At 33.0% G+C, this 144179-nt stretch overlaps 4 protein-coding genes, 1 long non-coding RNA gene, 1 other non-coding gene and 5 pseudogenes across 6 annotated transcripts in view; 5 read left to right on the top strand and 6 right to left on the bottom strand.

Annotated features, from left to right (window-relative positions):
* Positions 1–20130: 20130 nt before the first annotated feature.
* On the bottom strand, positions 20131–21457 carry LOC120130290 (transcription factor MYB82-like). The gene is made up of 3 exons (XM_039147546.1): positions 21328–21457; positions 20805–20934; positions 20131–20638 (listed from the first exon to the last, which is right to left on the bottom strand). Exons 1-3 carry the CDS (start codon positions 21455–21457, stop codon positions 20182–20184), a joined length of 717 nt encoding a protein of 238 aa, XP_039003477.1. The 3' UTR covers positions 20131–20181.
* Positions 21458–28346: 6889 nt separating this feature from the next.
* Positions 28347–30273, bottom strand: LOC120130288 (pentatricopeptide repeat-containing protein At1g62910-like). The gene is made up of 2 exons (XM_039147545.1): positions 29751–30273; positions 28347–29237 (listed from the first exon to the last, which is right to left on the bottom strand). Exons 1-2 carry the CDS (start codon positions 30244–30246, stop codon positions 28867–28869), a joined length of 867 nt encoding a protein of 288 aa, XP_039003476.1. The 5' UTR covers positions 30247–30273; the 3' UTR covers positions 28347–28866.
* Positions 30274–39437: 9164 nt separating this feature from the next.
* Positions 39438–40615, top strand: LOC120130285 (auxin-responsive protein IAA20-like). The gene is made up of 4 exons (XM_039147543.1): positions 39438–39810; positions 39907–40154; positions 40244–40328; positions 40416–40615. Exons 1-4 carry the CDS (start codon positions 39509–39511, stop codon positions 40465–40467), a joined length of 687 nt encoding a protein of 228 aa, XP_039003474.1. The 5' UTR covers positions 39438–39508; the 3' UTR covers positions 40468–40615.
* Positions 40616–56722: 16107 nt separating this feature from the next.
* LOC120130276 lies at positions 56723–65197 on the top strand (annotated as a pseudogene).
* Positions 65198–65402: 205 nt separating this feature from the next.
* Positions 65403–69979, bottom strand: LOC120130291 (annotated as a pseudogene).
* Positions 69980–77662: 7683 nt separating this feature from the next.
* LOC120130274 lies at positions 77663–79910 on the top strand (annotated as a pseudogene).
* A 4927-nt stretch (positions 79911–84837) lies between these two features.
* LOC120130275 lies at positions 84838–87567 on the bottom strand (annotated as a pseudogene).
* A 2469-nt stretch (positions 87568–90036) lies between these two features.
* Positions 90037–91852, bottom strand: LOC120130305. The gene is made up of 3 exons (XR_005516818.1): positions 91517–91852; positions 91163–91245; positions 90037–90334 (listed from the first exon to the last, which is right to left on the bottom strand). It is a non-coding gene; the product is annotated as an uncharacterized LOC120130305 (long non-coding RNA).
* Positions 91661–91763, bottom strand: LOC120130321. Its single transcript, XR_005516822.1, has one exon. It is a non-coding gene; the product is annotated as a U6 spliceosomal RNA (small nuclear RNA).
* Positions 91853–93162: 1310 nt separating the features above from the next.
* Positions 93163–93572, top strand: LOC120130293 (annotated as a pseudogene).
* Positions 93573–142253: 48681 nt separating this feature from the next.
* LOC120130313 (axial regulator YABBY 5-like) overlaps positions 142254–144179 on the top strand; it is a 3822-nt gene continuing 1896 nt past the window's right edge. The window contains exons 1-2 of the mRNA XM_039147565.1: positions 142254–142436; positions 143358–143477. Coding sequence (XP_039003496.1) covers positions 142359–142436; positions 143358–143477 — 198 coding nt within the window. The 5' untranslated portion in view covers positions 142254–142358. The remainder of the gene's footprint in view (positions 142437–143357; positions 143478–144179) is intronic.

Below are 144179 nucleotides of genomic sequence, written 5' to 3' on the forward strand. Positions count from 1 at the left end.
TGCAGAAATGGGACCATCTTAATGCAACGTTAAAGGAATGGGGCATATGGAAGTAGCCATTACACACTGTATTCGTATCTTTTCGTATATTATATTTATATAATCATTAATACGAATATCAATTATGATTCTAATCTGACGTCAATACACATAAAAAACCAATATATAAACATTATTGACCAACAATCGTATAATCATTAACTATAAACTTTTATTTAAATCAGAAGAAATAAATCGTCGACGATCGATATAACTATTTTATTTCAATCAACCATATGTATTTTCAAATGTTTATTCGGTATTATATTCTTCAATAGTAATGTGCATACATCATATTGAAAATTATTGAGTTCTGTCTGATAGTAGAGCATTGAAAAGAATAAAAGGTGTACGTTGAAACGGGACGGGGCGTTGATGGGAATGGCCAGGGGAAGAGCTTGTCCTCATCCGTTTTAGTGGGACAGTGTTGTGTCATATAACAGCCTGTTCAGCATAAACAGTGAGTTTGTGGAATGGTGGCCCAAAGCCTCAATTATGAATTCTCAACATCCAACTCCTAAATTCAATCAAACCATTTGTGAATCATCTCATTCTTTTGAGGTTGTAAAAATATTCTTTGTGGGTCTTCCCTCGAGATTGGATTCTCTTTTCAACACCACACATTTCTTTTCTTTCAAATTTGTGATTTTGTCTAGGGATGGCGATGGATCGGGTTGGGCTGAGTTTTCGATCAACCTGACTCGAAAACAAATATCTTTCATTAGAATCCGACCCGATCCGAAAAATATATACTCTCCATCTGATCCGAAAAATATATACCCTCCACCTGAGTCCGACCCGACCCAAATTTTTTAGTATAAATTCAATTTGACCTGACCCGATACAAAATATGGACTTAATTAAAAAAACATTAGAGAGAGAGGGGGTATTATAGCAATTATCCCTAAATTTATTTAAAGAAATTATACTATTACCCGGGTCGGAGTTTTTTCACCCTTCACTGGAACTCGACCCGACCTCACTCTTTTATAGAATCCGACATAACCCGACTAGAGATGGCATGGGTCGGGTTGGGTCGGCTTTTCGGTCAACCCGACTCGAAAAATATATACCCTCTACCCGAACTCGACTTGAGTTTAGGGGTGACTTCACTTTGACCTTATTTTTTAAAATAAAACCCTGAACCATACCCGACTCGATCAAAAATAAATATATTTATAAAAAAATATTATTTTATTCAATAAAAATAGGGATCTAATTGAAAAACTAACATATTGAGAATTGTTATTGTAATTATACCTAAATATATAAGGTAAATTTTTATTGTTTTTCAGGTCAGACTAGGTATTTTTCACCTTAAACTGGAACACGACCCGAACATGTTTTTCTAAAAAAACCGACTCGAATCTGAAGTTTTTTTTTAAAAAAGTCCGACCCTCTCTAATTGAAATTTATCAATTTAAAATTAAATTACCCTCTCTAATTTTTTTAAAATCCATCCCATACTTGATTTGTTTTTTTAAAATCTAATCCTATCGGATCGAATTGGAATTTATCAATTTCAAGTTAAATTACCCTCTCTAATTTTATCTATTTGTTATGCTAGGATTTTAGACTTAATGTTTTCTTTTTTTTTAATTAAACATTTAATGTTTACTTTAATTTCATACAATTTAATTCATCTACATGTATAATGTTATCAGTTAATCCAATACACTTTGACTTGAATAATCAATAGCATTAGTCGAGGATAAAACTAGAATGAAATTTTAAGAGACAAATAACAATAAAATAGGGTGTCATGGTCTAATGATCAATTTAGTATTTAAAAATTAGATGTTCAAGTCTAAATTTTCTAATTTCAAAACTATTGAGGACCTAACAAGAATTCAAATAAGAAAAAATGCAGTCTCATTGCTTAATTTTAAAATTGAAAGTTGTCATACCCTCCATCACTCCAGAAGTGTTCCACTTTTATGACCACCCGTGGTACATATTGAACCCCCTTTTCACGACCCAAAATCTTATAGCCCATGTAGTCTGATAAACTCATACAGCGAGCCTAAGGTTTTTTTTTTGGCCCAATAGGTCACTTGGGTTTTTTATTTAGCCCATTAGGGTATCCGGTTTTTATTTTGGAGAATACGACAAAAGCTACAATGATTCACGAACTCATCATCTCGAGATAATGAATTCGCTGAGATATATTATTTTAGTGGAGTCGGATGAGTGGACCCCACAAGGACTATTTATTTATTGAAATTAAAGAGACTCGTCACATCGGGCCCGTTTATTTTTTAAAATTGTAAAAATAATTTTAATATTAAAAATGGAAAAATAAATAAATAAAAAGGAACTCATCACCTCGAGATGACGAGTAGGGATGGCAAACGGGCGGGTCGGGTGCGGATACCTCCTCCCCCATCTTCATATCCACCTAATATTTTTCAATCTACCACCCATGATGGGTACAAATTTTCAAATCCACACCAGCCCACGCGGGTACATTTTCAAATCCATCTCCACACCCACTACCCACTAGCGACATACCCATATAGACCCGCCTGACAGCAAACTAATGGGATGTTGGAGTTGGTTCCCATACAGTTCGTGATGGGGTAGCAACGCATGCTTCAATTTGTCAGAGGAGTGGCTCTACGAATGTTATGGAGACAGATTGTATGGAGTATGTAGTCGCAGAGTTGGATTGTTGAGTTGCTTTCGATGTTAATGCTCATAGTGCGCCTAATATGGGTTTTGAGGGGTTAAAGAACATGAAAACTGCTGCTTTTGATGTTAATGCATATAGTACGGAGAATTTGTGTTTGGATGGGCATCATAGGCTAAAGAACATGGAAAGTGACATGGTTAGTGGGATTATGAGTTTAATCAAAGAGCCGAATATTTCCCTAATTAAATACCAGATTAAAGACTAAATATCCTTAATATTTGGTTAAATTATATGTTATATATTATACAATATTAAAATTTATAAATTAGTCTCTAAAATTACACCTAAATTCATAATGGTCCAAAATTTAATAGATATTTAGCTGGGCGGGTGGATGTGGGGCGGGCGGATGCGGGGCGGGTAATGTCTCAAACCCATTACCCGCCCACCACCCACGACGGGTACCACTTTATAAATCCACACCCGCCCACTACCCGCTAAAATTATACCCATCCCCGCTCCAATTGGAGCGGATTCGGTGCGGAATCCACGAAACTGTACCTGTTTGCCATACCTAGTGACGAGTTCAATTGAATTTAATATATATATATATATATATATATATATCTGTTGGTCAACGGGCAACAACAACGGTTACCATGGAACTCGTCACCCTTCGAATTTTTGAAAATTATAGTCATTTATAGCCGTTGGGATTGGGGCTATAAATTAGGGTTTGGGGATTAGGTTTTCTACCATCCACTATTACGAAAAAATTTAAGAAAAATTCTTACTTTTTGAAGAAAAAAAACCCTCGAAAAATGACTTCCCGAGAAGAAATGTTATGTTTCGATGATGTTTATATTTCATCGATCGAACTTCGTCCGGAAGAAGAACAGAGCATTCGTCAGCACAGGATGATATCGACAAATCCGCATAAGGGAATGATGATATATCTTCAGCAATCCGATCTATATTCAACCATATTTGTACGTGGCTCTAAGCTGTACCCAACATTGATTTCGGCTTTGATTGAAAGTTGGAGACCCGAGACGCACACTTTCTATTTCCTAAGTGGTGAAGCGACGATTTCTTTGGAAGACGTCGCTTACCAACTTGGTGTTCCTGTCAATGGTGTCGTTGTCGTCAGGTGGAATGATTACAACCCCATCGATATGGTCCATAAAGTTTCGGAAAAGTTTTCACCATCCGAGGTCATAGACAGTTATCGAATACGAAAGACGTGGTTAGAGCCTGAATTTCAAGTGACAGACGACTCTACCAAGGAGGAGGTTATTTTTGCATCATGAGCATATATTCTCCAACTGATCGAAGGAATATTATTACCAGATAAATCTAATAATTTGGCACACACTCAGTATCTCTCTATATTAAATAATTTTGATGAGTGTCGTAATACCGGTTAGAGCTCGATGATTTTAGCCTTTTTATATCAGGAGCTTTGCAAGGTTTCAATCGTCCAGCGATTCCAAAAAGTCGATGTAGCAGGCTATCTAATATTGCTACAATCTTGGGCTAGGTATCGATTTTTGTTTTTTACGCCAATTACAACATCCCCGGTTGCTGGAAGATAATTCTTTAATTTCACTTTTTTAATTAATTTTTATTTTTATATTTCTTAGATGCCATCATAAAATAACCGAGACAAAGTTGTCGGGTGCTAAAAACGATATACGAATGAGGATCGACATTGTCGGTTGATATGCGATAAATATTACTTCTTTTATTATTATTTTTTTGAAATTGTTTAACTTTATATATACTAATTTTTAGAATTAATATTTACAGTTTTCTTGGCTTCTGTATTGCGACGAAGAGATCTACCAGTTATTGCCACTGAGATTTTTTTATGGGTCCGATTTATGGTGTGCCATCACTCCTTATTACATTTTCCGATTGTTGAGATATATGCCGTTGATAGAGTGTTGCGACAATTTATGTCTCAACAATCGATTCCTACCTAAATATGAGAGATGGACGCGCTCCATAAAATTGATACGCGTGAGAAACATACAAAAAATTGGCTGAGGAAGCATGTTCTCTATATTGAGCAAGGAATCAGTGTCACCTATCAATCCCCCGTGTTACGATATTACATCGATCGACCTAGATTTTGACCATCCTTATCTCTAAAATTACAAAGCAAATGAGAAACCATAACTGATGACACCAGAAGAAAGGGGAGAATGGTAACAACAGAAGACCATATTTGTCAAGTCGAAGAAATCATTGTCATCTTTTTTTTCTGCTACAACTTCTGCATCTGAAGATTACTATTACGCATCTCAGGCTAGTTTCAGTTTCTATATTGCATATCATACTTCAACCAAAACTCAGCCGACTTTGGTCGCCCTTCATGTGATGCAATGCAACACACTCAAGCATCTTCGACAGAACATGAGGGTGAGGGTGAATGGAATCATATCATATATAGTCAAAAAGATAACTAAGTCGATTCAATAATGGCAATGATGGCGTCAAATACCATAAGCCCATCATCGTATTTCGAAGGTGGATCTCATAGTGTGTTAACTATGCCTCCTTTTGAACAACCAACCCAAGATGAAGATGAAGACGAAGACGATCAAGGCCGACAAGCCCAGCGTACTTGACCATTATTATTCCACCACTCCTCAACATCATCAGTAACCTCGAGGTGACGAGTTCCATGGTGAGTGTTGCCATGTGACCATTGCTCTTGCCCGTTAACCAACGGATATTTCTTTGAATTCAATTAAACTTGTCATCTCGAGGTGACGAGCTATTTTTTCATTTTTTTCATTTTTATTATTAAAATCATTTTTAACAAAATTTTCAAAATTTTTAAACAGACTCGTCACATAGAGATGACGAGTCTATTTAATTTCAATAAATAAATGGCTCATGTAGGGCTCATTCATCTGAGTCCATTAAAATAATATATCTCAACGAACTTGTCACGTCGAACTGACGAGTTCTGTAATCACTATAGATTTTATCGTATTCTCCAAAATTCTATGACCGTAGCCTTTCATCTACTTGACTCGTTTTTCACACTGTTGCACTGTTGCCTCTGTACCAACAAGACACTTTCTAAGTTTTTGGAGTGAGTCCTCCTCTACATGACCCAACATTGGTACGATGAGCGTGGGCTAACTCACAATCAAGAGAACTAATTAATCATGATGTAAAATTCCAAACATGAAAACTTGTCATAAAATCCATGTTAGAAACAAGAAGAAAACATTTAATATAAGCCAATCTCATCATTTGTTCACTATGACTCACAATGCCATTGACATCGATGTTTAAGGTACGCATTAAGCCCCATAAATCGTGATAATCTCTCATTCGATTGAACAAAAGCCAAGATGGACACTATAAATATGAGTAAAAACATGGGTGTCCCATTCTTTAAACAAAGACCCATCCTTGGAAAATCTATGTTCCCATTGAACCAAATTTTCAATTTCTACATGTATAAGAATCTATACAACTTCAAATAGGTCGGATTAGGTCAGTTTGAACCAGATAGATATATTTCATTTTAAGTTCGAGTTATTAAAGTTTGAATTTTAGATTCTCTGGATCAAGTCATTATAGATTAAAATCATCTATAATGACATTGTTATTTTGTCATGCATATAAAACATGTGGTGGTTCAAAAGCATAAATGTTGAGAAATGAAAAAGAAGGGAAGAGGAAGGTTAAGAGTTTTTTTGGGTTAAGTATGCAAATGATCTTCCGACTATAGGGTATTGTTTTATTAAGTCCATTGATTAGTAAAAGTTATAAAATGGTCATTCGACTATGTTGCTTTGTTGAGTTCATTGGCTATTAAAAGTTAAAAATGGTTACCCGACTATTTATTATGTTTCAAATTCTTCTTTTTCTTTTAAAAAACTTGACGGTCTTCTCAGTTGAACGTTAACCTACTGACTGTATGATAAAATCTTGTCTGAGAATCTCAAAAGATTATCATATCCCAATCATCATGTTAAAGTCCAACTTAGACAACCGTCAATTTTTAACAGAAAAGAATGGGTTTTGAACATAATCTTAGTATGAGGAAAATAATGCACCACATTAGGAAAAGGCACTTGACAATTACAACAATGCAAGAACCGCAAAATAAAACAACCCTAAGATAAAAAAACCCCCTTTAAATCACTACAATATAAAGTCAAGAGTCATGATATATTAGTATAAAACCCTTTGACTTCACTAGCAAAGATGAACCGAAAAGGGGTTTACAAAGGTAATAGTCTCTAAAATTTTATAAATTTTTTCTCTTAACGTAAAATCTTATATTTATCCTTGTTTATTGTCCCCAAGAAATAATTATCTCATATAAAAGAGCTATGGTCCCCAAAAAATAAATTATCTCATATTTTCTCTTATCCCGACATAGAATTTATATTCTAAGGGAATTATATATCCTTGAAGATCACAACCAAAGAAAGATTTAAAGATTTCAAATTTCTAGTTAATCTCCAACAATAAATTCAAGTACGTTTTTGCAAATCTAATATTTATTTTATTCTTAAAGATTTAACTTGATTAGATCCTGATTTGATTTCATGTTTATTATCATTTAGTTCTAACGACATGCATGCTCACTTATCCCTCACAAAATCATGAGTGTGTGTGAGAAGAATTGCCTATTTTTTTAATAATTAAAAAGTTTCAACATTATTTTACAGTTTTCCACGAGACTTGACTGATTGAATCCCTTGGTTGAAAGAAAGAAAGAAGAGCAAAAACCAAGGAGTGTGTGCCCTAGTGCAGGGCCAAGGCAAGGCTCCTTCAGCACCGTTGTCCCCGTTTAGTGCTGCTGCCAAGACCAAACAAATTGCTTTCTGCCTTATTTAACATTGGAAACTTCTTTTTACACAATCCCCCTTGGCTGACATTCTGCACTCATGTTCCCAAGATTCACCTGCCCTAATCTCTCATTATCTTCTGGATGTCTAAGATAAGGTAACCTAATATAAGACTAAGTAAATGCGTTATTGAAAATATCAATATTTTTTTAATATTTCCGGTAGAGTGCTACCTAAAATGTTATTTTTTCTACCGGAAATATTCATTTAAGGTAGCGAAATTAACAAATTGCTTTCTGCCTTATTTAATATATTTGGGACTTAAAAACAATCATCTTTCCCCTCCATTGGAAACTTCTTTTTACACAATCCCCTTGGCTGAAATTATGCACTCATGTTCCCAAGATTCACCTGCCCTAATCTCTCATTATCTTCGGAGATGTCTAAGGAAATGCAGCCTAATATAAGACTAAAGAAATGCGCTACTGAAAATATTAATATTTTTTAACATTTCCGGTAGAGTGCTACCTAAAATATTATTTTTTTCTAACGGAAATGTTAATATCGGAAATATTCATTTTAGGTAGCGAAATTAACATTTTCGGTATAAAAAATAACATTTAAGGTAGCGCTCTACTGAAAATGTTAAAAAAATATTAACATTTCCGATAGTGTCTTTCTTTAGCCTTATATTAGGCTGTCGTACAACAGAATTACCCCATTCTCTTTCCTCCAATATTTTTAGTTGATGATATTCCTCTAGAGATGATTTTCAGAAATCACAACTATTCCATTAGTCAAGTGTTTCAGACATATCTCTCCGTTTATTAGATCCTTCAAAGAACCCACCTTCTCTAAGAATAGACATTCGAGTCAATTACAACTATAAACAAGACCTTTGACACATTCACGTGATGTATCATAACGAAATTCAAGATCCGATTACCATACTTAGCTACCCTAAGGATCATTATAGATACCACTAGCTAAGGATCATTATAGATACCTTCTCAACCAAGATTGAGAAAGGAGAACGAACCTTGAGCATTCTACACACAACATTCATTTCCTCGTGATTAGGGATTTAAATTAAGTTACACTCATATGTTATTGTGGTCATTACAAGTACCGCCGTCGTGAATTTTTTAAAGGAGTTGATTTGTTTTTAATGTGGTTCTACTTTATATTCCACAATAACAATTTTAAACGTCACAACCTCCCCTATATAGCGGCCGATATTCCACTAGCCAGCCGCTAGTTGAATCCCTACTCATAACCAATTCTCGCTTAGAAAAAGATATCGGCTAACAATCGTGACGCAACTCTTAACCCAAACTAGAAAGGATAAGCGATCAATTGTCCACGAGATTAATTTATTCCTATCAATAATGGATAAACCTTTTCTAATAGAATTGTTTGCAAACAAATAAAACCATATAGATAGTTTGATTCTAATTTCCTTTTTGTATAGGTTTTTAAAAGGAGAATATTTTGAGGTGCATGCGCAATAGGAGTTTGAACTGTATTGAGTACAATCTAAGCATGGGGAAACCCTAAAAAAGCCATTTTTGACATCATTTCCCTCACCTTCTTCACCTCCCCATCCCTAGGCAAAAACCCTTCACTTCCCCTCTTATATCAACATTCCCTCACCTCTTTTCCTCCTTCACTCAATCTCTAATCTCCCCTTCTTCACCTCTTCTACATGCACAATTACGAATGTAGGTGTATCTCAGGGTGAGCAAGTGTCTACGATTAGTTGTTTATTTTACAAATATACTTATTGAATGTGTTCACCATGAAATTTTATCTCGGTATCCGCCATCACCGTAGGTATGATGACAGGTTTTTCTTTTATTTCTTAGATTGAAAACCCTAATTGAGATCAACCCATTGAAAAGCATGTCTTGTTTTTTCTTATTGATTTGGTGGGCACTGAGCCAACAGTATGATGATCTTTAATGTATAATTTGCTGAAAACGTCGAGGTTTTTACGTTTTCTTATGAATGATTTCATGTTTTGTGTACCCAAAAACATCATATCTTTACTGTGTGATTCACTGTCTTGCTTCTGGATTATTGGTTTAAACTTTTAAATGGTCTTCCATCATGATTAATTTCACTGACTAGTCATAGTAATTGCACCAAATTTACCTTGATTTTGACTCGATTCAAGGAATACAGAATCATGAATTTGAGATCCCACTTTGTCATTATCATTTCCAACCACCATTACCACCTTCCTTTTTTCCCTACCAAAAAGAACTCCAATTTTTATTATCATGGTTTCAACTACTGCTTATAAAAACACCAGAAACCAGTACAAAGTCTTTAACACCGATCATGGTGTGTCTTCTAGTTGCATTCGTGGGAATTGGATTTTGTGAATGAGAGAATAGACTTTGCAGGGTGCTTGGGAAGCAAAAAAGAAAAGCGATGTTGGTGAGGTTCAATCCGAAGACGGATTTACGGATGATTCGGTCGTAAATTCGATCTCAGATTGAGCCGCGCCAATATCACTTTCTTTACTCTTCTAATTTGCTTTCTGAACTCGGTCCCCTTATTCTCCTTCTCATGCATGTGTATACAGAACGGTGTTCGAACTCAGATCGTCTAGGAAAAACAATGCTGCATTATGCGCAATTTCTTAGACGAATCAGGTGTATGAAGATTGGGCTCAAAGATAAGTATATATACCTCTATAATAATATTCAAGTTTACTATGCTTGATGTGTTTTCATCGTTAACTACTATAATAATATTATATTAAATTGCTTGATGTATAAATTAAAAGGCAAGAATCATGGAGAATTCATGATGTGAGATTCTTCTTGCGTGCAAACGTGAAGACACCTAAATTGTTCCTAATCATAGTATTAACAAGATAAGACGTTGTTTTTTTTTCTCGATAAATATTTTTTTTATTGATATAATCATAACGTCATAGTCAAAATAGAATACCTTATTAAAAACTTCTTTAAACTTAAATAGAGAAAAAGAGTATATTATCTCTAACAATACAAAAAATCAACGATGATTTAAAAATAATCCCCAACAGAAAATACCCCAACCTTGCAAAAGTCAATCCCTCTACCATTCAGTAAATAGTTGATTGATTTTCGTCGATCGTCTTCTTTATCATATCTTTCATCATCTTCGACCTACCAAAATTCCAAACCACCGACTAAAAAAACGAAAATAAGGGCAACAACAATAGGTCACCCCAAAGCTACACCCGTTTAAAAGAAAACGGTGGTTGGGTAGTCTTTAGCAATGATTACCCTCTCGCCTTATTAAGGGTACTATTTTCTTTAATTTAGGTGTAGGGAAGTTTTTAATGACATCCCTTACGTAGGTTTCATTTTCTAATAAAATTTTTATTGCTAAAAAAGAAAAAGAAAAAGAGATAGCACATCGCGTTATATACTCTTTGATTAGGTCAAACATTTCTTACCACAATAATATTTTAACTATAATTTATGAGCTAAATTAAATATTGATTTTTTATTAATGTGTTATGCTCAACATGTTTTTGTTTTCATAACAACAGATAATGGATATATTATCGATCTATAATAAATTGATAATGTCAATGAATAAAACTTAAAACTTTTAATTATTGGGGTAAAATACACAAATGGTCTCCTGATTATAGAGTATTACTCTATTAAGTTTTTTATAATTAAAAGTTATAAAATGATTGTCTGACTATAGAATGTTGCTTTGTTATGTCATTTAACTATTAAAAGTTATAAAATGATCACCCAACTATTCATTATATTTCAAACTTGTCCTTTTTCGTTAAAAATTTGCAGTTGTTTAAGCTTATCATTAACATGATGATTAAGATATGATAGTCATTTGAAATTATATTATCAAATTTTATCATATCACAGTCAACAAGTTAACATTCAGCTCAAAATATCGTCCATTTTTAATAGAGAATAACGAGTTTGGAACATAATGAATAGTGAAGCGACCATTTTGTAACTTCTAATGGTCAAAGGACTCAACAAAATAACACTCTATAGTCAAATGATTATTTTGTAACTTTTAATAGTCAAGGGACTTAATAAAGCAGTACCCTATAGTCCGAAGACCATTTGTAGATTTATGCATAGATTCATTAATTGATCGAGTAGTTAAGGATATTTATATTATTTTATTTTATGTGAGTTTGAATTCTAATCTTTATTTTAAAGGAATTAAGCGAGTTCAGTAATTGAAAATAATGTTGTCATCCATAGACGTCTTAGATTTGTGCACTAGTTACTTCAAGATATTTGAATGTTCACTCTCAAATAATGTTTTCTATTGAATAAGAATCACAATTTTAATGATTTAAATTTTCGGATATCTAAAATTTTAAATCGAATAATATTTGATATCGCGCACTCTTATATTCTGGTTAAGGCCGTCATTAAGCGAGTGAAGTTGGTTTGGGCCTTCGGCAACTTGAATGCTAAAGCAGAGGCAGCATTTTGATGCTTATATGGGCTAATAGTCACAAAATCAAACTCCATTTGCTTTAATTGTGTTGAGGAAATTTCATCTGGTTCGATCGATTTTTATTTTTTATTTTTAAAATTTAAATTCGATTCAAGTTAAGTTTTTTCTTCAAATGTGATCAAGCTAATTTTAAGTTTATGCTGAAAAAATTGACCTAATAGAATATTATAATTATTATTTATATATTTAGGGATAATTGTAATAATACATTATTTATTTATTTATTACTTATAAATCATTATTTCGCCTAATAAATATATACATATAGGTTGGGTGCATGTTTTAACCTAAAAAACGGGTTAGACTTCAAGTCGGGTGGGACTCTCCTAAACCCAAGTCGAGTTGAATGTGAATGAAAGACTTCAATTTTTAAATCAAGTTCAAGTGAACCAAAAATCTGACTTGACTCAACCCATTATTATTCTTAGAAAAGATGATTACCTTAAATACCTTAATGGATGGTATAACTTCAAAAAGTATTCACTTTGAGAGCTTTAAGCTTGGAAGGCAATAAAAGGTTGAGTGAGGAAGAATGAAGAAAACCTTGTAGGGGAAGAGAGTGAGCCTAGTGCTTAGAAAACGTCTCATAAAAATCCACAAAGAGACCAAAAAAAAAACATTGGTGTAGCCTTGTTTTCACAAATGGGTAATTACCCACCAAGTCCTCCCACAATAAGTTGGAGTGTAAAACCCTCCCTTTTTACTCCTAAATGGGATTAATTTCTTATCAAGTTAATCAAACTATTGGCCCAGCAAGCCCAAATCACTCACTAATCAGGTTTATCAAAGCTCGAATTAACACATAAATGTTAATTCCGATATTCAGATCGTTACACATATTATTAAGACAGTGATTAGACATATTTATAAACATATTAGTATGTTCATATAATAATATTTTTCATCATATATACTTTTAAGATTCTTATCATTTAAGGCTTGTAAAATTTTCTAGCCAAGTTCTTTCAAGATTAACATCTCTTGCATGAACTAAATGATCTTAATAGTTAAAGGGATGGTTGTTATCTTTGGAGGTCTTGAGTTCGAGCACCAGTGATTGTAAGGTATTTGAGTGTTCATTGTCAAATGATTGAGAGACTTTAGAACAAATACTATCACTTGCCAGTTAGCAAAGAAAAATTAAAAATAGATAGATAAAAGGACATATAGAACCAAAGGAACTATTCAAACTCAAGACATGCTTGATAGGCCAAACATCAACAGTTTAAAGCGTGAATAATAACTAACAAAGACTACAAGAATGGGAGCTAGAGAAAATAAAAATACTTAGAAAAAGAGGCAAAACCTTCTTGATATCAATGGAAGTTGATGACCTTTTCATTATTCTAGAAGATTTGAATTGGTCGTATCTCAAAGAAGTCTTTGTGGATATAAAAATATGGTAGTAGAATCTCAATAAACTAGAGAGAGAAACATGGGTCTAAGTCTCAGGGATTCTAATCCAGTGCTGGAATTATGCGACCTTCAAAAGCCTAGCGGACTTATGGAGGTCACGTGTAACACCCTAAATTCGAGCTAGTAGTTTTTAGGTTTACCTGAGAGGTATGTGGACCTCATGGAATTCATAATTAAAGTCGTTGGACCAAGCTGGGTATAATTGGGTTGGAATTGGGACCACTTAGCCATAAAAAGGGGATTTTTAATATAAGAAAAAAGAGGAATGATTAAAAGCATAATTATACCATTAAAGAAATAAAAAGAGGATGATACCTTAGGTTTTATTTGTAGTTGGACATGGGTTCTCCCATGTTTTATTCTCTTCATTTCTTCTTCTTCATTTCTTCTTCTTCCTTTCTCTTCTTATTTCTTTCTCCAAGCCTCCATAGCTTCAAGTGGTTGGTAAGAACATATTTCCCTACTCTTTTAGGCTTTTAATATGTCCCAAACACTTCTAGTAACCCTTTGTATGTTAAGAAAATCCCTGCATCTTTGTTGGCTAGAGAAAAAGGTGGAGAATAAACCAAATCTTAAGGGAAGTGGGTGTGGCTAAGCAAGTAGCTTCATTTTGAGATTTTAACATCAATGTAGTATATTTCTAATCCTTTGTGGTGTTAAGGCTTCCATAATCATGAAGATTAGTTAAGATTTGGGCATTTAAGTATTTTAAGGTTTATTCTTGATTTCATGATTAGATGTTGAAATTGATGTAAAACATGTGTTTTTATGATACTTTATGACCCTAAATAACTTTATTAAGCTTTAGCACATGATTAAGAACCAAACTAAGACCTTTTGAATGATTTTTGGGTGTTTCCATAACATAAATAAGACATTTCTATGCTTGATTATAGATATTGTATTAACAATATCGATATTGGATTATCTGGGAGGAATTTTGGGTATTTTCAACTGGGAGTATCAATACTGCTGGGGAGAGTATCAATATTACCCCTACAGTATTGATACTCAAGGTACCTAGTATCAATACTGGGCCAATTTTTAGCAAATAGAAGCCATTTTTGTACTGATACTCATAGGGGTATCGATACTTAACCCTAGGGTATCGATATTACAAGTAGAGTGTCAATATTATCCACTTTGAATGGTTAATTTTGACCTCCCATAAGAGTTAAGGATGATTTGTAATGGTGGAACTTAGTTCATGAGGGATGTAAGTGAACAAAAGGGCCTAGAAATGCTCGTAGGAATGGGTTACAGCCGAAGTAACCATTCTAAGTGTGACACGTCTAAGCAATTTCAGTTGAGCGTGTATCAAATAATTAAGAACGAGGATAGTTGTAGAGGATGTACCGATAAGTGATACAATGAGTAAGTTAGATTAAGTAATAACAGAAATCGTGCACTTTAGGAACGCTAGTGAAAAAAGAACATATGAGTCGTCCCTCAAATTCAAGGGGTTTTGAGGAGAAGTACGATAAGTATGACTAGAGTGCCGCTACCCTGTAATGAACTCGATTCAGGTATGGGGCTATCTAGTATTACCGCTAGTGAACAATAGAATCAAAAATCGTCGTACAGCCAAAAAACATGCAGAGACTTCTTTAGTGACAGAAAATGACTAAGACGCCCTTAAGTGCTAATGACCAAAATATAGCAGATTTATAAATTATAAAAAATAATAGACTAATAACCTTTACATAACATTCTAGATGAGAAAACAAGAAAGATAGTAGCTAGTGAAGGGTTGGCCTTACTTTAGTTGTTGAGCTATCTTAGGTGCCCTAGTACGGCGTTGTTAATGTTGTGTGAACTTAGGGCCCTTAGATATGCATGCGTAGTTGCATTAGTCCAGTACAACAAATATCCTTAAAGTTTGGCTTGATGGCTATGTGAGACCAAGCCAATGCTTCAGTTGAACGAGAAATGTATCAATTTCTATGTAATGACCGGGTTCCCCCTCTATGATCTAACTGATGACTATATGAGACCAAGAGATCATTCAATGGCTTAGTGGGAATTTCATCAATGCTATATGACATCGTGTTCCCTGAGTTAACTAGTGACTGATGGCTATGTGAGATCAGATACTAGTAGTGTTGTATTCAAATAATGCATATAAGTGTCAGTGTTGCACTTAGATAATGCAAAGCAATTATAGTCAGTGTGGGTAGAGACCCAATAGAGGTGTAGTCATGGCTATACCCTTAGTAGAGGATTAAGGGGAGGATGAGACTCTTACTCCAGCGATAAAGCATTTAAACCTTAAGTAGGTAGCACTTGATTAAGTTCATGCATATACCTACTGTTTAGTACCATATCTTTAGAATGTTTATGTTTATGAGACTCATAATACTACTCTAGATTAGTGATTATAATGTGGGACTTTGCAAGCTCATCGTTCGAATGTTTTCCATTCGTAGGTTAGTAGCTTGAGTAAATCGAGGAGCACCATCACAACAAGACTTCCAACATTCCTTCCATAGTATTACAATGTAGCTTTAGTGGCCACATGTATTCATAGGACCCTTGTTATTGTATTTAGATTTATAACTCATAGTTTTATTAATTTTTAGTTTTAAACTATGTGTCACGGAACACCGATTTATAAAATGTTTTTATAACTATAATGTTTGTCTGCTTGATACTATGTTGTATGTTTCAAACATAAAATGAATAAATTTTTAAATTCAAGGGTTGCCTCGGTGGCTCAATATAACACTTTAGACCCATTCGAGTTTAGAGTATTACATCACTGGAATTTCTCGGTGAAAATGCAAACCAAACATTAAATGGCGAGAAGGTCTCCATGTTAATCAACACAAACTTCCCAAAGAAGATAGAGGAAACGGTGGAAATCGAGATCGATAATGTAATTTTTATAGTATTAGTAACGAAAAAGGCTTTTCGGATAACTTTACCGAGAGAGGAAATTAATATAAAAATACAGTGAACTTGGTGGAAGGCACATCATCCTAATCGGAAGAAACAAGGGAACTAGCCCGGCCGAACTAAAAAAAACAATGATCGGGAACTAGAAACTATCAATAAGAAAAACAGGGATCATGGATCATTGATGGAGGAAAGTTTATCGGAGACTTCTCTGATCTCATACCAGTTGGAAAATTGAAGAGTTTGGGGGAAGCAATAAATGTAATTAGCATGAGAAAGCATCATAATGATTACCTCGATTCCCAAAAAATAAAGAAAATCATGTCTATTGAGGAATATGATATTATAGGAGTTGTCTCAGGAAGGGCAGACTAATATACGGCTAATATATGGCGTTACCGGAAACATAATAAGATACTTAACAAAGTTTGTTTAGTGCTACCGGAAATGTTGAGTAATAATAATGTTGTAGGTGGAAATCATGAAGAAATATTAAAACATTTGGCAACCAGTAAACTTAACTTGTCGGTAGGTATCGATATCATTCAAATATATATCGATACATAACAATATATCATGTAAAAATATGACAAAACCGGATTCAATATGACAAAATCGATAAAGATCTACCGGATATGTTGAAGGTATCGATACCATTAAAATAAGTATCGGTACTTTTGGAATTTAAAAGAAAAACAATAATAGCGCCTATACAGTATCGATACTTTATAAACACGTATCGATACATAACAATATAACAAGTAAAAATATGAAAAAACCAATAAAGAGCTACCGGATATGTTGAAGGTATCGATACCATTAAAATAAGTGTCGATGCTTTTGGAATTAAAAAGAAAAGCAATACTAGCGCCTATAAAGTATCAATACTTTATAAACATGTATCGATACATAATAATATAACATGTAAAAATATGACAAAACCGGTTTCATTATGACAAAACCAGTAAAGAGAAGTCAGATATGTTGAAGGTATCGATACCATTCAAATAAGTATCGATACTTTTGGAATTTAAAAGAAAAACAATAATAGCGCCTATAAAGCATCAATACTTTATAAACATGTATCGATACATAACAATATAACAGGTCAAAATATGACAAAATCGGTTTCATTATGACAAAACCGGTAAAGTGCTACCAGATATGTTAAACGTATCGATACTTTAATAAGTATACGTAAGAAATTATTGATACTTTTAAAAGAAAAAATGAAAATGTATCGAAAGTATCGACACCTGACATAAAAGTATCGAGACTTGGGTAATTGTATCGATTTAATATAAATAACATATCCGATTAAAATATCAAAGGCGTAGTTAAATTTCCTCTAAAAAAAGATAGAACACGGCCGTAGTTTTCGAAATCGAAGTGAAATTGTTGTTGCATTTCAGAAGGCATTTTTAAAGTGAAGTTTATTTGTTGTTGCAGTCGAATCGAAAAGTATGTCGTCAAAACCCTAGTTTTTATTATTACAGTAATCAAAAATAGGGGTTTTATTGTTTGGGGTTTTTGAAATAAAAAAGTATTTGGGATATAACCCTTTATCAAAACACGCGACCCTTTCTTTCTTATACAACGTCAAACTGAAGTTGGGATATAACTCATTTCAAGGGTTTCCTTTGAAACCCTATTTCATTTTTCCTTTCAACCGAAACCTAAAGAAATCATAAGGGAGAGAACTCTCCCATAACCTACTCTGTCACCGTGAAACAGAAACACATAAATCCCTCTGGCCACCGCGGACCGGTTGTTCTAATGAGGGAAAAGAGACCAAAACCCCTCCTCTCGACACCATGAGGCCTCAAAACGACTCCTTTTGATGATTCAAGACCCAAAATCAACCCCACCAAAACCTAAATCCCCATTATAAAGGAAAAAACATATCTTTTTACCTTCGATGGGTGTTTCCTCGCCCACGATGAAGCTGAGAGGTCTCAGATCTTACCCAAAAGGTAAACTTTTCTTCTCTTTTTTAGGTTTTTCAAGGTTCTTTCTTGGTAGTTTTTTTTATTTCGAATGTGTTGTGTTTTTTTAGGTTTCTCCTCTCTGTTTTCAGTTCTTTTTTCTTTTGGGTTTTTCTGTTTCGTTCCCCTCTCTTTTTTTTGTTCGAACGGGTTTCTCTCTTTCGGTCTCTGCTTTATTTTTTTCTCTTCCCCCCACCGAAAACTCTCCCTTGATGTGTGTTGTTTGCCTCACTCCTTTTAATCTGCTTACATGTGATGGTTTGATGAATATTTGTGTTGCTATCGGGAAGATAGGGTCTGATTACCCTATTTTCGGCTTGTGACAGAACCAGATTTCATCAGGATAATGATTTGAATTTGTTTTTAATTTTTTATTGGGTTTTTCTGACTTTGATTTGCTTGTTTTGATTGATGGATTGATTTTCTTCACTGTTTGGAGGATTTGATGACTATGGCGACGGCTCACGCGGCTGAGGAGGCTCCCGATGGAGTTCACGTGTCAGTTGGGTGCTGGAGGATGTGTGCGTACATCAGACGCGCCAGGATGATGGCCCAGATTCCATCGGCGGTGGCGGTTGCTTCACAGATTAGGGTAAAACCCTAATTACTGATAGATCTGTGAACCGTTGGATCTTTATCATATCCAACAGCTGTAAATTAGGTCGACTGGGGCTAATGGGTGAAAACCCTAGTCGGGTTTGGGCTCATGTGTGAGCTTCGGGTTATTTCATTTGGACTGATTCTTTGGGTTTTGTTGTTTCTTGGTATTCCTACAAAATGTAAATAATTACTATTGATACAATAATAATAATAATAATAAATAAATAAATAAATAAAATGACAATAACAAGTTAGAACCCGGACAAAAACGGGTGTCTAAAATAGTAGTTTAAAGTTGGTGTTAACTTAGTCTTATGTTTTGCTTTACTTCCTTGGGTATGCAATCCACAATGTTGTTTTTGGTGGAATTGAAATGTTAACGTTTGTTGGAATGCACCTTCTACCTAGTTAAGAGTATTATTTTCCTCAATTTAAGTTTAGGGAGATTTTTAATGAGGCTCTTAATTTAAGTTTGTTTAATAAATAAATCCTATCTCGCTGAGCAAAACAAAATCACCCTAGATTAATAAAAAAAAATTAACATCTCTTGATACCAATACATATCCTCTCCACAATAAATAAGTTTAAGGGTAAACTACACATTTAGTACTTAAAATGTCAGTTTTGGTCCGTTTTAGTATCTAAACTTTTAATTTTTTTCAAAATCATACCCAAAGTTTAGTTTTTATTTCATTTTAGTACTCCGTTCAAAATGTAATGTCAAATTTTTAAAAAAATTGAAAGTTTGGTTACTAAAACGAACCAAAACTTATGGTTTAAGTACCAAATCTGATAGTTTAAGTACTAAATGCATAGTTTACCCGTAATTTTTATGACAATCATCAATATTCATGGACAAAAATGTTCATTTTTTAGGCCACCTTTTTCCCATGATGGAGGTACTTGTTCTCTTCTTTTCAGCTTTCTTGGGATGCTGATTTTGATTGAATTGGGGGAGTTTCATACAAATGTTGATAATCAATACTAATAATAGTAAATATTATATTACAAGCATTGGCAAAATTGACTCCAAAGCTATTATAACTCTAATTTCCGAAAAGAAAAGAATTATAATATTAACTTAAAGCATTAGGGTCAAAATACAAATAAGTTAAAATTATAATCCTCACTTCACTTCTAAAAAAAAAAAAAGAAATTCCTCATAATGCACTAGAACGTAATGCTGGCAATGCACCCAAATGGTAAAAAGCCTAAAGCTGTGGGAAAAAAGCTAGCAAAGTGGTCTGCTCAGGTGGTCCATGTTAAATAAATACCGTATCTTTTAAGGCAAGAGTGATTTGATTCCCAATCCCACATCGGAATCAATCGTCCCAAATGCTTCAAACAGAACAAAGGGGTCCATGTAGGATGCGAAAGGCTCTTCATCCAACACGAGATTTGAGTAATTGTGGTGCATCGTCAATGGTGTTCCCACCGTCTCGTAATCGAACTCGTACTCGTAGTCGAGGAACCGAACCACACGTTCCATCCACGCACCGGCGGTGACGTCTCGAACACCGACGTTATCGTCTCCGTTCGCTTCTTTGTTTTCGTCCAAATCATGCGATTGCCTCGGTTTCTTGCTGTCGCGATCCTCGATACCGTCGTAGTGTTGTGCGTTTGAGTCGATAGTTTTTCTTTTTTCGCCTAAAGGGGCTTTCTTGTTCAAATGTGTATTCCAATAGTTCTTCACCTCGTTGTCGGTCCGACCGGGAAGTCTACCGGCAATTAAACACCATCTACAATTTTTTTTTGAAATGAAGATGTAACATTGGTCACATGGACAAAAAATGTAAACTATGCTAGAAATATGTAAGTTTGTGATTCCAATTACAGTATAATCTAATAAATTCATGCAATTATCTTTTAAATGTGACATTCAAAGTTAAAGATTCGAATACTAACCGGTTACCGAGAAGCTTGTGCATTCGGATAATAAGGTCTTCTTCCTCCTTGGACATTCCTCCTCGTTTGATGTTTGGTCTTAAGTAATTCTTCCATCGAAGTCTGCAACTTTTCCCTCCCCTCATCAACCCTAAAAACATTTACATATATTTTCTATGAACTACATGTAATTTATATTTGTTTTGCACGACAAATATTTTATTTATTATAAAATCCACATAAGATAAGATGAAAAAAAATCTCCCATAAAACTTACACATTACAATCAAAACAGTAGGATGGCGAAAAACTCTGTCCATACTGAAGAGCCAGTATATCTACATATACCCTACACGTAATAAAACTAACACGAGAGCACATTCAATACCATATCGAATCTCACTCATTAACTCCCAAGTTGTCACACTGCCAGACTAAGATATACTGAACCCTACATCTCCATTCATGCATAATATAACTTGAAAAGTAAAACCGAACTGTATATATAAGTAAATACTTTATATATATATATATATATATATACCTGATCTCTTAGACACGGTTGCCCAGTTGCCTTCTCCGTAAGCCTCTACATAGTTTTTCAAGATCAAGTCTTCTTCTGGTTTCCATAAACCTCTTTTAGGGTGTGCCTTCTTTTCCGTACGATTCACCATTCTCAATTTGCTTTCTTTGATCTTTCTCTCGTCTTGACTCACTCACTCGGCCCCGAAAAGGAAGATGATCGTTAATATAGCGAGTTAAATGAGAAAGGGATGATTATATTTATATGTTTATAGGAAATGACAAGTCTATATAGCCAACTGAGATATGCAAGGCATTCGTGCAAGGGCCCCTTTGTTCATTAACTTTTGCTTTACTTTCACACCATCTCTCTATAATATGTAAAAGCAAACGAGCAAAGCGAACCATATTTTGTTAGATTAAAATTCGCAATTGTAGGTACATATATATATATAATCTATAATGGTATTATAAAGTATGATACAGAATTAGTATGTTATATGTATTATAGGTATTAAAGTGTCATAGAAACAAAGTGTAGATACTATAAATTATATTTATAACTTGCTATAAATATTTAAAATATTGACATAATATTCTGTTTATATAAAGAGATAATGATCTTTAAAAAGAAAAAAATAGGTTAATTTGTATTACTTATATTCTCGTCAGATAGTATTGGAATATTTGAACCTCCTAGATAATCTTTACAATGAATTCAGATACACTTTCATAAACCTAATAATATATTCTTGATAACTTGACATGATTAAATTTTGGGTTTGATTTCATATCAAATTTTTTATTCTAATATATATATATATATATATATATATATTAGATCATATTAGTATTTGATCTATTGATCGATTAATCTAGGTTGGATACTAGTAGGTCTATTATGGGGGTGACCCTCTCAACTCAATTTGTTCAATTCATAATGTTAGAATTTGAACTCTTAACCTTAATTAAAGGATTTAATATTTTATCCCATTAAATAAACTCGATATTGATATATATATATATATATATATATATATATATATATATATATATATATATATATATGTTTGAGATTCCACTTTCTCCCTAGATATTCATATGAGAGAGAAAGATGCCCTAAACATGTGTTATTATTACCATATTGAAAGATTTTAAGTTGGGTATTCAACCGAACATGTCTCATTATTACCAAATAATTGTAGTGCCTACTAGCTATTCATCTTGTCGTAAAGTTGAACTTTTTGACATGATTTTACATGTGCTTCAACATTAATCATAGTTTAACCGACAAGTGTTTAACTTGATATCCATTTCTCTACCAAAGTTATGAAACCCTAAACAAGTAAACTAATTAACCGATGTCCAAGCACTTTGTTTAACTTAATGCAACTCAATGATTATGGAGACAAAGAAAATTAGGTGAGAAATAATGCAAGTAAAATGGTATTGGGATATGTTGATGTTATGAGGCACCGCAATGTACATGTCTCCCCCATTGCAGCTTTTGTGAGCCCCATGAAATGAAATGCATTATATAGTGTTTTCCTTTTTCTTTTCGATTGCCTTAATTTGGTGGGGGAGAATGTGTTTTTATTTGTTTAGAAATTCAAGATATGGAGGGAAGATGAGGCCAAGGCAATAGGCCTGTAAACGAACCGAACGCACACGAACGGAGGTATATTCATGTTCGTTCATTTAATAAATAAACGAACACGAACATAAACGAACAAATTTTTTTTGTTCATGTTCGTTTATTAAGGAATATAACTTGTTCATGTTTGTTCATTTAATAAATAAACGAACATAAACGAACAAGAACATAAACGAACACGAACATAAACGTTGGAGACCCTACCTTCCATTGTTTTTTCATGAAAAATAGTTGACAATGCAAATCAACCAAATCTACAGTGATAAATAGCGTAAAAGTTGATTAGCATTGATGAAATGTTTAAATATATCAAATATTTTGATCGATCTTTTAAAGATATTAAATGATTCACACGACTTTAATTTAACGCTATAACATTTATCTTAGTGGTCTATGATTACATATGAACAATCATTTTCCGCTATTACACTCTTTTTCAGAAATTGTATAGAAACCTTTGTTTTGTTTTCTGACAAATTCTATATATTTTTCTCTTTACTGATGCTCATATACTTCCTATTGTTACATTTATCTTCACATCTATTTCTAGAAAGAAGTATGATGTTTTCTTGAGTTTTAGATGTGAAGATACCCGCAATAACTTTACATATCAACTATTAAGCCAAATAAAACAGAGAATGAGATGAAAACAGACCAGTAAAACTTCATATTGCACTATAATATAACTTGTTTTGAAGCTTTTAGCGATCGTCTCTACTCTCCAGTGAACACTAGGGTTTGGGGAAAAAAAGGGATTGAATATAGGTGCGAGGTGCCTCACGGGTTAACATATTGGATTTAATCTCCAAATAAAATTGGGTTAATTATGGAGTTGGTTATCAGAATATCAGATTAATTAATATTTTTAAGATACTTACAAATTGATCACCAAAATTGATTTAAGAAGGTTGGGTTAAACATAAATGAATGAACATAAACGAACATTACCGAATGAACATAAACAAACATAACCGAACGAACATAACCAAACGTTCATGAACATAAATGAACGAACGAGACCTATGTTCATGTTCGTTCATTTAATTAAACGAACAAAAAATCTTGTTCATGTTCGTTCATTTAATAAATAAACGCACATAAACGAACTTCTCGCCGCACGGTTCATGAACGGTTCGCTGAACGTTCAGTTCATTTACAGGCCTACAAGGCAATGTATGATTTGCTAGTCATTTAATCTTATTAATACATTTATTTTGAGTTCAAAATCCGGGTAGTTCTGACGTACGATAGTCTTAATATACGACTAAGGAAAGGCCCTACCGGAAATGTTATTATTTTTTTAACATTTCTGGTAAAGTGCTACCTAAAACAATTTTACCGAAAATATTATTTTCGCTAACTAATTTATGGTAGAACCCAATATTAACATTTCCTGTAGAGAAAAAACGTTTTAGGTAGCGCTTTACCAGAAATGTTAAACATTTTAGATAGTCCAATATTAATATTTTTGGTAAAAAAAATAATGTTTTAGGTAGTTTTTTACCGAAAATATTAAAAAAACTAATAATATTTCCGGTAACGTTTTTCATTAGCCGTATTTTAAGGCTGTCGTACCTGAGACATTCTCTCAAAATCCTCTTCTCCAATAACTAAATCTAACTAAATCAAGTGAACTTAAAGTAATATTTATTTAATAAAATAAATAAAAATATTTTTATATTATTTTTTATTTTTTATATTTAATATTTTAAATTTTATATTATATAGTTAAATAATATTTTTGGTTACTCTAAAGATTTATAATTCATTTAAAATCTAATTAATATAAATTTTAAGTCTTCACTCGTAAATATGATCTATTTTTATTATTTTTTTGGCAAAAAGGTATAGGAGGTCCCGTACATTTTTAAAAAAAATAATATGATCCTCGTATTATTTTTTCTCTCAATGTGACCCTCCAGTTTAGAAAATAAGTCCAATGTGGCCCTTTGACCAATATTTTTCATCGTTGACTTTTATGATGCTGACGTGATAGTTCACGGTACTAACATGGTAGTCTACAGTGTTGACGTGACAATCCATGGTGGTTGATAATGTGGCGGAAAACATGGCAGATGTGATAAATCAGTAACTCAAATATGGTAGATATACTATCACATTAACACTGTAAACTGCCACGTCAGTACTGTAACGTTCAAACGATAAAAAAACGTTCATTTATTTTGATTTTTCTCATCTCATTCTTTATTATTAATTACACTTTGTCCCTTGAATTAGGTATATTCATCATGTAAATATACAAATAATCATCATTACTTTAGACATAACACCAACATTAAAAAATAAATATAAATCATCATACAAGAAACTCTTAACTAAATTTCTTTTAACTTATTCTCGTTTTATCTTTTTCATAGAATGATCAACTGCGATTCTCCACCTAAATTAAAAAAATCATCAAAAATCATAACGTCAGTTCTCTCACCAACACCATCTATATAATCTTCCTCCATTCCAACATCATGATCCTATGAATTTGACTTGCGGTTACCTGGGAATTTGCATCAATAAACCACTATTTTATTACATAAAAGAAGTCAGACAGACAGTAACATGGTGTTGGCCCTTGGGGTTAAACTAGCAAATGAAATGAAACCAGTCCAAGAGAGAAGACAACCATTTGAAGTTAAAGAACAAGAAAGTTGGTTGCCAACTTACACCCCAATTTGAAAGTTTGGGAACCCTGTGCATGTCAGAAACCACTGCTACACCATTATTCTCTCTTCCCATATATATATATATTCTGCAATTGTTCTTTTCATGTCATTGTCAAGTTGTAAAGGCTTTTTCCCTAAATTTAACGTCCCCTTTGCACGCATGATCAAAGCTGTGCAATAAAATCTCAGTCTGTATCTACCCGCTGGTGCATCATGTATAAGCAAAAACAATCGATGGGATGAGCAAAGGTTAGTGGTGTAAGTAAATAGGGTGTTCCATTAATTATCCGTGAACATTTTGTATAATATTCATTTATGTTTTATTATTAAGTTAAATAAATGAGTATAAACAAAATCTTTATATTCATTTAATGAATAAATTAACACGAAAAAAGATGTGTTCGGTTCATTTATGTTCACGAGTAACTCGTTTATTCGATTCCCCTTTTTATTTTACTTTTTATATTTTAAATATATATGATAAATATAGGGATTAAATTGAACACATTGTGAATTTTACAGTTCAAAGTATAAAGTCTAACGAAACTAAAGACTAGTAGTGTAATTTTACAATTTTTCTTTGACTCGCGTATAAAAGGGTAAAAAGATTGTACATCGAATAATATTCGTGAATACTAAATGAATATGTCGAAAACATTTGAATGAAAATGTATGTGGATATTAAACAAATATGTTAACAAACGTTGAATGAACCGAATACAAACACTATCGAAAATAGATAAACGAATACAAACGCGACAATAAAAGTTTAAATAAACACAAACCGAATAAGTGAATATAAACAATTTTACAAATAAATTCAAATACAACATCATACGTTCAAACCTAATTCATTTATACCTGTAACAAATATTACTCGTGAAATTTGTGTGCGCGGTGCGGGGTGTCTCAGGTACGGCAGCCTTAATATACGGTTAAGGAAAGGCGTTACCGGAAATATTACTATTTTTTAAACATTTTCAGTAAAGTGTTACCTAAAACATTTTTTTTTTCTACAAAAAATATTAATATTGGGTGCTACCTAAAATTTTTAACATTTCTGGTAAAGAGCTGCCTAAAACATTATTTTTTTTACCGGAAATGTTAATAATGGGTTCTACCAGAAATTAGTTAGCAAAATTAACATTTTCGGTAAAAAATAATGTTTTAAGTAGTGTTTTACCGAAAATGTTAAAAAAATATTAACATTTTCGGTAGGGCATTTCCTTAGCTATATATTAAGGCTTCCATACATCGCAATTTCGGTTGCAAGCCTTGTATTACCTAATTGTATGTACTCTTTTCGTTCATTTAGGACTAGGAAGTTTTTTTAATGAGGCATATAAATCTAATAAAATGCTTTTGTTGGAAAAATAATTTCGCAATTTCAAGACATAAAAGCTCGAGATAAATATTAGGGTAAAGTACACAAATGCTCACCCGATTATAGAATGTTACTTCGTTGAGTATATTCTAAATTCATTATTTTTCGTTAGAAAAATGACGGAAGCCTGAGTTGAATGTTAATATGTTGTCTAAGATATGATAAAATCTGATCTCAAAATCTCAAACGACTATCATATCTCATACAACATACTAACATCCAGCTCAGATTGTCGTCAATTTTTTAACGAAAAAAACGAGTTTGGAACATAATGAATAGTCGGATGATCATTTTATAAGTTTTAAAAGTCGAAGGACTTAACAAAGCAACATCCTATAGTCGAAGGACCATTTTGTAACTTTTAATAGTCGGATGACTTAATAAAGCTATGTTCTATAGTCGGAGGATCATTTGTGTACTTTACCCTAAATATTAAAAGTATATATAAACTTTGATTTTGATTCAATTATACACATTATATTTTGATTTTGATTTAATTGTATATTTTATAAAAATAAATAAATGCATACATTTATTTTGATAATAAACAAATATAATTATTTTTTATTTAATATGTAACACCACTAACCCGACTTAATCAAAAATCAAATTAAAGATGTCGCATTAACTTATTTGAACTTAATCAGAGTCGTATCGGAACTAAACCGAAAAATTAAGCATTCAAATAATTATCAACCAACTAATTGAGGACAAAATTGCTAATTATATCAATTAGGCTCAATGCCTCTCTTTATCATTGACTCAACAATATCCTCAGTTTTACAAATCACCCCGTTCTTGCAATGTGCATCAACCAATGTATTATATGTGACAATTAGGCTCAATGCCTCGCTTTATCATTGTCTCCACAATATCCTCATTTAGAAATCATTTCGTTCTCACGACGTTTATCAACCGATGTATTATACGTGACAACATTCGGCTCGATGCCTCGTTTTATCATCGTGTGATGTGTCAATAGTGTCTACAGCTTTGGAAATCATCCACTTCTAGCAATGTGCATCGACCGATATGTTATACGTGATAATATCGAGTGAAATATTGTTATCCACCGTTCTCATTCGAAAGCGTTGTTGCCTCCTTCTGCAGGCCAAAACTATACATATCATAAAATAAGCAATTGTAAATTGAGGTTTCTGGTCTAATGCCCTTAACCAAGCAATCTAACTGACCCATTTGACATTTTTGAACTAAAAAAATCCAAACATTAAATTCCAACATCCAAATGCATGCGATGTATAGCTATAAATTTCAAACATAATAACAAAGGAAAGGAAAAGGGTACCTCAGATTGAATTATTAGATCTTAAGATGTGATTCACATATAAGGTGGGAGTGCATAAATCTGCAGAAAGTCCCTTACCGACCATTTCCTTAAGAAGTTGTGTTGCCTTTGAGGTATAGTTGTTTCGAAGAAACCCCTGGATCGTTCCGTTATAACAGTCGCTATTAGGCAAGCAATCATTATATCTGATGCTCCTAGATCACTGATATGCTTCATCTGGCAATCCTTCTTTACAGAGTCCATTGATCAATATAGCATATGTGTGAACATTCGCTTTAAATCATTGACTAAGAGATCGTGAAATAATTCCTTTGCAACTTTGATCTGCCCAGCTTTGCGCAAGCAATCCATTAGGATATTATAAGAGAAATTATCAAGTTTCAACCCACTGTTTCGTATTGCTTCAAAAAGTTCCAATGCCTCTTCAAGTTTACCTCTTTTGCATACACTATGCAGCGAGATCGAACAGGTCACTATATCCGGAACTTGTCCCAAAGCAACCATCTTCCTCGAAAGTTCACACGCAGCTGAACTTCTCCCTAATTGACACATACCGTGCATAAGAGTGGTGAATGTGACACTATTAGGAATTGGTCCTTTCGAGATATTTCATGAAAGAGTTCCATAGCTTCGTCCAACATTTTGGCTTTGCAATATCCTTTGATCATAATGCTGTAACTACATATATCAGGCAAACAACCATTCTCAATCATCAATTGAAGTACTCTTCTAGCTTTATCCACATTGTGTTGCAAGCAATGACCGTCTATTAATGCACTATAAATAACAACGTTAGGCTCAATGCCTCTCTTTATCATTGACTCAACAATATCCTCAGCTTTAGAAATCATCACGTTCTTGCAATGTGCATCAACCAATGTATTATATGTAACAACATTAGGCTCAATGCCTCGCTTTATCATTGTCTCAACAATATCCTCAGCTTTACGAATCATTTCGTTCTTGCAATGTGTGTCAACCAATGTATTACAAGTGACAACATTAGGCTCAACGCCTCGCTTTATCATCGAGTCAACAGTGTCTACAGCTTCAGCAATCATCCCCTTCTTGCAATGTGCATCGACCAATATATTATTGGTGATAGCATCAAGTGAAATATTGCATCCACCATTTCATTCAAAAGCCTTGTTGCCTCCTCCTGCAGGCCAAAACTATACATACCATGAACTAAGCAATTGTAAGTCGCGGTATTCGGTCGAATGCCCTTAACCTTCACTTCGGAGAACAGTTCGATAGCCTCCTTTAACAACCCTTTCTTACAAAAAGAGCCAACGACTGTGATATATGCTACAATATTGGGCTCGAAACCTCTTCCTTCCATCATCCTTAAAATTCTAACAGCTTTATCAGTATGGCTGATCTTACACAAACCCTTGAGTATTGTACAGTTTAGGCCGATAACCTCGTTCGATCATTTCATCAAACAAACTAACAGCCTGAGAAATCTTACTTTGATTACAAAGTCCATTAATCGAAGTGGAGAAAGTTACAATACTGGGTTTAACAACTAACTTCAACATTTTCCCAAAAACGGAAAACCCTAAATCGATTCGACCTAATCGACAAAAGCAATTTATAAAGATGCTCAAAGAATAATCATCGTGGGAGATTCCCACTGATTCCATCCCTCTACACATAGAAAAAACAATGGCATAACGTTTCAATCTAACAATGGCTCCTAATAATTTAGTAAATTCCACAATTGAAGGTTGAGGGTGCTTGTTAATCATCCGATTAAACAAAGCCAAAGCATCATCAACGTTATAGAAACTATCATTCTTATTCCGCACTCCAGTTACAGACAGACAATTTTTAATTACAGATTTAACGTGGGTAGAAAGATTTCTAGAAACATTAACAATTGAAAGAATAAATAATGAAGAATCGAGCTTACCCATATCGTGAAATTAAGCAAAATCGGAAAAAGCGAGAGCTGGGTTTGAAATGAAACCCAGAAACGGCGGCGGCAATAACAGAACAACTTGTGAAGTGCTTGTTTAAGGGGTGAATTACGTTTTTAGACCTAAATTATTAGTTTTGATCTGTTTTAGTACCTAAACTTTTAACTTCTTCAAAACCATACTTAAAGTTTAGTTTTTATTTCATTTTAGTACCTCGTTCACAATTTAACGTTAAATTTTGAAAAATATTGAAAGTTTAGGTACTAAAATAGACCAAAATTGATAGTTTAGGTATAAAATGCGTTAAGTTTTTAACGATGGGGTACTAAAATGAAACAAAAACTAAATGTTATGTATGTTTTGAAAAAAATGAAAGTTTAGGTACTAAATCAAACCAAAACTAACAGTTTATGTACTACATGTGTAGTTTACCCTTATTTAGGACTTAAAAAATAGGGTAAACTACACCAATGACAACTGATGTTCAAATAATTTTTCATTTTTCCACTAAAATTTCAAAAGTAAAACATTAGTCACTAATGTTATCTATTTATAATAAAATTGTCGCTCCACTATCATCCCGTTAAATTAATGATGTAAGAATATTAATAAAAATGTTAATATTTAGTTATACCCCTAAATTTTTATTAGAACATTAAATAGGTCTTTGAACAATGATTTATATCTAATTTACCCTAAAAAAAACTTTCTAAATTCTATTTTTCAAATACACCACCATTTTCATTATATTCAAACCCCCTTTCACACGAATATATATTTTTTATTTTACAAGATAAAGAGGTAATTTAAAATATATAGAGAGATGAAGATTATAATGGGTATCTCTCCATAGAGAGATAAATTATAATATTTAGGTTAAATTTTGCACTTCATACTTAAACTATCAGTTTTTGTTTGTTTTAGTACTTAAACTTTTAACTTTTTTCAAATTCATACCTATATTTTAGTTTGTTTCATTTTAGTATCTCGCCATTAAAAACTATAGTTTTGTTTCATTTTAGTACCCATGTTCAAAATGTAATGTTAAATTTTGAAAAAAAATTGAATGTTTAGGTACTAAAACATATCAAAACTGGTAGTTTAGGTACTAACGCGTTAAGTTTTTAACGGCGTGATACTAAAATGAAGCAAAGACTAAACTTTAGGTATGGTTTTAAAAAAATAAAAGTTTAGGTACTAAAAATGGATAAAAATTGATAATTTAGATACTAAATACATAATTTACCCTAATAATTATTCGAATTATATTTTATCGGAAAAATTATTCTAAATTCGACTCTTTTTCAACTCTGACTCTCTCCTTCACAAAATTCGTCTCAAGTCTGAATTTTAGACAAAATTAATCTTATAAAATTAGATCGGATCAAAATCTATTAAAATCGAAAATATTTAATTTATGGGTTATTTTCTTCCATTCCTCTTATAGGCCCAACACAAGCAAAAGCTAATGTCTATTGATAGGGCGACCATTGTTATCAATACACTGAACAAAATTTGTTTAGAAGATGGTTTAATTACTGCATTGGTATCTATACTTTTCATTCCATCTCATGCCCAAAATTGCTAAACGATGAACCCCTAATGGACCAACCATATAATTAATGTACTAACCCTACTGATATTTGGGGTCAAATTCATCCTTTAAGGGGAAAATTAGTGCAAAATCTTGTCATGATAAAATTTTCATTTTGGTATAAACCAAAAATGCACTCAACCCTATCTAAGATGGGAACTTACCTTATAGCCCAACAAGATATGGGTGGTTTGAAAACGACCCATTTGTTGAATAGATAGTGTGAAAATTAAATTCCAAATGGGTTTTATCAAAAAAGGGTAATTTTTGTGTTTAGCACCTAAACTATCAATTTTTGTTCGTTTTAGTATCTAAACTTTCATTTTTTTTCAAAATCATTCAATTTTTGTTTCATTTTAATACGCTGCCATTAAAAACTTTAGTTTTTGTTTCATTTTAGTACCTCATTCAAAATTTAACATTAATTTTTGAAAAGATTGAAATTTTAGGTACTAAACGCATTAAGCTTTTAATGGTGGGTACTAAAATGAAAACTAAATTTTAGGTATGGTTTTGAAAAAATTGAAAGTTTGGATACTAAAATAGACCAAAACAAATAGTTTAAGTACTAAATCCGTAATTTACCCTAAAATAATTAAAATTGATCAAATAATTTAATTGATTTAATTTTTATATAAGTATTTTCATCTTCTCATACTTTTACATAAAATATTTTAAATAAAATAATTAAAATTTATTATTTAAGATTCAAACACATTATTAATAACTGGGTAAATTGCAAATTTCATCCTGAACTTTACCATCTCTCTTATTTTGCTCACTGAATTTTAAAAGTTTTTAATTTTCTCACCGAACTTAATACAATGGATTTTTGTCACTGAACTTTACTCTCTCTTATTTTGGTCACTCTTCCGTTAAATAGTTAACGACGTTAAAAATGATGTTTTATAAAAATATTTTTTTTACTAAAACGACGTTATTTTGCATCTATATAACAACTCATTTTAACGCCGTTAACTATTTAATGGTTGAGTGACAAAAAAACTCCAATGTATTAAGTTCAATGAGGAAATTGAAAATATTTAAAGTACAATGGGTGAGATAGGAGAGAGAGTAAAATTCAGTTACTAAATTAGTAATATACCCTTGAAAAATTTGTGTATAAATATATTTTTATATAAAATACTTTCACTTATACATGAATATAATAAAATTTAATAGGTTTTAAATATTTGAATCCACTTATTACTATATTTATTCAAATCTCAATTCCCAATATTATCCCTTAATTTTACGAACTACCAAATTTTCTAGGCCATTAGGTGGAACAATTTGTGCATGGTTAATTTAGGAAAGCTTAGCTGTCTAAAGGGACAACACAATGCACGTATATATATTTTAGGGTAAACTACATCTGATACCACTGAACTTTAGGTGATATATCATTTATGCTGTTGAACTTCCGATTTCTCTAATTATAGTATTAACTTTGGTTTTAACTTCAATTATGTTTTTGGGCTATTAAAATCCAAACGGTTTAATGACATAGACAGAACGATATCGTTTTTCGTTTTAGGCATTGAATTCTAATGGTGTATCGATTTTGTCACAAAACTTTTAAACAATTCACTTTTTAGCACTACGCTTTTTCATCTACTGTTGATAGTCAATCACTGCCCGTCATTGATCGCCTTTCTCAGTAGAAACGATACCAAAATGTTCTCAAAATCAATAAAAAAAATCTACTATTTTTAGGGGTTTGGAGACTTTCTTAGGTTTGAGGTGTTTGTTCAAAAATCTGAACAGTGAGAAATATTATTTCGAGAAGACTAACTACATATCTCAAAACTAACCTCATCAGACGATCATCGGAAGAGATCTGAGTATTAACATGTCAAATTTTTAAATGAACATTCATTGATTGTGATTGAGTTTTTTGTAAAACCAATCCCATGAGAAGAAAGTGAAGTGAAATGCAAAAGTTTTAATATCGATTTTATCACAAAAGACAACTGATGACGGACAGTGATTTGTTGTCGACGACAGTTGAAAAAGTATAATACAAAAAGTATAAATTAGTTAAAAGTTTAGTGACAAAATCGATATGTCCCTAAACTTCGGTGCCACCAAACTTAGTACAAAATTAAATTACTATTAAAACCTTGTAAATATATGTATTTTTTGTTGCTTTTTTTTACTCTGATTTTTTGCATTCTTTACTATCTGAGTTTAAACAATAATTTATAATAAAAATGTTATCAAAAAATTAGTTAATATCAGAAAATAAAATAAAGATTATGATAAAATAAATTAAAAATATTAAATAAATTGCAAAAAATCTAAACATATAAAAAAATCAAAATGGAAGAAGCAAAGAATTGTACTTTTCATTGGAAGCCTACATCACATGAATACCTTTCAATTTTGTCATCAATTTCTGCCCCACGTGTGAAAGTGCTCTATTCTCCCATCCAAATCCAAGAAAAATTATTTAAACTTAAAAGTATTAAATGGGAAACATGAATTAAATATAGAATTTATGTATAATACATATAATAATGTTAAGATTTGGCTTAACATATTTTACTTGAAAAAGTATAAGGATTAATAGAAAAATTTAACCAAATTATTGACCTTATTGTAGTTCTTATTAGTAACAATGAGTAGGGGTGTGCAAATCCGGGTACACGGAACATTCGGGTCAGTGATTTCTCGGCCCGTGTCCCGACCCGGATGTTTCGGGTACCCGGATATTTCGGGTACCCGTATTTTGCGGGTACTCGTATGTCGGGTACTCGGATACCCGGATTTTTTTCTTCAAATTATTAAATATAAAAAAGACACAAATTTAAATGTTCGAAACTTCGAATTACATAGTCCAACATCAAAACACAAAATTTAAAAATTCGAAATATTAACATATCAATGAATATGAAGAAATCAAAAATGGAAGATTGAAATAAGATTATGAGCATGTTGGGTGCAAGTATCGGATATGGGTGTGTTAGATTTTTCGGAAGGCTTTTCCATGTACTCAAGGGACTTGGGGTATCATATTAGTCATATCCCCATATCTATATCTAATATGCAATTAAAAATTTTATATATATATATATATATATATATATAAATTAATCGGGTATCTAAAAAAATCAATTTTTGTGACTCAGACCCAACTCAGAAAGTATTGGGTCGGGTACCCGGCCTGGTACTTTTTTTTTAGAAAATTACCCCAATTTTTTAGATCCGGGTCAGGTATTTTTATACACCCCTAACAATGAGGGACAACCTTTAAACATTAACTCATATCAAATTCATGATTTAGTATGTTGGTAATGTTTTTTTAATATTTAATGTTAATATTTAAGGTTTGTGAGTAATCATATTTATCAATTGATCAAGTTGTTCGCCTTTATTCTTTTATATTTTCTTAGGTTATAGATTCGAAGCACTCCCCTTCTTTCCCCTATAACCTCTATCTTAATTTGGGCTTCGGATGAAGAGAGAGGTATAAAAGGGAGACTCGCAATTGAATTTTGGATAAAAAGAGAGAGATTTTATAACCATAAATGGTTCATTGCGTCGAGTTGATCCAAGTCTAAATCCAGTTTTGAGTTGACCCGATTTAATTTGGGCTTGTTTAAACTGAAATTGAATCCTAAATCGACCAAGATGAAATTATGTGCTTACAATATTTTTTACAAAACTTAAAATTTAAATCTAGAAATCTAAAAAAATCAATCTAGAGTGTGGTTCTTATTAAAAGATATATTTTTGTGTTTTTCATCAGTCCAAAAGAAGTTTGGGGACCTCTTGGGATGGGTAAGAAGAGAAAAATCAAGGTCCCAAACAACCTAGTCTCTAGGTTATCCCCAACCTACAATTCTAGAGTCATTGAAAATAGCCTAACAAGACAACCCATTCACTCCATCCCCACAAACCAAGTGGCTCAACTCAGATTCATCTCATTCCTTAACCATTCAACTCCCCAATTCATTTGGACTTACTTTACCCACATCCATTTTTGCACACTCAATTGACTATACAATGCATTGTGCCCCCTAGACACTGTGATTAAAGCCCTGCCACTCACCCCAAATTTTCCGTACATTTTTCTGGTCCACATTGTCTCCCTTGTAATTAACACCCTCTAAATGCTTGGACCAATATTCGATGTTGATCGGACACCATCGCACAACCATGCGTGTACAATCATCCCTTCTCGAACTTCTCTTGTAACCTTTATCTTTGTTTATAATAGTTTGAGATAATTATAAGGTAGTATATGTTACACACACAACACTATACATAAAAATTTATTTGAGCTCGAGTCTTCTAAAAAAATAATATTTCTTTCTTTATCATAAAAATCACTCAATGAGTTCATAAATTCTATCGTATTGAGATTAAAATATAAACATAGATCCAAATTGTAGCTAATGATGTCTGTGATTCAACACCAAACATAACACAAACAATGCACATTGGGAACATATCTTTTTGTTCCGAGCATGACAAAGACAAACCTATCTTTTAGGAGAAGACAATCTTGCTGGGGATTGCATTCTCCACAATTATTCTAAAATAAAATAATGGCAAAAAAGGTTTTTTTTTATATAAAAAAATACCCATTTATTTATTTTAGTGAGTTGTGTATGTTCGTGCAGTGTAATTAATTATATAAAAAAGCATGTACTTCACAAATATATATACAATGAATATGGTAGGTAGTCTGCGTGTTGATTAATAATATATAATATGTGATCGTGCATTACATTGTTAGATTTGTTGTTGTTTGAGTTTCCTGATCCGTATTCTATTTTAATTTGGTTTAAATTATAATATAATTTATTTAATCGAAAAAAATAAAGTTACTTTGGGATGGATGAATCTTATTAGTTGGATCATGAATGACACAGTTAATCGGATCTATCAAATAATTTCGTTGTATGTAAAGAGTGTTTTCTCAAATAGAGAATGTGTGTTCGACCCTTGCTTTCGATTAAGGGTGTAAATGAATCGAAGTTGAATCAATAAGATTGTGCTTGTGTTCATTTGTTTATTTTTAAGTGTATTCATGTTTGGTTCGAATTCGTTTATTTATTCATTTGTGTTCTTTTATTTATTGTTCATTAACATGTTCGTTTATAGGGATGGACATGGGTCGGATTGAGTTTTTGGTCCACCCGACCCGAGAACAAGGGAGCCTCAACCCGAGACCCAATCCGACCAAAACAAGGTTTCACCTAACCCGATATATAACTTAGAAACCCGACCCGAACTCGAAATAATAAAAAAAATATTTTTTTCAATAAAAACATTGACTTAATTAGAAAAAAAATAATATATAGAGGGGTACTATTATAATTATTCCTAAATATATAAGGTAAAATTATATATATTTTTCGGTCGGGTCGGATATTTTTCACCCTAAACCCGAACCCGACCCGACCCAAATATCACACTAAAAAAACCCGAACCCGAATTAAAAAAAGCCGACCCGATCGGGTTAGGTTCGGATCCCATCCCCATCCCTATTCGTTTATATGTTTAAAAATTGTGAAATTATGTCACTAGTCCTTTAGCTCCTTAGGCTTTAGAGTTTGAACTCTAGAGTTCACCCCATTTTTACTTTAGTCTATATATTTACCAATATTTAAAATATAAAAAACTAAAAAAAAATAAGAATCGAGTAAATGAGTCAATCAACGAGCCTGTTATTGAATATAAACGAACATAACACATTTTTGTTCGTGTTCATTCATTTATTAAATGAACATAAAAATTTTATTCATACTTATTTATTAAACAAATATTATACGAACAAATCATCAAACATTCAGTTCATTTACATCCCTACCTATATCGAATCTTATATGGTCGAATAACAAGTGGAATCCAATGTGTTTAAACTCAAAATGTTATACTTCAAATTCAATGCATCTTGAATTAAGATATGGGACATACGGTCCAACCAATTTATGACTATAAAAAACAAGAGGGAGTCCCCAATACTTTAAAGCAAGCTTGAATTGAAAAGAGAAGAAAAAGAGGAAATTATAGTTTGAAATTTGAATGAATTGGGTTAAAAATGATGCGAGGAAGAAATAAAGGGGTAGCCGATAGGGTAAGTGTTCCTATAAAAGGAAATGATGAAACCAAAGACGTGTTAAATGGAGAAGAAAATCAAAGTATGAAAAGGTTGTCCTACACACGTAGGGTTGTTTCTCTTCAAGCCTTTGCTTTTCCATCTCATCAATACCCAATCTTTCTCACTCTCCCTATACGAGTGTGTTTCACACATTCGTTCGACTTTCACATTGGGTTTAAATAGAGGGTAAACTACCTTTTTCATCACTCGACATTGATTGTGTTATTGTTTTGGTTCCTCAATTTAAAAATTTCAATTCTATCACTAAACTTTTGAATTGTTTCTATTTTAGCTATCATGATTTCGTTTAATGTTGTTATGATAGGGCATCTTATTCCAAATCCCAACAATGAGAAGGTGGAGAAGGAGAAAATTTATATAAACGTTGATTGGATGATGGGGATTGTAGATTTGAGTTGTTTTCTTTGAATTTTGGTTGAATTTTACGAGTTTTATAGAGATTTTAAGGAAATCTAAATGGATAGAGTGATAGTCGACATTGAAGTGAGTTTGTCGGTGTCTTGAATGGTCAGAGAAGACATCAGAAAATGATAATTTCGATGGCGACAACACATGAGATGAAACTGTTAAAGATTTTTTTTGTTAAGAATATGATGAAATGAAAAATAAAAAAATAAAAAAATACATGGATGACAAGTGGCAATCATATCAGTAAAAAGCACTTCGTATCAGCATAAAATAATTTATGCCACTCTGGTATTTTTTTATTTAACACCCGAGTAATCAAAACAGAAGTCGTTTGATTGATGTTAACCTTTCAAACTTAAAATCTATAAAAATAACAACATTTTTCTAATAACATTGAGTTCACATAAAAGGTTTCAAAATCTACCCTAAAGCTTGAGTGTTAGCAAATGAGTGTAAAGACGAAGAAAAACATTTTTCTTTTACCATTGAATCACCTAAAGTAGTTTCTTTTTCATTTTTGTATTTGCTATTAAAAATTTTAATTTTTGTTTCATTTTAGTATCTAGTTCAAAACTTAACGTTAAAATTTAAAAAAAAATAAAAATCTAAGTACTAAAATGAATTAAAACTGATAGTTTAAATACTTAAATGCATAATTTACTCTAATATTTATTTATATTTTTTAATCAATTGGTTACACTCTTAACATGCAATTGTTGAAACCTAAAATCTATAATAATAAAAATCTACCCTAAAGCTCAAGTGTTAGCAAATGAGTGTAGAGAAGCTGCAGATCTGCCGCTAGAGAGGTGAACGAGAGGCGGAACAAGAAACTCCCAGTTTTGATGAGAGTGAAGTGTTGGTGCAGAAAACAATGGTGGTTGAAGTCTAGAAGAAGAAGAGGAGGAAGAGGAAAGGAGAACAAATAGGTCGGCTAAAAGTGAAGCAAAACCCTGACCCACTTCACCAAATGTTACCCTCTGTCTGCTACATGTCCCCATCTATCAATCTCCCTTAAAATACCCCCTTCCCCCTCCCAATAAACCCATATTTCTTCCCATTTTCCTCCTCTTTCAACTACTTTATTTTGGAGCAAATCCTTGTGCTTTTGTTGTTTTTCGTGCATGGAGCTCCACCTTGGACTCTCTCTTCCAACTAATCCTTTTCTCCCCATCGGTTACGAGCTAAAACAGTGTCCGTTCGACGCTCATGTTACCGACGGCGATGGCGGTTGCTGCAGCAGCGGCAGCAGTTCTAGCAGCGGCGGAATAAAACGGACCTGCTTTGATGATGGGAGTGAGACTCGGGTTGTTCCTAAAACTCTGCCTCTTTTGCTTTGGAACAGTGACCAACCTAATGAAGAAGATGACCCGAATGATCTCCATGAAAACTCTTCTTCTTCTTCTTCTTCTTCTTCCATTATCAAGTACCCTTCACTCTCCCTTTCCTGGTGAATAATATATATTTATGGGTTTTTACTTTTGATAATTGAATTTAATTCTTTTGTTTGGATTTTGGAAAGGAATGACGGAGAGGGTTTAGTGGGGTGGCCGCCGGTGAAAACCTGGAGAAAGAAGCTCCGCCGCCACGTACACAGCGGCAGACCAAATAACAATCGCATGGTAGCTGCGAAGATGACGGCGAGGAAGAGTGTCTCAACGTACGTGAAGGTGAAAATGGAAGGGAATGCAATTGCCAGGAAGATTGACATCAGTGTTCATCGCTCCTTTGAATCGCTTACAACAACCCTGATGAGAATGTTCGATATACGTAAGTTTGAAAAAACCCAGAACTTTATTGAATTCAAAGTTCAAACATGGAGATCAAGTGAATCCGAACTCCTTTTTCTGGTATAACAGGCGACGAGCATCTGCAGAAGAGCTTTAAACTTGCTTATCAAGACAGAGAAGGTGACTGGTTGCTTGCTGAAGATGTTCCCTGGAGGTACTTCTTTTTCTCCATCATATTTTCCTTCTCCTGTTTGGTTACCTAGAAACTACTGGGAAAAATGAAACCTTGGGTTGTTTTCAGGACCTTCATCCGTTGCTTGAAATGCATCAAGTTGATTCGAATCGGATGTTAGTAGCAACCCCATCGAAGAACAAAGTACCGTCGGGCCATGTTTAAGCCTTTCGGTTCCAATAAAATTGAGTAGGATCGAAATCTATCGAGTTCGAGTTTCATATTTATCTTTAGTTTATTTCTATAAAATCATATCAAATCGAAATTTATCAACTTTAGGTTTGGATTTTACGATTGTTCTTATAAAAAGCGAATTGGATCAAAATTCATCAAATCTGAATGTTATGTACTTCCCTAGTTCAATGTGAGCCGTCATTAATGTAAAGGACTTGAGATCACTTAGGGTTATAAATGAGACGAGATAGATCGTAAGTTACTCGAGATCGATTCGATCAAGGTTAGATAAATATTCGGATCGAATGGACTCGAACTCGAGTTTGACTCGAATTCTTAACGAGTCGAAACAAGTCACTCAATATTCGACTCGAAAAACTCGTGATTAGTTCGAAAATATAATATATTAAAAATTTATTTTTTTAATAAATTATTGATAATATTTATGTATTGATTTTTTTTAAATACAGTAAGATTTTTATGTATTTAAAGTTTATATTTAAGTTTGAGGCTTCAATTGAGTTAAGTTTAAGAATTTTTTTTTCATTTCGAGTTTTTTCGAGCTGCTCACGAGCTTCATTTCAGTATTTCGAGTTCGAGTTGAACTTGAAAATTTTAAGTTCGCGAGCTTTTGAGTTGAGTTCCATTTCAGAATTTTTGAGTAGAGCTCAGCAATACTCGAACTCAACTCGACTCGTTTACACCCCTAAGCTCACTACTAAATGGTCTCATAATGTTAGTATTTAAACTATCAATTTTGGTTCATTTTAATATCTAAACTTTCATTTTTTTCAAAATCGTACTTAAAGGTTAATTTTTGTTCTATTTTAGTACCATTTCAAAATTTAACGATAATTTTTAAAAATATATAAAATCTAGATACTAAAACGGATCAAAACTGATAGTTAAGGTACTAAACGTGTTAAGTTTTTACTGCGGGGTTCTAAAATGAAACAAAAATTAAACGTTAAGTATAATTTTGAAAAAAAATGAAAATTTAAATACTAAAACGGATCAAAACTAATAATTTAGATATTAAATATATATATTACCCTAATTTATAATCATCAATGATCAGATCACTACAATTGTTAGAATGAGAATATTATCAAAAAGGGCCTAAAATCCCTTAGCCTATTCATTAGAGGACCACTCTGCATAATAAATCACTCAAACATGCAATTTATGAAAGTTTGCAATAATAATACTCGGTCAATAACTTATTTAATCTCAAAGCTTTTCCTTGTTTTGGGTTAATTTTTTTTTTGTAAATGTTATGAAAAAAAATAGTAATTAATAGCTCGAATCAATTGGCTTATGTGGTAAAGGAATTATTATTATTTCTTGAGAATTCAAGTTCGAGCATCATAGATACCAGAGGTGTAAGCATTCAATGTCGAAAGATTAAGAGTTTATCTTTAAACCGATATTACTTTATACTTACCTAGATTAATAAAATAATAATAATTAATAAGAAAAAAATTGTACAATTTAAGTGCAATAACAGGCTGCTTGGATTGTCCGTCCATATTTGAGTGCAATAATGATAACTTTTAGTACTCTGCTCTCTGTTTTGTGGAAGCTTTCTGGTTTACCCTTTGTCAGCTCACTCAAAATTTGTAGCCTTTTAAGCCCTACGGTTAGGGATTACAATTTGACCAAAACTTAATGGATCCTTATATCATTTAGTTTTATAAGATTGACTTTTTTTTTTTGGGTTTGAATCAAATTTTGTAGGGAATAATGGATTTTTAGGGTAAATAATATCTTCCCTCACTCGATCCGAGAATAATAGTATAATTAACCATTATATATGTAAGGATAAGGTATGATTCATTTACGTTATGTAACACTAATAAGTTTTACACTAATTTATAATTATTAGATGTAAATAAATAAATTACTTAGATTTAATTTTATAACTTATAAATAAATATCTTTTAACTCACAATAAAACATATCATTTTTTTATCTCAATTTCAAACTCAAACCCAAACCCTAAAATCTCAAACTCTAAAACCCTATCATAAACCTTAAATCTTAAACCCTAACCCTATAAATAAAAATATTATTTTACTATGAGTTAAAAATATTTATTTATGAGTTATAAATTTTAATTAAATTTAAGTCGTTTATTTATTCAAATCTAATGACTAATAAATCAGTGTAAAACGTATTAGTTGTAAATAATGTAAGGATCATAACCCTAAAGGATAATAGTTATGCTATTATATTTTGTTATTTTTAATTAAATTTTTATTTTATTAAATGAAAATGTTATTTTTTTTTATTCAGATCAAGTGTTAAATGAGAGAGATAAATTTTGAGTCAATAAAAAAAATCTTACTTAATCCAACTCATTATCATTTCTACCCACAATTTATAATTCCAAAAATATTAAATGAAATATGAGCTTTTTTATAGAAAGGATTGATTGAGTCCTTGTGACTACCCCACGAATAGTGGGCTACCCAATTACTAATAATATGTTCAAAGATAGCCTTTTAGGGTTACTGTATTTATCGATTATAACAATCAGGTTATTGTATTTATTGATTATAACAATCAAGTCATGCAATTGTAACTTAAAAGTACATGAGTATTACACACTTAATGATATAGTGACATGTTGGTTACAACCAATAACTAAAGTGACTTGTTTTGTAACTTTTTGAATTTTAGTGACTATTTGTAATATTAGTAATAATTGATTGACTTGTGATTTAATTTACCCTAATTACAATAACATAATTATTTAAAGGGTAAATTTCACCATGTAACACTCAATTATTAGTAAGGAAGATGAATGAAATGAAAACATTTTAGTATTGATCGTGTCACGAAAGATGATCAGTGACGGATGATGATTGGCTATTTTCGACGACCGAAAAAATACCATCGGAATAGTTGAGTGACTATTCTCGAAACTCCTCGCCATGCACCATCATGACTCCATATCAAACTCCTGGTCGAACACTGGGTTTTGGTACAATGAGTTTTGCATATCAAACAAGGCTCTCTTCTCCCTCATATGTTTAGTGATGTTTTTGAAAGAGAAAAGTAGTTTAGTTACCAATACAATATCACTGGAATAGTTGAGTAACTAAATTTATAATTTACCCTCGTGTTTTTTACCGAAGTTAACGGTTTGAGACAAATAAGGTAACTATTTTAATTTTACGGGACAACAAGTCTCAAAAAATACTTTGTAGGGGATAACTCGGTACAAAATGCATAGTTTAAAGGGGCAATGGTTAATTTAAACCTTAAAAAATGATTTGAGTAATTAAAATGGAACAAAAGTGATAGATGGGTACTAAAGGTGTAGTTTACACTTAATCTTTTTTTTGTAATTGTTTTATCAATGCATCTTCCTCTAACTTGTCTTAAACATTGTATGGTTGATAGTGCAACACGATTCTATCGCGTCACTAAAGAAAATCGCCATCAAACTCAGGGAAGAATCGAAGAAGAGTAGGTAGAGATAAGCATCATTTTAAAATTTCTAAATTCTCGTGTAATTTAAATAATTTTTTAATATTTTTTATTAATAATATGATTTCAATTTTGAAATTTTATAAGTTCACCTTCTTCAAATTTTATAAATTTATCCTTCTAATATAAAATCTTATGTTTATCTTTGATTGAAACTTATTTTGTCCTCTTGATACTCGAAACGATTTTCGTGAACATTATATATAGGGTAAATTATGTGTTTAATACATAAACTCTCGGTTTTTGTCTGTTTTAATTTTTCAATTTTTTTTAAATCACATAACGTTTAATTTTTATTTCGTTTTAGTAACTCGCATTTAAAAACCTAACGGGTGATTTGCATGTGGCACCTTTTATGGGTTAATTGCATCATTCATCACTAAACTATCTTCTCATCCTATTTTGGTCACTAAACTTTATTTTTTAAATTTAATTACTTAACTTTCAAGTTACTCATAATTTAATCACTCTAACTTTCAAATTTATTTTTTCATTTCAATTATATATTAATAAAATAATAATAAAAATGTCATGTAACAAAAATATTAATAAAATAAATTAGAGCGATTAAAATATGAACAATTTGAAAGTTGAGTAGTTAAATTAAAAAAATTTAAACTTTAGTATCAAAATAAGAGTGAAAAGATAATTGATGGATGAATGATGTAATTTACATATAAAAATGATAGGAGAATAGCAAAGACATAATTAATTGTTTATATAAAAATTGAAGTTATTGTTTGGTGTAATGTTAAAATTAGTCTTTAATTTTTTTATGGGTGTAAATGAATCGAACTTGAACAAATAAGAATATGTTTGTGTTTGTTTGTTTAATTTTAAATGTGTTAAGTTTGGTTCGTGTTCATTTAAGTTTTAGTATCATGTTCGTTTATATTTTTTTAAGGTGTTCATTAGGGATGAACCTAGGCAGAACTGTCGTCCCTTAAAAATTTAAAATTACAATATATTTTAGATTTTTCTATGTATTTTATATTGAAAATTTAATTTCGTCCTCGAATTTTATAAGTTCAAGTTCGCCCCCTAACATAAAATCTTGTGTTTGTCCCTGGTGTTCATGTTTGTTCGTTTAGCGTTCGTGAACACGTTCATTTACAGGTTTAGGAACATGTTCATTTGCAAACTAAAAATGGTAAAATTACGTCACTAGTACTTAAACTTCATAGTGTAAACTCTAAATTTTATCATATGTTTAATTTAGTCCCCACATTCACCAATATTTAAAATATAAAAAATAAAAAGTAAATGAGCTTATAACGAGCTTGTTCATGAATATAAACAAACTAGTCGATAAGAAGCTCATAAACGAGCATGTTCATGAATATAAATGAATCAAACACACATTTGTTCGTGTTCATTCATTTATTAAATAAACATAAAAATTTGTTCATACTCGTTTATTTAGCTTAGTAAATGAACATAAACGAACGTCATATAACATAAACGAACGTCATACGAACAATTCACCGAATGTTTGTTCATTTACGAACCTACCTTTATAAAATATTAAAAGGTTATTATTATGTGAGCTTAAAAAAGGTACAAGTGTTTAAATTATAACTCAAATTAACTTTTGATGCCTATAATTTTTTGTTTAAAATAAGTGTTTAATATTTTCTTCGTTATACTTTTAGGTATCTACTTTTATAATTTTTTTTTAAAAAATAAATAAAAAATTTAAAGTCAAATCCTTGCGTTACCTCTCTGTCCCACCCCCACCTTCGACGATGAAAGATTACAACCGGTTGAATTTTGTTCGGAATAAGACAAGAAACTCAATAATAGTGACCGTGTAACGCACGTACACTTAGAGCGGTTAGAATCACGGAATAACCGGAAATGCAAATACGCAAATTTTATTCAGTTTTGGTCCCTCAACTTTGCTTTTTATTCAATTTTGTAGAGAATCACATCATTAAATGCAAATAAGCAAATGCCAAACGGGAAAATCCCAGAAAAAACACTATACATGAACATTGTTCAATATTTATTTTGTATAAACCCGACTTGAAAAATATGTATCTTCCATTCAAATTTAACTCGACCCAAAAATTATATATCATTAATCCGATTCGAAAAATAAATTTTTTATTTTTATTTTCTGTTTTTGTTTTTTTTAGAAAATATTTTTTATTTTAATTTTTTTTTAAATTGAAAAACATGTTTTGGCTAATATAAATGAAAACTTGAATTTAAAACTAAAATACTAAAATATATTTGATATCTATTTTTTAGAATAGAAATAAAAAATAATAGTTATTAAATAATTAAACCAGATTATAATTATTAAAAATATTACATAAAGTTAACATACGAGTGATACAAATATAAACATAATAAAGTTGGTAAGGAATTCATGACACAAAATTTATTTAATTTATAATAAAAATAATATTAATGCATATTATACATTAATTTAATTAAAAAAAATAAAAATATTGTTATAAGTAATAGCACACAAAAGTGTTAATAACATAAAAAATATGTTTAGTGGTAATTGAGACTCTCAAATTGTTGGAAAAAATAATTAGTATAGTCCCTAAACTTATTTTTTTGCACCAACTATGATTGTTAAACTTAGAAAAAAATAATCTAACACTTTGAACAACAAAATCAAACGTTGATTGCCACGACGTTTACATGACAATTCACAAACTTGATAATCTATAATATTGATGTGATAGTCCACAATACTTTTGTGGCAGTACTCGATGGACGATGATATAGTAGATGAACTTAATTGATTATTTTAGAAAGTTTGAGGACTTACTAATTTTTTAAAAATTAAAAATTTATTTAAATTAAAAATATAAAATATGAATGATTATTAAGATTTCACTAAGTTAAATATAAAAATACTAAAAAATTAATTATTAAAATAAATTAATTTAAGGATTACATTGAGTGTAAAAAAATTTAGGGACCATATTGATATTTTTACAAAAGTGTGAGGGTTTCAAATGCCATTAAATCAAAAAATTATTGTTAGAGTGATTTAAACATGTGTAAGTTAAGTTAAAAATCTAGATATAATGTTTTTTTATTTTTTGAATTTTCAAAATAGTTTTAATGAAAATAGTAAAAACATATTTTTTTTATGTTTTCATATTTTCACTTTGTTTTTTTATTTTTCAGAAATCATTTTCCAACTTTACAACAAAACACGTTTTCTTTAATTTTTTTTATTTTCTATGAAAATAATTTATATTTTTCTAAAATCAAACGGACCCTAAGTATCTAAATTTTTTTGATCAAAATAGATACCTAAAATATTATTGGTTAAAACAAATATCTAAAGTATTTATTTATTTTATCTAAGTTCTAAAAAATCAACATGACATTATTTAAAGAATACTTTGATACTTAGATAAAAAATGAATACTTTAGATATTAATTTTGACAAAAAAAATACTTTAGGTACCTATTTTGACCAAAAAAATAAATTTATATATTTATTTTGATCAAAAAATACTTTAGGTACTGAAATAAAAAATATAATATACTTCATATATTTGTGATATAAGCGTTTTTTTAAAATAAAATAGTGGGAAAGTATCATGAGATCTCATTGGCAATCTATCTTTCATCTTCATAAAATAATAAAATAATATGTTTGATATATTATCAGTTATCTTTTATTATTAGGTAAACTAAGCATTTAGTACTTAAAGTTTCACTTTTGGTTTGTTTTAGTACATGGATTTTTAATTTTTTTTTACAAAATCATATTTAAAGTTTAGTTTTTGTTTCATTTTAGTATCTACCGTTAAAAACTTAACGATAGAACTGACGTGACATTTTTAAATTTATTTTAATTTTTTAATTATCATTTATATAATTATTTAATCAGTTTAATTTAACTAATGGATCAAAGAAAAAATCTCCTTAACGATAGTCATCTTTCTTGAATCAACCTATTTTGAGTTTGATGATCTTTACTTTTGGTTGTGAGAACTTCGATAGAGATGAGATTTTAATATCATTTGTTAGTTCGATCGGCCAACTAACAATAGTTAAGATATAACCACTTCCGTTTTTTCTATAGTTGGATTAGAGTCGTTTTCTTTTACAAGATTAGATTTGCGTAAACAAGAGATATAACTTTAGGTGATTATCTACAAAGATGAAGCTCACAGATAATAAATACAAAAGATATTCGATGAAATTTTACAAACTTGTATAGGTGTAATAATCTTCTTCAAGTGTTCTTGAGTAGTTTATATAGTGTGAAATAAGTTTCTAGTCCTTTATGAGATGAGTTATAGCGTTATGCTGTAAAATAGTCGTTATCTACGAAGAAAATAACTTTTACATCACGAGAGATAAATCATTTTCTTAAAGGAAACATGTTTTTTTAAATAATTAATTATCGTTACTTTAAAAGGATCGATCTTTCGATGAGAGAAGTCAATTTCTTTTGTCTTTATTAAAAAAAGATCGATATTTTTGGTCATTAGATTGATGCAAGAGTTGGCGTGATAAAATAGATCAATCCTTTATTACAAGTTTTAGGAAAATAACCACTCTTCTATTTATCCCTGACTCATTGACCCATTAAATAAAATAAAGGGTAAATTACGCATTGAGTATCTAAACTATTAATCTTAGTCTATTTTAGTACTTAATTTTCTTTCAAAATTAGATTTAACGTTTAATTTTTGTTGCATTTTAGTAACTGCCTTAAAAGCTTATCGGAATTGTTACAACTTGGCATTTTATAGGTAAATTACATCATTCATGCTCAATTATTTTTTCACTCCTATTTTGGTCATTAAAGTTTAATTTTTAATTTAATTACTTAACATTCAAATTACTCCTAATTTTATCACTCTAACATTCAAATTTAATTTTTTATTTTAATTATATTTTAATAAAATAATTAAAAATATGATGTCACAAGATATTATTAATAAAATAAATTAGAGTGATTAAAACATGAGTGATTGAAAGTAAGTAGTTAAATTAAAAAAATTTAAACTTTAATAACCAAAATAGGAGTGATAATATAGTTAAGTGATGAATTATATAATTTAGCCATAAAATGTCAGAACTGTTTATTAAATTTTTAACTTTAGTATTAAAATAAAATAATAAATAAATAAATAAAAATTTAAATATTAAAATAAATAATTTAAGTATTAAATATATAGTTTAAACTAGAATAAAATAAAATAAAAGAAGTATAAGTTTCAAACTGTTCCTGTCAGTGGAACCCACACCATAATTATGAAAAGGAGCGTCTCATGTGATTCCAGCTTCCCTTTTTTTTCATATATATATATATATATAATAAATACAAAAACTCGTCTGATGAGAACCGTTTATATCGCGTCACAGCGAGTTGACGTGCGACTTTTTTTTGTTAAAACGAGAAAATTCGATTTGATTGTGAGTGAAAAACAAATCACTCAATATCTCTCTTCTTCTCGCGATATATATCCGACACGATATTTTGCTCTATTTTCCCTTTCCCTTATCCCAAATCAAATAGGATGTCAAAGATTCCGTTAATTCTTTTAAAATAATATTAAATGACTCCCCAACTTTGTTTACTTTTTTCCTTAATTAGTTTTAGGAGGTAATCAAATATGGAACACTCTCATATCGATAGATAACTTGATCTAATCTAAAATATCATATTAATGTTATCGGAGTGACCCACATTAAAATTTAAGATAAATTAAATTTTTTGTTAAAACATATAAAATCATAAAATAATTTAATAAAATACAATTTCAAAAAATCATTTATATATTATAAACAGAATTAAAATCAATTAAGTTCTAAACTCAATATAAAAAAATCAAATATGACATATATGCACCCTAATTACACTTGTATTGTACTCTACAAAAAATCGAAGGAACTCCAATTACTGATGTTGATAGATGCATGAATTTATTCTTTTAACCTGAAATAGTAAGTGGTAAACTCAGTAATACAAAACTACCAAAAGATGCTAAAAGAAATATAGATAAATAGGAAACATTTGAAATTTTCTCATTGGTAGCATTACATTTCCGTGATGAGTTGAGGTTCCACTGATATTTCTTCGGATAACAGACAAGTAGCTTATAGCTCATAGGAAACGTTCAAAAAACCAGTTTCAGGATATTGAACAACGTCTAGTGTGTTCTTTCAAAACAATAATAAAATGTAACCTTAGTTTAAAATAATTATTATTTCAAAATCACTATAGTACCCTCAATCCGAATACTCTATTTGAAATTCCTTAGGACATCATCCATAAGGAACTTACCCTAAACCTCTAGGATCTAGAAATCCAATATGAATGATCATAACATAAAGGATTTACCAGCTAGCTGAACCTCAAAGACTTTAGAATCCTACTGAATCAATACCACAATAAACAATTTCAGATAGAAACAATAATATCATAAAACATAAATTAGAAGTTGAGTTTTTATTCAAAATACATAATTTCCCTCAACCGTACACCAAATGCAATACCCCAGAACAAACATCCATATGGACTTACCCTAGACCCCTAGGATTTAGGAGTCCAATATGAATGATCAAAACAGAAATGATTTACCAGCTAGCTGAACCTTAGAGTCTCCAGACACCTACCCAAACAGTACCCCAATAAAACACATCAGATAGAAATATTAGAAATCATGAGCTAATTGTACCTTATGTAGAAATCAAAAACCATATATCATAAATCGTACTTAAATATTTTTGTTAATAGGGACAAACTAAAGGAACTATATATTTTTTGAAGGCACTTGGAAATTATCGAATAAAAAGTATGAACTTACGTAAAATTGATTGGATTTCAAGGATCGAGGTCCCTATTAAAAGGTTTAATTGTTATCGGATCTAAACAACATTTAGAGATTGATACTTTAGAACCATTTAGGATCTCAGGTGTATCATAAAGGTATTTAGGAACTTTTACATAAGAATACATTAAGATTTTCAAATATAACCATAGGGATTCCATTATTTAGGCCATCAATGATATTTCGGACACTTTGATTTCTTGTGGATTTCTAGAAACTTAATCCAATAAGGGTGAGATGATGATTTATGGTATTCAAGATTCATCTCGATTTATCAGGATATTGGGTCAACTAAAGCTGAACAAATCCCAATACCGTAATTCCTATCAACCACTCAAATAAATACACTTAAAGAATATTCACACTATAATCTGACAATACTAGTCGAATGATCATCTTAGAACTATCGTTGAACATCTTGAGGAACTATACGTATTTCGTGGTATTTATTTATTTATGTATTGAGCAATCTCCAAGATAACCAATACCGTAATACCTATCAACCACTCAAATAAAACACTTAAAGAATATTCACACTATAATACTGACAATACTAGTCGAACTGATCATCTTTAGAACTATCGTTGAACGGATCTTGAGGAACTATACGTATTTCGATGGTATTTATTTTATTTATGTATTGCAGCAATCTCCAAGATAACCGACGTACTTTGGTCGTCTCTATAACTTTTAGGGGTCGTTAAAATATTTAATATCAATGTTTTTAAAACCGGACTGGACCTTAAACCGGTGAAGGTACTGGTTCACTGGTTCAACCGTGGTTGAATCGATTTATATAAAATAATATTTGTTTTAAAATTTTACATAATATTCAAAGTAATATTAATATATATATATATATATATATATATATAACACTTTTTTTAAGTTCACAATATTAAAAGGTATAAAAATATCACAAGTCATAACATATATAAGTTAAATACCATAAAATCAAGTGAAACAAAATGATTCAAATCAACTACAACATAATATTTAAGTAGGGATGAGCATGGGTCGGGTTTTTGGACAACACGACCCGATAAGAAAGGGTACTCCACCCGTAACCCGACCCAACCCGATCAAATTATAATTTCACTTGATCATACCCAACCCGATAGACAATTAAAAAAATCTAACCCGACCCGACCTGATTTAATTTTTTATTTATTAAAACCCACGCTTGGTCGGAGCATTAAAGTTGCAGGAGCACCATTTTTTTAATCAAACACATCCTTTGCCCATGCCTTTTAATCAAGTCCCATTATGTGCCCATTCCAAGCATGCTCCACGCCTGCTGAGGACAAAAACCAAGAACCGTGTGAACCGTGTTGAATCGGTCGGTTCACACCAGTTTTGCCGGTTCCCAAATGGTTCATTGTAAAATTGGTTTTAGAGACTGATCGGACTGAACATGCAACTGATTCTCGGTACAACCGACCGATCCGGTTTGATTTTGATAACACTGTTTAATACTTCACTGGTACTTTCAAAACTTGCCTACAAACATTTTCTTAAACCAGATCATTAGGTGGCGTTTGGTTCGCATGAATACCTTAGAATTTAGGGGAATTGGAATCCCTCATGACTTCAACTTTCCATTAAATGAGGGAAAGTGAATTCCATCCATTCTATGATGGAATTCAATTCCCTTGTTAGAGGGAATTGAAATTTGACCATACTACCCTCATCAATCTTTTGGTAACTTATTCATATATTGAATAAAAATATTTTTTAAATTTCGGGTTGGGTCGGGTGAAACTTTATTTTGGTCGGGTCGGTCGGTTTTTTTAAGTGTGATATTCGGGTCAGGTCGAGTTCGGGTTTAGGGTGAAAAATACCCGACCCAAATATATATATAATTTTACCTTATATATTTAAGAATAATGACAATAATACTCATATATATATAATTTTTTCAATTAAGTTACTATTTTTATTGAATAAAAATAATTTTTTTATTATTTCAGGTCGGGTCGGGTCGGGTTTATAATTCATATATTCAGGTCCGGTCGGGTGAAACTTTATTTTGGTTGGGTCGGGTTCAGGTTTAGGGTGAAAAATACCCGACTCGACCTGACCCAAAAAATATATAATTTTACCTTATATATTTAGGAATAATTACAATAATACCCCTCTATATATAACTTTTTTTCAATTAAGTCACTATTTTTATTGAATAATTTTTTTTTATTATTTCGGGTCGGGTTTCTAATTCATATATTCGGGTTAGGTTGGGTGAAACTTTATTTTAGTCGGGTCGGGTCTCGGATGGAGGTTCCCTTGTTATCGGGTCGGGTGAACCAAAAACCGACCCATGGTCATCCCTAATTGGGATGATTTTAACTTATGATGTTTATTAGCATGATTTTTATAATTTATTGAACTGAATAATCAATCAATAAAATTAAAATTTTTATAATATATTGCTATATGTAATTTATAAAACAAATTAAAATTAAGAAAAAAACAAGAATGACAATCATGTCATTTTACATTACTGAAATCAAATTCATATGACATGTCTGCGAACCAAACAGAATATGGAATTAGATTCCAATTCAATTTCCTGCCAGCCAAACAGAATATGGAATTGGATTCCAATTCCTGGCAGATTCCAATTCCCTCATAAACATTCCAGCGAACCAAACGCCACCTTAGGGTATTTGGGTCATTTCAGTACACAGGGTTATTCTAGTCATTTTCTTTCGATTTAGTCTTATCATATAATTCATCGATTTCGAACTATTCAAACATAACTGATACCTTGGTTAGTTTAGTCTTCAGGCGTTTGCTTAGAAACATAACTATGAGTATGCTTTCCAAGGTTATTTTCCACTTTGGGCACAATTCTCGTCTTTTTACATCATAAGGGTATTCTCGTAATTTTACCTAATAAGAGTATTTTCATAATTTCTTTTCCAAGTATTTTAAGCATTTAACCTTTTTACAGAAGAAATCAGAGTTTACAGATTCTTAGGTTACTTGAATTACCAATTAACCACAAAACTTGAGATTATTTCTCATTAATCTTCTAGTTCCTTACACGAGTCCATCGAGTCTTACTCAATTTACTGCCTTTATACCGTATTGAGTATTATTTTCAGAATCCTCAATAAACACAAGACCGATCTTTTTCATTCATGGAATTATCAATAAGTACGATAAAATTTTCAAAAGGTAGTAAAGTATTACCTTGATTTTCAAGCCACGCCAATCAATCAATTAAATTCCATTTGGTCTCCCTTGAACTTAAAGTCAAAGTCCCTAAATGTCTCGGATACATAGAAAAACAAATTACGTCAAAAATGAAACTTAAAGGGAAAACTATTCGAGTCAAAAGATAAAAAGCTAAAAATAGCTTATTGTGTTCAAATTTGGCAAAACAGACTACGGATTTGGACTCAGGACGTCGAAAAACATATAATAGAAGTTTTCAGAAATTTTGATTGTTTGGGTCAAAGTCAACGCGTTGGCTCAGTCAACGAGTTGACTCAGTTTACACAAACTCGACGGAAGATGATGCACACGCGCGACGGTGTCACATGGCGGTGCGTGTGATGGGGATAATTACGGCGACCGAACACTCTGAGAGTAACCAAACATCACACACAACTCAGATAAGTCCAGAAATCAACCAAAACTCGACGAAAATTAAATAAAAAACAACTGAAGCTTACCCCGATGGCGGACGAAAAAAACGACTGGAGGGAATGGTACCAATTGGGTTATGTTTAGAACTGAGCGGGGACCCTGATGGCAGTGGCTATGAGGCCAACCGACAACGGAGTCGGTATGAAAATTATGAAAACCACGACGGCGGATGAAGCTTTTCGACGAGGATTTCTCGATTGATTCATGACAAACGGTGGGATTAGACGGAGAGAAGTCTGTTGAGTTTTGCTCGGCGTGGGATGAAGAGTCGAACAGTGGTGGCATCGGGGCCTATGGTCACCAGTGGTGGCCAGAATTGCAAGGAGAAGAATCGACGATTTTAGGTTTTTGACGAGCAAACAATCGTCGATTTACGACGAACGACATCGACTTTCGACAAATTGACAGAGGGCTTTTGATTGAAGGACGACGGGGAACAAAATGGTGGTGGCGGTGCAGTCCACCATCGACCGAAGATCAATGAACGGAGGGGCTACGGGTTTGGGAAATCTTTCCAAATTATTTTTTTTATTATTTTTTTAAGTTTGGTTCCAATCCAATGAGAAAGAGATGATATGAAATTTAAAATCTAGGCTAAGTAACTATAAAACATATTTTTAATAAAATATATTAGAACAGTGTCTAGCTTAAACTGTAGGGCTTGGGTCACCATTCATTCTTCCCGTAGGTCACGGGTTCAATCCCACCAATCCCCTATTTTTTTTCAAAATTAAAGACTGCTGGAATAATTTCAGTTTAAGTCACTGACCTCAAGTTTTCAATTTTTTTTACAATTTGGTCCTCATAATTAATTAAAATTCAATTTAACTCAAAACCAATAAAAATCGGGGTATGACAAAAATAATTATCTTTCCATCGCAAAATAATTTATGCCAATAAATTCATAAGTCATTCGGCTTCTTGTCTAATTAGAATGAGAGCGATAAACAATGATTTTATATTGGAGAGAACGATACACATGTATTTAGTAGACTTTCACGATATAACTGATTCGCCTAAAATAAAGACAAATACACTAATAAAACTAACTTCATCATTTTTGTTATTCAATTTACATAGAGTATTTCTCTAAGACTGTATAATATCCGATAAATTTCAATTTTCAATGCTCAATATTAGGGGAGTCTAACTCATCAAGAATATTAGACGTACAATAATCTTAGCATGTTCAATTTGAGATACACCGGTTCTTTCATTATTTTGTAAAAACTTAGCGTTTTTAGTACTTAAACTATCAGTTTTGATTCGTTTTAATACCTAAACTTTCATTTTTTTTTTCAAAATTTAACGTTAAATTTTGAAAGGGGTACTAAAATGAAGCAAAAAAAAAAAAATTGAACGACGGGATACTAAAAAAACAAAAACTAAATTTTAGGTATGATTTTGAAAAAATTAAAAATTTATGTACTAAACATGCAATTTATCCTAATTTTTATTCAAAAGTAATTGGAAAGTTTATTGTTGAAATTATTTTATGCAAATGGCAAGAAAACCTAAAAATAATAAACCGGGAAAGTCCACAACTAGGGATGACAAAAAAACCCGAACCTAACAGAGAAAACCGAAAATTGAATTAAACGAGGACGGGGAAAACCCGTTTATGTTAAACGGGGACGGGTTTAGTAATCCCCGCCCCGATTACCTGGCCCGGTACCCGACCCGAAACCCGGCCCGATAAATATTAAAAATAATTATGTTATATATATATATATATATATAATATTAATAAATTTAATTTAAATTTAAAAAAATATATAATATTTATATATTTAATTTAAATATATATACCCGACCCGATACCCGTTTAAATAACCATTTATGCTAAATGAGGATACCCGTTTAAATAACCATTTATGCTAAATGGGGATCCATGTTTAAATCCTGGATGTTTTTTAAACGGGGACGGAGACGGGGACCAATATCCGACCCGAACCCGGCCCGTTGTCATCCCTATTCACAACTCCAATCTAATCCACTAATGACATCCATAAGTACGTTGGCGTATCAGATACCCTCTCACTTCATAAGCCAGAGGGCTTATCAATCGAGTTTCTAGCTTTTGATTCTTACGATATCTCATATCTCGTCTCGCTATGATCACGATATGTCCGCAAATTTCTTTTTTGTTTGTTTCCTTTTTCTTTCCATTTTCCTTTTAATTTTTAATTTTTCACCTCTCAAATCCCTAACCCTTTCCTCCTCTGTATAAATACTTCAACCAGAAGCAATTCCAAAGAAGAAAGAGAGACACACATTCAAAAGAAGGAAAAAGAATAAGTAAAACTGAAGAGAAAGCAGTGAGAAGACCGCTCTTTTCTATTCGCTTTCTCCGAAGAAATTCTCCCGATCTGTGAAATTGAATCTGGTAATTTTTATATCATTTCTGTAATTTTTTTTAAATTTTTGGATGATTATTTTAAGTTGGTGGATTTCTTGAGCTGAGACCCTAATTTTTGATGGTTTTTGGTTGTTTTATTGAAGTATAATTGATCTATGAGAAGCTCATATCTCTTTGCTTCCCCCCTCTTTTTGTTATTTTTACAGAATTACGATCATGTCCTCGCTTAGCAGAGAACTCGTGTTCCTTATACTTCAATTCCTTGATGAAGAGAAATTTAAAGACACTGTTCACAAGTATGCTTTGATGTTTGCAGTTTTTTTTCTTTCTATTTTTAAAATTAATATATGAATGCTTTGAAATTTTATTTGTGTTTTTTTATATTTGGTTAATAAATTTAAATTTAATTAGATTGGAACAAGAGTCAGGGTTTTTCTTCAATTTGAGATATTTTGAGGACATGGTGACAAATGGGGAGTGGGATGAGGTAGAGAAGTATCTCTCGGGGTTTACAAAGGTTGATGATAACAGATATTCCATGAAGATATTTTTCGAGATTCGGAAACAGAAATACCTTGAAGCTCTTGACAAGTAATCATTTTTTTCCTCGTTAAGCTTATAGTGTGGTCTGTACCTGTTGTTTAGTTTGTTTGTTGACATTTTTGCAAGTTTGCGAGTGAATTTAGTAGCAGAAAAAGGGGAAGTGTCCTAAGTTCATTTGCATTTTCACTGAAATAAATGCAGGCGGGATCGTGGTAAAGCCGTGGAGATTTTAGTTAAAGACTTGAAAGTGTTTTCAGCATTTAATGAGGAACTTTTTAAGGAAATTACACATCTGTTGACATTGGACAACTTTAGGTATGGATGAGATATTGATGCTTGGTTTATTTTTTGTCCACTGTGTCAGCACTATGGCATCTTTGTGTCTCTACTTCATAAGTTCATGCAATTTTATGGTTTATGTTAATATGCAGAGAAAATGAACAGCTATCTAAATATGGAGATACCAAATCTGCTAGAGGTATAATGCTTGCAGAATTAAAGAAGTTAATAGAGGCTAACCCCCTTTTCCGTGATAAGCTTCAGTTTCCTTCCTTGAAGAATTCAAGACTGCGGACACTAATAAATCAAAGGTCATATTCTTCTTTTTTGATTCTAAACTTAATTAATTCTTCGCTTTGAGCTTCTTAATGGTTTTTGTCATTATAATGCAGTTTGAATTGGCAGCATCAGCTTTGTAAGAATCCAAGGTCTAATCCGGACATAAAAACACTGTTTGTAGACCACAGTTGTGGACAACCAAATGGTGCACGAGCTCCATCCCCTGTTACTAACCCTTTAATGAGTGCCATCCCGAAGGCAGGGGGCACTTAACATGCTGGTGTGGGTATGCATGTTGTAAAGGTTCATTTGAATGTTAAAATTACTTGTGTTGCCTCTGAGAAGATACATAATGCATAAACCTGTTAGGAAAAGGCATATTTGTTGCTGATATGTTACTAAGATGTAAGATCATGAAACATTGAGAAGTCACCAGAACATAGAGATTTTAGGATATCAGCCAGTTTTTTGTAGAATTGTAGTGAAATGCATATCTTGATGATTCTTATTTTACCTTCTATATTTGTGTCTCATGCTAGCTGCAATCTTAAAACACCCTAGAACTCCTCCGACCAATAACCCTGCTCTGGACTACCAGTCAGCAGATTCTGAACATGTTTTGAAGAGACCAAGGCCCTTTGGAATGCCAGATGAGGTATGTCAAGCTAATCATACCATATGTGATCATTTATAATAAAGATTTACCTCCCGAATAGCCGGTGTGACATATACATATCTATTTTCGTATGTCTAACTGTCTAAGTATGATTACGAGATGTATGTGATGCATTTTAAAGGATATTAATTAATTCATGTGAAGAATGTGATTTACGTGAAAAATTTAGTCCTTTTGAAATTTATTTGCATATTATGGCTTTTCTGGTTATAATAATTAGTAATTGAAATTTTGTTGCTCCTCTAGTTTTCTCAAGATGGGTAATCAAATAAAGAAATTTTGTCCTAATTTTTTGTTTTCCCTTATTGTTGGAAGAAAGAAAATGGTACTTTATGGTTTATGTGGTTTTGATTGTGTTTTTTGAGTCTTAGTTGTCTTGTTTTCGCCTTAGTTTTTTTCTCTTTTTTTCTCCCTGCTCGCTAGTCTTTTGGCTGATAACCAGGATGTCTGCTTCATCTTGTAGCATAAAGCATCTTCTAGTTTTTGTTGAAACTGTATATTATAAATTATTGGTACCTAATCAGCTATGCTTTACCACCAGGTCAATAATTTGCCAATAAATATTTTGCCGGTTCCATATGCCGGCCAGAGCCATGGTCAAAGTTCTTATTCTCCTGATGACTTGCCTAAGACTGTTGTTATGACTCTAAGTCAGGGGTCTACAGTCAAGAGCATGGATTTCCATCCGGTGCAACAAATTCTTCTCCTTGGTGAGAAAAGCACAAATATTTGCATGCCTGCTCAGAATCATTTTCTGTAAATTATGTTATCAGAAGCTGTTTTTTTTCTTCCCTTTATTGCTGTGTTCTAATTGTGTGTGTTTTCTTTTCCCATATTTGGTTTTATAATATCAGTGGGAACAAACATCGGTGATATCATGGTGTGGGAAGTAGGTAGTGGTGAAAAGATAGCTCATAAAAATTTTAAGGTCTGGGACCTTTCAGCATTTTCGATGCCTCTGCAGGTTTGGATTTCTTTTGCCACTAACAAGATTTATTGAACCTGAAGTAGTCACAAATGAAAACCTTCTGATTCTCTCAATCAGGCATCTTTGGCAAAATGATCATACTGTAGCAGTCAACCGTGTTGTGTGGAGCCCTGATGGAGCTTTTTTTGGTAATGTCTGGGCCTGTAGCAATTGAATTTCTGATAGTCTGCCACTATGCAAAGGAAGTAAATTCATCTACTTAAACACTAGATTTGAAAGTTTCTCCTTATCTTCAGGTGTTGCTTATTCCAAGCATATTGTGCACATATACTCCTACCATGGTGGCAATGATCTACGTAATCACCTAGAGGTTTGTGTGACTAGTCAATGCAGTTATGTCCAGCAAGGGATTTTTAAGCTGATATCTTCCTTCCGTTCTCCTAATACTTTGATTGAATTCTTTTCTATTTTAGATTGAGGCTCATGTTGGGGGTGTCAATGATCTTGCATTCTCTTATCCAAACAAACAGTTGAGCGTTGTCACTTGTGGCGAGGACAGGGTTATTAAGGTTTCTGTTCATCTCATTTCTTTTATCTTGCTGCATCTGTTTGAATTTATTACTAACAGTTTAATCTTTGTAGGTTTGGGATGCTAATACTGGGGCTAAGCAGTATACTTTTGAGGGTCATGAAGCACCTGTCTATTCTATATGCCCTCACCACAAGGAAAATATTCAGGTAACAGACAACTGCATGAAGATTGGCACTCATTTGTCCCTTTGTTTTGATTTTGCTTCCATTTCAACAGAGTAAAAATGGGGTATATTAATTATTTTCCTCTTAGTTAGAAAATGAGCCAATATCACGCTCAGAAAACTAAGTTCTAAAGTTTTGACCAGTCTTTTCATAGGTCTTAACAGATGAAATGTATAACATTGAATAATTATACAGTTGATGTTGAACAAAACCACTGGACGCTTGAGTTATATTCAATCCAAGTTTGTTTTTAGCCTTGGTGATTATTATTGTTTTTGCTTGTTTCATTTACAGTGTTCTGGAGTACTTTGTGCGCAAATTTGATTTTGGCTCCTAGCATGGTATCTGCTGAGTAAATTAAGCTAGTTTTACCCCCAATGACCACCTCCTGCTTAAATCTTTTTAAATTTTGTACCCGAGTTCAAAGACATTTGAAAGTATATATATTCTATGGAAACCAAAATTGGTGAAAAGATTTCAAATTTTGGGATATTTTGTCAGAGAACAATCAGTTTTAGGATTTAGTGCGTTTTTTCTTTCAACCATAGAGTCCACAACTCCTTTCTAAAGACTCTTCATAAGAAGCTCTCTATTTCTCTTTTGATGAATGCTAGTTTTTTTATTTCAGATTCTAATCATTAGCAGTTGGTACCTATAAGTTTCTTATTACTGTAATGCTTAAAGATTTCCATCTTCTGTCTTACTTTCCCTTTTCAGTTCATTTTCTCAACAGCAACTGATGGGAAAATAAAGGCATGGTTGTATGATAATATGGGTTCAAGAGTTGACTATAATGCACCAGGCCAGTCCTCGACAGCAATGGCATACAGTGCAGATGGAACAAGGTTCTTATGTCATATGTCCACTCTGACTTTGGTCTTTTTTATTTTGAGGTTGTTCTTATCTATCTTTCTATTCATTATGGTAGTACTTACCTTTTCAATTTATCGGCTACTGTAGGCTGTTCTCATGCGGGACAAATAAAGAAGGGGAATCATTCTTGGTGGAATGGAATGAAAGTGAAGGAGCTGTCAAGCGGATGTATTTTGGTCTTGGGAAGCGATCTGTGGGAGTTGTTCAATTTGATACCACAAAGAATAGGTTCTTAGCTGCTGGTGATGAGTTCACTGTCAAATTCTGGGATATGGACAATCTTAATTTATTAACAAGTACTCCGGCAAATGGTGGATTGCCGGTACGTAAGCATTTGTGTTATTCCCTGTAAAGTTGTCTGGAAGTAACTTCAACCTCCTAACTATACTTGTTATAACAAAATGCAGCCTTCCCCTTGCATTAGATTTAACAAGGAAGGAACATTACTAGCCGTTTCAACTGATGATAATGGAGTTAAAGTTCTAGCAAACTCAGATGGCATTAGGTTGCTACGGACGGTGGAGAGTCGTTCGTTTGATGCTTCTAGAGTTGCCCCTGCTGCTATAATAAAGGTAAAAGCTCTTTAGAGAGGCACAAACAAACATAATATAACTATTCATTAATGTACATACATATTCTATGAAAATATGTTCTCTAAGTGGCTGATTTATGTACCAGACTCCAAATATTGGTACATTTGGCTCCAACAACGCAACTATTGGAACAACCATGGGTGATCGGGCATCATCAGTACCTGCTATGGTTGGAATGGTGAGTTACTATCATAATCATAATCTAAATGCTTTTTCATAAATTGAGATGGATGTACCTATCTTTTGAATGTGAATTTACAAGGTCTAATTTATGCATGATAAAATTTATGATCTGATTTTTTTGCTTTTGGGTCACTTCAGATCAGCGATGGTAGAAGCGTGGCCGATATAAAGCCAAGAATCACAGATGAGTCTGTGGAGAAATCTAGGATCTGGAAACTTACAGAAATCAATGAACCATCACAATGCCGCTCTTTAAGGCTTCCTGATAGTTTGACAGCTATGAGGGTAAAACCTATTTCCCTATTTGTGTACTTCTATAGAATTTTGAAATAATTCTGACTGAATTCCATCTTTTGTGGCCTATCTAGAATCATCTGCTCAGGAATAATTCACTAAGATTTTATCCTCTAATCAGTCTATGGAAAACAGCTGTTATGTTTTTCAGGTTATATTAACAATTGGGGACTAAATTTACCTGTAGAAAAGTTTGCAGTTCATGTTGTTTATGGTTGTGATTTTATTCTGAGTGGATTGTGATAGTATATATTTATTTCTAAAGACAAGGTCATTTAATTTTCTATGATGTCAGGTTTCTATACTAATTTATACAAATTCTGGAATTGCCATATTGGCATTAGCATCTAATGCTGTACACAAGCTTTGGAAATGGCAGAAGAATGATCGCAACTTAACCGTGAAGGTATTAAAATTTCTTTAACAACTCTTTAATAGGTTGCATACTTCATATCATAATGTGTTTGTACTGTTTTCCCCCTTAATATTAATGTAAACTAAGTATTAACTAAGATTTTGCCCGTTGTAGGCCACAACCAGTGTTGCACCACAATTATGGCAGCCGACGAGCGGAATATTAATGACTAATGATATAAGTGATACAAATCCTGAAGATGCTGTTCCATGCTTTGCACTTTCAAAGAATGATTCCTATGTTATGTCAGCTTCCGGGGGTAAAATTTCACTATTCAATATGATGACATTTAAGGTATCTCCTTTCTCTATTCATTTCATTTTCTGGACATGATATTTTTAGGGAAGCTCTGGTGTTTTACGTGTATAACGCATCTAGGCTAAACTTTTATAGTGTAATCATGAAGTTTAAAGGAATTTATGTTTAAAAATGAGGGTATTTCATTTGGATTGTTGGATTGAAATTGACTGACAATGAGATTATTCTTTCTTTTGAAAAGGGAGGGGGTCTAGACCGTATAGTTTGTTTAATACAAATCTTGTTTTCTTTATGTTTATTTTGTATCTTTGTTCTTTCTTAATGTGCAGATGATGACAACATTCATGCCCCCGCCACCCGCTGCTACCTTCCTTGCTTTTCATCCTCAGGACAACAACATCATTGCCATAGGCATGGATGATTCATCAATCCAAATTTACAATGTTCGGGTGGATGAGGTGCTTAATTGACTTTGAACTTTGACGGCTTCTTAGATATAAATCGAAATTGTTTGATTACCTGCGTGCTCTATTTTCACAGGTGAAAATAAAGTTGAAAGGTCATCAGAAAAGAATAACAGGCCTTGCATTCTCTAATACTCTAAATGTGCTTGTTTCTTCAGGAGCTGACAGTCAGGTTAGAAATATCAGCGTTTCGCCCATGTATGCATGTTTTATCCTAAAACAGTTAACAACCCACTGGGAGAAAAATAACTGATGCTCGACATTGAAACTTGTATATGTTTAAAGCCAACTCTCGAAAAAATGTGATGTTAAAAAGCTCATGTTTTTAACAATTGGCTTAATTTAAGTTAATCCTGTGAAGAATTCGCGGGATAAGCTTCTTGCTGAAAACATATTAATTTATTACGCCATGCCTATATCAGGTCTTTCTTGCATGTCTTCTTGTTTCTTTTAAAAAACAAAGAATTCCATAGGAGTTACCTTGTGTATTAATGTCTTGTAAAATGATTTTTAGTATTTGTTTGGATCACTATCATCTGATTATTTCAAATCCTTCTTCTTTTTTTTGCTGCAGTTGTGTGTCTGGAGCACAGATGGATGGGAGAAACAGACCAGTAAGTTCTTGCAAATACCAAATGGGCGAGCACCATCTCCTCATGCAGATACAAGGGTACAATTTCACCTGGATCAGACGCATTTGCTGGCAGTACATGAATCACAGATCGCTATATTTGAAGCACCGAAACTTGAATGTCTAAAGCAGGTATGTGAGCTTCTTTTTTTGCATTATATATATATATATATATTGCTTAAAGTCTGTGTTTAATCAAGTGCATTTTAGGAGGTAATTGCTTTGCAGTTTCATGCATGCAGTAAGAAGTGTCCCTGTAATGCTAACTATGAGAGTTTAGAAATTGCTTTGTTGCCAGTACAGTTTGCTGGTGATTTATTTTGAGGTTAGTAATGTTACTCTGGAATTATTTTCTCAAACAGTGGGTCCCCCGAGAAGCAAGTGGTCCCATCACACACGCGACTTACTCCTGTGATAGCCAATCAATATATGTGAGCTTTGAAGGCGGAGGTGTTGATGTTCTTACTGCTTCAACATTGAGATTAAGATGTCGAATAAGTCCGGCTGCATATTTACCTCCCAATGCAAGGTGCTTTCTCCTTTCCCATTTATCAAATCAGTTAAACAACAATGTATAGTCACTATTTGACGCTTAATACCAATGCACCTTGGAACAGCTTGAAAGCTTATCCGCTCGTCATTGCGGCACATCCTTCGGATCCAAATCAATTTGCTTTGGGACTAACAGATGGTGGAGTCCATGTCATTGAACCATTGGAGTCCGAAGGAAAATGGGGCACCTCTCCTCCAGTTGAAAATGGTGCCGGACCAAGTTGCACATCTGGTCCAACTGGTTCAGAGCCACCCCAACGGTAACCACTCCATGAGCAAGTAAGTATCCCTTCCGTGCTATCCCTGCCAGCGCCAAATGGTTCCATGTCAACATGACCTTCGAGGGAAGGACGCACAAGGCAAAATAATAGGTTTACGTTAAAAAAGGCATGACATGGATTTTGCGGCAGAGGCATAGTAGTGTTGGTCGATTCGATTATTGATCTAAGATTGGTTGTAAATGTAGGAGTTGGTCACTTTGACTGCAATACGTAGACTTGGAAAAGGGAAATTAGGGACAATATGTGTCGGTTTTAAATAGTTAGGAGTGCTGTGTCTGTATGTTTATTATTTAGCTTTTCAGAAACTGTTAAATTGTCTAATATCTCACCATTTTTTTTAGCTTATTCATTTCATGCAATGTAATACACAGCTATATTCGTCGTCCCAATGAATTTCTGCTATTTATCACATACAGGGAAAATGACACAAAACACAGGCCTATAATTTGTACATGTGCAAGACATTGGCAATTGATTGTGCTTTCCTAATCTTCAGGAACTTTTGCTGAATCTATTAACTATACAAAAGCATGATGTGCATTTACCTAGTTCCGTCTTCGACTCGATTTCTGTGCCTCTGTTAGCAGATGACGATTGCGTTGGTGGAACAGGCAAGACCGTTCCACCCCGGATACCATCTGAATCTGTCATGTCAAGTGTCTTCTGAGCTTCGATATAGACCTTGAGATCGCGTATCTGTCGCAATAAATTACATTAAAGCCGGGAAATCTCGAGCATTGCATAGAAATTATAACTCGGGTCATTAAGATACCTGCTCTTCCAGATCAAGTATCTTCTCATCCATCAACCTCGACTCAGAGGCTTCCCTAAAAGAAAAACAAAGGCACCGTGTAAGGTCTGGAACCCGAAAAACATGAGAAAAAAGCCAAATGTTAATACAAGAAGTGGTTGCATGTGCACCGTAGTAGTAAGTTTCCCCTTTTCGGGCGCAAGACCGTTCACCCCGGATACCATCTGAATCTGTCATGTCAAGTGTCTTCTGAGCTTCGATATAGACCTTGAGATCGCGTATCTGTCGCAATAAATTACGATTAAAGCCGGGAAATCTCGAGCAATTGCATAGAAAATTATAAACTCGGGTCATTAAGATACCTGCTCTTCCAGATCAAGTATCTTCTCATCCATCAACCTCGACTCAGAGGCTTCCCTAAAAGGGAAAACAAAGGCACCGTGTAAGGTCTGGAACCCGAAAAACATGAGAAAAAGCCAAATGTTAATACAAAGAAGTGAGTTGCATGTGCACCGGTAGTAAGTTTCCCCTTTTCGGGCAAGAAGATGACAATTATGTTAATGGATCCAGGGTGGAAAAATAGAGTACCTCTCTTCAATTTCCTTGGCCTTATCGCGCCAAACTTGTTGGTCTTTTATGAGTTTATGATTGACCTACAACAGATAATGATGTTCACATAAAGAACCAACGATGCAAATGCTTTCTCGCAAAGTTAAGCGCATGCAGAACCCGTGTAACGGAAAATGTCGAAACACAGCCCGGCAAGAGCATTTTCCCCCTCTGTGCACTTATCCAGATTACTCTGGATGTCCTTCATTTCCGATGTCACAGCCTTCTCCACGGCTTCGGCAATCGTACTCTCTTTTGCTTTTGGCTTCCGCGAGCATAGATTCATAGTTCTGTAGGATGGGGAGTAGAGCAGAATATAACAAAGAGTTCTTTATACTGTAAGAACTGCAATAGCACCAGTAGGACAAGAACACACTAAAACAGAGAAAGAAATCCTTAAAACTAAAAGAAAACCAGTGTTCATCTTACTTGTCTTTGTTTCTCTAACTCGGTAGCCAGAAGTCTGCTGAACTCATCGAAAACCTGTTTCATTGGCACATATGTCAAAGTCGGCACTCGTGCAGCAGTTAGATTATTACTTGAAAGGCTTTTCAAATAAATTCTAACAATCGGTGTCAAAGCCATGTATGTGTCAGTTGTAGCTAATGAAATCGTTCTATTCGTTCAAGGAAACCTGTTAAACTTACAATGTATCGAGCTTTCCTATCGGCTAGATTAAGATATCCATAATTTACCATTGTATATACCGCTCCTACTTTGCTGCTATAGATGACCTCGTTAATTCCGGAATCATCAGCACAGCCACAGGAACGACAAGTTCCTTCGATTGACGTGCAACGGGAGTTCATCTCAACCAGTTTGCCATCAACTCTTGAATGATCTAATCGATGAACATGACCATCACCCACATAGTCCCATATCTGCTGTGATATTAACTCAAGGGAATAGCGATGCTGTGTATCTTTCCAATGTCTAACGGCATGACCTTCTTTATATCTGCAGTGCCATAAAATAGTGGGTTGAAACATAAAGACCACGAATTCTTTTAAAAAGTTCGAAACATAAATAAAGTAATGACGTCGCTTGGATAATGTTACCGTGTTTAAACACGATAAGAAAGGGACAGATGCTAATGCATCACCTTCTGCACCCCATGAAACCACATATCAAGCAGATCCAAAGATTCTCTCCAGATCCACAAACAGAACAGACTGGATTCTCGTCCTGCTGCTGGCAAAACTGGCAGACCTATCAACACAAACGATGCTAATTAGAACATTATTCCATACGAAAGAGCACACAAATTTTAACGAAGACGATTCATAAACTAAACAGATGCAGATGCAATAATATTAACTGATACCAAAAAATAAAGTCAGCTTCTCCGGGATAACGGTAGAAGGATACAATATAAAGAGCATAAGTTTCATGGAAATAAGAACTAGCTTACTGTACAGGACATGTAAGTCCATTTCGATGTGCAAGATCGACATGGAAACGAATGGTCACAAAATGTACCAAGTATCCCACTAGTATCTGGGTCCAACCTCTGTCATCAAACACCAAAAAGGGAAGTTAAATTAATAGCATAAATATATGAAACATGATGAACACACTAGATCGAAAAGGATAATTTCTGCTTTATCACGAACCGAGACAAATGGGGCAAGTAGGCAACGCAGCAAATCCTTCAGGAGGCGTGCTTGCAATCTCGGACAATTCCGTGTATTCGTCAGAATGCATAAAAAGGATGTGACATAACTCGGCCTAAAATGAAATCAACTCATTAATCAAGATTGTTGCTCTCAAGGATCAAAATGAAGAGATTAGGAGCAGGGATTTAAATAGCGACTGTTATATGGCGGTTTTAGTGCCATCTAAAATCGTTATTACAAGACTGCTATACCGCAATGATTGCAACATCACCCATTATGTCCGCAATTACTATAAATGTTGATGCCTATTACACACCTGCAAGCAGAAGATCAAGCTCGAGTGGTTGTGAGAGATAGTAAGGGTCAAATTTTTGGTCCCTTTGATTTTTCTGGAAAAAGATTTGGTGGTGGTTCATGCCAGGGATTTAAATTGCAGTTGTAGTCGGGTTGTATTTATCGCGGTTGCAGATATAATGATGCTATTGCGGTTATTAGGGGTGATTTATTATAATTATAATATTATGATAAGGATTGATTCTAATTTTCGACTTTCTCTAACCATGTAAGATATATATTTCATATTTTTTTCACATTATAATATTATTTAATATATCAAATACAATCTAAAATTATAAAATATATTCATAATATTATATTTTAAAGAAAGTATTTGAGGGTAAATATATTGATGAGAGTATAAAGGAGTCAAGGAATTTATGATAATAAAGAATTTGCAAACAATTGTAATCAAAAGATCAAATTGAGTAAAATGTAAAGTTAAGGGACTAAATAAAAAAGAGAGTCAATTTTTAGTAAAAAAAATAAGAATTGAAGTTACAGAGGTATTCTATGACGATTATGAACATGTGGTTCAAATTTAGTGAAAACGAACTTAAAATACATGATGAATTGAAAAAATAAGTAAATTATGAAAAATTGAAGCGCTAAATTGAAAAATAAAAAACTTATTATCAAAAAGAGAAATTGAAAGTACATATGTATTCTATAATGGTTTAAGAATACGTGGTACAAATTTCATAAAAAATGACCGAAAATGAAGGAGAAATTGATGCCTATTACACACCTGCAAGCAGAAGATCAAGCTCGAGTGGTTGTGAGAGATAGTAAGGGTCAAATTTTTGGTCCTTTTGATTTTTCTGGAAAAAGATTTGGTGGTGGTTCATGCCATGGATTTAAATGCAACACAACTGAAAAAGAGACCATAATCACGATAAATGAAAAACAACTGAAAAAGCGACTGCAACCGCAACCATAATCACAATAAACACAAAGCAACTGAAAAAACGACGGCATCCGCAATTTAAATTTCTGATTAGGAGGCGAAGCTTACCGACCTCGGCAGGTGAAAACCTTTTCCCGTTCAAGCTAAAATAGAATGTATCAACCGCCGACTGGTTAACTAACTCTATCAATACGCTATACTTATCTTCTATTTCATCATTCCTATTATTCCAAAACATGCACCATTAACGAAAAAGAAAAAAGGATTTTTAAACGTAAGTATCATACGAAGATCAAGATTTTTTTTAAAGTGAAAAATTCATCAAATTGGGATCAAGAACGATCTATTAAAGATTTGTATGTCATGACCTTGGATGAAAAATTAGGGATTGAGGGTCAAGAATTAGGAATTACGGGTCAGAAAATTGGGAAATTAGAAAAGGAATTAGGGATTTGGAATTATGAAAGAGGGGAAATGGGGAACTTACCTGAGGCAGTAAAAAATAAAGAAAGTATTGAATTATAGCATTAATCGGGGGCTGAGGAAGGGTAACAGATAGGGCTGAGTCACGGCTGAAGGAAACAAGGACAACAATTGAGAGTTTGTTAGGGAATATCACAGCTGTCAATAAATAATTGAACAATCTAAAATATATATATGAATTGTAATTAAAATATGAGATTATGAATGAAAAATTGAGAATTTCTTTATGTAAACTTACCTCTTCTTCTGCAATCCTTTCTCACAAATTTCAGGTGCAAACCTGACAATTGGTAATCAGAGATGAGTTTAGTGATCCCAAACGAATTTACACGCTGGGTAAGACAAAAAAGATGCAAAAGACTGAAACCGTAGAGGTACCAGAATAATCAATGGAGGTTAAGGATGAGGAAACCTTGCCATCTTGGTGGACTGGGCAGAAAGTAGAGATGGAAGGAAGGATACAAACATTGGAAGAGGGAATGATTGAAAATAGAGACTATTTGCAAAGAATCCTAGAACTGGTCAACTAGGCAGCTGAGGAAAAAGATTCACCTCAGTCAGAAAAGAGTCAACCACCAACAGTTGCAAAGCAAAACAAAAATGAAGATAAGCATCCATGCTTAGTTACAGTTCTTAGTGAGTATGAGAAGTATACTTTTAAGACTAATGAACCTAGAATATTAGCATCTAAACCTATTAATACTCCTCCACTTTGTGAAAATCAACCTAATGCTACTTTGGATGTGTAAAAATTGAAAATGGGAGGAAACACAATGGAAATGGGAGAATCATCCATTGGGGAAGATGTTCAGTCAGGCTATGTTTTCAGACCAAAAATAGAACTCCAAATGTTTGATGGAACAAATCCTAGAAGCTGGGTGAAAAAATGTCAGAAGTACTTTTCTATTTTTAGAGTACCTGAATGTCAGAAAGTATAATTAGCTACAATGTATTTAACATGGAAGGCTGAAACCTGGTTTGATGGTTATATAGCTAAAAAAAAAAAGAACTGACATGAGTTTACAACAGATATATGTCATAGATTCTGTGATCAGAATTATAATGACATTGTGAAAGAGTTTAACAAGCTGATTCAAAAGAACTCTGTAGAAGATTATCATGAGAAGTTTGAGGAGTTGAGGTCTTACATGCTGCAGTATAGTTCATTCTTGGAGGAAGGGTATTTTGTTTCTAGTTTCCTGAGTGGATTGAAAGAAGAAATTAAGCACAGGGTTAAAGTTCATAATCCCACAACTTTAGCCACTGCTTTTAGATTGGCCAAATTTGTTGAATTGACTTGGGAAGTAGAAAACAAGAAACTGAGGTTCTATCATAGAGTAATGTCTACAGGGCAGAGCCTCAACTACAAGGTCCCTCACACTACCTTGAACCAATCACCAAAAGGAGCTGCCCAGAATTTGAATCAGAGTAAACCATCATTGGTGGAATATAGAAGGACACATGGACTATGTTACAAATGTGGAGAGAAATTCAGTCCAGGACACCAATGCAAGGTCAAGCAGCTAAACTTAATGGAGGAGTTAGAGGATACATGAGAGTTTGAAAATCTGGAAACATGAAATAATGAGGTAATGGCAACAGATCCTGTGGAAGGAGAATTGAAAATTTCTATAAATGCTATAACAGACTAGACATGCCACAACACATTGAGGATCCAAGGGCATATATCAGGGAAACCTTTAAACATTCTCATAGATAGTGGAATCACACACAACATTATAACTCGTCAATGGTCCAAAGAAGGAGTGGAATTAGAGCAAACTCATCCTTTGACTATTACAGTTGCTAATGGTGAAAAGTTGTATAGTTCAGCCATGAGTAAAAAGTTAAAATGGGGAATGCAGGGTTCTCAATTTGAACATGACTTCAGAGTTTTAACTCTAGAAGGAAGTGACATGGTTCTAGGAGTGGATTGGATGAAAAAGTATAATCCACTATTGATGGATTTCAATCATATGACCTTGAGTTTTCAAAAAGATGGGGAAGAAATTACCTTAAGAGGACAAAATTCACCTACTGTCAAATTGATATCAGACAGTAAGTTGTAGAAATTGATGGGAAAGAACAGTGATATATCAGGGGAAATTTTTATGCTAAGTGAGGAAGTTAGTACTAATATGGTGCCTATTGAACTGCAGAGTTTATTGGAGGAGTATTCATCTGTTTTTGAGGAACCAAAAGGGATGCCACCTCCAAGAGAACATGATCATTCTATAACACTAAAAGAGGGTACAAAAGCAGTGAACATTAGACCTTACAAGATGCCCTATCATCAGAAGTCAGAAGTGGAAAAACAAATTAAGGAAATGTTGTCCTCTTCCATAATTCAGACAAGTAAAAGCCCATTTGCTTCACCTTGTTTGTTGGTAAAGAAGAAGGATAGGAGTTGGAGGATGTGTATATATTATAGGCAATTGAATGCCTTAACTATAAAAAACAAGTTTCCAATTCCTGTGGTGGAAGATTTGTTGGATGAGTTGACTGGAGCAGCCTATTTTTCTAAACTAGATTTGAGATCAGGGTACTAGCAGATTAGAATCACTCCTGAAGAAATTCCTAAAACAACCTTTAGGACTCATCATGGCCATTTTGAGTTCAAGGTTATGCCTTTTGGATTAATAAATGCCCCAGCCATTTTTCAGGCATTAATGAACAAGTTGTTTGGCCCTTATTTAAGAAAATTTGTACTGGTATTTTTTGATGACATCCTCATCTACAGTTCTGATCTAAAGAGCCATGTCATGCATCTTAGGACTATTTTGAAAGTCCTCAAGAAGAATAAGTTGTTTGCTAAAAGGGCAAAATATTTCTTTAGCCAAAAGGAGGTGGAATATTTAGGCTACATTATATCTAAGCAAGGGGTGGCTACTGATCCAACAAAGATACAAGCAATGCAATAATAGAAGCTGCCAAAAACTTTTAAATCCTTAAGGGGTTTTCTTGGCTTGACAGGGTATTATAGGAGATTTATAAAAGGATATGGACAGATTACCAAGCCTTTGACTACTATGCTTAAGAAGGACCAGTTTCAATGGACAAAGGAAAGTAAAGCTGCCTTTAAACTTTTAAGAATGCAATGTGTCATGCTCCTGTCCTAGCACTACTTGATTTCAATAAAAGTTTATGTTTGGAGACAGATGTAAGTTCTAGAGGAATAGGAACAATTTTATCTCAAGAAGGTAGACCAATGACCTATATCAGCAGAGCATTGGGACCTAAACAATTGGATTTATCCATTTATGAAAAGGAGTATTTAGCCATACTCATGGCTATTTCTAAATGGAGATATTACTTGGAAGGGGTCATTTATTATTAAAACAGACCATGAAGCTCTTAAGCATTTGATGGAACAAAAGCTAACTACTTCAATAAAGAAAAAGGGCTCACAAAATTATTGGGATTGGATTATGTTATCTAGTACAGGAAAGGCATACATAATTTGGCAGCTGATGCATTATCTAGAAGGGATGAGAAAGAAGTAGAATTGCAGCAAATGACTGCTATTGTTGTCATTCCTACTTGGGTTCAAGAGGTTGAACAGAGCTATCAAAATGATTCTCTGGTTGTAGAAATGGTCACTAAGTTAACTATCTCTAACCAAGATGCAACAGACTGGTCTTATTCTAAAAGTATCCTAAGATACAAGGGTAAGGTTTATATTGGCAGCACTGGTTCCTTAAGACAACAGATCTTACAAGATTTACATGACTCACCCAAGGTGGTCATTTAGGTATACAAGCTACCTACCACATGGTGAAATTCTATTTCTATTGGAAAGGGATGAAAAACATGGTTAAAAGTTATGTGCAACAGTGTGACATCTACCAAAGAATTTAGGATGAACATGTGTTGAAATTAGGGCTACTACAACCTTTTCCAGTTCCCCAACAAGCTTGGGAATTTGTTACAATGGACTTTATTGAGGGTTTTCCTACTTTTAGTAGGTATAATTGTATCCTGGTTATTATTGACAAGTTTACCAAGTATGCACATTTTCTACCCTTGGTACATCCCTTTATTGCAGCAGATGTAGCTAAAATCTATTTGGACCAGATTTATAAACTATATGGGCAACCAAAGATAGCAATATATGATAGAGACAAGATTTTTAACATCCTTTTTTGGACAGAGTTAATGAAGCTACTAGGAATTACTGCCTTATTCACTATAGCTTACCATCCAGAAACTGATGGTCAAACAGAGAGATTAAATCAATGTTTGGAACAATATTTGCGTGGGATGTGTTTTATGAAGCCTGTTAATTAGAGTAAGTGGTTATCACAAGCTGAATGGTGGTATAATACAAGTTTCCATACTGCCTTGGGAACAACTCCCTTCACAACTTTGTATGGATATACTTCCCCTATTATGACATGGCTAACAAACTCTAGAGTGGCAGATGTACAACAATTATTACAAGAAAGGGATAATATAAATAATGTTCTACAAGACTAACTCGACGTATGAAACATTATGCTGATAAAAAGAGAAGTGACAGAGAGTTCCAGGTTGGTGATGAAGTTTACCTCAAGTTACAGCCTTATAGACAAACCTCAGTAGCCCTTAAAAAAATTTGAAGTTGTCTGCAAGGTATTATGGACCCTACAAAGTCATAGAAAGAATTGGTTCAGTGGCCTACAAATTGCAATTACCTGACAATTCAAAAATACACCATGTTTTCCATATTAGTTTGTTGAAGAAGAAGATTGGGAACAAGTCAGTTACCTCTAGAGATCCACCAGAGGTCAATGCGAATGGTCAACTTCGTGTCTATCTATCCATGGTATTAGATAAAAGGATGGTAAAGAAATACAAGAAAGTAATAACTCAATTGCTAATCCAGTGGGTGAATTGGACTAGAAAATGCTACCTGGGAAGACTTTATGGTGTTAAAGTCACAATTTACTGACTTCGATCTTGGGGACAAGCATCGACTGCATGAGGAGGTATTGTCATGGCCCTGGATGAAAAATTAGGGATTGCGGGTCAGAGAATTGGGAAATTAGAAAAGGAATTAGGGATTTGGAATTATCAAAGAGGGGAAATGGGGAACTTACCTGAGGCAGTAAAAAATGAAGAGAGGATTGAATTACATCAGCAATCGGGGGCTGAGGAAGGGTAACAGATAGAGCTGAGTCACGACTGAAGGAAACATATACAACATTTGAGAGTTTGTTAGGAAATATCACAACTGTCAATAAATAATTGAACAATCTAATATATATATATGGATTGTAATCAAAATATGAGATTATGAATGAAAAATTGAGAATTTCTTTCTGTAAACTTACCTATTCTTCTTCTTCTGCAATTCTTTCTCACAATTTTCAGGTGCAAACCTGACATTGTAAAAGGCGATGAATGATACCGGATGAAGAGGATGTAGGAGACATTCTCGATAGAGGTGGACGATCCCTCTCTTTTCGTGTAATTTAGGGTTAGGGTTTGATGGGGAGCTGGTGGCATAGAACTCGATTTCTTCGGCGTCGGCGAGTTGTAACTCGGTGTCCACTGAGTGAACTCGGGGGATGAACATGGTGTTGTAATTGAGTTCACTCGATTTTCAGGAAGGATGACACAGTTCTGTCTAATAAACGAATTGATCCTCAAAATTTTCTTTTCTACTATGCAGATATTAAAAAAATATTATTTTAAAATAAATATTATTTTATATATTTATGACTAATTTAATATTAATTTTTGAAAATATTGTAAAAATATATTTTTAAAAAGCGTAATTTAAAATATAGCTGCCTGAAATTAATGTCAGAAAATAATTTTTAAAAGATAAAATGTTTATCTTATACATTACGTTATAAATAAAAATTATAATATTTAAATAAAAATTATAATTTAATCCAAAAATGATTTTTTACAATAAAAATATTCGTCAACAAATGATTCAGAGTCTTTCAAAGTATAACATCTATTATTACTTATAATTTATCTTAGATTAATAAAAAAATTAATTCAATTAAATAATTTAAATGATAGCAAAGTATTATTATATAACTAATTGAAATTAATTGAATAAAAATAATAATTAATATATTACATAAATTTATATAAAAAAATCACGTTAGTATTTTAATTCTTGTAGATTTATTTCATGAGTAATAAATATTACTATTTTTATTTCAAAAAATTGTTCTAATTAAAAAATAATGGTCAAAATGGCAATTTAACTATGTTAAAGACGAATCTTAGTATTATAATTTTAAATTTTATAAAAATATTTTATATAATTTTATCATATCCCAATAAATTACATAATACCAAATCAAAATAATTAATTAATAATAATATTATTCTTAAAACTCATCACTTTATTAATTTCATTTACAGCGAAATATCTCCTCTTCTTTTTGTGAAAATAGATTTTTTTTTTGCAATTTTAGCATTTATATATATAAATATAAATTTAATTTCATTAAAATAATTTAAAAAAATAATTATGCATATGTAAATTATAATAACATATTAACATATGATTTAATTAAAATTTAATCAAATTAATAAAAGATTTAAACAATAATATGGGTTTGATTTAATTGTATAGGCTAATTTGGGTCAAAGAGTAATAAAAATTTATTTCGTTATGAAATAAGTAGCCTACGCAATAAATGAATTATTGTTATTCTTTGAAGACTTAGATTCGAGCATCATGAATATCATAACCGTGAGCATTCAATGTCAAAAGATTGAGATTATCTTTGAACAAATTGCATTGTATTTAGGCCTGTAAATGAACTGAACGTTCAACGAACCGTTCATGAACCGTGAAGCGGGGAGTTCGTTTATGTTCGTTTATTTATTAAGTGAACGAACATGAACAAGATTTTACGTTCGTTTAATTAAATGACCGAACACGAACAAAGGGCTCATTCGTTCATTTACGTTTGTGAACGTTCAATTATATGTTTGTTTATGTTCGTTCATTTATGTTCGAACAGATGGCAAGTTTAATATGTTACGAATATTATTGAAGTTGTTTGGATTTCAAGAAGATTGTTTTGTTGAACAAATTAACTTTAAGACTTTATTATATTCATATAGCTTATTTATGATTTATGTATGTATTTGTCATATTCGAACAAATTAACTCTAAAGTTGCATGTTATATTAATGAATTTTAAGTTGTTTTTTTTTGTTGTTTACTTTTTTTACATTCATTTGTTGTGTTCGAATAAGTTTATTTTTTGTATTTGTGTTGTTCGTTTATGTTCAGTTATTATGTTTGTTTATATTCGTTCGTTTGTGTTCGTTTACGTTCATTTATGTTCGTTTACGTTCATTTATGTTCGTTTATCATTTAAATGAATGAACATGAACAAAAAAAAAATTTGTTCGCTTATGTTCGTGTTCGTTTATGTTCGTTTATTTATTAAATGAACGAACATGAACATACATCCGTTCGTGTGCGTTTGATTCGTTTACGAGCCTAATTGTATTGTACTTACTTCATATTATTAAAAAAAATTAATTTGTTACATACAAATAGGGTAAAGTGCATAAATAGCCATCAACTATAAGACACTATTTTATTAATTCTACCGACTATTAAAAATTATAAAATAATCACTTGACTATTCATATGTTCCAAACTAATATGCTAAAAGTTTAATCATAAAATTGTTTGAGTTGTACTTTTTGGTTCAAGTCTTTGTTTACATTATGTCGTTGAGTTAGTGCTTAAAATACTATATTTCATCGAATCCGTGTTTGAAAACAATTATAATACTAATAAATATTATTAAAATATAATTTTTTCATATTCCAATAAACGCATTAACATTTAATTTTTTAACAAAATATATGAATTAATAATATATAAAAATCAAATAACTATTTTATAATCAAAACACCATTTATGTAATTTACTCGTACAAATAACGAGAGTTTAAATTAACGAGAAACGTCTCGCCGTCTATTACGCGCCTGTGCAAATCTTTGCGCCTTAGAAATGGAGGCAATCACGTAACTTTAGATTCTTCACTCTCACTGTTCAATCTTATATTTACACTAAAACCACCGTAAAATTCCAACTTTACACATTAACCCCCGTCAAGTTTCTTGGATCCGCTTCCACCGACTGTTCGGCCGCCATCTCCGCCGTCTAAAGTTTCACCGTTTGGATCGTTCATAGTCTTGAAAAGGTAAATTCAGATAAACAACCCATTTTCGTTATCGTTATCGTTTTCGGATCAAGATTCTGTCTATCACAAGAACAAAACAAAACCCAATTTCAGTTACTGGTAAATTTTCAGTTTTTTATTGACGACGTTTTCTTTTTGGAGCACAAAGATTTCATCGTTTTTTTCCTTTTTTTGTTTTATGTATGTACTAAGCATTAAGTTTCAAGATTAAGAAGGAAAACGGAGTCTTTTACTAATGGCGCCAAGCACATTCCGTAAGGCGATCGGGGCCGTGAAGGATCAAACGAGTATGAGCATAGCCAAAGTCGCCGGGAACATAGCGCCGGAACTCGAAGTTTTGGTGGTAAAAGTCACGAGCCACGATGAAGATCCGGCCGATGAGAAGTATTTCAGGGAGATCATAAGCCTTACATCATATTCTAGGGGTTATATTAGTGCATGCATCGCTACGGTGTCGAAGCGATTGAGTAAAACTCATGATTGGATTGTTGCGCTCAAGTCTTTGATGCTTGTTCATAGGCTTTTAGTTGATGGGAACCCTAGTTTTGAAGAGGAGCTCATGTTTTCCGCCAGGAGAGGGATGAGGGTTTTGAATATGTCTGATTTTAGGGACGAGGCGCATTCGAATTCCTGGAATCACGCTGGTTTTGTTAGATTTAATGCTATGTATCTCGATGAGAAGGTCGATTTTTCGGTGTTTGAGGAGAAGAGGAGAGATGGGGAGGAGAAGTTTGCCGGGATAGATGGGAGGAATAGGCTGAGTGAGTATGGAGAATTTAGAGACGATTATGATCGCGGGACTGATAGTAGATACGGTGATTTGGATGATTCTGTTGGGAGAGAGCAGAGGAGAGAGGCGACACCGAGGAGGGAAATGAGGCCAGAGAGAGTTTTAGGGAGGCTACATCGGTTGTTGAAGATTCTTGATAAAGTATTGGGTTGCAGGCCGGCCGGTATGGCAAAAAAATAGCAGATTGGTGCTTGTTGCACTTTATCAGATTTTGAAGGAGAGTTTCGGGCTTTATGTCGAGATATGCGAGGCATTGGGGATCTTGCTGGATAGGTTTACCGAGATGGAGTATGCCGATTGTGTAAAGGGCTTTGATGTTTATGTTAGTGCTGCAAAGATGATTGATGAGCTTGTTGGGTTTTATGGTTGGTGTAAGGACATGGGAATTGCTAGGTCCTCCGAGTATCCTGAAGTGCAGAGAATTACCGATAAACTTTTGGGTACACTCGAAGGTTTTCTGAAGGGAACGGCCAATGGCCGAAAGAGTCGGGAGAGAATTAGAGAAGAGAAACTGCCAATTAGCAAGGAGCCTGAAACGAACATGAATGAAATAAAGGCTCTTCCTGCACCAGAGAATTATACCCCACCTCCACCACCACCTGAACCCGAACAACCTAAGACGGTGCCACAACAGGTTACAGAGGACCTAGTGAATCTGAGGGATGATGCAGTTTCAGCCGATGAGCAAGGGAACAAATTGGCTTTGGCTTTGTTCTCCGGACCACCTACTTCAAATGCTAATGGCTCATGGGAAGCGTTTCCTTCAAATGGTGAGCCAGAGGTTACTTCTGCATGGCAAACACCGGCTGCTGAGACTGGTAACGCAGATTGGGAATTGGCATTGGTCGAGTCAGCTAGTAATTTATCGAAGCAGAAAGCTGCATTAGCTGGTGGATTTGATCCATTGCTTCTGAATGGCATGTATGATCAAGGTGCAGTGAGGCAGCACGTGAGCACCACTCAGCTAAGTGGTGGGAGTGCAAGTAGTGTTGCCATGCCTAGCCCGGGAAAGACTGCTACTCAAGTGCTGGCATTGCCTGCCCCAGACGGGACGGTACAACCGGTGGGAAATCAGGATCCTTTTGCTGCATCGCTTACAGTTCCACCGCCTTCGTACGTGCAGATAGCAGACATGGAGCGGAAGCAGCAGCTACTCGTACATGAACAGATGCTATGGCATCAATATGGAAGGGATGGGATGCAAGGTCAAACAAGTTTATCCAAGATCACCGCTACTTCTGGCTTCTACGCCCCTGTTGCACAGCCAGTAATGATGCCTTATGGAATGCCGCCGGTCGATGGGATGGGGCAACCGGTAGGGTACTATTTTCCATCCTACCGAGTTAAATTTTCCTTCAAGCTTGATTAGTTCTTGGCATGGTTCACAATATTATTTTCGAATCAACCTTCGAGTATTCGGAATTTAATTTCTTGCATTCATTTTATACTTAATTTATTTACAGAGCTACCTGCATCAGAGGGTACAATAGCTTTGATAAACTATTCAGTATATGCATTTTGTCATAATTACAGGTTCAGAACTTACATGTCATAATTGACCAACATTGAATTTATAAATATTTTGGTCCTTATATTTTATAAAATGAACAAATCGATATCTGAACATTCTGAGACTAAAAAATTTGAAACAATTCGTTCAAAGAAACAAGTTTTGAACAGCTTCCTGTGTAAAGAATGTTATGGTGCAAACCAAATGAATGTGCTCAATGGAACTAATAAATAGCGGAGATATTTTTTGGTTTAACCACCAAAATCCGATCTATTATTTGACTATCCCGGGTTTGTAAAGACCTATTATGGGCGTAATCCTCTAACCTAATTTACTTCATTCACAAACGTCATAATTTAAACTTTCACTAGACTATCTACTATTGCAAATAAATCTTATCCTACGGGTAGCCACTGCTCACTCCCAAAAACTGAATTCTGGGGAATGAAGTTTTGGTCAAATTTGTTCATCCAGCTTACAACATATTTGACGTTTTGGTTAATTGTTTCTACAACATCCAGGCTTCACCATCATCACCATGCTATGGCTCTGCCACAAAACAAATCAGTGTGCGTAGACCAAAACGTTGCTCCGAATACCAGACTGTAATACAAGGAAAACTCTGACAATTTGGGGAATAAGAGGCTGAGCGAGGAACATTCTGCTAGACCTCAGGTGGAACAAAAAGACCCAAACTAAGTTTTGAAACAACTTTAGGTTATAGTTTGGTTCAATCTAAAAATGGTTGAGCGTCCATGCATAGGTGCACCAATTTCCTTTGGTACTCCCCAAAATATTCCCCAACTGCAATAACATCATCATATGCAGGGTTTAAACCAGGCAAGTCAACTACTGAGTCATCGATTGATGATCCCGATTCATCCTCCAAGCCTACTAAATTAGTAAAGAATTCCGTGTGAATTTCACGGTATGCCAGTATAAACATAGCAGCTGTGTCGGGCTGCTGTGCCTCACGGAGGGCTGCCAATGCCTCCTGCATCGACCCGGCTGCAACAAATAAGATAAGAGCCCTGCACCGAACCACATCAAAACAACATATCGTTTCAAGAACCGAAGGAATTCGAGTCGGAAATCGATAAACTCATCAGAGTTAGACACAAGAACTTAGTCATACTGTTAGGTTGCTTGTGCAGAAGGAACTCATAGGCTACTTGTTTACGAGTATGTCTGCAACGACTCACTTGATCAACATTTATCAAGTAAGGACAACTCTGGTTCAGGCATTTTAGCATACACTTGGCATTATCGACAATGCCGAAACTCTAAAGCTAATAATTCATAAAAATGTGCAGCAGAATGTCAAGCTACGCCATTGAGTTGGGCACAAAGGGTAAAAGTAGCAGTTGGTTCAGCCAAGGGTCTAAGCCACCTACATCAAAACAGCATCATTCACAAAAATATAAAACCGAGTAACATTTTTCTAACACATGGTTTTGAACCACTGGTAAGAACCTCAACTTATGTTTCATAATTACATCTTTGTTAAACCTTAATGTATGTGAAAGTTCATGTTACAAATGTTCTGTTTAAAGCTTGGAGATTTTGGGGTAGCGGAGCAGTGCTTGAAGCAGAACAAGATTCAGACACCTAAGAATTTCCCCCCCAGAATGTGCTGAGAATGGGACATTGTCTACTCAGACAGATGTATACTCTTTTGGTTTGGTTCTACTAGAGATGATTACAGGGAAGACGACCATGGACAAGATTCTGGGGCATAAAGATTTTTTGACATGGGTAATATACTAAACACTAAACACTAAATCATATAACACATTTATAGTAAGGCATAATGTTAAAATTTGCCCTTAATATTTGATAAAATAGTTATTTTAGTCTCTATTATTTTACTACAGATAATCACTTATTGATGACATGACAAGTTCGTGTATACAAAGTGATGAGTGATACATTTCATATATCCAAAGCGATGATGTGACACTGTCATGTGTCTAAAGTGATGACTCATGACTTGGTACATATCATATATCTAAAGTGATGATGTGACATTAATATGTGTCTAAAATGATGACTCAATACATGCCACACCATCACTTTAGACAAATCACAAATGATATATGTCACATCACCACTTTAGACACGTAATATGCATCCCATCATTATTTTAGATATGTGTTTGTGTCACATCATCAAATTAGACACGTTACATGTGTTACATCAGTACTTTGGACATATATGATTTTGTATATCAACGACAAGCATTGACCATTAGTTAATTATCGGTTTCCATCCAATTAAGATATGTTTTGCCCCAAAATAAATCGTTGAAGATTAAAGTGATCCAAAAAAAGAATAGCCATCAAAGTGACTATTCATTCGAATGTTAGGATAATTTATAATAAATTCATGGACCAATAACTAAGAAATGGTATGGGGTTTCTTGCGAATGAATTTTGTTATGTTGCACTGTTCTCCCACAGTCAAGAACACTGATTAATCAAAGAAGGTACTTACAGCTAGTTGATCCCAGATTTGGTGAATCCATTGATATCTTCCAGCTTTACAGGATGGCTCAACTTGCAGAAAAATGTATAAGCAAAAATCCCAAGAAAATATTCACCATGGATAACGTAAAACATCAAGCTACATCATACATACATACATACATGGATGCATGCATGCATGCATGCATGCACGTGCTTATACATGAATCAAATGCTTCTTTTCTTGTACAGATTTTTTGACTCGTATTATCTTTGGGTTCAGGTGGTTTCTACTCTTGAATACATTTCTAGGAAGCAAGGCAAGCAGTTTAGATGAAGATCATTCTCCATTAAAATCAAAATTTACTTACAATTGTGTGAAGACAATGGAACATGAAAATTGCTATGAAGATGAAGATGTAAGAAGTGGGATGAAGAGTAGATCTTTGTCGGAAAATCTTTGGAGATGCCGAGGTTTTGGGATATCTTCTTCAGCTGAAGTGAAAAGCTATAAATTTAAGAGGGCAATTGCAACAGGAAGCTCGAGTCAAGTGAATTATGGAGAAATGCTCAATTGACTCATTCACACTACTAAAAAACCTCTATTTTTCTCCTATTGCACTTGCTGTAAAATATAATTAAGAGTAAACTATTGAATGATCACCTAATTATGGGTTAGTGTCAAAATGACTACCATTTTCAAAATTTCGTGAAAATTTTAATTTAATTAAAAAATATTAAAATTAATTAAAAAATACTCCAATCAGGTTATGACGCGTGGCATATCATGATTGGAGGATTATTTTTTTAAATTAAATTAAAATTAAGACTAAATTGATAGAATATGTAAGCACTAAGGGCCAACTGTATAATTGTACTAATATTATTAACCATCACTTTTGTCCGATATTAACGGCATATGGTTATATTGAACCCAATTACTTAGTTAGATCATTCAAGTAGTTTACCCTATAATTAATTACCATTTCTTTTATGTTTTAATTTTTGGGTAGTATACTTGAATAGTCACTAAATTATGAGAATGACTCGAGTACTTAAAGTGGTAATTGAGGGTGTACAAATTTGGATATCGGATCTGATACGATCTGAAAATTCAGATATCCAAAAATTTCAAATATTTAAAATGGTGATTCGTATCTAATCTCAAAAAAAATCAAATATCTGAATCCGAATATAAAATTTAATTTGACAATTTTTTTAAATTTGTGATTTGATTTAATTTATTTGATACTTTACTATATTATATATATATATACAATAAATAATTAAATATTCTAATTTTTATTGGGTTAGAGCTTTAATGTGTTAATGAGTTACTCATTTATTGGGCTAAATGTATCTAAAATCTAAAAGATCAATTTTTTTTCGGAATTTCAATAATCCAATAATGAAATTTATTTGATCCATATACAATCCGATTATTCGGAATATTTTCGGATATCTCATCCTAAATTATCCGAAAATCAAAAAATAGATTTGATATATGAATTTTCAGATCGAATCACCAAATCAACGATTCGAATCTTTTTGCATACCTCTAGTGAAAACGTTTGTAACTTTAAACATCTGGATGATTCAAAAAAGATTTAAACACCTATTTTAAAAAAACAATATAGTTTGCGCACTTATTTTATAATTAATCCTAATTTTTTTCGATGTTAACTGGATTATTTAAAATCAAAAATATAAAATGACCTCACACTTATTTTTTAAAAAAGTTGATTACAAAGTAATACATGTTATAAATACTCTCAAATATTTGACAATAAACGTTCTTGCAATCGTTAGTACTTAAATAAGTAACCTCTAAAAACAACAATTCCTTTAATCACTGAAGTAAATTGATTCGTGCACCATTGAGGTAAGTTGGTTGGTGCACACTTGTTAATATTACAAGAAGGGCATGTCTTTGTATGTAATAAAAGGAAACGAGTACTTTAGTTTCTTCACGAGCAGATCCATGGACAGATGAAAGATGTTATTTTCTTCACGATTAGTTTCTGCTCTTGTTGAACGACCGAGAACCGAGAACCGAGAACCGAGCTTTCATTTTTCAATGGTGAAGCTACGATAACACTAGAAGATGTAGCTCTGCTGATGAACCTTCTTAGAATCTTGTTGATGGCAACACGATAACCGGAAGTAGTCGGTTTGATGTTTCGGGTTATTTCTCGACTTGTTTAGGTGAACAACACACGCAAAACTCGGCTCGACCAGATCAGTCTCAGGCTTCTTTACATTTGATGCATGCAAGCACTAAAAACAGTAAGCACAGAGGGTTCCATTATACTAACTAAAGTTACGAGAGAGATTCACCTAGGCACAAGAGATGTGCATTTTTTGTGATATTTGTGAAGTAATCAGCAACTCCCCATCATGTGTTTTCTAAAGGTACAAAAATCAGGTGTATTGGCTTGTTCTCTGAAGCTCTTATACAACCCTAAAACTATAGAATTTCCGGGTTCGGGTTTAGCACTGAATGCAAATGCAAGAGCAGAACAGAATGCGACCCAACTGATATTCAATGTTCAATCACCATCTTCAGAATAGAAGCACTAATGTAGTAGCCATTGTTAATAATATGGAGTAGGAGATGAACCAACCAGCAGCTCGAATTTCCTGTGAAATTTCACATAAAAATACAATGAAATAGGATGGTAAAAAGAACATACTATAGCGACTTCTATTTTTCATGTGATGTTATACGAGCTGAACATCAATAACAAGTGAATAATTCAAGCTACATGTTTGCTATGTGCAAGTTTACATTTCATCCGTCCGGGATACCTAGTTATGCCATCAAGAAACCAATCCAGAGGTTCCAGGGATGAATGCAGTACCGACAAGTAAAACACTACATAAAACATATGGCATTAAGATGCTTCTAATCAAAGGAAGTGCTTCCCGTTTAGCATTGGTGTAATGCTATGATTGTTCGGTTTGTAACACTGGATGAAGTAGATCGAGTGCAAAGGGCCATATATACACTCGATAAGAAACCATTTATCATTTTTAAGCTACTCTGGTCCCAGGTAGTTCAGGAAACACTTAGACTGCATTGGTTTGGCTTAGCGATACTACCATTCCTGCTAATAAATCGACCCACCTATAGTTATTTGGCATCTTTCCAGCATCATATGAACATTAAATCATTTAGGTTCGACAACGTGTAGTCCGACAGAAAACTAGCAAGTCGGAGAAGATTTGTTCTACGAATATGCTAAGTCTGTCTGAGAATACACAAATCTAGTAATATATGTGTCAAGAGTGGGACAAAACCTCGTACCTTCAAGGACAGCAGTGATGAATCTGCAGATGAAGGTTTATATCCATGAAACCCAATGTCATACGAGATGCTCCCATCCGGTTTAAACAGCCCAAAATTCTTCTCAGAACCTGCCCCGGGCTTCAAATTTTCATTAAAGAGCGCAAAAACATATGCCTTAACCACATTTTTTGGCCTGAATGGAGTTCCTTTCATCTTTGCAAGCCTCTTCCGCAAATTGTAATTATATGTCCTTGCATTACTTGCCGTTGCCGCAGCTTCATTCTCATCTCCATGTGAAGCCCATCCGGTCTCTGTGATGATGATTCCATCTTTCCAAATCCGGCTTTTTCTAGCGCAGCATAGGCAGCATCAATCTGAGCATCAAGCAGGTTATCGTAATGCAACTTAGTCTTCGGATCATCTGCTCCTTCCGTTGGTAGGAAGAGAGCATAATTGATATCAATTTGGCCTTATTATACATGTAGGCTAGAAACGGGTAAGCATTTAAACAGAACGGCGAGCCGATTTGCGAAAAAAAACTCCAAGAGTGGCTTCATGTACTGAACAACATTATCTTTAAATACACATGATGAAGGAGGGAAGGAATCGGCAAAAACAGCTTGCGAATGTGCTGTCGTAACCTGAACTACACGACTCAATTTAAGCTTATCTAATGCATTGTAAACATTCTTAACTGCGCCCAGAAGAAATCCCGAAAATTCATCATTCCCTCCTAAGACTTCATTTCCTATAGCGATCCCAAGAATCTGTGCATCCGGAAGATATGTCTGCACATTGTCCTTGACCCAATTCATAGCATGATCTGCATTGGCACTCACGTCTCTCAGATTTTCGTTCGGGAGTCCAACCACAAGTTCCAGCCCCGTCCCACTAAACGCTTTGATGACGTTGTGATCGAAATCATAAATGCGAACATTCTTTATTTTTGCAGCCTTAAGAAGCGTGACAACTTCATCAGGTGAAAGTATGTTATTCGCAATTCTTCCATAGTTAATGCCATAGGTTCCTGTGAATGCTTGCACAATCACACTCACAGATGCTGGAGAAAAGATTCAAAACAAAGCTTTTTAATCAGACATTTCATTTCGAAGAACCGTGCAATAAACAATAGCCTTAACTAATCGATCCCGACATTATAAAATCCTCAAACCGATAGAAAGATGGGTCGAAAAGAAGGAAGTGACCAAGGGACACATACAAAGAGAAGCTAAAACACATAATGCCATTAACAATCGAACATTTAAACCTTATACACTAGTAAAACCATCATTACGAATCGAAATTCGATGTTCTAAGGAAGAAACATCTCATATTTCAACCAGACGAGAATCATAATCCACCGAACTGATTTCCTATTCAATCTACTAACCCTAGCATTCAAATCCCAAACCCAACTAAATATATACAGCAATTAGAACACAATCGCAGCTTGCAAAAAGAGCAATCCTTTCAAACAAAGCATGAACAAGGTAAAGTTTCATTAGAAAAAGACAACATAAACCGATCAAAACAAACAATTCAACAAATTCCAAGATCAACCCAATTCCGACAACATAAAAAACCATAAAAAAAACAAACCATAAACGAATTGATCACCACCCTTTAAAAACAAAAGAGTAAAGGAGAAAGTACCAATTGCAGCAAGAAAGACCAGGAAGAACAGATGAACCCCAAAACTTTTCATTGCCCTTTTATTATTATTGGAATCGATCCTCACAAGGGAAAGAGACAAAAAGATGGAAGAAATTCCTTCAATGCAATGCTATAACACAGTAAAGATTCTCACTCTTTCTAATTCACTTTCCCTCCATGCCTTTGCTTTTTACTCTCATAACGATCTCAACTTCTTCTTTTTCTTCAACTAAAATCTGGGTAAATCTTGGAATGGAAGATCGTGAACTGTGAAGTGATTTTAGAGCAGAACAAAAGCTTTTCTCTGTTCTCTGTGGGATTTTGCTGACGGAGAAGGGTTTAGGCCAGATTCCCCCCCCCCCTTTTCTTTTGAACTATTGAGTGAGTACTGCTGCCTTAGCTTACTGCTTCTCCTTTTAAATCACTAAATATGTTGAAAGCGAGTGCAAGTATGCGTGTGGTAATCTTTTGAAACTCGTAGACTACCTTTTAATTGGCATGTTGTCTTGCCGCCACAAGTTCGGCCTACTAATGGCTTGGCAATGACATGATGAAGCAAACTCCAACTTTACTACTTTCATGAGTAAGTTTATAAATTTTGAGTCAAGTTAAATTTTTAAATTTCTATTTAAATTTAATTATATATATTTATAATATAATGATATTATTTAATTTTAATTTAAATGGTTTTTTTTATAACTGCATACAATACATTATATATATTTTTCATATTTTTTTCATGTGATCTATATATCATACAGAGTCGTAGGACTCAACTCAAATTTGAAAATCAGTCCATTAATTATTAAAAATTTCGAGTCATTCGAGTTATATTTTACAACTCGATTTGAACTTGATAATTTTTCATGTCGAATCAGGTTTATAAAACTACAACTCGAAATCAATTCGAATCGAGTCAAGGAAAAAAATTCAAGTTGAGTCGAGTTTTACCACCCGTAAGAAATACTACGTTTGATTTAAAAAAGTTAAATTATAAAATTTAATTTAATAATTATATTAATAATAACTCAAATTTTTTAATAATTAATAATTTAATTTTTAAGTTTGAGTCGAGTCTTTCAGTTATATATGATATATGTATATTATTTATAACAAAATATGGAGAAATATATAGGCAAAATGTATCTAAAGCCCTTGTTCTTTTAAAAAAAAACCAATGTAACCCTTGAATTATTTTTGCACCCAAATAGCCCTTCAACTAAAAAAACAAATAAAATGTAATCCTTTTATCAACGTTTTTTGTCGTTAACCGTTACGTTAATAACATGACAGTTCACGTTGTTGACATGACGATGCATGGTCAGTTATCAATTTTCATTCATCAAACGATCCTAAATCCCTATAAAATTAAGGGTAAACTACGTATTAAGAACCTAAACTATCACTTTTGGTCCATTTTAATACCTAAACTTTCAATTTTTCAAAATCATACCTAACGTTTAGTTTTCATTTCATTTTAATACCTGCAATTAAGAAATTATCACGTTTAGTACCTAAACGGCTAAACTATCAATTTTGGTCTGTTTTAGTACCTAAACTTTCAATTTTTTCAAAATTTAACATTAAATTTTGAACGGGATACTAAAATGAAACAAAAATTAAAGTCTTTAACCCCAGCATACTAAAATAAAATAAAAATTAAATTTTTTAGGTATGCTTTTAAAAAAATTGAAAGTTTAGATACTAGAATGAACCAAAATTAATAGTTTAGGTACTAAACACAAAATTTATCCTAAATTTTAAATAATTTTACATTGTGCAATATAATTAGGCATGTAAATGAATCGAATAAACACAAACGAGAGTATGTTCAGGTTCGTTCGTTTAACTTTAATCGAACAAACGACAAACACGAATAACTAAACGAACATAATTTATTGTTTGTGTTCGTTCATTAAGAAATTTAGTTTGTTCGTGTTCATTCATGTTCGTTCGTTAAAATGATAAACGAACGTAAATGAATACAAACAAACGAACATAAACAAACATAAACGAGCGAATATAAAATAAATTGAGTTTATATTTAAGAAGAGTTTTTTTCTTTGTAAATAATTTTAGGATTTATATTTTCTTTAATTGATTTGAGTATTTTTTTTATTTGAGTTTAAAATTAATCGGGTATAAAATTATTAATGGGTTTAAGGTTAAAATTTATTAAGTCTTAATATTTCAAATGGATCTAGAGAACATAAATGAACAGATTACCGAACGTTCACAAACGTAAATGAACGAACGAGCCCTTTGTTCATGTTCGTTCATTTAATTAAATGAACTCCCCGTCAAACGGTTCACGAACAATTCGTTTACATGACTAAATATAATCATATCCTCTCTCTCTCTATAATATAAGGAGAGAGAGTGTTCCTTAGGGAAGTTGTCAAAAGAAAAAAAAGGGAAGTGAATGATTTGAAGACAAAAGAAGGTTCATATATATTCAATATAAAGTACTACTCAACTTTGTACTTATGGATTCTGCACCCTTTACGCCTATTCATTACAGACAAAAACAAAGCAAAACTCCCCATTTTAAACGCCGGACATCATCCAAATCAGGGTAGTAGGGACGGAAACACGATTTTCTATTATAATTTTATATCATATGACGAATTTATAAAATTTTAGAGGAACGGAAAATAAGCATGCCCAGATACAGAGATGGAATAAAAGGATCAATCCAATTCATACACACAGCATAATAGTCGCTACTATGAGTTCATACAGCTCCACACTTGTACAACGAAAAACATTTAAGAGAGAAAAGCAAACCGAATTCGGAAGAAGCCTCGAAGTTGAAAGATTAAGCGAGCAAAATCCATGAAGTCGAACGCCGAGCTAAGAATTAGAATTCGAAGAAAACAGCGATGGAGACCAACCTGCAAACGTTAAAAAGCCGGGTGAAAAGAAAAACCGTGTGAACCATTTCTAAAATTTTCCATCATGCTAATATATGCCGAATGATTACTCCTATAATATAAGGGTTTCATCGTTCTGATTCATATAGATGCAGGATATTTGGTTAATTCGAGCTAAAACCTGAAGCTGAATTAACTCATGTCACATTGAGCAAGGCCTTTATACGATAGAAAGCAACAACGAAAGGCTGGAGCTGAATTAGCTCATGTTACACCGAGCAAGGCCTTCATAAGATAGAAAGCAACAATGAAAGGCTGAAGTTGAATTAGCTCATGTCACACCAAGCAAGGCCTTTATATGATAGAAAGCAACAACATAAGGCTGCAGCTGAATTAGCTCATGCCACACTGAGCAAGGCCTTTATACGATAGAAAGCAACAACGAATGGCTGGAGTTGAATTAGCTCATGTCACACTGAGCAAGGCCTTTATACAATAGAGAGCAACAACGAGAGGCTGCAGTTGAATTAGCTCATGTCACACCGAGCAAGTCCTTTATGATAGAAAGCAACAACGAAAGACTGCAGCTGAATTAACTCATGTCACACCGAACAAGGCCTTTATACGATAGAAAGCAACAACGAAAGGCTGCATCTGAATTAGCTCATGTCACACCGAACAAGACCTTTATACAATAGAAAGCAACAACTAAAGGCTGGAGTTAAATTAATTTAGGTCACACTGAGAATTTCTTCGAAGCGACAACCTTTACGGATTCAAAGTGACAAGCCAACAATCATTGGAGTCTGGATTTGCAAGACCAAGACATGAAAATTTGATCATTCTAACCTCTTTTAGCATGCCAACTGCTGGTGAATTAGCACCTTTCAATGCAAACCCATTCCTCCAAGGCACCAAATTTCCAATTCATCCTGCAGCATTTGATACTTCAGTTGGGGTAAATAAACAATAAATGCTTTTAGCAAATTATGTATACAAATTCTGGTCAATATCACATTCTCCAATTCCAGAGAATTATTGAATCAAATAGTTAGGGTCTGGAATATAAAACACAAATCCAATTTCTACACAATACTGAACATGGAACTTACAGTAAAAAACCCAGAAGCAAATTCTGCAAACTCGGATCACAAACTAAATCAAATCCCTAAATAACGAATCTCGTAATATCGAAATACTCACTGTTCAGGAGCGTTAAGAAAGACGAAGCCCAGATTGTAATACAAAATTGAGCAAAACCCATGGAACCGATCATCAAACTAAGCCAAAAAATAAAAAGAAAGAACACAGAAAACAGAGGAAGAGATGGAGCCGAAGATCAAGGAAAAAATTTTGGACCATTTCTCGATTTGTGCGTGTCATCCTTGCGCAGGGGCCATGCTAATCTTCTCTGTATCGTTCCAATTTTATCGGATGTCCCCGAAGGGACAAGTAATGATGGCTGCTTCTTGTAATATAAAATACTTCGGTTGTAATGTTTCTAACTGGTGTGGGATATTTAGTTGGTCCACGACTAAAGACTGAACTAGTAGTCATCGTGTGCTGAAAGGGACCTTGACCCCTGATTAAACGAGCAAAATTCTATTTTGGTCCTTCTAAAAACATTACGCTTCAATTTATACTGAATCAGTTCTTGAATTATTGTTAGGGATGGCAACGGGTGTGTCAGATTTTTGTCAACAAAATTTGAATTGAAAGTATGTATTTCCATCTAATTTGATCCGACCCGAAAATATATATTATTTATCTAATTCTAACTTCATCTGACTCGAATTTTTAGAGTATAAATTCGGCCTGATCCGATCCGGTCTGAATTTTTAGAGTATAAATCCAACCCGACCTAATCTGACATGGTATAAAATAAAGACGTAATTAAAAAATAATAATTTTTTAAAGAAATTACATTATTATCCAAAGGTTGGGTCGGATCGGATTGAAGTTTTTTACCCTTCACCCGAACTCGACTTGACCTGACCTCACCTCTTAAAAAAATTTGACCTGACTCAACACGAATCCGATTTTTTTTAAAATTAGACTCTATCAAATCGGATTAAGTTGAAACCCATCAAATTCAGATTAAATTACCATCCCTAATGATAGTAAGTTGATAAACACATTATAATTCAATTTATACTAATTTTGTAATTCTTAATAAATATAATTATTCACAAACATATTCTATTATATGTTCAAAAACATATTTACGAAATCGATCTCAATGGTTAAATGGATAATTGTTATTTTTAGAAGTCCTGGTTCGAGCACCAACGACTATAAGATATTTAAACATTTATCGATAAATGGTCGAAAGTATTTAAAATATATACCATTATAATCGCCAAAGATTTATCAAAAATACTATCAAGAAATAAAAATATTTTTAAAATTCTTAATAAATTTAAAATTACCACCAACAAACTTAAAAGATTAATAAACGCATTTAGTTCCTTTGTTATTTTAATGAAGAAAAGACGGAGAAGTCTCGCATACGACTAATATATGGTTAAAGAAATGTGTTATCGTAAATATTATTATTTTTTAATATTTTCGGTAAAAATTTATCTAAAATATTATTATTTCTGCCATAAATGTTAACGTATCCTGTAAAACGCTACATAAAATATTATTTTTTCTACCGAAAATGTTAATATTAGACAGTTTACAAAAAAAATGTTAAAAACATTAATATTTTAGATAAAAAATAATATTTTAAGTAATTTTGTATCGAAAATATTAAAATAATAATAACATTTTCAATGACCACTTTCCAGCAGATTCCAGCAACCTTATCTTCGGCTAATTCCTCTAATTTTCCCATCAACTTTACCGGGAAAATAAGGGGAATTTTTCCTTAAGAGAAAAATAATGGCAACTGCATTTCTCTCAACTGCTAATTCCTTCTTCCCATCTTCTCTTTCCCCTTCAACATCTTCTTCATCATCGTCATTAGGGCCTGCATTGATTTATCTCAACAATCAAAATGTCCAAAGAAGAACCCTTTGCAGAGCATTGAATGAATCCCCAGTTTTAAATAAGAGAGGCTTTACCCTTTGCTTCATCACCAGCTTGGTGTTGGGTGCTGGTAATGGCGACTCCAATGCCATTGCAGCAATCCTAGAGGCCGATGATGATGAAGAGGCTTTTGGAGAAAGTCAAGAAAAATAGACAGAAGAGGCTTGAAACACAAGGAGTAATCAGTTCATCAACCAAAGAGAAAGGTTGGTTGAACCATACGTAAATCGTTCCTGTCGTAACCGGTTTTCGTCCGGGCACGAAATATTAAAATTTGGCGGGGAAATTAATGTTAATAAATAATTTTGAAAATAATTTAGGAGTCGCCATCGGCCTTTTGGGTCAGGTAGGTCGAATACCTAAAAATTATCTTTTAAAAGAGCTTTTAAGAAAACCATTTTTAAAAGATGAACTGATCTGCGTTTTATAACCAAAAATTCGTTCTTTTTAATAAAAAGGGATTCGTGGTCGGTTACGTTTAGGGAAGGATTAGCACCCCTACAACGCCCAAAAATTGGTACTTTTTAAATTATAAATTGTCTCTATTATTAAAATTTAAAAAAAAAAATTAATTTATAACCTTATTATTTCAAAATTATATAAAAAAAAATATTTAAAAATATCGGAAAAGAACTTCTAGGTACCTTAAGACAGCTCTTTTCTTTGATATTGATAAGTATTAATTTAAATAATATTGTTTAATTTTTAATTTTAAAATATCAGAATAGAACATCCAGTTGTATTAAGACTGTCCTTTTCTTCGATATGGAAAATAAATAAACATTGTTAAATAAATAATGTATATATTATAATATAGTAAAACAATAATTAAAGTAATGATTGAAAATATATTAAATAATAAAAATTAAGTTAAAACATAACTAAACAATGATTAAAAATAAATAAATAATAAATGTAAAATTATGAACATAACCTGAATCATCATAAAATAAAATTACTAATAGTGTAATTAATCCTTAATTAATTAATCAGTGATTAAAATAAAATTTATCAAAGTTTAAAGGCTCTATCTCGAATAAATAAGACTTTAAGTGCTAAAATGTAATTTAGCCTTATTTAATTAATCGGATTAAAATAAACGTTAATAAAATTATAAGGTACTAAATCAGTTATTTACCCTAAATATATATATAAACTGATAATGACTAAAATGTAATAAAATAAAATTGAATGATATGATTAAAAGAATTAAAACTTGCTTTTAATGACTAATTTGTAATGTTACAAACTAGGAGTGACTGCGGAAAGGGTTTACCCATGATGGAAATTACACAGATACCCTCCCCCTTAAACGACGTCGCACGGATGAGGGTTTATAACCCTGAATGCCTGGCCCGAAGGGCCAAGCTTCTCATTTGCCTCATTTCTTTCTTTCTCAAGACGAGAGAACCAGAGTTCTCTCTGGTTTCTCTCTAGTTTCCCTCGCCGGAGGGAAACCGGCGGCCATGGGCCACCGTATTCCGCCGCTGGCCACCGCCGCCGGCCACCGTAACGGTGGTCGGAATTCACAAAAAACACCCCCAAAACGTAGATCTAAATGCCCTAAGACCGATTCCGGTCTTTGTTTTCCATAAAAGACTCCTAATCGGAGTAAATCTACGAAAATACCTTCGGTATTTTCTGTTCTCCGGCGATGTTTAGTGCTTCCGACGGTGGTCAAGGCTCCAAGGGTAAGTTTCTTTTCTTCTTTCTTTGTTTTCTATTTTTTTTTTCTGGTTGTTGGTTGCTGTTCGTTTGTGTTCTTTTCCTCCTCTGTTTTTTTTTCGTTCTGTTTTTTTTTTCGTTCTCTGCCGTCTGTGGCTGTCTCCTCTTGCTTCTTTCGCAGGTATGGTGGCTTTTATAGCCACCACGAGGTTCTGTTTGGACCGGTCCCGAGAGGGATGTCTAGGTGAGTCACCATAGCTATGCTGGTGACTCACCATGGAGCTCGATTTGGGCTGCCATCTGGTGTTCTGGAATCTACGGCGGCGAGGTGGCGTGGCAAAAGCAGCGTCGGCAGCGACTGGTTGGACCATTTGGCAGTGGAGGCGTCGGCAGCAGCGTCTGGAAGCTGGAGAGGCAGCTTGAGCCCTCTGGAAGCGGCGGCTGGGAGCTAGGGTTTGAAAACCCTAGCTGAAATCTTAAATATTGTTTAGGGTTTCTGGTTGGCTGGACCGGTTCTGGTTGGCTTGTAACTGGGCCGGTCCAGTTGTAATTATTTATTAAATAATAATAATATATAATAATAATATATAATATTAATAATAATAATAATAAATAATTATAATTATAATATAATAATAATACTAATAATAATAATAATTTTAATAATAATAATTTAAATGAAAAAAATGATGTCTACAGCTGCCCCTCTTTGCTCATCCTTGTGTTAACAAGAATAGAGCAAAGACGAAAAAGACAATAATTTTTTCATTTGGCTTCTTTCGAGCAGGATGGAAATGTTTGAAAACATCATGCACTGAAGGACTTACAGATGACCCGAAGGTTTTGAAAACATTAAAAAGCTCCTGAAGGCTTTTTGGAAACATCATGCACTGAAGGACTTACAGATGACCCGAAGGATTTGAAAACATCAAAAAGCTCCCGAAGGCTTTTTGGAAACATCATGCACTGAAGGACTTACAGATGACCCGAAGGTTTTGAAAACATTAAAAAGCTCCCGAAGGCTTTTTGGAAACATCATGCACTGAAGGACTTACAGATGACCCGAAGGATTTGAAAACATCAAAAAGCTCTCGAAGGCTTTTTGGAAACATCATGCACTGAAGGACTTACAGATGACCCGAAGGTTTTGAAAACATTAAAAAGCTCCCGAAGGCTTTTTGGAAACATCATGCACTGAAGGACTTACAGATGACCCGAAGGATTTGAAAACATCAAAAAGCTCTCGAAGGCTTTTTGGAAACATCATGCACTGAAGGACTTACAGATGACCCGAAGGTTTTGAAAACATTAAAAAGCTCCCGAAGGCTTTTTGGAAACATCATGCACTGAAGGACTTACAGATGACCCGAAGGATTTGAAAACATCAAAAAGCTCTCGAAGGCTTTTTGGAAACATCATGCACTGAAGGACTTACAGATGACCCGAAGGTTTTGAAAACATTAAAAAGCTCCCGAAGGCTTTTTGGAAACATCATGCACTGAAGGACTTACAGATGACCCGAAGGATTTGAAAACATCAAAAAGCTCTCGAAGGCTTTTTGGAAACATCATGCACTGAAGGACTTACAGATGACCCGAAGGTTTTGAAAACATTAAAAAGCTCCCGAAGGTTTTTTGGAAACATCATGCACTGAAGGACTTACAGATGACCCGAAGGATTTGAAAACATCAAAAAGCTCCCGAAGGCTTTTTGGAAACATCATGCACTGAAGGACTTACAGATGACCCGAAGGATTTGAAAACATCAAAAAGCTCCCGAAGGCTTTTGGAAACATCATGCACTGAAGGACTTACAGATGACCCGAAGGATTTGAAAACATCAAAAAGCTCCCGAAGGCTTTTTGGAAACATCATGCACTGAAGGACTTACAGATGACCCGAAGGATTTGAAAACATCAAAAAGCTCCCGAAGGCTTTTTGGAAACATCATGTACTGAAGGACTTACAGATGTGAGAAATAGTTTACTAAGTAAGAAACTATGGAAATTGTTTTCTTACTATTCAACAATTTCATTTTCAGAAAAGATTGAATGAGAAACTATGGAAATCGTTTTCTCATTATTTTTCAAAATAACATGTTGATTGGGTAACATGCCCCAATCTCAAGATAATACTCATTCTTGTGGATTGCGTCCATCTCTTCTTCAGATGTTTGCGTGATTCCTATATTTTTGGTTTTGAATACCTTCTTATTGTCAGGTATTTTTTCCTTTCTTCGTTCTTCCGAAGATCTGTAAAACTTCATGTTTGAATGCACTCAGATGTATCAATGTAATGCATTGTATATTGTGTAAATGATATTTTTATGAATGCATGAATGTTGATGCAATCTTCATTTGACTTCAAAGTGGTGAACTTGGTCTTCCTCTAGTTCATCATTTATTGCCAGGGTTACCTCTGGATATCAATGTAGCAACTTATGCTATCAAGCTTGCATTTCTGCAGAATCATCTGATCAACTTGTATCTTTACTGTCTTCTTTGATTCATGAAGGTCTCAGAAGAAATGTTTCATTTGTGGAACTCTTGCTGTAGTCAGAACTATGACCTTGATGTCCCATTTTGTCTTGGATAAAACCAATTTTCTTTGCTTGGACTTGTGTAGAAATTCCATAAAGCTTTCATTTTTGAAAAGAGAATCTATCATCTTTAAAAAGAAAATTTGTCATCTCTGAAGTGAGAATCTATTATCTTTAAAAAGTGCAGATGTAGATATGCCTGACTCAGCAGGGATTAATCAGGAGAATAGAGTCTGTTCTGATTTGACTCTTGAAACATATCACAAGGAGGATTTATTCCAATTCCTTTCATGTCTCCACATCTAATTGGATCTCGAACAAAACAACTCAAACCATATCATGTAAAGATGTTTAACAACAACCTACTATTTGATCTTAGTTGGCTCAACTAGTTTCTTGTTGTCAAAATTTTCAGCTTTCCTTGGAAAGGAATCTTCATTATATCTCACTTTTAATCTTGGGGTTGAAGAAGACAAACTTCATCTTGGATCAATAAATGGAAACCATATGATCGTAACATTGGTTCAGCATCAGAATAGCAGGTTCGTAAAACATTTGATAGTGCATTCATCCTTTCCTGTGGTTTCTACTCAGATGTTCGTAAAATATTTGACAACACATTCATCCTTTTTTGTGGCTTATGCTCAGATGTTCTCAATCATTGAAGCTCTTTGCCTAGTGTTCAAAGCTTTTGAATGATGTCACAAGACCATTTGAGAACAAAAACTCAGTGGGGATTCAAGTGTAATGTTGGTATGACCAAAAAGTTGGTCAAATTCACAAGATATGATGGTGTCGAATTGAATAGGAGACACTAACTGATCTTGATATCATCTCGGGCAAAGACAAATGTGATACTGATCACATTTTCTTCTATAATGATCTTTGTAAGAAGTAAAAACATATCAACTGTAGGATCAATGTACAGAAAGATATCCGTGGAATTTTTGTAGCTGGGGATGAAATACAAATGATAAAACCAAAATAGATGAAAACTCAATTCATCTTGGCTAGCAATGATGATCCCAAATAACAACGGGAATAACAGTAATATAAGTGAGAGTCGAGTCTCCCTTTTCAATGTCATCAAGGAAGCAAAAAATGATGTGAAAAACAGCTTCATAATCTCAATAGTATGGTTGAAACTATTTGCTAGGAATCTCAAAGAAATATTTTCAATTATCACCGACACACCGAAGGCCAAATTCAATGCTGAGATCTTAAGGAACTGAACCCTGGATCAAGTAGTCTACCTGGGGATCATCTTTATTCATGCAACCGTAATGTAGTTTATCAAAGAACACACTGTCATGTGACATACGGTTAAGAAGATTAGGTATTTGAAAACATACTTGCTGAGTAGATTTTGTTCAACAACATGATCATAATATAACTGCCTGATGAACGAAGCAATTATGTATAGTCAGTTCGACTGTCACTGTTTCACCATTTTCATTCTTCATATCTTTCTGTCTCATTGGAAATATTTTTTCAAGTCAATGATCTTGACACAGGATGATATGGGCCTTCAGCATGCCCCAACATGGGCTAATACAAGCGTGCATAATGCATCGACATTCTTGATTCTGATTGAAATGGGCTTTCAGCATGCCCCCACATTTGCTTCTTGTTAATCTGAGCCTTCAAAATGCCCCACATGGATCTGTCTGAAGGAACCTTTAAAATGCCCCAACATTTGCTGATACAGATGCCAAGAGTATGTTCAACATTACTTCTTGTTGAGATGAGCCTCCAAGAATGCCCAAATATTCATATTGTTGTGAGCCTTCAAAATGCCCCAATATTCTATTTCTGGTGGAAATGAGCCCTCAAGATGTTCCACATGAAACATTTCTATCTGAAATGGGCTTTCGAGATGCCCCAATATTCTGCTTCTGATTTACTCTTAATGTTTGTTTGACTGGAATATCATGATCCTCATGAGGTCTAATTTTGACAATGCACTGTTGTAGGTACTTGTGGATTTATTCGTGCCCCAAATCTGTTTATCTTGAATGCTCTCATTATGGTGTCAATAAACATCAGTGTTGTCAAGTAACTGGAGGAATTCTCTTCATGTTGTCACAAACTTAAGAAGTACTCAATCATTCTGACGGAAATGTCTGAGATATGTGTCTTCTGAATGAGGTGACTATTTTCTGAATCTAGAGGGATTTAATCAGACAGAGTAGTAAAAATAGCTTGGTAATCCGTTCCAGGCTGACACAGTGGCTTATCATCTTTCAGTGAAGGCCATCTCTGAAATATACTTTTCTGTGGGAGAAAAACCAATTTATGCAAACAGTAGTCTGATGCAATACAAGACTACATATACAGTGATACAGGCTCTTCAAAAATCCACACCCATGCAACATGTTGATTCTGATAATAACTCATCTGATTATGAAGCGATCTTTTAGGATGGTTTCACAGATATTAATAGTTCTTCTGATAACGAGGAAATCCTGAATTCTGATTCTGATGAGGAGAATAAACTGTTATACTTGACAAAAATGGGATTCTCAGAGGCTGAGGCTTCAATAGCCATGGAGATATGTGCTCCAGATTCATCAATTGCAAAGTTGACAGATTTTATATGTGCTGATCAAATGGCTAAGGTTACTGACGCACTTCTTATGGTAGAAGATAGGAAGTCATTATGCAATGATCCCAATTACAAGCAAAGGCGAAACTTGGGCTATGATTTGTGGAAAAGGAAGAAGCAGAGGAAGCTTGAAAAGAAGCTTCTTAATGAAGATGATCATGCAGTTCATCTTTCAATTCCAATGATCGGTTCTGAGGTTCCTACCGAATCAGATCAGATAACTCAAAGAACACTTTCAGAAGATGCTATTGAGTCTCCTTATTTCTACTATGAGCAAATTCATCTTTCAAATTCAATGATTGGTTCTGTCCAACCAGATTAGATAACTCAAAGAACACTTCCAGAAGATGCTATGAACAAATTCATCTTCTAAATTCAATGATTGGTTTTGCCAAACCAGATCAGATAACTCAACGAACACTTCCAGAAGATGCTATGAACAAATTCATCTTCTAAATTCAATGATTGGTTTTGCCAAACCAGATCAGATAACTCAAAGAACACTTCCAGAAGATGCTATGAGCACATTCATTTGTTCCATTTAATGTTTGGACTGGGATATCACAGTACTTATTCGATGTAAAGCCAGAATTTGTAGATTCGAAGCATTTTCATGCTGTCACACTGAAAATAGGCTATATTCATAATCTGCCAATTAAGAACAGAGTTTCTCTTATTCTGCTTCCTCCATGTGCTGATGCTTTTCCATTGACAAAGAAATGATGGACTTCTTGGAATCCAAAAACAAAGTTGAACTGTTTATAAACATGTACAGGAAGTGCCAAATTGACAGAAAGGATCTGTAAGGTTCTTGAAGCTTATGACAATGAGCCACCTTAGAGTGTCCAGAAGTATGTTCTTAATGAGTGCTGAAAATAGAATCTAGTATGGGTTGGAAGGAATAAAGTTGCTCCACTTGAACCTGATGAGGTGGAAATACTTCTAGGTTTCCTTAAAAACCATACACAAGGATCTGTATAGAGATATGTTCCATGGTGGTACCAATGTCCTGTCTCTTTTCTCTGGGATCAATGATGCAGAAGTTGCCTTTTACTGTCTTGGCATACTTTTGAAAACAGATGTGCAAGAGCTGAATGATGATCGGTTTGGAGCAATTGATGAGTAGATTTGTCGAATTCGACCTTGTTGTCGGTGGCATCCAGCGTAACAACCTTACTTATATAAAAGGCCTATAAGGGTAGATTCTGTTCCAATGTCTTGTTCTGTGCCCTAAGTCCTCAAATTCAAATTTAGCAATCTTCTGAAGGACATAATGGATATCATCTTGTTCATGGCTTTATGATGTAATCTTCTAGAGAACATGAATTGATGGTTGGGGAAAATAATCTGTCTGGTGATGCTTATTGCCCTCAGCATGAGATAAACGATAATCTTTCTTGATGAGATGCTAATAATGTCATAGGGAGTGTCACAAGTTCAATTCTCCTGACTTTCTGGCTTCTTGGACCACTTGTCTTCAAAAATGTGAAGTGCTTCATTATTCTGGCCTCGTTCATTCTTTTTCTACAACAGAGGTAGAATAAGCAACAATTGCTTCAAGGACCTTCCTCATTTGAGACTGTCCTGTTTGAAAAGGTTTTTTCCTCCTTTGTTTATTGAAGAATGAAAGACTTTTACAAAGTATTGCCCTTCTTAGGTTCACAATAGAATCAGATCATAAACAATGAGTTTAATAAATATCAAATAAATCAACTACACTTTTAAATCATTCAAAAATAATAGTCCTATGGCAAGTGTCAAAATTATTGACTGATTTGAGGTGTAGGTTGATTTTGGTAAAGTAGGTTCTTTCAAGTTGGTTCAGTATGTCGCTTCGGGCTTCCACTAACTTGAAGAAATGGTTGTTATGCTCATCTTGTAGAGATGCTTCTCGTTTCCAGAATCTCAGGAACGTTTTTGAGATGTGTGGTGCTTTATTAAGAGCTTAAGATCGTCTCTTATGTCGTTGTTGCACCATTCAATATTCGAGTCACCTTTTCAGGTTTTCAACTCGAATCCTCCTTTGGTTCTAAGATGTTATTTAAAAATTTATATCTTGAACCCTCCTTTTATCATTTTTCATATCATGCATTAAAGATTTTAAAAACCAATTTTTGCAAATAAAAATCAATCCTGAGAGGCGGAATGAATTCTGAAGATATTCTCTTTTACTTAGAAATCCATGTATGATTAAAATGGACTTTTCAGGTACGTAACGTAGGCCATGGCTTATGGTTACGAAAGAAATGGATAAAAAGGCCCAAATAAGTGTTTAAGGGTAATCAAACCAAGGATCAATTCATTCTGATGCCATCAATCTTGCTTTGCTTGACTCGGATATGCTTTGTTGGGGATTTTTCCATCATTTGGATCCCTCTAGACTGCCAAATTTTGGATTCGTTTCCAATTTCTCATATCTTCAGCATTTCTTGCTCTTCTTGTTCGTACTTGATCAACCTTGTAACTTGAGGCTCAATAAGTCACCCATCTTGATTCAATTTTCCTCTTTTTTTTTTTTTTCTTTTTTTTTTCTTCTTTCTTTGCTGGATGAGTATAATACTTCAATTGCTTTGAGCACCTCCTTTTCCTTTTTCATTTTGGAGGTTTTCCATTATTCTTGATTGGATTGATCTTCAAGCACTCTGTATTTGACATACTTTGTAGTTCAAAACTTTCATGACTTCATGGAAACTTGTCTTCGTAATAAAACTGTATTGACAATCTTTATTCTTGTGAGCCAGTATCCTTTACCTTGCCCCCTAATGTAGAGGGTGATCCTTGGTTAGGGTTGAATTAGAAGAAACATTATTCAGGCTCAAATGGGGACAACAAAGGATATATATATATATATTAAAGGATAAATGAAACAATGCCGTTCATCATCTCATACACAGGAACCTTTGTAAAAAGAGGTATCCACAGGGGGATGAATATTCAAGATTAACTTTATTTACATGAAAAATGTAATTAATGCATGATATATTTATTTCAATCAATCACTTTCCCCTTCTTCTTTGAGTATGCCCTAAACACTCGAAATTATCATCAATGAGTTGATCCATGATGCCTCATCTCGTCTCTTCTTGCAGTAAGATTCACGGATATTTGAAAGTTTGGTTCTTTTGAGGTCTTTTGGTTTATGATGGTTTTGTGTTCGAAAAGACAAATGTGTGACTTTTGAAGTCATGTATATGGTGGAATGTAGTATCATCAATCAACTATATCCGAAAAGGTAAACATCTGGAGTAGGTGTAAAAACAGGTGGAGACATTTCTTCAGAATCTTTGTAGTGTCAGGATTTGGTTTGAGTAATTGGCATTGGATGGGATATTGAAGATATAATTTTACCACTTGCCAATAGATCTATAACTCTTGAAAAACTAAAAGAACATTTAATCTACTTGATACTCAATAATCACAAGATTAAAATTTGATTCCTTGCTCATAATCTTAATAAGCAACACACATTTATTTATTGCACAAAAAGCGGAGAAAGAAACAAAAAACAAGTTCAAACAAGATACTGAAAATAGAAAGGTACTATACTTCCACTTATTTATTTTATTATGCCTCATTACTCCTATAATGGTATGTAATAGGATCAGGGTTCTTTTCTTCATTTGCCCCCCATTTTATTGATCATTTCTTGTGTCAAAACCCCTTTGTCAATAAGCATCTCAATTTCTTTCAACAGTGGCCTACAATCGCCTGTAGAATGCCCCTTTACCCCCAAGTGGAAATTACAAACACTATCTTGATCATAGCTATGAGCAGAAGGGTTTGATGTTATTTTAGTTGGTCTTGGTGTGATGTATTGACCTTTAACCAAATGAGGATACAAATCTGAAATGGACATTTGGAATACTTCCAAAGTTTTTCTTGATCGTTTGACTTTCTTTGATCGATCCGAATAGTTACTTGCTCTTTTTCTTTTGTAATTACTAGGACTCTGGATGCAGCATTCATTCACATGATCAGCTTTTGCTTTTTGATTCCTCAGGCTCTTGGATGTGACTTTTGAGTTTTCTTCACTGATTACATTCTCAATTAAATCTCCATTTGTCACAAGATTCTCGAATTCCTTTGTCGGATTTGCCTGCATCAACTCGCAGAAAGGAGCGGGAAGGGAATTACGAAACATACGTGATATCTCTTCTTCTAACATGGGAGGTTGAACTTGTGCTGCCACTCCTCTCCATCTTAGGGCATATTCTTGAAATCTTTCATTGGTTTTCTTCTTTACTCTTCGAAGATCCATACGTGTTGGAGCTAAGCCTTTAACATATCGATATTGTCTCAAAAATGCATCAGCTAGATCTACCCATCTCTTGATCTGTTCTTGGGTCAACTGATTGTACCAGACTACTGTTGGGCCAAAAAGACTATCATGGAAAGAGTGAATTAATAGATCATCAGAACTCAAATATCCTTCCATTTTTCTACAAAACATTCTCAAATGGATTAAGGGACAACTGGTGCCATCATATTTCTCAAAATCAGGCATTTTGAACTCATGGGGAATAATCAAATCTGGAACCAAGCTAAGCTCTCTTGCTTCTAATTCTTTGTGGGAAGTATCAACACATTTCATATTTTTGATTGCTTCATCCATCTTTTTGAATCTTTCCTCATATTGCGAATAATGAACAAGGCTATTCTTTGGATTCAATTGGGATGCCCCAGAGGGTTTTATCATTTTCAACTCTTTAATCTGACAGCATGGTTGATCTTTATCAATTATATCTTCTTTATCAGATGTCACATACTGGATAATTTGATTTGATCCATCTGGTACTGAATTTGATGTTTCTTTCCTTATATCCGGAGGTAACCCTGTCAATTGTTCTGGCCACTGATCTTGTAGTCCCTTATAAGATTGCTCCATTGTTTTCATGATGACAGTAAAGTAATATGAATGAATGACCTTGGTTTTACTGTTACAAAACCTTTCATTAATTATTAACATGTTTTTATTTAATGTATATAACAGTAAATAAAAAAATGTAATGTAAATGCGAAAATGCATAAATTCCAAAAATAAAAATGCAAATTGTGCAATTCAAAGGCAAACATAAAAGTATGAATGCAAAAATGGAAATGCAAAGATGTAAAAAGTAAAAATAAGAATGTAAATGTATGTATGAAAAGGTGTTACTCAAGAGTGATCATTTTAGAACAGATTTCATTGAACACAAAAGCTTCAGTACATCGAACAAAACTTTTACATGTAGGGGACAACTTTTAATCCTAACTTCAACAAAACTTTACATATAGGGAATAACTTTCCCATTTTCTTTTCTAAAACCAAGTTAGTTTATCAACTTATGGGCCATATTGCTTGTCTGGACTGCAGCTTCTTCCATGACATTCTGGGGTTCTTTCATCTCCTATGTCAATTCTTGGAGTTGATCATTTTCCTTTGTAAGAGAACATTTGTGTTCAAAAAGTTTTTGAACAAGATCTTCATATATGTTGCAGCTCTTTTTCAGCTTGGTGACCCCTGTTATCCATTCTTCTGGGGTACTTCCTAGGCCAGCATTTTGAAAGGCTTGACTGACCTTCTGGAAGTCTTCACGTATGGTTTCTATTTTGGTGCTCAATTTATCGTTTTCAATCTTCAAATGACGTATTTGAGCTTCAAACCTCAGCAAATCTTCTTCTCTCTGGGCGCCCCTACTGATATTCTTACCTTTGAAGACTTTTGGTATTAATCTAGCAGGACCCTTGGTTACCAAACTAGGTCGATCATTTACCATAAATTGTAAGGTTCCATGATCCAAAAGACTTTGGACTTGACGTTTGAAGGCAAGACAATTCTCGATGGTATGTCCTTGAGCTCCGGCATGATATTCACAGTGAACGTTGATGTCATACCAATTTGGATACGGAGGTGGGAACGGTTTTATATAATATGGATCCACTTCTCGTGCTTCAAGTAGCTTTTCATATAACTCTTTATATGATATAGGTATAGCATCAATATGAGAACCGCCTTTTGTCTTGGATTGAACCTGAGTTTTAGATATCGGGAGCATACTAAACTTCGATGATTTCTGATCACATGATTTCTTCTCATCTCTGAGAGCTTTTACAGTGGTCACCATTTCTTTGGTATTTCCAGACGATTTGTGAATACGAATGATGATTGTCTGTAATTTCTCAAGTTGGTTAGGATCAGAATTCCCTTGCATATCTGAAATTGCAGGATTATCTTTATTAAGCTTTCTCTCTTTCTGTGCAGGAATCTCTTCTCTTTTGGTCAAAACAGATATTCTTTCCATCATCTTGGACATCTGCTTTCTTATTTCTCGTATCTCCTTTTGATCTTTAATGGGCATACAATCTTTGGGTGTATAACTCTTCTCTATCTTCAGAGTTCCCTCAGGATGTCTTTTCTTGGCCGTGTCATATTTTGTTCGATCATAAAACTTTTTGTCCATTTATGATTTCTTTCTAATTTGATGAACAATCTTTTCAGTTAACACCTTTTGGTCATGATCATGTAATGCAAACAAAAGAAAATAATTTAAACAAATTAGAGCAAAAATATCATACATGGGAAAATAAGAAAAAAATAAAATGGTTAATACCAACTAATTGAAATAAAAATTTATTTATCATGGTATATAATAAATCCTAACCTCATGCTTTCTAGTTCCATGCTTTGTTTGGAAAAATTAACCTAATCGCGTGATTTCTAGTTCGCAGGCATTTATTCAGAAAAAATAATAAATTAAAAGCTAAAGCTTATTTCTCCTTAGTGTATACCTAATGACAAAATTTCGGCATGGTTTCAGATTGGGAGAGTTTCTAGGGTTTATTATATGCAGGTTTTCAGTTCTAGGAGTAAAGGTACTCGAATTGTCCTTGTTAGTGCCCCCTTGGGTTGCTAACCCTCAATCCTAGTCCATCACAGACTAAAGTGGATCGAGTTCAATTCGAGGGGATACATTTCTCTATGCCTGACACGAAGAATAAATTCTTACGAAGACATAGAGCATATGAACCCCGAAAGTTACTTGCTAGGTCTGACACGGAGAATAAATTCTCACGAAGACGTCGCTTTCACTCCCACTTAAAAGGGACAACTCAATTATAGAGCTTTATGTAATGCAATGCAAGTGTTGTGTGTGAGGAGAAATGTTCAAACCTTTGACAGAAAAATAAATACTGAAATAAAACATATAAATATTATATAAAAATAAAAAATTTGAAAAGAACGAATTAAAAATTAAATATATGAACTTTTAATTTTTAATTAATAGAGACAATTTATAATTGATTTTTAAAAGTTTGACCGTCCCCAGCGGAGTCGCCAAGCTGTCGTAACCGGTTTTCGTCCGGGCACGAAATATTAAAATTTGGCGGGGAAATTAATGTTAATAAATAATTTTGAAAATAATTTAGGAGTCGCCATCGACCTTTTGGGTCAGGTAGGTCGAATACCTAAAAATTATCTTTTAAAAGAGCTTTTAAGAAAACCATTTTTAAAAGATGAACTGATCTGCGTTTTATAACCAAAAATTCGTTCTTTTTAATAAAAAGGGATTCGTGGTCGGTTACGTTTAGGGAAGGATTAGCACCCCTACAACGCCCAAAAATTGGTACTTTTTAAATTATAAATTGTCTCTATTATTAAAATTTTAAAAAAAAAATTAATTTATAACCTTATTATTTCAAAATTATATAAAAAAAAATATTTAAAAATATCGGAAAAGAACTTCTAGGTACCTTAAGACAGCTCTTTTCTTTGATATTGATAAGTATTAATTTAAATAATATTGTTTAATTTTTAATTTTAAAATATCAGAATAGAACATCCAGTTGTATTAAGACTGTCCTTTTCTTCGATATGGAAAATAAATAAACATTGTTAAATAAATAATGTATATATTTATAATATAGTAAAACAATAATTAAAGTAATGATTGAAAATATATTAAAATAATAAAAATTAAGTTAAAACATAACTAAACAATGATTAAAAATAAATAAAATAATAAATGTAAAATTATGAACATAACCTGAATCATCATAAAATAAAATTACTAATAGTGTAATTAATCCTTAATTAATTAATCAGTGATTAAAATAAAATTTATCAAAGTTTAAAGGCTCTATCTCGAATAAATAAGACTTTAAGTGCTAAAATGTAATTTAGCCTTATTTAATTAATCGGATTAAAATAAACGTTAATAAAATTATAAGGTACTAAATCAGTTATTTACCCTAAATATATATATAAACTGATAATGACTAAAATGTAATAAAATAAAATTGAATGATATGATTAAAAGAATTAAAACTTGCTTTTAATGACTAATTTGTAATGTTACAAACTAGGAGTGACTGCGGAAAGGGTTTACCCATGATGGAAATTACACAGATACCCTCCCCCTTAAACGACGTCGCACGGATGAGGGTTTATAACCCTGAATGCCTGGCCCGAAGGGCCAAGCTTCTCATTTGCCTCATTTCTTTCTTTCTCAAGACGAGAGAACCAGAGTTCTCTCTGGTTTCTCTCTAGTTTCCCTCGCCGGAGGGAAACCGGCGGCCATGGGCCACCGTATTCCGCCGCCGGCCACCGCCGCCGGCCACCGTAACGGTGGTCGGAATTCACAAAAAACACCCCCAAAACGTAGATCTAAATGCCCTAAGACCGATTCCGGTCTTTGTTTTCCATAAAAGACTCCTAATCGGAGTAAATATACGAAAATACCTTCGGTATTTTCTGTTCTCCGGCGATGTTTAGTGCTTCCGACGGTGGTCAAGGCTCCAAGGGTAAGTTTCTTTTCTTCTTTCTTTGTTTTCTATTTTTTTTTTCTGGTTGTTGGTTGCTGTTCGTTTGTGTTCTTTCCTCCTCTGTTTTTTTTTCGTTCTGTTTTTTTTTTCGTTCTCTGCCGTCTGTGGCTGTCTCCTCTTGCTTCTTTCGCAGGTATGGTGGCTTTTATAGCCACCACGAGGTTCTGTTTGGACCGGTCCCGAGAGGGATGTCTAGGTGAGTCACCATAGCTATGCTGGTGACTCACCATGGAGCTCGATTTGGGCTGCCATCTGGTGTTCTGGAATCTACGGCGGCGAGGTGGCGTGGCAAAAGCAGCGTCGGCAGCGACTGGTTGGACCATCTGGCAGTGGAGGCGTCGGCAGCAGCGTCTGGAAGCTGGAGAGGCAGCTTGAGCCCTCTGGAAGCGGCGGCTGGGAGCTAGGGTTTGAAAACCCTAGCTGAAATCTTACATATTGTTTAGGGTTTCTGGTTGGCTGGACCGGTTCTGGTTGGCTTGTAACTGGGCCGGTCCAGTTGTAATTATTTATTAAATAATAATAATATATAATAATAATAATATATATAATATTAATAATAATAATAATAATAATAAATAATTATAATTATAATAATAATAATAATACTAATAATAATAATAATAATTTTAATAATAATAAATTTAAATGAAAAAAAATGATGTCTACAGTTCCTATAAAAAGTTAACTTGTGTTCGTTTATTAAGTTATATAGAAGCTTATGAACAAGATTTTTATGTTAATTTATTAAATACGAATGAACAGAAACAAAGATACGTTCAGTTCGTTTATGTTCACAAACTAACTCGTTTAAAAGCTGATTTATTGATTTGTTTATAAACTCGTCTATCAACCAACCTTTCTCTTTGGTTCTTCTTTTTCTTTTATTTTCATACATTTTAAATATTGACGATCGTTTGACCATTATTTTTATTTATATATATTTTTTCTCAGAGAAGAATTTGACATCGTCACACATCCCTATCTATCATATTGAATTTGAATACGTGATTTGTGTTCGTAAATAATTTATTTTTAATTAAATCAATATGGTTTAACATGTTGCACTAATTTACTTTGACAAGAATTTTCTAATGTAAGAAAACAATGTTCCCCTAGAAATCTCTACGGAAACCACAAGGCTTCGTCTCAAACCCTCTGATGTAAACACTAACCAAGAAGACCCGCCTTCCTCATATGCTGCAATCTTAGTTGGCAAATCCAGGGAGAAGGGGTCCTGCAACGATAACCAACAAGAAGATGAGGAAGATCTAGATCTCTCCGAGGAAGATTTCATAACTGGTACCCGGTTTGGCCTTCCCTCCATATAGTTCTCGGAACATGCATACAAGTTGATGGAAGCCAGTATGTCAAGAACAGTAGTTCTGAAATTGCTTGGCCAGAATATTGGTATTCAGGCACTCACAATTAAGGTCTATGCACTGTGGAAACCTTCGAAACCACTCACCATCATGGATTTGGAAAATGGCTATTTCTTAGCTAGATTCCAAGCTGGCATTGACTACGATAAGGCTCTCGCAGATGGTCCCTGGATCATATTCAGTCAATACTTAACGGTCCAGCCCTGGTCGATGTAGTTCAGCACCTCGCAAGCATATCCTACATCAGTCATGGCGTGGATCCGCTTTCATGGTTTCCCTAAATATATGCTTAAAAAGCAAATTCTTACAAATATTGGAAAGCTTGTAGGTAAAGTTGTCAAATTGGACCTCCAGAAAGACACTAGCAACCGCAGGAAATTCGCTAGGGTTGCTGTGTATATGGACTTGAAAAAGCCATTAATCTTTCGTGTCGTGGTTGGAGACAAAGTTCAACTTGTCGAGTACGAGAATCTCCCACTCGTCTGCTTTTCTTGGGGAAGATTCGGCCACCTTAAGGATGCTTGCTCTCAACCGGTGACCCCCCGTTGGATTCTCACGCGAATAGCACCATCAGTAATTCAATAGCTGCGGTCCCGAATGTTTCTATCCAAATGAATAATCTTAACAAGTCGAGCACGCCCCCTTCAATGGAAACCAATGATCGATCCAATCAAACTCCTTACGGGCCATGGATGATTGTGGAAAGACGTCGACGTGGACCACAAAGAGAAAATACATGGAAACATGACCCCGGGAAGGCAACTAAATCCCACGGTTCCCGCTTTGCGTCCCTCGCTGCTTCCAATCTTGCCAAAACTACTCCCGGTAAAACCGCGGAAGGAAATCAAGAAACGGCTAAGTTTACTAATATTCAAGATTCTCGCTCCGTAAAAGCTGCCAATCACCCAGCTATTTTCGATTCCTTAATCCCGAGTCCTAGGGGCAGATCCTCGGCTAATAACAAAGAAGTCAACCCTCGCGCAAATCCCCCAGTCAACTGTTACTCATCCTTCGGTGGTGGACCCCACTACTCTTGGGGCCTTACAGAAGTGTAATCATTGAAAGCCCTCCCCCGGTTCGTGTATGGATAACACGTGCATGAACCCTCCTCCCATGCATGGTCCCGGTAATTCTCATGCCATGCAAGACCCCACACGCTCTTTTGTCAACCCTATTTTTCATGTCTCTCCACTTCCAGTAGTCTGCGCTCAAAATGAGGACAAGTCCTTTCCAAAGAGGTTAGTCTAAACGGTCTCATATTTTCCTCGAACACTAATCCTATCTTTGAAAACTCGTTAGGGTTAGAAGGGCAGTCTACTCAAACCTCTCTGGATCTCAAACGCAATTCTGCTTTTAGATTCATAGAGCCCACTTCTTCTCCCTCCCCCCGGTGTCCCAAGGTCTCTTAATCAATCATCGTGTTTCTTCCTCCAAAACGAGAAACACCCCTTATACGTTTCCACACAAAATTAAGCTTAAATCCTCAAAATCCCCTCACCCTTTGACGAAAGATGCCATGAACAACATTGTTCGTGTGTTAGAGTTGCAAGGTACGACCCATCTCCCGGCGGCTGCACCCTCGGAACCCGATGCTGGTACAAGTAATTTTTCCCTCCACTCCTCTCTTATGGATTTTACCCTTATGTCGTAGAATTGTGAAGATTGCGGTGGTGTAAACTTTCTGAAGGTTTTTCGTGAGTACAAGCATGATCACAACTCATTAGTTTCTCTCCTCGAACCTCGTATCAGCGGCAGCAAAGCTAACCACGTCATCTTTAAACTCGGTTTTGAGAAGTCCTGCCGTGTTGAAGCTCGCGGCTTCTCTTGAGGGATTTGGCTCCTTTGAAATTCTTCCATCACTCGGTTAATATTTGGTCGATCCATCCCCAATTCATCAACACCATTGTTAATGTTCCTTCGCTTGCTCAACCTTTCCTAACCACCTTGGTTTTTGGTAGTCTTGATCGTCTCAAGCAAGAGCTCTCTGGAACCACCTTACTTGTCATCCCAAATTATTTTATGCAAACGACGACAATCCCTGTGGGTATCTATGAATAGATTTAAAAGATTGCCCGACGTTTCATTTGGGGTGGTTCGAAGGAACACCCTAAACCTTCCCTCATCGACTGGGAAACTTGTTGCCAACCCACCAATCACGGTGGATTGGGCATCCGCCCTCTCTGTACCCAGAACGAAGCCTTCCTTGTGAAAATGGGCTTCCATATCCTGTTTGACCCTGATGCATTATGGGTTAGATTCCTCCGCTCTAAATATAAGTTTAAGGACTCCTTGCCTGTTCACATTGATGCTAGGAATAGCTCTTTCTTTTGGAAAACTCCTTCTCGGGTTTGGAACTTTATTCGGAAGGGTGTGTGTTGGTCCATTGGCGATGTAACAATACTAAGTTCTGGACTGATGTCTGGATTCCTGGTTATCCTCCCCTCGCTGACCAAATAAGCCACAGCCAAATCTGCGATATCGATACCCCTGTTAATGCCCTTACCTCTTTCGACGGTGCTTGGGACGTTTGTCGTTTACACCAATTACTTGGGGAGGATCTTACACGCCAGATCATCGCTATTCTTGCTCCTCACCCACTAGCCGGTGACGATCGCCCCATTTTGGCGTTGGGAGCCCACAGGGCATTGCTCGATCAAAACGGCTTAGCATAATCTTAATAACGACCAGTGGAATATAGAAGATAAGGTCTGGAGCATGGCTTAGAACTCTGATGGACCTCAACGGATTAGACAATTCATTTGGCTGATCATTCAGAATCCGTTAATGACCAACATTGAGCGCACGAGACGTCACATCGGGATGAGTTCATCTTGTCCAGTCTGCGGTAATGGTGACGAGACGATCCTGCATGTTCTTAGAGACTGCCTTTCTGCTCGGATGGTTTGGTCTCAGCTGATCCCACCTCACCACTCAGGGAGTTTCCTTTCCTCTTCTCTTTTAGATTGGTTAAGTTCTAATTCTCCTGTTTCAGGTTTTACTGGCGAGGAGTTTTATTGGAGACATTTGTTCGGGATTATTATTTTGCATCTTTGGAAGCAAAGGAATAATTTTGTTTTCAAGGGCCAAATTTGGTCGACCCCTGCCATCATCCATTCCGCTTGGTCCTGGGCGAAAATGATCTACACGTCTCACAGTAGTGTCCATCATCAAACTCATCGTGTGGCCACGAACCAAAGATGGTGTCCGCCTAGTACCGATCTTCTTAAACTCAACATCGATGCAGTCGTCAACCATGCTACGTTAGATGCTGCGGGAGGAGGTGTCTTTCGTGATAACGAGGGTGCGTGGGTTGTTGGTTAGTGTCGTTCCATCTGACGCTGCTCGCCTCTCCATGCTGAACTCTGGGCTTTGTTCGACGGTCTCGAGCTCGCATGGACCCGTGGCTTCAACCGGATCGAAGTCGAGATGGACAACAAAGTTGCTGTTGACATCCTCAATAACCCAAGTCTTCCCTATGAACCCACTATTGTTCGTAGAGTTTGGGATCTCCTCTCCCGCCTCTGGGCTATCAAGATTTCTTATGGACTGTTAATTGCTGACCATTTAATTTGTGGGTCATAGTTTATGGGATTCTCTTTTACTCAAGCAACTGGGGATTATTAACAAAGCCCATTAATATACTAATTCCTTTCAAAATTGCGTGACATTTAATCAAACAATTGATAAATTCGTATAATTATATTTAATAGTTATTATTTATATATTATATCAATTTCGTCAATAGAATAATAACACATTTGGTTTATATATATATATATATATATATATATATATATATATATATATATATATATATATATATATATATATATATATATATATATATATATATATATATATCCAGGGACGGAGATAGAGATGCACATAGCCGGATTTAAATCCGATCCGGATCGTATAAAAATCGATCCGGTTTTTTCACCAAGCCAAAAAATCGGTTTATAAAAAAATCGGTTCGGATCATAACCGGTTTGAAGGGCCGGATGATGTAACCGGTGTAACCGGTTTTTAATCCGGTAAAAAATCCGGTCATCCAATTTTTTAAACCTCAGACCGGATTTTTTTCCGGATAAAAAACCAGTTTTTTATCCTGTTTTTTTCAAACCGGTTTTTAATCCGGTAAAAAATCCGGTCGTCTAATTTTTTCCTAAACCGGTTATATTATCCGGTTTTAAAATATCCGATCCGGTTTAAAAAAACCAGTTTTTCCCAAATCCAGTTTCGAATATTTTTTACGTAAAATCGAATATTCGGATTTTTTGCGCACCTCTAGACGGAGATATGTAGGAGTTTGGAGGCCACTATCTTAATTTTTCTTATCGTTAAAGAATATAAGAATAATTATCTATTTAGACTTTTGAATTTTGATTTATTTTGATTTTGTCTCCCTTTCATTTTCTATCCTTTCATTTTGATTTTGTCTCGATTTTTTGTATGTATATGTTCTTGATGCTTCCTGAACACTGATTTTTATAGTAGGTTCTGTTATTGGGTAATAAAAAAATTGATTATCCAAAAAAAAAATCCTAGCTCTGTGCCCCTGTATATATCAAACTATACTTAATACAAGAAAAAGTAAAAAAAATAAAGATGAAAAATATGACTAGAACTGTGGTGTTTTAGATATTATATATAACAAATAGACAAAATAAGTGATCTAAATCAGTGTGTATAGTGGCAGAGCGGCATATGGACGAGGGTGAACACATGCTCACCCTGAAATCTGAATTTTCTTCGATTAGTTTCTCATTTTACTGATGGTGTTCGTCCTGAAATTTTATTTGTGTCCATCTCATCCAAAAATTTCGTGTTACTAAACCTATGTGTGCCCATTATAAAAAAAAATATTTCTTGAACTGTCGCTGAATGTATAATGAAATGGTACTAAGAACAAACACTATTACATCCATGAATATATACATGCACTCATACAAATATATAAGGAAATTCTAGAGCGATTTTGACGCGTGCAATGCCAAAATGAACAATAATGGTCCAAAGAACGTCGAATTATTCGACCATCAAACCCTAGCTAAACTATGTACAGTGACAGTAGGAAATGGACATATGTGATAGTAATTGTTTAGACCTGTGGGCATCAAACGGTTCATTTGAAGACAAATAGTTTAAGCTTGTAATTCAATATATTGGAATGAAACAAAAGAAAAATCGCATCACATGATGCACATGCAATTCCATGGTCAATTTGGAGATAATTTTAACCAATCAGAGAAACGGCCACGAATGAATCGAGAAGGTGTAATCTTTTGAAAATTGTAAATCCTTCATATATAATTTAAATCGCATCACATGATGCACATTCAATATAATTTTTTTCTTTAACCTAAAATTTTACGTACATTCCTTTGTGTTGTAGTCATTGTCACCGATTTTCAGAGATTAGTAAATCTTGTATATATGAAGATGTCTAAGAATAGACAGTCTAATATAATGTAAGAAAAGGTATTACCGAAAATATTAATATTTTTTAATATTTTCGGTAAATCGTTACCTAAAATGTTATTTTTTCTACCGGAAATGTTAATATCAGGCGCTACCTAAAATGTTATTTTTTTTACCGGAAATGTTGATATCGGAAATATTCACTTTAGGTAGCGAAATCAACATTTCCGATAGAAAAATATAACATTTTAGGTAGCACTCTACCAAAAATATATAAAAAAAATTAATATTTCCAATAACATCTTTCATTGACCTTATATTAGGCTTCCGTACAACAAAACTATAATGTATGTATGTATATATATATATATATGGGAAAGTTAAGTATGTGGTTTTTTTACCAATAAACTATATACCAACCATTTTACATGGTGTGAATGCTGAAACATGTAAAACTTGCGCACCCTTCTTTAAATCCTTATATAATTAATGCTCGTAATAAAAGTTTCTTTCATTTCTTTTAGCACGTTTTCGGTCGTTTAGTTATTATATAATTAATTATCGTAATAACAGTTTCTTCATTTCTTAATCTAAAATCCTAAAATCTCAAAACCCTAAATTCTATACTTTAACCTTAAAAACAATATTATTTTAATGTAAATTAAAAGTATATGTTTATGGATTATAAATTTTAATTAAATCTAAGTCATTTACTTGTTTAAATCTAATAATTATAAATTAATATAAAATTTATTAATTTTACATAATGTCACTGAATCTTATATATATATATATATATATATATATATATAAAAAAAATAATTAGGAAATAAGTTTGAAACTATTCCCTTTAAAGAATAAAAAATTTAAAGTAAATATTCCTATCAAACGTTGAAAACCTCCAGATTTCTTTACCTTGGAAAAATATGATCCATCGAGTTGGAGGTGTGGGTGCCCTAAGCATATGCCCAGTTGCCTAGAAGACACCATGAAACAGTACTTATGAACATCGAATAGAGTTCTCATCCCTTTTTTCAACTTTAATTCATATTTTGGAATATTAATAATTGCTCCTAAATTCATTTCATGTTTAAGCACTCTCTCACATGTTCCGATCGTTGATGTGATTAAAGAATCGTTAGTGTTTCCAGAGGTCACGAGTTCGAGAGTCAGTGGCAACAGCAAAATGATTGAACGTTTATTATCAAATAATTAAAAATATTTAAAACAAATACTACTTTATAACATCACTAATGTATTTCCTGCCTGAAAGAAGCAAGTGGGATTTGGGGTTTCAATCAGTGGATGTTTCAGTGTCCTTGGCATAGGTAAACCCTGTTGGCGGTTTGTCGCCCTCTCATGCTGATGCTGATGCTCTTATGACCTGGCATGGAATTGAACATAGCTTTAAGCATCACATTGATTTATCATTTTGAAAAGGAAATATATTTGGGTCCCTATGTCATTACGGATGCTTTCGATCTTATGATCTCTCCATTGTTACTGGCCACCCTTTCATGTTCTTGTCATGGCTTGATTTGTCGGACGGTGAAGAATAATTTAAAATTATTCTCTTTGATTAGTCACAAATCTTTTAAGATTTTATCCTTCGTAAAATAAGATATGCACACGAGACAAGACTTAACGTGATTCGACTTTATCTATTTCAACAAATTACAAGTACAATAATTCATTGTAAACATAGATATCACGAATACAAATACATGATATCCCATATATCCTAAAATCCGATATATGTACCAAAATCTAATGTATCCTAAAATACTCTCTTAAGATCCATGCATAACATAAACTTCAAAAGTTTCGGAGACTATAAAAGGACTAATCTCTCCAAAAATAATTTTCTCTAATAATTTTAATGGTTAAGATATACTCTCTATTTATAGAGTCAATATTTGACCACCAAGAATCGTTATTTCATAAGAATTCTTAATTAAATAAATGTAATTATTAAATATTATTCAATCAATAAAATTGCAGCAAAATCTAATTTTAGTATCAATTTAAATTTGTGTCAATATCTAACATATATTTTAACGAGTTTAAATGTAGAACTTTATATATAAAAGAACACACTCTATAAAGTAGACATATAAATCAATCGATCTTTGTTTAATAAAATCTATTTCTTTATGTGTGAGAGCTTAAATTTAGAATCTTGTAGTTGTTAGACCGTGGCATCCCCACGATTGGACTTCTAACAGTCTCATATGATTTACTAGAGAGAAATTTGATAATTACCGTCATCATAGGTCTGACACCAATCGTCTATGACATCATTATCAAAATGTTTTGAACATTGATTTTTCTTTTATCAACTGCGACTTTTCACCCAAATTAAAAGAGTCTACCGAGAGATGATGAGACCAATTTGTTACCATCAACATGTATCGTGACCCAAAAGATTAGGTCATGACAATGTTTCAAAGAGAACTTTTGTAACATCCCAAATCAGGGTCAGTGACTAAATTACAAATTTTGAAAACTATATGCTCGATTTCGAAACAAGTTAAAAGTTCAAGGATTTAAATAGAAAAATTTCAGTGTTAGATTAAATAGTAATTTTTTGAAAGTTTGAAGGGTATAATGGTAATTCCATAAGAAAGATTTTTATTTCTCCTTTATATAGGAGATGGCACGTGGAAAGGGATGAAAAATAGAAAAGTCTGGAGACTTTGGTTCAACCTTCTTCTTCTTCTCTTCCCGTAAGCTCCATGGCAAAGGTAAGTTTAATTTCAACTGGTTAATTCTTGAGTTTTAAACATAATTTTAATTCTTGGGGTGATAAGAAAGATTATTTGGAGATTAAAGCATGTTGAAACTCCAAAATGAATGAGTTATGAAGGATTAAATATGAAGAGTTTTTAAGTGAATTTTTGAAATAGAGGGAGTTATTATATTGTGAAGTTGAATTTGACTTGTCAATGGTTAAATTAAGAGATTTGGAGTGATAGAATTGGATTTAGAACATATAGAAAATTTGGTATGATTCTTGAATGCTATGTGGATGAGTGAATTTTTAAGTTAAAGAGGTATTAAATGAAAATTAATTAGTTTAAGTATGTATATGAAAGTTAGGAATATTAAAGGTAGTGAAATATGAAGTGTTGAGCTGAAAATGAAGTGATTTTTGAGCTCAACATGTGATTTTTGGGCTAGGGGAATGGTACCCATTCAAGGGGAACCGATACCCCCTCAAACGAACCAGAATTTACAGAATGTCATGGGGGAACCGATACCCCCCACAGAAGGGAACCGATTCCCCCCTAAAGGAAGAAAAGAATATTGGTTTATTAAGTTCGTTTAAGTTGTTAGTATCGAATTACAAGATGTAGGTATCTAATAATTGTCTTGAAAATGTATAATTATGTAGATTCAGAGCCTGAACGAGTTCCGGAATCATTGTCAAGTAAGATCGATAAAAGGGAAAGATAAGAGATTTGTATTGACTAGTGAGGCCAGGTGAGTGCATACTAGTAACATGTAGTGTTTAATGGAAATAAGACTTGCGATGAGTCCATTTCCTAGAGTAATATGCATGAAGTCATGAACATGATTATGTGTTTGTTATGATTATATGTATTACATTAATTGTATGTATGCATGACTAAAGATATTGATATGTTTTATATATATTATATGATTTGTGTAAAACGCTATTATGTAATAATAGAATAACATGAAATAAGTTGTATGATAAAGACATAAGGACTGAAATGAATATGTGAAATAAGCTACAAGTTAATGAATCATTGACATATATATATATATATATAATAAGATAACCAAGTATAAGTCATATTATATGGTATAAGTGATTACATGAGAAAGGTTAAGAGACTCTACGAGGATAGTATAAATTTGAGGGCATAAACATAAGTATCGATATATAAGTTTTATAGGGAAGATTTATATACTTAAAGGAAACTACAGTTTATGAATTATAAAGTGAAGAATTACAAAACTTTATGAAAGAGTATTATAGAAGTCATGGGAAGTTGAATTAAATAAATAGATAAAACTAGTATATAGATGATTTATGTGTGTGAAAGGGGAAGTGAGATATGATAAGTAGAAACTATGTATAGGATAGAATGAGACTATTTGAACTTATAGTATAAACTTTATAAAGGAAGACTTAGGTAAACTCATAATATGATATAATTATAGAGCATTGCTATGCAAATTATATTAAAGAGTATATATGAGTATATGAGTAAGTTTATAGGTTATTGATAGGGCATATAAGGTTATATAAATGTATGATAATATGAAAAAGTGAACTAAGTTTAATGATGTTGAACCATATGAGTAGAAGTTATGTGATGATAAGTAACATGATTACATGATTACAAGATATGATACTTGAAATGAGATATATGAAAGAGAAAGTATATGTCATATGAAATATTATATGATTATGTGATTATATGGAAAAGAATACAATTATATGTGATAAGCGTTTTGATATGTGAATCATATGAAAATGTTCTACGCGTAAGTGAATCATGTGTCTATATGCATATGTGATATGTGATTTATATGACAATGAGCTATGTGAAAGAACTATGAGACTATGTGTACATGTGAATGTATGTTAACATAAATATTAATGCCCATGTTATATGTCTTGAGAGCTTTGGGGTATAGTTGGCATGCCAAGAGTAGAGGGTCTACGCGGTCTTTCGGGATATATATATATTCTTTGGAACATGTGTGAAGTCTTGTGAGACACATACTTGATCCCTAGTATATGTATATGATTCTTAAGGAATGATATGTGGTCCTTATGGACATTATTATATGGCATTACGGTGCAATTCTACGCGGCACTCCGGTGCAATTCTACGTGGCACTTCGGTGTAATTATATGAGCTGTGGTGACAGTATTAGTGCACAACCTCTATAGACTCACATATCTATGGTTCTCACATGTGTACATGGGCTAATAAAGGAAATAATATAAAAGAACCTTGCATGATAGTATGTGATTAGTTTGTAATTTTTATGGTGTGAAGTGATATATGTGATATGATGTGTATATAGCTTGGTTAAGAGGAATTGATGCAAGAACATATGACAAAAAGATAAAGAACGAAAATAAGACTAATAAAGAGATAATAATAAATACCTTACATATGATTTACATGTTTTGTGCTATGAAACCTGTTATAAGAATATGTGAATGATGTGTGTGTACAAGTGGATAGTGGTTGTATGATAGAATGTATGATTTTGTATGATATAATAAGTATAGATTATGAATGCATTAGTAGTGGTCATATGTTTTTATGCCTCACTAAGTCATCGACTTAGCGTGTGAGTGTTTCACACGTAGGTTCCAGAAAGCTAGAAGAAAAGTGAAGAGGAGCAAGACTGGTCAGTTACTTCTTACCGAAGATCAGATCAGAAAAGATGTTTTTGAATTAGATGTATTATGTATATTGAATATAGTTGGCATGTACTAATTGATTGAGTTAAACAAACCGATGTGACTTTAATGAAAGTTTTAAATTTTCTCGAGTTTTGTCATGAGTCAAAGTTTGAAAAGTCAATGTGACACCTCGAACTCGTATCCGGGTCGGGTACGGGTTGGGGGGTGTTACAACTTTTGCAATAATTCAACATAAGTGAGGGACTAAGGAACCATGGAAGAAAATGTAGAAGGAAAAATAGTTAGAAGTATAAAAACTTAGTTGAATTTAAATAAAACTAATCAACCTGTCGTTTTGTTTATACTCAGCATGAAAGCTTTGTAATAAAAATATTAGCACTACAGACAACACATGCAACTTTATGCCATTAAATGTTACAGTAAAGAGTAAGCAAAATAAGTTTGATATAATAAAGGTTATATAGAAATATAGATGATAAGTTTGATATAGAAGTAAGAAAAGTGTGCAAGGTGATGTGAAAAGATTGTTTGATTCTGTAAAATGTATGTTTAATCACATTTGAAGAAGTATTAAGGTTGTGTTTTTGGTCAAATGATGATGGAATAAGAGTTTACGTTATTGTTATAAGGTAATTAGAGATAGAATTATGATGTGAAGTGATGAGAATAGATGTTACTGTTTACATGATGAGTGACATTATATGGAATTTTATATAGGTCAAAGAAAGATGTAGAATCAAAGGAGATAAAAGACAAAAATTTAATTGGGTCCTTTGGAAGTTGAAGGCAAATATATGATTATAAATTTCGAAAGGATAAAGTAAAGAAAGAAATATGAGAACATTAGAAGATATGTTCTTATCAATGTGTGCAATGAAAATTCGAGGACGAATTTTCTTAAAAGGAAGGGAGATTTGTAACATCCCAAAACTAGAGCAATTGACTAAAATGGAAGTTTTGAATCTTTGAAGTCTGATTTTGAAAGATTTGAAATATTTTTTGGATTGTTCAGTAAATAACTGATGGAATAAGGGGTATAATGGTCATTTGATAAAGAAAGATTTTTATTTTCCCTTATAAAAGAAGTAGACACGTGGATGAGAGAAAAAAAATAAGATAAAGGAGTTAAGAGAGATTAAAGATTAGAAGTTTTTAAATGAAATTTTGGAAAAGAGTTGATAAGTAGAATTTGAAGTTAAATTTGACTTGCCAATAGTTGAATTAAGAGATTTGGAGTGATAGAATTGGATTTAGAACATATACAAAATTTGGTATGATTCTTGAATTTCATTTGGAAGATAAGATTTCGAGGATAAAGATGTGATAAATGAGAATAAATGAGTTTAAGCATGAAATGATATATTAGAATATATCTGGGTTGTGTGCATAAAATGGAATTTATGGGTTGTGTGCATCGATGCATATTCAATGTGTATCGATGCACTCTCAAATAAATAAACATCGAATGCAATTAGTGTATCGATGCATAAGGAGTGCATCGATGCATCCCCTTAAAATGAAAACATCGAATGTAATTTGTGTACCGATGCATGGATAGTGCATCGATGCACATGTTAAGAAATGCATCGATGCACTGTAGAATGTACCGATGCACTTCAAGGGAAAATAGAATTAGACCTTTCTTTTGGTCTAAGAAATGATATTAGAATATATCAATTGGATACTGATATGTATCAATGTATGATTATATAGATATCGAGCATGAACAAGTTCCGGAACGACTATCAAGTTAAGATTCGATCGAAAGAAAGGAATCATAAAATGGGATTGGAACTCAGTGAGGCAAAGGTGAGTGCATATTATTTAGTATATGATTTTTAATGGGAAATAAGACTTGCGACAAGTCTATTTCCAATAGTAAAATGCATGAATTCCTAGATAGAAGTATGTATTTGTTATGGTTCACATGTGTGCATGAGTCGATGTGGTGACATGTTATTGTATATGTTGCATGATTTGTGTAAATACATATTAATGTGATAAGTTATGTGAAATAGTGAAAATGATCTATATGATTATCTAAGAATATGAAATAAGAGGTATGATAAGGGTATAAGAAATGTTATGAACAAGTGACATACGCTATGAGTTAAAGAATTATATAATATATGTAAACATAAGGTAACCCAAGGGTAAGCAATATAATATGATATAAGTGATTACACAAGAAAGGTTATGAGTTCTATGTGATATAGGAATATGAAATCTTATGAAAAGTGATATGAATTACGTGAAAATTAAGTTATGTGATTACAAGGATATGTGATATGTGAAAGTGAATCATATGTTTATGTGAAAATGAGAAATGATATGAGCACATGTATATGTGATTATGAATTACAGGAATATGAGAAAAAAGTATATGTGATCATATGAAATGTGATAAGAAGCTATGTGCCTATGTGATAAGAATATGTGAAATGATATAAATGTAATGCCCATGTTATATGTTATGAGATCTAGAGATATAGTTGGAATGCCAAGAGTCGAGGGATTATCAGTGGTCTTTCGGGACATAGTGGTCATTCGGGACATAGTGGTCATTCGGGATATAGTGGTCCTTCAGGACATAGTGGCCATACGGGACAAATTCTATGCGCCCTTAGTGGGAATTTTACGAGCTGTGGTGACAGCATAGTGCACAACCTCTATTTACTCACGTATCTTTACCTCTCAGAAATGTTCATGGGCTAAACAAAGATATAACAATAAATACATTACATGTGAAGAATATGCTTTTGTGATATATGATGATATTTGTATTGTTTGGTTTATGAGTCATATATGTTGGTGGAAAAGATAAGGACAAGAAGATATGATTAACTTATATAAATGTTAATAATTTGGATAGTGAAATAAGATTAATGAAGTAAATGATGAGTGATCTGTATCTGTGTACATTTAATTATACGTAATGTTATATTGTTTTGTGTGATAGCATGGTATGATATATTCATGCATGGTTAAAAAGTTTCTCTTATAAGTTTAATGCCTCACTAAGTCATAGACTTAGCATGTGAATATTTCACACGTAGGTTTGAGAAGCGAAAATAGAAGTAGCGGGGAGCAAGACAGGTCAGTATCTTCCTTACGAGGATCAGATCAGAAACATATTGAACATATGTATTTTGTTTATAGAGTTAGTTGGCATGTAATTACAAGATTTTAAATTGAATATGCTCTGATCGTTTTAAATAAACAATTTGATTGTAATTATTAAGGTAAATTATCCATTTTCTTAAATGATGAAGTTAAGATTTTACGGAATTGTAAAGAAAAGAGTTTTGGAAAGCTAATGTGACACCTCGGACTCAGATCTGGATCAGATACAGGTTGAAGGTGTTATATTTAATGGTATCAGAGCTAAGTTTTAACCAATTCTAGGCTTAAATCGAGAGTAAAAGAGTTTTAAAATTTTGTACATGCCAACATAGAGTGAAAATTTCTGATATGATAGTGTAAGGAGTATGTTATATTGCTAATAGAATTAGACTACTGAGTTATAATAGAAGTATGATGATTTCGAAATGAAGTGAGAGGTAAACCTGATTGTGATAGCAATTCACTTGCCCTGGCCAGGCAGGATGAAGAGCGGACACATAAGGAAGTGCTCGTAAGATCAAATGATGATTTCAGAAAGTTGAAATCATATCAGAATAGTGATAGAATGTATTTATTGTTTTGAATTGGAAAAGTGATATGGAGTAATTTTGTTATTTTGTGGATAAGATAGAATATGGTGAACAAGTGTCAACATAAGAGTGTTACAAGATCAATGATGCAGTGAGAATTAGTTGAAGAATTCAAGAATAAGTGTATCAGTGATAAGCGTATAAGATATATATATATATATATATATATATATAAAGTCAGAGCTTATGAGTTTGAAACGAAGGGATAATATTGTGTATAAGCAAGAGTGTAAATATGATAAGGATTTGTAGTTAAGATGGAAAGAGTTAGCGTTGGCTAACCAGAGTATGTGATGAAAATGTACTGGAATTTGAAGATGATGTCAGGGTAAGTTAACCAAGTATGATGCAGATTTGAATATGGTGGTGAATTCTGAGTATGAAAATGTAAGGTAGTAAAGTAGATAAAGACTCGTATGATTGAGGGAAACATAAGTACAAGATATGATAAAGAATGATGTTCTGTAGAAGTAAAGTTGACTATCAAAATCATGAAAATGTGATAAGGAGTGATAGTTAAGGATAAATATATGTGATATAAAAGAGCAAATGAGTAGTACTGTGTATGAGTTTGAAAAGTTGAATAAGATATCGCTGAGAAATATATGATAAAAATTGGTAATCAGAGATGAGTATAAGTGATAGGAAAAAGAATATGTGTACATGAAAGGAAAGATACGATTTTTGTATAAGGATATTTCGAATTTTGAATGAATAAAGAATGAAAATGATTGAGTTTAAAGGATTAGATATAATAAAAGTTATATGGAAATGTAGATGATAAGTTTGATATAGAAGTAAGAAAAGTGTGCAAGGTGATGTGAAAAGATTGTTTGATTCTGTAAAATGTATGTTTAATCACATTTGAAGAAGTGTTAAGGTTGTATTTTTGGTCAAATGATGATGGAATAAGAGTTTGGGTTATTGTTATAAGGTAATTGGAGATAGAATTATGATGTGAAGTGATGAGAATAGATGGTATTGTTTACATGATGAGTGCCATTATATGGAATTTTAGATAGGTCAAAGAAAGATGTAGAATCAAAGGAGAGAAAAGACAAAAATTTAATTGGGTTCTTTGGAAGTTGAAGGCAAATCAATGATTATAAATTTCGAAAGGATAAAGTAAAGAAAGCAATATGAGAACATTAGAAGATATGTTCTTATCAATGTGTGCAATGAAAATTCAAGGACGGATTTTCTTAAAAGGAAAGGAGATTTGTAACATCCCAAAACTAGAGCAAGTGACTAAAATGGAAGTTTTGAAAATTTGAAGTTTGATTTTGAAAGATTTGAAATATTTTTTAGATTGTTCAGTAAATAACTGATGGAATAAGGGGTATAATGGTCATTTGACAAAGAAAGATTTTTATTTTCCCTTATAAAAGAAGTACACACGTGGAGAGGAGAAGAAAAATAAGAAGACTCTGTAGATGCTTGGCTTTCTTCTTCCTTTCTTCCCGTGGCTCCATTGGTAAGGTAAGATTATGTCAAGTGATTGTTTCCTTTCAATTTGAAGTTGGGTTTAATTCTTGAGATGAAAATAAAGCTTAAGGAAAGTTTAATTTGTCTTAAAACCATAATGTCGGAACCGTCTTTCAGTTGGGCCCGAAATTGGGCTTCGACTTTGATTAAATGGATTGGAGTCGCCACCGATCTTTTATTTTAAAACCAAATAGGTAGATCAGATACCTTATTTCTTACATGAACCGTGTCTTACCAGAAATGTGTCGGGCTCGGGAGTCGGTTACGGTCAAGGAAAGATTAGCACCCTTGAACCGTCCTTTCGGTACTACATAATTTCCAGTTGTCTTAAATTAAGAAAATTATAATTTTAAATTAAAAGGTAAAATTTGATCCTGGATTACTTACCTCTGATTAAGTGAACGAAAACCCTTAAAAAGACTTAAATGTTAAATTTGTAATGATAAGTCAAATCGGATTAAGATATAAAATGTTAATACACAAAACCAAAAATAAAAATGGTAACAAAATAAATAACATAAGGAAATCAAATAAAATAATAAAATAAACAAACATGAAATGAAATAAACAAGGAAAATAAAAAGAATCAGGATATAAAGACGTAAAGAGAGAACAAAAATAACAAGAATAAGAACAGAAACAAAATGGAAATGAAACGTACACAAAAGTAAAATAGTAAAATAAGAAAAAAAATATCAATAATATATACATGCATAATAAGTTATCATGGTTAATAAAATAAAATACAACAGTTAAGTAAAATAATAAAAATATTATGTAATAAAAAATAATATATACATATGTAGATAAACACTAAAAAAATAATAACAATATATATATATATAAGAAAATAATAATAATATAATGGTAGTAAAAAAATGAAAAAGTATATATATAATAACGTTAAAATAAGTAAATTTAATATAAATATAAAATATTTAAATAAAATGAGAAAAGAGAAAAAAAAACGAAAAAAATAGATTGGCTCTCAAAAAGTGACTAAATCGAAAATAAACTAAATTGGGTAGCCAAATTTCGAAATAAAAAGCATGATGTAATTCGATTGGGGGTCAAAATCGATCGTTAATAACACAGAAGAACCAAGAGGGTAATTTACCCTGTTTCTTTGAAAACACGCGAATCCCTTGGGGATCCGCTTGGGTCATCGGGTCGGCCTGGTCGGGCTGCATAAAACCCAAAAAATTAGCCCCAACCCTCATTTTTCTATTTTCCAAATTGAGAGCCCCCCCTTAAACTCCCAAATGCTCTCCAGTGTTCTTCACAAAGTGAAGAACACGACCAACCTTCAACCAGATTTCCAGAAACCGGCGGTTGCTTTGCATCACGCCACCTTAAAAAATCAAAATTTTTTTTATAAAAAATGAGCCTTGGGGGCTTGATCTACAAAAGAAGATACTGACCAAGCCCCTTCTTTCATCGGCTAAGAGCGCTCTCTTTGGGTTTCTTTCGAACCAAAAAACAACAAAGACATAAGACAAGAGAAAACAACATGCAAATGTATGAAATTTTTTACCTTCCTTTTCGAAATATTTGCAAGAAACCTTCGAAATGACTCTGAATATTTGGTTGTGATTTGCTAGTAACTTTGCTTGAATTCAGTATGAAAATCCGTCCTCCAATACAATAGAAATTACATGTTATTTATAATGTTCAAGCACCCCTATTTTTGGGTATTTGATTCCTAGTTAAAAACTAACATTTGTGACTTGTCTACTGTTGAACCGAGATGATCGGTTGTGGGTTGTTGCCTCATGCTCTCCTTGCATCGAAAGAATCAGAGTTGGTGGCGTGCAGCGTGGGGACTTCGATCGAGGAACGGCGCTCTAGGGTTTGGCTTGGAGATTGATTCAGGTCTCGTGTGTTACTGGGCCACTAGGGTTACATGTAGTCTTCCAAACGGGTTGCTTGTATAATGGGTCATGGGATTTGAAACGATTGTACTCAGGCCTGTACAAGAGAAAATATGATGTAAATAAACATACATATACTATAACTTATAATATCATGTAATAATACTATATATATATATGTTATAATTTGTACGGGCGAAATTAAGTGTCATCACATAAGATGAAGGAGTTAAGAGAGATTAAAAATTAGAAGTTTTTAAATGAAATTTTGGAAAAGAGTTGATAAGTAGAATTTGAAGTTAAATTTGACTTGTCAATAGTTCAATTAAGAAATTTGGAGTGATAGAATTGGATTTAGAACATATAGAAAATTTGGTATGATTCTTGAATTTCATTTGGAATATAAGATTTCGAGGATAAAGATATGATAAATGAGAATAAATGAGTTTAAGCATGAGTATGTAAGTTAAGAATAAGAAAGGGATGATATATGAAGCAATTAAGTTGAAAAGAGTGAATTTTCGTGCATAAAATGGAATTTATGGGTTGTGTGCATCGATGCATCTTCAATGTGTATCGATGCACTCTCAAATAAATAAACATCGAATGCAATTAGTGCATCGATGCATAAGGAGTGCATCGATGCACCCCCTTAAAATGAAAACATCGAATGTAATTTGTGTACCGATACATGGATAGTGCATCGATGCACATGTTAAGGAATGCATCGATGCACTGTAGAATATACCGATGCACTTAAAGGGAAAATAGAATTAGACCTTTCTTTGGGTATAAGAAATGATAGATTAGAATATATCAATTGGATACTGATATGTATCAATGTATGATTATATAGATATCGAGCACGAACAAGTTCCGGGACGACTATCAAGTTAAGATTCGACCAAAAGAAATGAATCATAAAATGGGATTGGAACTTAGTGAGGCCAAGGTGAGTGCACATTATTTAGTATATGATGTTTAATGGGAAATAAGACTTGCGACAAGTCTATTTCCAATAGTAAAATGCGTGAATTCCTAGATAGAAGTATGTATTTGTTATGGTTCACATGTGTGCATGAGTCGATGTGGTGACATGTTATTGTATATGTTGCATGATTTGTGTAAATACATATTAGTGTGATAAGTTATGTGAAATAGTGAAAATGGTCTATATGATTATCTAAGAATATGAAATAAGAGGTATGATAAGGACATAAGAAATATTATGAACAGGTGACATACGCTATGAGTTAAAGAATTATATAATATATGTAAACATAAGGTAACCCAAGGGTAAGTGATATAATATGATATAAGTGATTACACAAGAAAGGTTATGAGTTCTTTGTGATATAGGAATATGAAATCTTATGAAAAGTGATATGAATTACGTGAAAAATAAGCTATGTGATTACAAGGATATGTGATATGTGAAAGTGAATCATATGTTTATGTGAAAATGAGAAATGATATGAGCACATGTATATGTGATTATGAATGAAAGGAATATGAGAAAAAAAGTATATGTGATCATATGAAATGTGATAAGAAGCTATGTGCCTATGCGATAAGAATATGTGAAATGATATAAAGATAATGCCCATGTTATATGTTATGAGATCTAGAGATATAGTTGGCATGCCAAGAGTCGAGGGATTATCAGTGGTCCTTCGGGACATAGTGTTCCTTCGGGACAAATTCTACGTGCCCCTAGTGGGAATTTACGAGCTGTGGTGACAGCATAGTGCACAACCTCTATGTACTCACGTATCTTTAGCTCTCAGAAATGTTCATGTACTAAACAAAGATATAACAATAAATACACTACATGTGAAGAATATGCTTTTGTGATATATGATGATATTTGTATTATTTGGTTTATGAGTCATATATGTTGGTGGAAAAGATTAGGACAAGAAGATATGATTAACTTATATAAATGTTAATAATTTGGATAGTGAAATAAGATTAATGAAGTAAATGATGAGTGATTTGTATATGTGTACATTTAATTATACGTAATGTTATATTGATTTGTGTGATAGCATGGTATGATATATTCATGCATGGTTACAAAGTTAAAGTTTCTCTTATAAGTTTAATACCTCACTAAGTCATAGATTTAGCGTGTGAATGTTTCACACGTAGGTTTGAGAAGCGAAAATAGAAGTAGCGGGGAGCAAGTCAGGTCAGTATCTTCCTTACGAGGATCAGATCAGAAACATATTAACATATGTATTTTGTTTATAGAGTTAGTTGGCATGTAGTTACAAGATTTTGAATTGAATATGCTCTGATCGTTTTAAAGAAACAATTTGATTGTAATTATTAAGGTAAAATATCCATTTTCTTAAATGATGAAGTTAAGATTTTACGGAATTGTAAAGAATGAAAAGTTAATGTGACACCTCGGATTTAGATTCGGGTCGGATACAAATTGAGGTTGTTACAAAAATGTTTTGATCAGTGATTTTTCTTTTATCAACTGTGACTCTTCACCCAAATTAAAACAGTCTACCGAGAGATGACGAGACCAATTTGTTACCATCAACATGTATCGTGACCCAAAAGATTAGGACATGACAATGTTTCAAAGAGAACTTTTGCAGTAATTCAACACAAGTGAGGGACTAAGGAACCATGGAGGAAAACGTAGAAGGAAAAATAGTTAGAAGTAGCAAAACTTAGTTGAATTTAAACAAAACTAATCAACCTGTCGTTTTGTTTATACTCAGCATGAAAGCTTTATAATAAAAATATTAGCACTACAGACAACATATGCAACTTTATGCCATTAAATGTTACAGTAAAGTGTAAGCAGAATAAGTTGCAGGAAAAGACAGTAAAAGAAGAAGCACGTTTTTCAGGGCTATGAAATGGGATGGAGAGAGTGCTACCCGCGGCTAACAAGCTAGGCAGAGAGTTGCAGTTGCAGAGTCCTTGGCGATTAAATGGAAATGTCATGCATGCATGCACTTCATTTCCTTTTTCCTTACATGTTGAGGTAGTTATGCGGTATGGCGTTTAAAAAACGATTAATATACGGTATGATCGATTAAATAAGTGATTGGTTAAAATTTAAATCGGTTATGTTATATTATTTAACCGAAAATATTATAAAGTACAATAACATATTAGGTAACGCTTATATAATGTAAAAGGTAGCGCTTATATTGACATATTTTATAAGTAAACCGGTATATTTATACCGATAACATTACAAATTTACCTATTACATTATAATATGTTGAAAGTGTTCATACTTTTTTATAAAAAGATCGATACTTTTTTTAAAGTTATGTAATTTATATTTCAATTTTTTAATAGTGTTTCATGTTTTCCACCTACAATATTAATTTAATAATTTTATTTACACAAAAAATTATTTGATTGTTTTGATATTTTATAAAATAATATTTAGAATGTAAATTTAACAATATTAACCAAAGATAATAATAAATATGTAATATATATATGTTTATTGCTTTTAATTTAATAATAACATATATCGTAACGTAAAAAATAAATCATTAGACGCCTATAATTACTAAATTAATATCTTAAAACTCACTCAAAAGATAACCTTAAATTAATGTTTTCCACAGTGAAAAAAATATGGACACTTTTATAAAAATGATAGATACTTTACAATATAAGCACTACCTATTACATTATATAAACGCTACCTATTACATTATATAAGCGCTACCTATTACATCATATTTTTACCTATTATATTGAAAGTGTCCATACTTTTTATAAAAAGGATCGATACTTTTTTTAAAGTTATGTAATTTATGTTTCAATTTTTTTAATAGTGTTTCATGTTTTCTACTACAATATTAATTTAATAATTTCATTTACACAAAAAATTATTTGATTGTTTTGATATTTTATAAAATATTATTTAGAATTTAAATTTAACAATATTAACCAAAGATAATAATAAATATGTAATATATATGTTTATTGTTTTTAATTTAATAATAATATATACCGTAACGTAAAAAATAAATCATTAGACGCCTATAATTACTAAATTAATATCTTAAAACTCACTTAAAAGATAACCTTAAATTAATGTTTTCCACAGTGAAAAAAGTATGGACACTTTTATAAAAAGGATAGATACTTTACAATATAACAGGTAAAAATATGACAAAACCAGTTTCATTATGACAAAACCGATAAAATTTACCTGATATGTTGAAAGTATGGACACTTTTATAAAAAGGATAGATACTTACTGATAACCAAAGTTTACCGGTTACCAATTTTTTTAATAGTTTTTCATGTTTTCTATCTAAAACATTATTAGTCTGTCAACATAATAGGTAGCGCTAAACCGAATTTATTAAATATCTTTTAATGCATCCGGTAATACCGTATATTAGCCGTATATTAACCCGCCTTTCCTGAGACAATCCCTACATGTTGGGTAATAGATACATGATATTATTATTAGGGTAAACTATACCAATGGTCTTTAATATTGAGTAAGTTTTCGTTCTCCTCATTGAAGTTTCAAAAGTAAAAATTGGACACTAACGTCATCGATTTGTAACGAAATGGTCAATAATATTATCAATTTGAAACAAAATGGACACTTCACCTTTATCTATGTTAAATTGATGACTTGGTAACATTATTAAAAAGGTTAATATTTAGGTTTACCCCTAAACTATTGCTAAAACATCAAATAAGTTCTTAAACAATGATTTTATATCTAATTTATCTCAAAATATTTCTAATTTATAGTTTTTTTTTTCAAACACCCCACCACCACAACTATATTTGAACCACATTCCTTACAATAAAAACCACACTGCATAGATAGATGGAGTTTTTCCATTAAAGACAAATACATGGGTATTTAAAGCCATATATTCAATTAATTTTAATGCAAAAATAATGTTTTTGGGATGGTTTTCGTTTTGTAAGGAAAGTGTTTATAATATTTAAAGACAAACGAGATTTTGTTTAAGTGTGGTTTTCATTTTGTAAAGGAAGTGGTTAGAATATAATTGAGATGGTAGGTGTTTAAAAAACAAAAAATTAGGAATATTTTGGGATAAATTAGATATAAAATCATTGTTTGAGGACCTATTTGATGTTTTAGCAATAGTTTAGGGGTGAAACTAAATATTAACTTTTTATTAACGTTATCACGTCATCAATTTAACAAAGACAATGATAGAGTGACCATTTTGTTACAAATCGATAACGTTAGTGACCATTTTATTACAAACCGATAAAATTGGTGACTAATTTGTTACTTTGAAACTTTAGTGGGGAAAACGAAAACTTACTCAAACAATAGTAATCATTGGTGTAGTTTACCCTTTTTTATTATTATTATCATTTAAAATAAAAGAAACATCATTTATGTTTACTTCTAGTGGAGAGGCAAAGACATTCTGTTTCTCTCCAACCTATTTCCTATCTTAATTGAAAAATCTAAAGTTAAATTCGACTTGAAAATTCCCAAGTTTAGGATTATAAAGTTCCACTCGAAATTAAAAATTAAAATTCAATTTAAGCATGAAAACATTTGAACTTGATAGTTCGATTGAAGCTGAAGCTCGATTCAAGTTCGAACTCAAACTCAAACATGAATCTTAAGTACCTGAAAGTCTCGTATTGTAATTTTTAATTAAAAAATAAAATATAAAAGTTAATGATATTATTAATTTATTTTTAAAAATAAAAACTAATATTTTTTTTCGAGTTGCTCGTGAGTTTTTCGAGCCGAGTATTAAATAGCTCGCTTTGACTCATAAAAACTCAAGTCGAGTTTATTCGATTCGAGTATTGACCGAGCATTGATCGAATCAAACTCGAATAACTCACAATCTATCTCATTTCATTTATTAATAATTATAGATGCTCTCTCATATAATATTACCCTAATATTTATCTCTATTAAGAAATTTCTCTTATACTTGATTCAACAAGGTGATTTGAATTTTGATATTACGAATAAAATAAATTTAGTTGGGAGAACGGATCTTATAATAAATTTTAACTATGATTTATTCATATTAGTCGACTAATATGAATAAATCATAGTTAAAATTTATAGATGCTCTCTCATATAATATTACCCTAATATTTATCTCTATTAAGAAATTTCTCTTATACTTGATTCAACAAGGTGATTTGAATTTTGATATTACGAATAAAATAAATTTAGTTGGGAGAACGGATCTTATAATAAATTTTAACTATGATTTATTCATATTAGTCGATTAATAAATCAACTATCAACTTATAAATCAACTATCAACTATCAACTTATCATATTTCGATATTTCTCATAGTACCTTTTTTTATTAATCTGAGGTAAGTCCAAAGCAGTATCTGTTCAAAAATAAACCTCTTTCGACATTAAAGGTTCACACCCCTTGCATCTATGATGTTCGAATCCGGATCTTCAAGAAATAATAACTATTCCTTTACCACATAGGTAACTTGTTTGTGCAAAAAAAATCGTAGTATTTGCTGAGAAAATGTTCGATTTCATTTAATTTTATTAAGATTAATTTAAAAATAAATGTTCAAGTTATACTTTTGTAATTTACTTCAGATGTCTAGAGGTTTTTTTTAGTCAAAGTAGATGTATAATATTTTTATTACTATTTAAGGTCAATTTTTTCATTATCGTTAAAAAATATGTTAAAATTAATTAATCAATTAGTATTTGAAACGTGGACTAATGTTTTTTTTAAATGAAATTCAAATTTTTTAAAAGAAAAGTTCAAATTTTTCCTACCCGAAATTAATAAAATCTTAATTCCCAAATTTTTAAAACCTTAAATCTTTGATCCATAATTTCTAAATCCTATCTATTGACGTCGAAATCGGTCACCATTGTCACTCCTTCCATGAATAATCTAAATCGAACGACGATCAACTATGCAAAGGGGAGAAGAATAAGAAGAAGAAGAAGAAGAAGAAGGGCGGTGGCGCTAGTTTCGTGATGAATGCAATCGTGCAGGCTCCCTACCAGGGGTGGACTAAGGAAGGAAGGACTAGAAGCAATCATCACCTTGAAATTTTAAAATTATCATATATTTTAGATTTTTTTTCTATGTAATTTTTTAAAAAATCTATTTTCGTCCCAAAAATTTTATAAATTCATCCCTTCTTAAAATTTTAAAAATCCCTTCATGAAAACATAGAATCATACGTCGGTCCAAACAACATAATAAATGTACCAAACTCAACCACTTAAAAGGATGTAACCCTAAATAAACCTTTATGAGCCCTAGACTTTTGTATCTTGTCCTCCACCGAAACAGCTGGCCAGCTATTTCCTCCTTTTTTATCGAAATTATTGAATGAGGCTCCACTAGCCACTATGGCTTGGCTGGCTCTTGCTCATTTCTTTTGTGCATTGGATAATGCCTTTTCATCATATGTATAGGACCAGTTACATAACGCCTGCCCATCTGAATTATCTTTAATAAGTACACACGTTTCGAGAGAAAAAGCTTTTTTATCCATTAGCTTAATTCATTATCGAAAAATTCATTACCTTCCTTCTCTTTTTTCCTTAGGTATTGTAATATTATCGGCGTTTTGGATTAAAATATTTTTAAATTTTTATTTTTTTTCAAAAATATCATTCTTCTGTCATTGAATAATAAAAATTCTACGAAGATTAAATTATAAATTTATCTTTAAATTATTTTAGATTTACAAAAAAAAATCTATAATTAAAATTTTATATGAAGTTCAGGGGTTAAAAAATTTTATCCTTTCATTAAACCTTTTTTATATTTTTAATTTTGTAAAAAAAATTATATAAATATTATGAATTTAATTTTTTAAAGAAAATATATAAATATTTTACAATTTGTAATATTATACAAATATATAATAAGGACAATTTGGTCAAATATACATTTCAATAATATTTTATTCATTTAACCAAACATGATAATCTTACATTCCTGCTAAACCAACCAAACACAAAATACAACATTTCCAGTAATCCTATTCCTTGGTAATCTTTTGTTCCCACTGGTAAACCTACATTCCGTGAACCAAACGCACTCTAAAGATAAGTTAAACCCCATGCCATTAATAAATAACTTAATTATAAAATAAGTGTCCAAATTATACAGTTTTTCTTAAATAGGTGTTTAATTTTTTCCCGAACATCCAGGTACTTAATGTTACAAACGTTATCACTTTAAGTATCTCGATTGTAATGGTCGTTAAATAACACATGTCACATTTATATAATTTTGAATTTTTTATTTTTTTAAATAAAAGACATTATTAAAAATTTAAAATAAAAAAACTTCCCCAACCCGTGTCTCCTCCCTTGCTTTCCATGGCCAAACGACCAAATGACAAAACGGTCAAAGGTTAAACGACCGACTAAACAGCCAATCAAATGGTCAAACAGTCGACTGCCACATCCGTCTAAATGTCTGAATACCAAGATCGACCAAAGGGATTTAAGGGATTGAGTATTTCATATTTTAGGGACGATTGAGGTGTAGGGATTTGGGAATTTTGGGTTTTTAGATGATAGCAAGGGTTATGACCGGTCAGTGTGTGGTAGGGGTGTGCAAATTAATCTATAATTGTTAACCGTAACCTTTATCTGGTGTAACCGTCACATTTTACAGGTTAATTAATCGAATCATTAAGATTAAATGGTTTCGGTTAACCAAATCGTTTAAAATAAAGATTAATTACGGTTGGTTACAGATTTTGATAAAATGGTTAACCGATGGTTAGCCATTATTAAATTTTAAAGATCGCTCTACACAATTTAAAAAAAAATCACTATACAAATCCTATTAAAAATTGAAGATTAATTTTATAATTAATTATATTTTCTTTAAAGAAATTCTATTTCAAATTAATTTAAGAGACTCGTCCTTTTATTTTTCTTTATTGGTTTATTATATATATTTTCTTTCTTGGTTACGGTATCGTTAATCATATAATAATGATTTTGAATGATACCTGTTACCGTTATATAACAACCGTTGTTCCAATAATAGACTGTTATTTAAATATTTTCTCGCCTGAATCAACATATGAGTTTGTGTGAGCCTTATAATAATGATGAATACAATAATTAAAGTGATCTACCATGATTTTACGATTCAAGAATGTAAAATTTTATCCTAAAGGACGAATTTATAATATTTTAAGAATGAATTTATAAAATTTTATAAAATAATGTACCTAATAATGGTTAATAAAAATTTTAGACTTGTGATAGAGGGTGGACGGACGTTCATTTTGAAATGAATTCTGGGTTTCATATTACCTTTGCTCACCGTGCTTGTAATATTTTTGCTCACAGATTAGTTAATTAGGCTATTATGACTGGCGGATCTTTGTTTTTTGACTCGGTTTATCCCGAGATTATTTCGAGTAACATAATGACCAGTGTAATTGATTCTTGATATATGACAGTTGGGTACTTTTTTCCCCTTGTTCGGTTTAGAAGGGGTTTTTAATGGGGCTCGTACATGGTTACCTTAAAAAAAATAGTATTACATTATCAAAATAGATGGACTAAAGGGCGACGAAGTGTCGATTTTATAAGAATTTTAAATTCTCGTATAATTTAAATATTTTTTGTTAATAATTTTTTTTAAAAAAATTATAAATTTATCTTTTGATATAAAATTATATATTCGTCTTAAATTACAAAAATATTTGATGATTATTTATTGCAGAGCAGACATGGAAAGGGACCGAACCCTCACCAGCGTCCGTAGGAATTGGTAGTGACTGTATCTGGTGACCAGTTATTTATTTGACTGTATTTGTCAAGCTCTTTGTAATGATATTGATATGATAAATAAATAATTACAACTCTATTCTGTTTATCATTCTATAAATTCTTTTTATGTGTTTTTTATAGATGAATTAATTCCAATTTCATGTGTATAATATTGGAAAAATTATTAAACTTATTTAAATGCAATAACTTATTAAACTCCGAAGCGAAGCTCTTCCTATTCTACGCACTGGAATTTCGAAAACAAGAGATGTATGGGGGAAATCAGAGTCCATAAAGCAAAGGTACCGTGGCACAAAGTTATTTGGTTTCCTCTACACATTCCGAAATTGAGTATTATTTCTTGGATGGCTATTCTGGATCGTCTTCCAACTAGGGACAGACTATTTAGAATTGAAATTGTTTCAGATGATTTATGTATCCTTTGTCATGAATCGCCTGAAACAAGAAACCACTTGTTCGTTGATTGCTCTTTTGCTACTTCTATATGGAACTCTATCACGAGCCTCACTAATATGTATAACATCCATAATACTTGGGATTTAAGGATCCGTTGGGCTTTGCTGCAATGGAAAGGTAAATCTCTTCTATCCACCATACTGAAACTTTCTTGGACAGCTTACATATACTCGATCTGGGATGACAGGAATCGTCGAATCTTCAGAAGAGAAACAAGATCAACTGATCAAGTTCTCAAGACCATCAAGGACTATGTTCGAATCAAACTCAGTGATAGAAGCATCAATAGAACAATCTTTGCTAATGTAAATTTATGTAATTATTGGGGTATAGAATGATCTTTTGTTGTAACTGATTTTTAACCCAATTGGGACGTTTTGATGTATCTTACTACTTTTTGGATTAATAAAATTTGCTTATCCAAAAAAAATATTGGAAAAAAATATAAAAATAATATTGAAGAGATTAATTCTTTCTAATAAATTTTTTCCCAAATAATAATTCCATTTCTATTGATCCTAATCAAAACATGTAATGTATAATATAGTCTCAATTAAAAATACTTATTATATACCAACAATCAGTTGGTCTAGTGGGATGACGCAATAGGTCCCTTAAGCAAGGTCAAGAGTTCGAATCCTGACGTTTACGAATGGAGAAAACTGAGATCAGTATACTGAATACTATTTGTGTTAATTTAACAATGAACGATTAAATACCCTGTAGTTATTGGTGCTTGAACTCGAGACCTTTAAAGAAAAATAAAATCTTATATATATATATATATAATAGAGTTATAATATAAAGATCATTGGTGGTTGAATCATTTTCTGAGAAATTGAGAAAAAAATGGAACAATAGAAAAAAAAAAAAGTTAAAAATAATGAAGAATGAAAAATGGGATGAAGAAAATTAATGATAGTTGTCATTTACTATAACAGTTTGATTAGAATTAATTTATAATTTATTGTTGAGTTAATTGCACCATATATCCCTAAATTATACTCTTATTTTAAATTGGTTCTTAAACTTTTGAATATTTTGATTCCATCCTCAAACTATAGCTTTCATTCTAAATAAGTCCTTAAACTTTTGAACATTCTAATTTCATCCTTAAACTATGTCCCTCTTTCGAAATTGTCTCCAAACTTTTTAATATTCCAATTTCATCCCCAAATTCATCCAAAACTGTAATTAGTTTCATACTTTATCCTAAATTTTGTTTTTTTTCCCAAATATATAGTAATATAACTTGGTCTAACGATTTTATTGACAAGGGATGTGATATACATATGGATGAAATTGGAATGTTAAAAAAGTTTGGGGATCAATTTAGAATAATAATCATAGTTTATGGATGGAATTGAAATATTTAAAAGCTTAGAGATCAATTTAGAATAAAAGTCAAACTTTGAGATCATGTGATGCAATTAACACTTTATTTTTAAAAAAAATTCTAACTCTAATCCTAATACTATAAAAGGGGAAGAAAAGACTCTACGGAAAGGAGGAAAAGTGCTCCTAGTAGGTTTATAATCCAAGAGAATATGAGAGAATAAATATGTGTATTTTTTTAAAATAATCTGAGGTAAGCACAAGATAATATATGTTTAAAGATAACTCTTAACCTTTTGACATTAAACGCTCACACCCCTGACATCTATGGTGATCGAACCTAGGTCTTTAAAGAATAACAATAATTCTTTTATCACAGAGATCACTTGATCGTGCAAGATGTGTAGTTTAACGAAGAGGAATTTAATTAAAATAAAATAAAAATGATTATAAAATAAAAAAATATAAAAAATCCCGAAAAATAAGATACCCAATATCAATGCATGGGTGATACATGGAGATGATTCAGTCGCCATTAATTAGTTTCCTACTGCCTTGGGAGGTTCAAACTATAAAGTAATGCAATATATTGTAGAAAGAGAAACATACCAACCATATATATATAAAATAAACTCAGTGACCGAAAAAATGCCTTATAATATACGATTTTAATCAACTTGTCAAAATGACCAATAAATCGCAACGCGAACTCTAATTTTTCAACTCAGTTTCCAAATTCGCAACACGATTTTGCGATAGTCCAAGTTCGCGTTACGATTTTGCGATAGTCCAAGTTCGCAACGATTGGTGGTATTGCATTTGTTTCTTAAGAATTTTCTCTAAAAAGATAATATTCGCGCGAACGTGTCGAAGACACGTATTACCACGACCACGACGGCGGCGGCAGTGCGCGAGAGTCTCCCTTGTTCTCTTCCACTCAACAAGGAAGTGAGAAATCCAAGCCTTAAATACCCATTCCCAATAGTGTTTCCAATACTATGTGGGATTGAACATTGCCAACACTTGAGAATCTTTTACACTATCGCAACACATTCTTTATTGTTTCAAACTAAGACCTTACAAATGGCTTGAGAATCTTTTACACTATCGCAACACATTCTTTATTGTTTCAAACTCCACGTGAATTTGGAATAGTTAAAATGTAAACTTATTTTGGATTTTTCACTATCGCAACACTTTTTCACTATCGCAACAACACGTTTTTCAAACTCTCGCAACACATTTTAACTATCGCAACACATTTTTCAAAATCGCGTTGCAAATCTTACAATCGCGTTACGAATCTGGATATTCGCGTTGCGAATTTGGAAACTGAGTTGAAAAATTAGAGTTCGCGTTGTGATTTTGTTGGTCATTTTGGCAAATTCAAAAATAATTGATTAAAATCGTATATTATAAGGCATTTTCGTTCAGTGAGGTTATTATATATATATATATATATAATATGTCACTTCTCCTTTACACAATAAAATCTCATCCTACATGAAATTAATACCATACTCCTTTACTAAAATCATGCACCAATTGTATATTAATCCAGGTACACCAGATAAATTCTAAAACCCTCCATTTTGTGAAGTAAAATGAACTCTTCTCTTTACCAAATGAACAAACTTTGGGTCATCATTGAAAGGGAAAAAAATATTGATATCAAGATTCAGGTGTACTGCTATCAGCCATTCTCAAATACAAGGTCCACTTAAAACTATATATATACAAGAACAAGCACAAAATTTTATGTTAATAACTATGAATTTATAAAATTTTAAGGTCGAATACATTATCAATAAAAATATAAAAAATTAAAATATATGATAATTTAAAATACATATGATTCTATTGTTTATATGCCAGATTTATGTTTTTTCTTTCAAATAATTTTGTTTCCAAGATTCGAGTTGGATTCTCTTTCTAAATGTATAATGTTTCTTACAATTACACTAAAACTTATCAGTTAAAACCCTAGTTTAATTCGATTAGTAACGTTTATTCTTCTTACCATTTGTCAAATTCAATGTTTACCATAGAAAATATATGTTTACTCGAAATATTTAGAGTTTGAATCTTACTATTAGTAATACGAATCAAGTATTTAAATAGCGTTCAGTTATCGGAATAGCAGTCGCTATATAGCGGTAAAGATGATGTCCGAACCTATTATTGTATGGCCGCAATGAATGGTTTTTACATCTCTAACTAAACCATGTTACCCATAAGAAAAACCACCTTTGTTTCCTCTCAAGTTCATGCATTTGATGCTTGCCGTGGGCACTAGTAATACATTTTAACCTTTTTTTTTCTCTTACCCTATGTGATCAGCAGCATTTTCTTTTGTATTTTACCCTCTTTGGATCTTATCCATCTCTTTCGTCCCAACCTCTCTCTCTCTCTCTCTCTCTCAGAATAAAATTTTCTATAAATGAAGGACATTTAATATACTGTTGTGATACATAGCCCGGTTTTAAAGCAAAGGAATTGAGAAAACAAAGGCTCTTTTCTCCTTTTTATCTTCTTCTCGAAAGACATGTCGACGACCTGCGTCGAGGTTGCGCCGGAGCAGCTCTGCTATATCCCTTGCAACGTCTGCAACATAGTGCTTGCGGTATCTGATCTCATACATACATACCAACATACATACATACACCTACATATAAATATGCATATGCAATTATCCATGTATATATGGTACAAGAAAGAATAATTTAGATCCTGATAAAAGCTGCCGTTGTTTCGGTGAAATCTATTGCTTTTCTTCTCTGGGGTTTCTTGTTTTTTTTTTTCAGCAGTAAGGTCTCAGTCGTTAAGACTTTACTTTTCCTTCTTCTGCTGCTGCTTCTTTTGCAGTCAAAGGAAAAGTAATAACACAAAGACCCATAGGGCAAAATCAAAAGAGCTTGGAGATTGCTTAATATTTATTTTATAGTTGTTGATTTGGACGGAGAATCGTAATTGGTCAATTTACGGTAGTCTGCCGGTGGTATAAAAAAGACAAGGAAGAACAGTTTGAGAATGTGAGTTCAGAGAGAGAGAGATCCGTTTCGTTTATGCCTTTGCTCTTTTATGCGTGTTGGTATATATCAGACCTAAAATCATGGTATCGATGGTGATAATCTGATGAGGACAACTCCTCAACTCCCTTTGTTGTTACATACCTTTCTCTTGCTAAAAACACTGCCACAGCCTGCTTCTTCTGCTAACTCAGTTTCTTTAGCTATTGGGGAAAATCAACACAAACAAGATCTACTCTTCTGGCTTTGATCATTTTCCCAGGAACAAAAAACTTTCTTTCTATCAAACCCCAAAACAAGCTCGAATTAAGATCTCGACGGTTAAACAGACAATTGTTATTTCTAAAAATTCTGAGTTCGAATATCAGGTTCACAAAGATGTTTGAGTGTTAACTATCCATGAGAATCTTTAAAAAAAACCCACAAAACCATAAAGAAAGCTCATCCCTTTACTTCTTCTTGTGACTTTTTTGATCTGGGTTTTGATTTGCTAAGGGTATTTTATGAATAAGCAGGTGAGTGTTCCATGCAGCAGCCTGTTTGATATTGTGACAGTCCGATGCGGGCACTGCACTAATCTATGGTCTGTGAACATGGCGGCTGCATTTCAGTCACTGTCATGGCAAGATGTTCAGGTGATATGTATGGAGATATCATTTCTTATTTTTTTTTTTCATTACTCACTGGAAAATGGAAACCCTAGCAGCCGCCATGGTTAAACCTATAAACACAACTGTTCCCTGAAGATTTTTAGGGTCTGCTGCTTTGGGTAGCTTTGACTTGATTGACATGTAAGCTTAGGGTTCTTAGGTTTAGCGATTTTTTTTTTGCTTTTTTTTTTGTCTTCAACTGTGGAAACAAAGGAAAGAAAAAAGAAACCCTTTGGTTTAGGGGATCTGGGAAAACTGGGTTCTGTTCCTTAAACGACACTACAATTCTAACTGACTCAGTCACTTCAATGCTGGTTTTGGTCCTTTTCTCTCTCTCCAAACATCATTTCAGATCAGTTGACTAATCTTTTATCTCTTCTTTTAATCCATTTTTGGCCAAAGCTACACCAATGCTAAATGGGAAAGCAAATGGTTCATGTGTGACCTATATGATACTATAATCTTAAATTTGAAATTAACCCATCTAGTCATCTTAGTCTTAAAAGAAAGTATTAAATTTTTTTAGATGTTTTAGGTATGAACAATATTTATTTGATGTATGTATTATTAATAGATTAAAAAAATTTAACATATAATATCTTGTAATTATTTTAAACTATTAAAAAAGTTAAATTTATATTTTTTTTATAAATAATGAACCGAGGGTTGTTGGGATGTTGTAGTATC

This window comes from Hibiscus syriacus, unplaced genomic scaffold, assembly GCF_006381635.1.
Source record: "Hibiscus syriacus cultivar Baekdansim isolate YM2019G1 unplaced genomic scaffold, ASM638163v2 tig00110540_pilon, whole genome shotgun sequence".
NCBI classification, from domain to species: Eukaryota; Viridiplantae; Streptophyta; class Magnoliopsida; order Malvales; family Malvaceae; genus Hibiscus; species Hibiscus syriacus.

Excerpts from the sequence above, each read along its gene's own strand:
- LOC120130285 (XM_039147543.1), top strand. The coding sequence starts at position 39,509 with ATGGAGCTCCACCTTGGACTCTCTCTTCCAACTAATCCTTTTCTCCCC. Across the intron at positions 39,811-39,906 it reads TCTTCTTCTTCCATTATCAA|GAATGACGGAGAGGGTTTAG; the intron begins GTACCCTTCACT and ends GATTTTGGAAAG. Across the intron at positions 40,155-40,243 it reads GATGAGAATGTTCGATATAC|GCGACGAGCATCTGCAGAAG; the intron begins GTAAGTTTGAAA and ends CTGGTATAACAG.
- LOC120130290 (XM_039147546.1), bottom strand. The coding sequence starts at position 21,457 with ATGGTGAATCGTACGGAAAAGAAGGCACACCCTAAAAGAGGTTTATGG. Across the intron at positions 20,935-21,327 it reads AACCGTGTCTAAGAGATCAG|GGTTGATGAGGGGAGGGAAA; the intron begins GTATATATATAT and ends AAATGTTTTTAG. Across the intron at positions 20,639-20,804 it reads CACAAGCTTCTCGGTAACCG|ATGGTGTTTAATTGCCGGTA; the intron begins GTTAGTATTCGA and ends AAAAAATTGTAG.
- LOC120130288 (XM_039147545.1), bottom strand. The coding sequence starts at position 30,246 with ATGGGTAAGCTCGATTCTTCATTATTTATTCTTTCAATTGTTAATGTT. Across the intron at positions 29,238-29,750 it reads TGATGAAATGATCGAACGAG|GCATTGAGCCTAATGTTGTT; the intron begins GTTATCGGCCTA and ends TGATAAAGCGAG.